General features: G+C 48.5%; 9 protein-coding genes across 28 annotated transcripts in view; 3 read left to right on the plus strand and 6 right to left on the minus strand.

Moving 5' to 3' along the window:
• Positions 1-4464: 4464 nt before the first annotated feature.
• On the minus strand, positions 4465-15379 carry Psmd2 (proteasome 26S subunit ubiquitin receptor, non-ATPase 2). Its single transcript, XM_057764420.1, has 21 exons — positions 15198-15379; positions 14745-14801; positions 14300-14464; positions 12610-12731; positions 12243-12467; positions 11817-11975; positions 11508-11652; positions 11302-11362; positions 10764-10910; positions 10536-10642; positions 9650-9777; positions 9231-9318; positions 8223-8385; positions 8003-8104; positions 7679-7824; positions 7344-7427; positions 5899-6067; positions 5725-5819; positions 5471-5597; positions 4960-5078; positions 4465-4796 (listed from the first exon to the last, which is right to left on the minus strand). Exons 1-21 carry the CDS (start codon positions 15330-15332, stop codon positions 4614-4616), a joined length of 2727 nt encoding a protein of 908 aa, XP_057620403.1. The 5' UTR covers positions 15333-15379; the 3' UTR covers positions 4465-4613.
• Positions 15380-16727: 1348 nt separating this feature from the next.
• LOC130871308 (40S ribosomal protein S13-like) lies at positions 16728-17219 on the plus strand. The gene has a single exon (XM_057764663.1). The coding sequence runs from the start codon at positions 16764-16766 to the stop codon at positions 17217-17219; it is 456 nt and encodes a 151-aa protein (XP_057620646.1). The 5' UTR covers positions 16728-16763.
• A 4507-nt stretch (positions 17220-21726) lies between these two features.
• Ece2 (endothelin converting enzyme 2) lies at positions 21727-59097 on the minus strand. 6 transcript variants are annotated; one of them, XM_057764427.1, is made up of 20 exons: positions 58248-59092; positions 51827-52110; positions 38022-38108; positions 37543-37678; positions 37146-37361; positions 36113-36237; positions 35856-36002; positions 35633-35698; positions 30197-30385; positions 29275-29417; positions 28799-28913; positions 27212-27322; positions 25260-25358; positions 25082-25159; positions 24252-24355; positions 23970-24080; positions 23778-23845; positions 23424-23614; positions 23241-23336; positions 21727-22587 (listed from the first exon to the last, which is right to left on the minus strand). In XM_057764427.1, the coding sequence occupies exons 1-20, from the start codon at positions 58570-58572 to the stop codon at positions 22411-22413; spliced, it is 2868 nt and encodes a 955-aa protein (XP_057620410.1). In that variant the 5' UTR covers positions 58573-59092; the 3' UTR covers positions 21727-22410. The 6 variants fall into 6 exon arrangements, with proteins under 6 accessions (XP_057620410.1, XP_057620404.1, XP_057620406.1 ...); XM_057764421.1 differs by lacking the exons at positions 51827-52110; positions 58248-59092 and adding an exon at positions 38413-38608 and having other exon boundaries at positions 21731-22587; XM_057764423.1 differs by lacking the exons at positions 51827-52110; positions 58248-59092 and adding an exon at positions 48508-48646 and having other exon boundaries at positions 21732-22587.
• On the plus strand, positions 48279-50456 carry Camk2n2 (calcium/calmodulin dependent protein kinase II inhibitor 2). Its single transcript, XM_057764428.1, has 2 exons — positions 48279-48660; positions 49434-50456. Exons 1-2 carry the CDS (start codon positions 48492-48494, stop codon positions 49502-49504), a joined length of 240 nt encoding a protein of 79 aa, XP_057620411.1. The 5' UTR covers positions 48279-48491; the 3' UTR covers positions 49505-50456.
• A 192-nt stretch (positions 59098-59289) lies between the features above and the next one.
• Alg3 (ALG3 alpha-1,3- mannosyltransferase) lies at positions 59290-64587 on the plus strand. Of its 2 annotated transcripts, none has more exons than XM_057765152.1 (9): positions 59290-59491; positions 61397-61496; positions 61592-61739; positions 61833-61993; positions 62413-62533; positions 63092-63297; positions 63456-63531; positions 64052-64197; positions 64352-64587. In XM_057765152.1, the coding sequence occupies exons 1-9, from the start codon at positions 59296-59298 to the stop codon at positions 64512-64514; spliced, it is 1317 nt and encodes a 438-aa protein (XP_057621135.1). In that variant the 5' UTR covers positions 59290-59295; the 3' UTR covers positions 64515-64587. The 2 variants fall into 2 exon arrangements, with proteins under 2 accessions (XP_057621135.1, XP_057621137.1); XM_057765154.1 differs by having other exon boundaries at positions 59290-59454.
• Positions 64588-64718: 131 nt separating this feature from the next.
• On the minus strand, positions 64719-80907 carry Vwa5b2 (von Willebrand factor A domain containing 5B2). 12 transcript variants are annotated; one of them, XM_057765575.1, is made up of 22 exons: positions 80798-80907; positions 80194-80282; positions 79589-79825; positions 79224-79372; positions 78971-79141; positions 76358-76589; positions 76046-76203; positions 74929-75060; positions 74577-74701; positions 74047-74202; positions 73145-73255; positions 72857-73065; positions 72662-72773; positions 71999-72184; positions 68788-68965; positions 68388-68704; positions 67938-68130; positions 67488-67841; positions 66088-66225; positions 65925-66005; positions 65620-65849; positions 64719-65535 (listed from the first exon to the last, which is right to left on the minus strand). In XM_057765575.1, exons 4-22 carry the CDS (start codon positions 79360-79362, stop codon positions 64987-64989), a joined length of 3771 nt encoding a protein of 1256 aa, XP_057621558.1. In that variant the 5' UTR covers positions 79363-79372; positions 79589-79825; positions 80194-80282; positions 80798-80907; the 3' UTR covers positions 64719-64986. The 12 variants fall into 12 exon arrangements, with proteins under 12 accessions (XP_057621558.1, XP_057621559.1, XP_057621566.1 ...); XM_057765576.1 differs by lacking the exon at positions 80798-80907 and adding an exon at positions 80457-80657; XM_057765583.1 differs by having other exon boundaries at positions 65620-65825; positions 68388-68701; positions 76370-76589; positions 79589-80282.
• Positions 80908-98272: 17365 nt separating this feature from the next.
• On the minus strand, positions 98273-112716 carry Abcf3 (ATP binding cassette subfamily F member 3). Of its 2 annotated transcripts, XM_057765187.1 has the most exons (21): positions 112587-112716; positions 112217-112364; positions 112014-112093; positions 111005-111051; positions 110682-110779; positions 110461-110583; positions 110072-110338; positions 109411-109491; positions 109268-109327; positions 109113-109169; positions 108997-109019; positions 108830-108885; positions 108525-108725; positions 108354-108430; positions 103287-103331; positions 103076-103208; positions 102126-102214; positions 101911-102002; positions 101599-101731; positions 101196-101283; positions 98283-101108 (listed from the first exon to the last, which is right to left on the minus strand). In XM_057765187.1, the coding sequence occupies exons 1-21, from the start codon at positions 112663-112665 to the stop codon at positions 100950-100952; spliced, it is 2136 nt and encodes a 711-aa protein (XP_057621170.1). In that variant the 5' UTR covers positions 112666-112716; the 3' UTR covers positions 98283-100949. The 2 variants fall into 2 exon arrangements, with proteins under 2 accessions (XP_057621171.1, XP_057621170.1); XM_057765188.1 differs by lacking the exons at positions 110461-110583; positions 110682-110779; positions 111005-111051; ... (1 more) ...; positions 112217-112364; positions 112587-112716 and having other exon boundaries at positions 98273-101108; positions 109411-109516; positions 110072-110171.
• A 3211-nt stretch (positions 112717-115927) lies between these two features.
• Ap2m1 (adaptor related protein complex 2 subunit mu 1) lies at positions 115928-124805 on the minus strand. The gene is made up of 12 exons (XM_057765848.1): positions 124668-124805; positions 122475-122591; positions 120670-120935; positions 119550-119632; positions 119168-119173; positions 118868-119003; positions 118624-118765; positions 118143-118262; positions 117907-118042; positions 117709-117806; positions 117111-117222; positions 115928-116513 (listed from the first exon to the last, which is right to left on the minus strand). The coding sequence occupies exons 2-12, from the start codon at positions 122546-122548 to the stop codon at positions 116379-116381; spliced, it is 1308 nt and encodes a 435-aa protein (XP_057621831.1). The 5' UTR covers positions 122549-122591; positions 124668-124805; the 3' UTR covers positions 115928-116378.
• A 1107-nt stretch (positions 124806-125912) lies between these two features.
• Dvl3 (dishevelled segment polarity protein 3) overlaps positions 125913-137518 on the minus strand; it is a 16612-nt gene continuing 5006 nt past the window's right edge. The window contains exons 2-16 of one of the 2 annotated variants that reach the window (XM_057764862.1): positions 136823-136892; positions 136265-136386; positions 136034-136143; positions 135730-135862; positions 135501-135594; positions 135248-135317; positions 134291-134430; positions 134107-134183; positions 133933-134000; positions 133675-133824; positions 133093-133224; positions 132749-132916; positions 128776-128991; positions 128279-128689; positions 125913-127507 (exon numbers count right to left, since the gene is read on the minus strand). In XM_057764862.1, the coding sequence (XP_057620845.1) occupies positions 127476-127507; positions 128279-128689; positions 128776-128991; positions 132749-132916; positions 133093-133224; positions 133675-133824; positions 133933-134000; positions 134107-134183; positions 134291-134430; positions 135248-135317; positions 135501-135594; positions 135730-135862; positions 136034-136143; positions 136265-136386; positions 136823-136892 (1993 nt within the window). In that variant the 3' untranslated portion in view covers positions 125913-127475. Of the gene's footprint in view, positions 127508-128278; positions 128690-128775; positions 128992-132748; positions 132917-133092; positions 133225-133674; positions 133825-133932; positions 134001-134106; positions 134184-134290; positions 134431-135247; positions 135318-135500; positions 135595-135729; positions 135866-136033; positions 136144-136264; positions 136387-136822; positions 136893-137518 lie in introns of both variants that reach the window. The other variant, XM_057764861.1, reaches the window with a different exon arrangement.

Below are 137518 nucleotides of genomic sequence, written 5' to 3' on the forward strand. Positions count from 1 at the left end.
CAGAATTCTCATGGCTAAGGCCGCGAGTGGCACAGTGGTTCACTGGTTAGAACACTGGCAGCTCTTCAAGAGGACCTGGGTTCAACTCTCATCACCCATATGGCAACTGTCTTTTGGCCTCTGGCACCAGGCATGCATGTAGTACAGAGACATACATGCAAGCAAAACACTCATACAAATAAAATAACTTTAAAAATAAATTTTTAAAAATAGGAAGATTTGCCGGTTGGTGGTGGTACACGCCTTTAATCTCAGCACTTGGGAGGCAGGGGCAGATGGATCTCTGAGGTCAAGACCGGCCTGATCTACAGAGCAAGTTCCAGGGCAGCCAGGGCTACACATAGAAACAGTCCCTGTTTTGAAACCCCCACCCAAAACAAAGAAATAAACAAACTGCGCCTGGCTAGGTGGTGGTAGCCCACATCTTTAATCCCAGTCTGCTCTCCAAAACCCACATTAAAAACTGGCCAGAGCCGGGCGATGGTGGCGCACGCCTTTAATCCCAGCACTTGGGAGGCAGAGGCAGGTGGATCTCTGTGAGTTCGAGACCAGCCTGGTCTACAGAGCTAGTTCCAGGACAGGCTCCAAAGCCACAGAGAAACACTGTCTCGAAAAACCAAAAAACAAACAAACAAACAGAAAAAACTGGCCAGATTTTGTAATCCCAGCACCAGGAAAGCAAAATTAGGACGAGCTCCTGAGGCTTGCCAACCAGCCCAACTATCTGAATCAATTGATCTCAATATTATGTGATTTTTGTCTCAAAAAAGGCTGACAGCTCCCCAGGAAAACACCACACACAAAAATAAAGTAAACCTTTAACAAAAATTAAGGCCTAGTGATCTTATCTAAAAACAAAAACCAGGGCTGGTGAGATGGCTCAGTGTATACTTACCCATGCAAACCTGGAGACCTGAGTTCAACCCCTGGAACTAACTTCGTAATAACTAAATTTTGCTTTGTTTTGGTTTTTCAAGACACATTTCTCAGTAACTATGGAGCCAATCCTGGAACTCACTCTGTAGACCAGGCTGGCCTCAAACTCAGAGATCTGCCTGCCTCTGCCTTCCAAGTGTTTGGTTTTTCGTTTTTCGAGACAGGGTTTCTCTGTAGCTTTGGAGCCTGTCCTGGAACTAGCTCTGTAGACCAGGCTGGTCTTGAACTCACAGAGATCCGCCTGCCTCTGCCTCCCGAGTGCTGGGATTAAAGGTGTGTGCCACCACCGCCCGGCAAGTGTTTGGATTAAAGGCGTGCGCCACCACCGCCCAGCATAACTAAAATATTTTAGAGCCCACCAAACTTCCTTCTCCCTTTCCCCTCCCACTGCTCCAGTTGACTCTATATCCTATTCCTTATCAAGTGGCTCTGACACCCTGAGCTTCATCCAGACACATCCTCTTACCCACTCTCATTCAAACAGTCCTCAGGAAGAGCTCTTAGCAAAACTCAGCTTTTAGACCTGGCCTGAACTTGACTTTCTTTGTTCTTTCTTTTTTTGTTACTGTTGTTTGTTTTGCTTTTTGAGACAGGGTTTCTCTGTGTAGCCCTGGACGTCCTGGAACTCATCCTGAAGACCAGGGTGGCCTTGAACTCAGAACTGCTTCCCAAGTGCTGAGACAAAAGGTGTGCACTGCCAACACCTGACCTCAGCCTGAATTTCTAGCTTAATTTCCTTCCCCACATTTCCCTGGACTCTATATACTTAGCCAAGCAAAATTAAATATGGTTTCTGGAAACAAGTAACTTTCCTCCTGCTTGCCTTTGCTTCTCCAAGCCACTTCTACCTTCTTTGCCGTCTTTCTCCTAGTCAGACTCCCCTGCCTGATCCAGGTACTTATGCACTTTCTTTTTTGGAAGGTGGGAAGACAGGCATTATTGGGCACTGGACCTAGTGCCTTGTGCATTCAAAGGCAAACATTCCGTGAAGTCTATATCCCTAGTCCTCTTTGGTTTTCTGAGACAGGGCCTCACTACACTGTCCATGGTAGTTTTCAACTCATCATTTCAACTAGCCCAGGCCAGCAGTGAACCTTCTATCAGACTCCTAAGTAGCTGAGGTTAGAGGCCTGTAGCACCTGGTTCTGGCCTTAGGCCATCTCAGTGGTACCAAGTACCTCTGTTCACATTCCTCTACAATACTGATCACAACATAAACATACCACAATTGCTTTCATGTGATTTTTTTCATTGCATACTTCAGGGAGGGTAGGGACACGATTTCACTCTGTAGACCAGACTCGCCTTGAAACCTTGGAAATCTGATGCCTCAGCTTTCTGAGTGCTGTGATTACAGGTGTGAGCCAGCACACCTGATTTACATTTGTTTTAAAATTTATTACATTTATTGTGCGTGTGTGCACATGTGCCAGTCAGCAAACAACTGCTAATAGCTGGTTCTCTTTCCACCACGTAGCTCCAGATATCATATCAAGATCAGGTCATCAGGTTTGATGCAAGTGCCTTTACCTACTGAACCACCTTGCTAGCCCTGGTTTTTGTTGAGACAGGATCTCATATAGCTCAGGCTGATCTCAAACTCAGTATGTAGCCAAGAATGACTGCTTCTATGTACCACCTCACCCAATTTATGCAATCCAGGGGATTAAACCCAGGGCTCTGGGCATGCAAGGCAAGCACTCTACCACCAACTAGACATATCACTAGCCCACTTGAACTTTTTTTGTTGAAGACAAGGTTTCAATATGCAAACCAAGCTGGTATCTGCCTCCAAGTGCTCTAACTTACCTTATTGTCACTACATCTAGAAACCAAGTAAGGCAATTAATTTTATCACTATTAGACAATAACAGGCTCTTTCAGTCAGCAGTCACATTGAAGAGGCAAAATAATAATAACAGGCTTGCTGACATCCAAGGTTAAACCTTTCACACAGCTGCCAAGTGAGAGGAAGATGATGACTATGGAGCCCTAAAGTCACTCTGCTTCTCCAGCTAAGTTACTGGAGTACTCCTGCACCCACAAAGCAGCTCATAACCATCTGTAACTCTAGTCTTGAGAGATCTGATGCCCTCTGTGGCCACTTTACACACACCTAAACACAACACCTCTACATACCTTCTCTGAAGAGTGGATGGGGTGGGGGAAAGGTAGAGGAGATGGGAGGAGGGGAGGGAGTGGCAACTGGGATTGGTATGTAAAATGAAAAATAACAGGTTTTTTTTGTTTTTTGTTTTTTTTTTAGGAAAAAAAAAGAAATAAAAAAGAAATCAAGCCAAGTATGGTGGTGCACACCTTTAATACCAGAACTTGAGAGACAAGCAGATGATCTCTGAAGAGTATAAGGCCAGCCTGGTCTATATTCCAGGACAGGGCTATTGCCCCAATAAACCATAAAAAAAGAAAATTAAAAATGGTGGGCTTTTTTTTTTGTTTGTTTTTAAAACCAAGGGGGGATTAAGCATCAAATCCCAGAGACATTATTACCATAGTGACTAAGGCAAATAGATATATTTCAGACCCCAATCCTGGTCTCTACCTCTCATGTGACCATGAGCAAGTTATCAACCTCTCAGGAAAATATAGGTCTATACTCACCTCTGAAATTACCACAGTCTCAGAGACATAAACAAGTTATTCTCCCAATATAGCACCTATTTAGTACCAGCTACTATTCAGACATTAATTCAAGGTAAGTGGTAGGTAAACATTACCTATGATTATTTGGTAGGACTATATGCTACTACCACTGCCAGGCCAGATACACACATCCACACGGGACCAGGTCTCAGAGTGGTGGATTATACTTGTACTAGCCACACCCAGAGTGAACGCTACCTATCAATAGTGACAACTTTCCCAGGAAGAGGCTACTTCTCTTTCCTATGGCTCCAACTGGCCAGTCAAAGTCAAGCTTTCAAATTTCTACAATAGCCCAGAGATCCTAGCATGACCAGATCACTCAAGCAGCAGCCTTCTAAGAGGAACACAGAACGGATAATAGGGGATAAAAACATCCCTCTTGGCACACACATCAAGAGAGAAAAGAGTGGGGCTTGTGTATTCTCAGGCACCTTTTGCCCAAAGACAGAAAAAGATGGGCTTGAAGGGAGGAGTGCACAAAATCCTAAGTCCTTTAAAGGCTGGCAGTGAGAGTATACACACAAAAACAAACAGATGAATCTTCTAGAAGATTCTTTAAAGTTGGATGGGGTAATGTACAGTCTGTAATCTTAGCATCCTCAGAGGTGAAGGCAGACCCAAACTAAAAGATATTAAAAGACGGTGCTTGGATGCAAAGGCGGGCAGTTCCCTTGAGTTTGAGGCAAGTGTTGTCTACATAGGAAACGAAATAAAAATACATCAAATCTATCAACTTCTTAGGGACTAATGACCTTAGTTTCTTTTAGGCTCAATATTACTGTGAACAATGCTTTCTCATATTCTCTCCACACTCTGGTCTAACTCCAGGCCATGACACCCAATAAATAGACAGTGACCTTGGGGATAAAGGTCTTTATTCAACAAAGTTATCTTACTTAGTAACAAAACAACAAGAGGTAACAATTCCCCCAAAGATCTGGAACAGTATCCACCCCTGGCAGGCAGCATGGCCTGCTAAAAATCAGTTGCAGCCCAGGGTCTCTAGTGGCCACTTAAAGGTCATAGTTGGGGTTCTTCCGGAGGATAACAAAACCTTCCAGAATGGGGGTAACGGGAAGAAACTCCTCAGTGGCCAATTCTGCCCGTTCCCCATGGGCCAACAACACCGGCGTTGTGTGTGTCTGGAACCCTGTGATCGTTTTAGGCTTTCCAGCCTGGCCCACCACATCCACTGCCTGTGGGATGAGAAAATTGGAGTAAAGGGTTTCCAGAAGGGAGAGAAACAATATCCCCCAACTCCCCTCATTGTCCACACCAGCGTGTCAAAAAGGATTGTACATACACTGTCCAACTTCTATGATATACACTGAGCCCTCCTTTCTCTACCCAGTTCCTCACCTGACCCACACGGACAGAAACTGGCAATGGTCGCAGCTCCTCATCAAATGTAACCAGCATTCGGGGCTGCATGGCAGCCACCAGCCCATACAATACATAGTGTGATTTGCCTAGAATGACTGAGGGAAGGAAGCACAAAGAACAATGACTTGTAGACACTGGGGCAAACCTGGCCTGAACTTTAGGAATTTATCCCAGCCCTGACCCACTCATCTACTAAGACAAAATTCTGTTCTTTGTATGCTAAGCCACATCCCTAGCCCAAGATGCTTCTACCCTTCCTTGCTCACATCCCTAAGCCTGAAAATCACTTTTCCTAGTCACTTAGGCACTGATTCCTCGTGAAATCTTTTGGGCCAGATCATTAAGTGTGAGAAGTTAAAGTCTCAGGAGGCCTCCCACAAGCTCAATGAACCTAGAAAAACAGAGCTAACTTGGCATCTTGATCCTGACTGACAAGGTGGCCCTGCTAAGGACACAAGGCACATGTGCAGCAGGAATAGGAACTCACTGTTTCGGACATCCAAGAAGGAAACAAGCACAGTGAGCAGACCGGCCACAGCTACTTGACTCATGAGCTGCCGATCACTGTGGTAGGGGCAGAGGGTCAGTGTGCCCTTCCCTAAATGTGTCAGACCCTGCAAAACAAACAGAAGTTGAGAAGTCAAAGCTTGGAAAAAAATATTCCCTTCCCTCTCAGGCCGTCCTACGTCCCAACAGGTACTGCTGCTGCCACACTAGAAAAAGGAGACTCCTATTCTTTACCTGTGCCAAGCGCACCATGAAGAGGTTATTGGGGTCCTTGGCGTGATACTGGGCTAACTGGCGCAACATTGCAGCCAGACGAGCATTATTGGTACCTAGAAAAAGGAAACATTACCAAAACTTACAAAAAGAACCTTCAATCTTTCAGTCTGTTCAAGATTTTCCTGTACTTACCACTGCCCACCATGCCCATGGCAAAAATGGAGTTATAGGAAACTTCTGGATCAGCATCATGAGAGAATTTGCTTAGAGTATCCAGGATGTTGAGTCGAGGATTTGAAACAGAGATTAGTGCCAGTGCTAAAGGTACAGCACGGCGGAGGGTGGGCTCCCCATACCTCAGCTGGTGAAAAAAAAAGAAACAAAACAATGGCATTAGAGAACAGGGTAAAACAAGCTCAGGGCTGAGGCAGCTACATGGGTAAGACTGTCTGCGTGAAGACCTCAGGTTGAATACCTAGGACCAATAGAAAAGGCAGACCAGCAGTGCAGACATCCACAGTTCCAATGCTATTAGAAAGAGGTGTGCAGACAGAGCAGCTCTGGAAGCTCTAGGACCAGCTAGCCTGGTGTACTCAGAGGAGAAATGTATGAGATTGTGATGGTTTGAATAGAAATGGTCCTTACAGGCTGATATATTTGAGCGGCTGGTCATTAGGAAGTGGCAATACTAACAGATTAGGAGGTGTGGCCTTGTTAGAGTAGGTGTGGCTTTGTTGGAAGAAATGTGTCACTGGGGGTGGGATTTGTAGTTTCAAAAGCCCAAGTCAGGTCCAGAGTCTCTCTGCCTGCTGCCTATGGATCCAGTTGTAGAACTCTCAGCTATTCTCTAAGTTCTCAACCTGTAGGCTGCAATCCCTATGAGGTTGAATGACCCTTTCACAGGGTCACCTAAGCCCACTGGAAAACAGATGTTCACATTACACTTCATAACAGTAGGCAAAATTAGTTATGAAGTAGCAACAAAAATCTTTTTTTTTTTTTTTTTTTGAGACAGGGTTTCTCTGTGGTTTTGGAGCCTGACCTGGAACTAGCTCTTGTAGACCAGGCTAGTTTCGAACTCACAGAGATCCGCCTGCCTCTGCCTCCCGAGTGCTGGGATTAAAGGCGTGTGCCACCATCGCCCGGCGAAAAATTATTTTTTATATCTGAGGCCACCATAACATGAGGACTGTAGCAATAGGAATGTTGAGAACCACTGTTTAACACCATGTCTGCCTGCGCTGCCATGCTTCCCATCATGCTAATAATGGACTACTAAACCTCGGAGCTGTAAGCAAGACCCACTTAAATGCTCTCCTTTCTAAGAGTTGCCATGGTCATGGTGTCTCTTCACAGGAATAGAACCCTGTCTTAGACAAGGTCTAGGCACCTCTTGGCATTTACATATGAGTATGTGTGGCAAACCAAGTTCAATTACAGAAACAGGCTAATGGATCAAAAGGGACTTACTTCTCCACCAATTTCTATCAAGGAACTCTAAATCACCAAAGCTAGAATTAGCCAGGGATAAAGTGTGCCATGGTGGTGACTCAGACATCATGCATGTTTAAGGCCTTGGGTTTAATCCCAAGTAATGCACACACGCACCATATTCTAGTGTACTCTGTGCTACTCACCAAGTGACCAAAGGTTCGTAACGCCATCTCTGCACCGATCTCTTCCCCCATAGCAATAAGTGCAATCCCCAGAACAGCTACTCCCTGCAATTCCAGAGGCACAAATACCCAGTAAGTTCCAGGAACAAAAACCAAGTCACTAAACTTGACCCATGGCTCATCTACAAAGAGCTATGCTGGAAGGAACACCTTGCCCTTCATGGACAAAACTCAGTCCTGCTAGTCTGTCATGTGGCAGTACCTAGGGAAGGAAGCAGAGGCCAAAACAAAGCTAACTCCGCTCCATCCCTCCTATGTACGCTTCTCTTTTCTCAGAGTGTCTGCTGGTCCCACACCTGATGTGCTCCCATGTCAGCAGGGGCTTCCTTCTTGTCCTTGTCCTTCTTCTCCTTCTTGTCCTTGTCCTCCTCCTTGTCCTTGGAGTCAAAGTGCTCACTACAGATGTGGAGGAGCTGCTGCACCTTCAGCACATTCCCAGAGCCTTCAATGGGGTAGCGAGTGAAGATATAAAAATGAAAAGACAGCAAGAAAAAGTATATTCTGTAAATACAAGAAGCCTTTAAAAAAATCTAAAGAGCAGAAAGAAAGACAAAGGAGAAACAACCTGAGAAGAAAAGGTCAAGAGAAAAGTGAAGATGCTGAGAAACTGAGGCACAAACCTGCATAGGCACATACATCCACCAGAGTGTTCGCAAAGCTGCGGAATGGCTCCGATACAACCTCCAGTGCAGCCAGGATTGCCTCAATAGCTTCACCCTTCCCTACAGGAGATTCAAAGAGTCCAAGGACACTGGTCTGTATCCCGCTTAGTCTGACGCATAAACCCTCCAACTGTGTCCAATTACTGTCAGGCCTTTGATAAAATAAACATTCCCTCACCCAGGTGATTAAGGCCCAGGCCAAGAGGAAGCCAACGAGCATAGGTATCCTTGAGCTCAGTCTCCGACTTCTCCATGATAGTCTGAAGGATGGTGGAAGTGACATCCCCATTGCAGGATCCCACAGCTATCATCCCACAAGCTAGAGCCGTCACACCTGCTACCTAGAAATAAGAAAATAAGCATCATACACAGTAAAATGTCCTTTTGTTTTCTTTGAGACAGGAACTCACTATGTAGACTAGAATGTGCTGGATTCAAGTGTATACCACCATTCCCAACCACAATAAGGTACTAAAATGCTTGCTTATGTATCTTTATTCAAAACCCAATTCTTCTGGTCCACTGTAAGCTATTCTTCCTAACCATACTGGGTAATTATTTCTATAAAATCAGTGAATACTTACTGACATGTCAGACACTGTGCCAAGCCATTTGCATACTATTTTATTACATTTACTTACTTAGTATTCACATACACAAAGTACATGTGTGAAGTCAGAGAACAATTTGCAAGTCAGTTCTCTCCTTCTACCATACAGTCATCAGGCTTGCCTGGAATCCCAACAGCCCTAGTTCGGCATACCTCTATACATTTAGTCCTTACAACTCCATAAGATAGGTGATAGGAAAAAAACCCTTAACTTCAGAGTTTCTCTTCCTTATAACTATGTGGTTTGACTGGGGTTTCAGAGGCTGAGGCTCAGTACAATATAACGTAACACCAAGTTTCATTGGGGTTCTAAATTCTAGTCTGTCCTTTTCCCCATTTTCGAGGGAGTGGGAGTGGGGTAGGATAAGAGTAACAGGGTACTTGATACACAATTTATTCTGTAGCCCAGGCTGGCCTGGAACTCACAGAAATTTTCCTGCCTCAATCTCCCAAGCTCTGAGATAAGAGACATGTGCCATCACACACAGCTTGAAATTGCAGTTCTAAGAGATTGTACTGAGGTGTTCCCCAACCCCAACACACCTCCCCTACCTTTTCCACTAGAAAATTACTCACCTCCATGCTGGACTTGGAATCTCCCATCACGGGCAGCAGCAGTGTTAGAACGTCTTCCCGATTGGAGCCAGCATAGGCCAAACCTAGTCTACAGAGTCAGGAGATAAAGTCCCCAACATATACCCAGGAACAAAGTAAAAAAGAACAAAAGTAGAACTGGTCACCAACACATTCACCAAGAGTCAGATATTCAATGGCACATGGAAGTCTTTAGCAATATTTTCTCTATAGAGTATGAAGCTGAGCACTCGCAGAAAGAGAAGGTGCCTAAGAAACAGAAGAATTTAAATGTAGACAGATATAGACGGATGGATGGATGGATGGATGGATAGATGATAGATAGATAGATAGATAGATAGATAGATAGATAGATAGATAGATAGATAGATAGATAAGGGAAGAGCAGCAAGAAACCTTACCCAAAGATGGAACCAAGTCTCATGGTATTGCTGCTATGGAGAACATAATCTGAAAGCAGTGCCAGAGCAGGGTCACACTCATTTCGGACCCCAGAGTTCACGATACCACAGGCAAGAAGGGCTCCCGACTGGAAAAAGCAAGCACATGCTTTATTAGGGTATCTTCCCTCTTAACTACGAAGTGTGCAGCATGGCCTCTCTGTGGCACCTGCCTTACCTGGAATAAAAAACGGGGCATGCCCCATGTGGTGGTTTGAATTGAGACTGGTCCCCATAGGCTCATATATTTGAATGTTTGGTCCCTAGTTGGTGAAATTGTTCTGGGTAGGATTAGGAGATGTGGCCTTATTGGAGGAAGTGTGTCACCACGGGTGGGCTTTGAAGTTTCAAAACCCCAGAAAATGCCCACTATCTCTCCTTGCCTCCAAGGATAAGATGTAAGCTTTCAGCTATTGCCCTAGCACCATTCCTGCCTGCCTGCTGTCATATTCCCACAATGACGGTAATAGACTGACCCTCTGAAGCTATAAGCAAGCCCCCAATTAAATACTTTCTTCTTCTTTGATTCTTTTGTTTGTTTGTTTGTTTTGTTTTGTTTTTAGAGACAGGGTTTCTCTGTGTAGCCTTGGCTGTCCTGAAATCTGTTCTGTAGAACAAACTGGTCTCGAACTCACAGAGATCTGCCTTGCCTGCTTCTGCCTTCTGAGTACTGGGATTAAAGGCATGTACCACTACCGCCCAGCTAAAATACATTCTTTGTAAGTAATCTTGGTCATGGTGTCTCTTCCCAGAGATAGAAAGTAACTAAGACACCTCATCAATAAAAAGGAGGCACTAGAACATGAGAAGAAAAAGTCCCCAATGAATAAATTTTGAACGGACTAACCTTGATATAGTCCTCAGAGGAGTACAGGTACTTGTCAATCTGGGTGAGGCCACCATCCACATCCCACAGCAGAATCATGCCAAGGGACGCAGCAGCACTTAACATCCCTATGACAAGGAAGAGCATCAGCTTTAGAAGAGTGTACCCAAAGAAACAGCTCCCCTCGGAAACTGATGTGGGTTCTTCTCAGTTAACACCTGACTGCATGACAAAAAGAGAAAATTATACCATGGTCCTTGTTCTTGTACAGCCATTTGTTGCCATCATCAGTCAGCAGTTTATCTTGACCAAAGGCTGCATTCACAAAACCATTCACAAAAGAGGAGGCCAGGTTCATCCGGGCGGAATCCACCTGAGAGCCACTGCCACCAAACCCTGTACAAGGGGAGAAAGGAGAGGCAGTTTAGCATAGGACCTGAAAGAAACACAGTTTGGTAGGCAGTCCTCAATTTTTTTGGTTGCTGTTATTGTTGTTTTGTCTTTTCGAGACAGGATTTCTCTGAGTAGCCTGGGCTGAACTGGAGTTTGCTCTGTACAGCAAGCTGGCCTTGAACTCTGAGATTTGCTTGCCTCTATCTCTCCCAAGTGCTGGGATCAAATGCATTCACTACCACCGCCCAGATTCAGTCCCTTAGTCTCCATCAGTAACCTAGACACAAAGTTCAAGGGAATTTGAAGTTCTTTATAAGTGGGTTAGCCAAGACGTTATTCCCAATATAACAGAAACAAGTAATAGTCCCTACAATCCCCACACAGAGCTACTCACTGTTATTCTCTAGGTGGGTTTTGTAGATGTCATCAGGCACCTTGGGCTCCATGATGTCCAGCTAAAGAGAAGCCAGAGGGTCACAACTGCCTTCCCAGTAATCCCCAATCTGTGCCTCCTGCCATCCAACTCAATAGCACTTTAACCAGGAGTCTAGTAAAAGGTATTTAAGAGGTATAATGACAGGTAAGAGCAGAGACTCTCACCTCCCGAGCTAAGGCCAAGAAGTTGCTGTTGAGCTGTACGTTGGACATGATCTCTGTGAGGTCTTCATACTCCTCCACGTCTTCACTCAGCTCCAGGAATACTCCATGCCGACCCAGCATGAATGCCATCTGCTTCTGTACCACCCTGTGGGGAGAGCCACCACACCTGCTCGTCCCACCTACTATGGGACAGAAAATCATCTCATGCTCTCCCCACAAACTGTCAAGTCTCTGATTTTCACACACACTCACGCACAAACTTATCTATTCCTTTACCAACTTCTCTACATACACATCTTCTCTACATACACATCCTTGCAGGAGGTGAAAATGTCTTCTACCAGTTCCATGTCATTGAGCATCAATGCCAATCTCAGAGCTTCAGGGAAACGGCTAAATTTTCGGAACACACCCAAGGCACAACGTAGTAGGGCAGAGTTCTCAGGTTCTGGTACGTAATTCACACAACTACAAAAGCAAACATAATAAAATTTGTCTTTCATTTAACTTATCTAATTCCTTTACCCAAATACATACTCAATGCCTACTATATACAAAGCAGTGTACTGTGTTCTAAGACACTAAGGAGACACACAAAGTTTCTGTCCTCAAGAAATTCATGGCATCACCAAGTAACTATAGCCTAAGGTGACCCTAAGATCACTCCGGGAGAACAGGAATGGACTAGTGCTGAAGAAGGCAGGCCTGATACCCTCCTCTGCCATGCTTGCTTACCTGGTGAGATACAGGCAGACCTTTGAGTATGCATTCTCGTCTATGTCCTTTTCCAGCATGTCTACCTGCTCAATTTCCATGAGCAGGTCACAAGCCTCATGCTCTGCATTATGAGCCATATTGTAGGGGACAATTTCCTTCACCAAGGTAAGCAATGGCTCCCGTTGTGCTTTCTCTGCATCATCCAGCTCTTGCCACTCCTTAGCCACTTCTCCTGCAAGATGTCTATGGATATACACAATTAGGGAAGCAGGTCCCTGAAGTCAAGGACCTCAGTATCTGGGGAATTCAATACATTGCTATTTCTCCAAACCAACAGAATTATGCCTCCAAGTCCCTTCACACTACCAAGAAGAAAATATCTTACCTGACATACTCGTGACCCCACGATGCCAATTCCTCCTGGGAGCCCACTAGCCGATACTTGAGGCATTCACGCTCACCACTCATGGTCATGGCCAAAACAGAGATGATGTCAGCAGCAAAACACTGCAAGGAAACCGATCTTTTAAGGTCAAAGCCAGCAGTCCAAGGAAAACAGTATGTGACATTACAGAATCAAGATCACTGTCCCCAAAATTCACCAATAAAATTCACTACATATTAGTGTCTATACTAAAAATTTCTATGTGATCTAAGCTAAGCCTCAGAGAAATCCTAAAGTGTTTTCTGTTGGTGTTGTTAGCTCCCTCTGAAGCCAACCTAACAAACAACAGGGAATTGGAGAAAGATAAAGGCTCCTAGACTTGAATTCATGGAGACAGTGGCTCTCATTACATTGCCCAGTTTGGTCTCACTCAAGAGATGCTAAATGCTAAATGGTGGGGATCAGAAGTACCCACCGTAACTAGCAGAAATTTTTATTTTAATAGTAAACTATTAAAAGGTTTTAATAAGCCAGGAGGTGGTAGTGAGTGCTTTTAATCCCAGCACTCTGGAGGCAGAAGCTGGCAGATTTCTGAGTTTGAGGGTTTATTAAAAAAAAAAAAAAAAAAAAAAAAAAAAGACCCATAATTTAGGGGTCTGAAGAACTGGCTCAACAGTCAAGAAAATACGCTGCTCTTGCAGAGGACCTGAGTTCAGTTCCCAGCACCCACACAAGGGTTCACAATAGTCTAACTCGAGTTCTAGGGGATCTGTTCCCTGCTTCTGGACTGCACAGACACTACATGCAGGTGGAGTACATACATCATACAGGCAGGCAGAACACTCATTCACATAGAGTAAAAATACATCTTTAATAAAATTTTCCATCTGGCAATGATGGTGCTTACCTTTAATCCCAGCACTCAGAAAAAGCAGAGGCAGACTGATCTCTGAGTTTGAGGTCATCCCGGTCTACAGAATGAGTTCCAGGTCAGCTATGGCTACACAGAAAAACCCTGTCTTGCGGGGGGCGGGGGGAAATCCATGATCTATTTCAATCAAGTAACTACTGCTTTATGATAGATGTAGGAGGTCAAGGACAAGAGCAAACTCATTAGGAGACTACTCAATAATCCACTCGAATTAAAAACTTCTGGGGCTGGAGAGAGGGCTCAGAAGTTAAGAGCACCAGTTGCTCTTCCATAGGACCCTAGTTCTATTCCCAGCACCCACATGGCAGCTCAACACTGCCTGTAACTCAGGGATCTGACATCCTCTTCTGGATTCTGCAGGCACCGAATGCACATACTGCACAGACACGCAGGCAAACCACCCACATGCATAAAATAAAATAAATAATAGCAAAAAGGAAAGAAAGAAAGAAAGAAAGAAAGAAAGAAAGAAAGAAAGAAAGAAAAAGGAAGGAAGGAAGGAAGTCAGTCAGGCATCATGCTGGTCTAGGCCTCTAATGCCAGCACTCCAGAGTCTAAAGCAAGAGGAGGAATGCCAGAGTCAAGCTCAGTCTAGGCACATGAGTCTGAGTTTGAGGTCAGCCTGGTTTATGGAGTGAGTTCCAGAGCCAGAGCTACACAGAAACTCTGTCTCCAAAAGAGAAAAGAAAAGAAAAGAAAAGAAAGAAAAGAGAAAAGGAATTCTTCAACTGGACAGACTCCCGCCATATTCTGAATTACCTTATTCTCCCCAGGGGCCATGTTCTCATAGATTTCCTTCAGTTTGCCATAGTGCGGACGCAGAAACTTGAGAGGCTTAGGTACTGAAGTCATGGAAGTTGTAGAAGAACGGATTTGTCTTCTCAGTTCCTCCAGAGCTGGTCGGTACAGGGATGTATCCTTTTCCTGATCAGGGGATGACAGGGTTCAGACCAAAAGGAGCCACATCCCTCCATATCATAACCCAGACATAATTAACCAATGCTTTGCTCAAAGACATAGCTGCTCTCTCAACTCCTGCAAACTGCCTGAGACGCCAGACCCCATTCAAACAACCTTTGTAACTGTGCCCGTGAATTAGCATGCTATCTTATATGCGATGTCTAGTTGTTGCCTCCAAATGAAATAGAGCAAACAAGTGGGAAACACCCGAATACACTCCCCCTCAAGTCCAATCTGGACTCACCCCGAGTCGCTCCACGAGCATCTCCAGTTCATCTTGAAGTTGTTTGTCCTCCTCAGACTGAACGGTTGGGGGAAGAAGCTCATTAAACCAAAGAACCCTAACCACATTCCCCTCCCATTCACCCCGGGACAGGTGGAGAGTGTGAATGTAGCCTCAGGAGGGGCCAGATGGACAAGAAACGGGAGTAGGGTGTCAAACAACCCCGCTGAAAAGGCAGTCTAGCCAGGCAGGCTCTCCTTGAAGGCCGTTCTAGAAAATTACGGCGAAGACCCACGAAGTGGTGGTGAGGGTCGCAGGGGCTGGCAGTCCGTAATGAGGGGGGCATCAGGGCAGGGTCTCCCCATTCTGTGTCTCCCGGGTGCGGTGGGTCGTAGGGAGTCGGGCCCGAGGCCTTCAAGGCAGCAGTGACTCAGCCCAAGGCCTCCTCCTCGGGCTCCCGAAGCTGAGGCTCACCAGCTCCTGCTCTTTGTCTTTGTCCCCGGTATCCCGTCTCTCCTTGCCGCTCGACTTCTCGTCCGCGCCAGCGGGAGCCGTTGCTGAGGGTTGTTGGGACTGCACCGGCGTCTTGTCTCGTCCACCCTCCTCCATCTCTACCACCACTGCCGGCCTGCTGCGCGCGCACCTGCTCGCACCGCCCCTTTTCCCAGACGGCCTCGCGCCTCGTCCTCTGGACCGGAAACGCTCAGTCGATTCCGGGCCCCGCCTCCTGAGGCAGGCCGGAAATTACAGATCCGGCCTCCAGCTCGGACCGCTAGTGTTGTGTTTCGGTGTCTCTGAACTCAGTCCTCGGTGGAACTGCCTAGCTCTCCTTTGCGGTAGCTTCACCTCAGCTGGATGCATGGTGCGACAAACGGACGAGACTCTTGAACTCTTGACTGAGATCTGTGCGACGGCCTCACACCGATCTGGAATAGTAACCAACATTCCCCTCTCAAGGATGAGTGGTGCTGCCTGAAGCTTACTTATTTATTAGCGCGGGGTAGCCTCAAGGTCGCTATATAGCAGAGAATGACTTTAAACCTCAGGTCCTGCCTCTGCCTCGGAAGTGCTGGCTTGCAGACATGAACCGCCACCCCGCTGCTGCTGATCTTTAAAAGCTATCACTTTTTCACTCAGTGCTGCATTCTAGGCATAACAATGTCCACTCCCAGCCTCTCGACAGAAAGTGGACACCCCGTAGTTGCGCTGCCTGTTCTGTCTTTAGGATGACCATACATTTTCATGCTTGCTTTAGTTCTCTATCAGGAATCTCTACCAGTTTCTGTTTCTATGACTTCTATCATAGACCTTGGAATACACACCCTCGTCTGTCTGTATAGATGTACACATAGATATCAGTACGTTGGAGATGCACTGGATTTTGTGCCATAAATCAGTTTATCAAACAGCGGATGAGTTCAGATGAAGATTATGTGAAAAGATGTTGGGATAAATTGCAACTTTTTTGTAGGTATAAATTGATTGTTTTTGAAAGAAAAACTTGGAAAGATGAGAGAAACTCGAGCTTTAGAAAATATTAAAATTGAGTTTTGGCCAGACGGTGGTGCCCACCATTAGTCCCAGCACTCAGGAAGCAGAGGCGAGCAGATCTCTGTGAGTTTGAGGCAAGCCTGGTCTAGAGTGATTCCAGGACACCCAAGGTTATACAGATAAACTCTGATGTGAAGAAACGAAAAACAAAGCAGAACAAATTCTGTCATGTACCAGCTGTGTTGTGTTGTTTGGTTAAGCTACCTAAACTCAGCCTGTATTCAACTATGTGAAGTATGAAACGTTTCCCTTGTAAGAACAAAAGGAGGGGCTGGAGAGATGACTCAGCAGTTAAGAGCATTGGCTGCTCTTCTGGAAGACCTGGGTTCAATTCCCAGCACCCACGTGGCAGTTCTCTGCTGCCTAGAACTCAAGGTCCAGGAAACTCAACACTCGCACATAGACATACATGCAGAAAAACACCAATGCACATAAAATAAAACTAATTTAAAAAAAAAAAAAAAAAGAGGCTGCCAGACCTCCGCCATCATGGGTCGCATGCACTCTCCCGGGAAGGGCCTGTCCCAGTCGGCGCTGCCCTACCGCCGCAGCGTCCCCACGTGGCTGAAGCTGACGTCTGACGATGTGAAGGAACAGATTTACAAATTGGCTAAGAAAGGCCTCCCTCCCTCCCAGACAGGTGTGATCCCGAGGGACTCGCACGGTGTGGCCCAGGTCCGTTTTGTGACTGGTAATAAAATCTTGAGAATCCTTAAATCCAAAGGCCTTGCCCCTGATCTCCCTGAGGATCTCTACCATTTGATTAAGAAGGCAGTCGCTGTACGAAAGCATGTTGAGAGGAACAGAAAGGATAAGGATGCTAAATTCCCCCTGATTCTGATAGAGAGCAGAATTCACCGGCTGGCTCGTTACTATAAGACCAAGCGGGTCCTCCCACCCAACTGGAAATATGAGTCATCCACAGCCTCTACTTTGGTGGTGTAAATTCCCTTGTATACACAAGCAATAAAATCACTTTGAATAAAAAAAAAAAAAGAACAAAATAAGTCATTAAATACGTTTAAGCCAGGCATGGTGACTCACTTTTTTTGTTTGTTTGTTACCCTGTTGAATTAAAAAAAAAAAAAGTCTAACATAATTCTCCCCACAAGTACCATAGACAATCTTATCAAAAACCCAATGCCAGGCATAGGAAACCTTTAGAGTCAGGGGAGTCCAAGAGACTTCTAAAACTATGAGCTTTTGCTGTCGTTCTTGGTTGCCTTCCAGAGCTTGAAGGTAAGGCTTTCTTTGTGAGGACACCACACGCTTCACAGGACTTGGAGGAACTGGGTGGACCTGACCTGGAAGCCTTCTCCCTGGGTACTAGCTCTCCTAGTGTCTGAAGGTCCTGTGCAAGCTGCCAAGGAGAAAAGCAATCAAGAGTCCTCCCCAACTGTAAAGGGTACGAACTGCAATGACCAGCTCAGTGTGATATTTCCCGGGGTACAATAGTGGCATTTATATTTGGGGGTAACCAACAACCGCCTAATTGGACTTGTGGACCACTCAATAGGAGGGAATTCATGCCAAGCACTGTAAACCTAGCCAACAAGGATTGCCATTTTCTGTATGTGATATTTTCCCAATAGCCAGATGTTTTGTGGAGATTTTTACTGCTAACTTTAAGAATGACAGCAGATGTTTCATTCACTCTTTATTACCGCCACCCAGGTGGAAATTGTATTATGTCCCTTCCACTTATATTCTGATCATCCTAACCATTTAATATTTCTGAATATTCTCCACCCCTCCAAGCTGTCTTTCCGAGTGGTTATTCCATCTGTAAGGAATGCCCTTCTGTTTTCAGTTGGGAAATTCTACCATCCTCTGAGCTCCAGCTCAATGTTCCCTTCCTTTTTCCTTCCTTGCTTCTCGGGTTATGCATTTCTCCCGAGATCCACCATACATTTGACACATCTCTCTCTCACACCTTGTACTCTGAGCTCCTGGAGGGCAAGGAACTATATCTGGCTAATCTTTGTATCCTTAGTACCCAGCTAATGCCTGGTTTGAAGCAGGTCTTTATTTTTTTTTATTTTATTTATTTATTTTTTTTTTGGTTTTTCGAGACAGGGTTTCTCTGTGGTTTTGGAGCCTGTCCTGGAACTAGCACTTGTAGACCAGGCTGGTCTCGAACTCACAGAGATCCACCTGCCTCTGCCTCCCAAGTGCTGGGATTAAAGGCGTGCGCCACCACCGCCCGGCTTGAAGCAGGTCTTAACAAACATTTAACAGATAGCTGGCTTTGCATTGGTCTTTAGGTCATTTTTTTTTTTTTTTTTTTTTTTTTTTTTTTTTTTTTTGGTTTTTTCGAGACAGGGTTTCTCTGTGGTTTTGGAGCCTGTCCTGGAACTAGCTCTTGTAGACCAGGCTGGTCTCGAACTCACAGAGATCCGCCTGCCTCTGCCTCCCGAGTGCTGGGATTAAAGGCGCGTGCCACCACCGCCCGGCGGTCATTTTTGTATATAGTAAGAATTTGGGGTTTCTCCCTGGAGCCCAGAGCAATGAATTAGAAAATTGTCAGGATTCTCCACTAGTAAACCATGGGAGTCCCTTTGAAATTGAGCTTATTTTTAAGAAGTACTCTCTTCTAGTAATATTTCTAGAGTTTTATCAAGGTGAAATCATGTTTATTGGCAGGCTTCCTTATTTTGGTTGGGATGAGTTACCCAATGGGATAACATAGATGGTCCAGTATTGTTCATTTTCTCTTCTGCCTCAACACAACAGACTATATAACAGAAGCCATCATTCATCAACTTGACAGGGCTCTTCAGGCGAAGATCACATCCACTACCTGATGTTCATTTTGTCATACCTCTGGAACCAGGTCCCTGCAGAGTGCCCCTGCTGTAACTTCGATTCACTGGGCATAACTTTCTTGTAGCTACCTGGTTGTGCAGGTGCCTGGCCCAGGAGACTTGTGTTGCATGGAAATGCACCTGCTGCTGGTGATGGTCCCTCTCAGCCTGAAGAATCTGGCTGGAAGACAGATGTCTGTATTTGACTTACAAGATTAACAGTGGTGCTGTAGGCACCCAAGAGTTTTTTTGTCAGACAGGGCTGGCCTCAAGTTCATATCTCTAGCCGACGATGATCTCGAAAGTCTGATCCTTCTTTGTCCACCTTATGACCTATGATTACGTGAACGCATGCATGTCAAAGTGCACATCTCTGTGGAGTAGGTTTTCTTCTTCCACCCAAATGTGGGTTCTGTGGCTCAAACTCACGTTAACCACTGGGTTATCTCGCTGGCCCCAATCAGGGTTTTTGTCTTGTTTTGTTTAAACAGGGTCTCATCATGTAGCTGGGCTGAAATCACAAAAATAAAACAAACAAAAAAACCCACCTACTTCTGCCCCTTCCCAAGTGCTGGCATTACAGGTGTGTGATACCACACTTGGCCTAATCCAGGTCTCAATGCAAGGCAAAGTTTTATCTTGCCAAGTATCAGTGTGCACTAACATTGTGAGTCTTACCCTATGCTCGACAGCCAAGTTCCAGACGTTATTTATTAGTATCTCTTCGGATTCTGGAATCTGCAGAGCCCATAAAGGCATTTCCCCCGGTATGCAGATGAACCTAGAACCTCATTCATGTTAGGCAAGCAGTCTACCACTGAGCTACAGTCTTAGGCCTTTGACATTATTTTGAGACAGTGTCTTACTAAGTTATTCAAACTGGCCTCTGACATCCCCCTGCCTCAGCCTTCCAAATAGATAGGATTAAAATCCTGTATCATTATGCCTGGGTTGAATTTCTCTTTCAAGGCATTGAAGCTGAATGGTCTCAGAAATAATCTTACCCAGTCCACTTATTTTACAGACTGCTGAGACACCAAGACCCAAAGAGGGAATGAGCCCTGCCTGGTGTCATACGCTAGTGGGTGACAGAAGCTGGCACCAGAGCCAGTTCTCCAGAAATGAAAGCTCTCCTCTTCCCAACACACTTTGCCATCTACCCTGTAGTTGAAGTAGAGGGTCAGACCTAGCAGTGTGGGTCAGTGGTTCAAAAGACATCTTGTTCCTTCTGCCCTCCTTCGGTAAGCAGCTAGCACATGCAGATAATATGACATGGCCCCAGATGGGAACAGCCTGGCCCACTGAAAAACTGGGGTAGGACACAGGTTGTGGGATACATATTAGTGACATATCTGAGAGACGAGAGACACCAGAAGCAATTACAATGAGCCCTCATTCTGTTCTTTGCAAGCCTGACAAACTCACCCCTGCTTGCACCTCCAGGAGCATTCGTGTGTGTGTGTGTGTGTGTGTGTGTGTGATTGGCGCTGGGAATTGAACTCACGACCTCAGGAAGAGCAGCTACTGCTCTTAACCTCTGAGCCATCTCTTCAGTCCCGACTCGTGTGTGTCGATTGGACTCTTTCCACTGTTTTGCTGTCATTCTCACTCTACAGATGAAGAAACTGAGGCTTACCAGGTTTGGGTCATAATTATCAGAGCCCCCGTTTCAATTCAGATTTCTTTGGCTGCAGTAATAGGGGCTGGGGCTAGGTCTGCATCATGGGAGCAGAGCACTGGCGGTGGCTGTGGGGGCATGAGTTTGTGAGCATGAAAGTGAAAGGACAGAGACCATTTTATCCCCAGTGCCTGAGACACAAATTACTGGTAGCCAATATATCATTCGAAAGCAAACCTAAAGAACAATAAAAGTTGGGTGGGATGGCAAACGCCTTTAATCCCAGCGGTTTGGAGACAGAAGCAGGGAGTTCAAAGCCAACCTGATCTACAGAGCGAGATCCAAGCCAGCCAGGGCTATATAGTGAGATCCTGTCTCAAAAACACAAAAACCAAGCTGACCTGACCATATACTCCCCAGATTCAGTGACAGGATGGCCACAGAGGCAGTGGGGAGCTGCAGACCCTTCTAGCTGTGGAGCACGTACTGTGAGGGAACAGACCCAACTGTGTTCCTCTCTCCACATTTGCCTCCCTTGGACTTCAAGTCTCAGTCCCCTATTTCTGCAAGTAAGCCAGTATCGGAAGAATTACTACTGTATTGTTGTGGTGGTTTGAAGGTAATTGCGCCCCCACCACAAGCGCATGGGGAGTAGCACTATGAGGAGGTGTGGCCTTGTTGGAGGAAGTGTGTCACTGTGGGGGTGGGCTTTGAAACTTTATATATCCTCAAGCCACTCCCAGTGACTCGGTTCATTTCCTGTTGCCTTCTGATCAAGATGTAGAACTCTCAGCTCCTTCTCTAGCACCATGTCCGCTGTGTGCCACCATGTCCTGCCATGATGATATGGACTAAACCTCTGAAACTGTAAGCCACCCCCATAAAATGTTTTCCTTTATAGGAGTTGCCGTGGTCACGGTGTCTCTTCACAGCAACAGAAATCCCTAATTAAGACTATTGTAGTTGCTCAAATGTTGACCGGATGAGAGGATGAATAAGGAAAGGGAGAACTGAAGGAAGAGACAGGCTGACTGATATGGTTCTATTTATTAGCAAAGGGTCCTATAAAGCCAAGACCACACCCTCCCCACCCTCTGCCCTGCAAAAATAAACACTTTCCTTTTTCTACTAGATCTGCTCTTCTGTCTGGCCCAGGGACGAGCGGCCAAGCCCAAGACTCGCGCCCTAAGACACCGGGAACCAGCACGAACTGTGCACACGCATTTCTCCCTCTCACCCGAGAGCCCTTGGCCTTCCATTTGAGTTCAGTTGCTCTGTCGTTGAGGGGAGCAGCAGTACTAGGAGGAGCACAAGGAACATGGGGGGGGGAGACTGAGGGTGGGGGTGAAGGGAGTTGAGCTCATTTCTATATAGTCTGAGTGTGCCTGGGAGAGATGGGCATGCCCCAGGCATAGCCTCTTGGTTCCCAAATTAAGTAAGCTTGGAGCCAAGGGATGGAACCCTCTTTGTAGGAACTGGCACTCTGCCTAGACGTCCTCCAGGGTGACGCATGAGAGAATGTCACAGTGAATGGGGGGATCTCTGCTAGAGGCACTGGCGCCCCCAAAGCAGAGGCACGATGTGGTGATGGTGGGGACTAGATTCATGTCCCTTGTGGTGTGGAGAGACAACCATACCAACTGATCTTTACTTTCTCCTAACTTGGAAGCCGCGGTCCCTGGCCACAGTTGCCCATTTCTCTCCCAACCCGGGTCTACCACACCTCACATAGCTGCCCTGGGTTCATAGGGGAGCCGACAGGGCAGCCGAAGTGCCGAAGGAAGTCACGGGAGTTGGAGAGAGTGCCCAGCACTCGGAAACGGGCAGGGCTATGGGGGTCGGTCACCAGCCCCTCGTGAGAGCTCTCTGGTGTGCGGACCGAGCACCACACCTGCGGGCCAGGACAGACATGGGGACATATGGTGTCTAGTGTGGAGCTGAATTAAGCCATAGCTGCAGCTACAGCAGAGCCATCTTGGTCCAGCTGGTGAGCTCAGGAATTGTCAGGGCCACTGCAGGAGGCTTGGCCAGCTCCAAGGGAGGGCAACATGGCTCCTCATTTCCTCGAAGCCCCTAAAGAGCACCTGGACACTGGGTAACCCAGCATGGGCATGGCTGTGGGGAAAGGCTGAGCCCTTTATAGATTACTCGCTGTGGTTCAAAGTATTTGAAACAGGTCCTGCCTGGACACTAACTCTGCTTCTTATTTTATTCCTGGGTGACCCTGAACAAGATATTTTGTATTCCCAAACTACAGTTTCTCCGCATTCCTCCACAGTAATAGGAGGGGACCAATGCTTGCTCCTATACATTCCACTAAAGTCAGCGGCCCTTCCCTTTCAAATACAATCCCGCAGAAGACCTAGCTCTGCAGGCTACTTTCATGGGCTCTGGACACCGGGCTTCCTCTCAATGCACTTCCCAGGCAGCAACTGTGGCCCCATTTCCCAGCGCCTTTCCTGCATAACCCCAGCTTCTGCTTCTAATGGCATTCTTTGGAGGGAACGAATAGGAGACATAACCAGTTCTCCCAAGGGGCCATACCTGGGCAAATCCCACAAAGAACAGCTGGTGATTGGTGAGCCCGACAGCCGGCAGCTGCTGCTCTTCCCCATGCGTCCGCAACCATGCTTCGTAAGCCTAGGGGAATAATAAGAAGCAAATCCACCAGCGCCCACCTGCTTTCCCAAGCGCCCTTCTACAGCCTGGGAGACCTTGGCCACTCACATTGTAAGCAGCCTTCAGGCCCCCGTTATCAGCGATGTTTTCCCCCAGTGTCTGGAGTCCGTTGAGTCTCTCTCCATTGACCTTGTACTGGCTGTACTGTTCTTCCATGCAGGCTGTATGATTCTGGAAAGCCGTCAGTGACTCATTCTGCCACCATGGACGCAGATTCCCTTCTTTGTCGTACTCACGGCCTGGGAAGAGTTCGTCTTTGCATTCCATCAATAGGACAACTCATCCGCAGGGGATCAAATGTCCCAACCAACCCTGACAAGACGACATCAGGACCCCTAAGGCTTGTCCCCAATATCCCAAATCCCTGCAGTAGTCACTGGAAATTCTAGACCAAGTCCCTACCTTGGTCATCAAAGGCATGTGTCAACTCATGGCCCATCACCACGCCGATGCCACCAAAGTTCAAGGCCCTAGTACATGAGGAATGTTGAATAAGGACATGGCAGGAGCATCTCCTGGTTCCCCGCCAGTTCTTCTCCCGGTTCGCCCACAGGGCCAGGTGCCAGCACCCAGACCCTCCTGCCCCAGACACACTTTGGGTGATTGTGAGCATAGAAGGGAGCCTGCAGGATGCCAGCGGGGAAGACGATTTCATTCTTGGTTGGAAGATAGTAAGCATTGACAGTCTGGGGCGTCATGCTCCACCTGGGGGAGGAAGATGGAGGCTAGCGTTCCTTCTCTCCTCATGCTGCCCAGCCCGACAGCCCAGGCCTGCCCTGCCTACCTCCTGCAAGGGCCTTGGGCCACTCCTCTTCCCACCCCCAGAAGCCCTGGTCTACCTCTCCAGCTGCCCCTTGTCTGCCCGCCCATTCTCACTGGTCTCGGCTGGGAGGTTTGCGGAGCTGGTCAGCCATCACCTTAGCAGAGAAGTTGTACAGATTCAACATGTTTTGGAAAAAAGAGTCTTCAGAGACTTCATACTGTGGGAACAGTGGAAGAAAGAAAGCCAGAGACAGCATGTTGGAGAAGGGGAGAGTCCCGGCAGGACCTCTCCAAGCAAATCCCAGTCTCCTCCGCTGTGAAATGGAAGGAAACAGCTAACTGACAGTGTGTTAAAGGTACTTAGGTTTCGAGTGCTGTTCTGGAGTCTCACTGTTAGAACTTGCTGTGAGGACCAGGCTGACTTCGAACTCACTGCTTCCTGAGTGCTGCTGGGATTAAAAACATGGGCCACCACCATGCCCAGCTTCCCCCTTCCCCAATACAGGGTTTCTCTGTGTAGTGCAGGCTGTCTGGAACCTGATGTGTGGACCAGGCTGGGCTTGAACTCAGAGATCTGCCTGCCTCTAGGACTAAAGGTGTGTTCCACCACTGCCTGACATTGTTTTTTAACATACATTCCTTTGCTCTTATCACCCTCTGAGATGAGCACTACTGAAGCCCCATTTTACAGACGAAACTGAGGCCCAAAGCCATCCTGTCCAAAGATTACACGGTAGAAACATGATCGCGTTCTCCAGATTGCCACACTCATTAACGCTATATTTTATTACCATCAGGCCCATGTCTGGCATAGAACCCATACTTAATCAATCTAATTACTTGTCTCTACTCTATTGAGGAGTGCTTAAACTTTGATTACTGAGGCCGGGAAATAATGGTCCATGACTCTGAGGAAGGTTAGTGCTGTGAACAAAGATACTCACCCCATCATAAACATCATCAAGCTCTTTGGGCTCCAAGATGAAGTCAGGGAAACCAATCATATCATAGATGGCATCTGCCTGAAGAGACCATGTTAAGGGTTTTCCCTCCCTGCGCCCAGCAAAACTGTATTGTCTATTACCACCTCAAGATGGCGCCCCAGACACAGCCATGGCTCACTTTCTCCTTGGCTGCCAGCCGGGTCTTCTCATCCATCCAAACCAGCTCTCCCAGGGTCTCCTCAAATGCTGACCGGATTTCGCTGATCATTCCCTCGGCCTGGGAGGGAGAGTCACAGGTCAACCTCCCCCAGCAGCACTTACTGCCTCCCTGCTTCCCATCCACCCTCAGGTGCCATCTGGGTCTATCTGGGAGGATTAGGAAGATTCCTGAAGAAAGGCTGCCCAGCAGGGAGGGTGAGATGTACTGTAGGTGACAATATTGTTATTGTGGGTGACTTTTTGCTAATTAATTCAATAAACATTTGAGTTGGCAGTTAGGTAAATTAATATCATAGCTTCATATACTACGCTGATTTTTATCTGGATATGAACAAAATGCATGAACAGAAGTTGTACAATTGAAAATTGAAGAAAACCAAACGTCTGTAATCTCATCACACAGCTGTCTTCTTTTAATAATCTGGCTATTCCTAGTGTTTTTTTTTTTTTTTTTTTTTTTTTGGTTTTTCGAGACAGGGTTTCTTTGTGGTTGTGGAGCCTGTCCTGGAACTAGCTCTTGTAGACCAGGCTGGTCTCAAACTCACAGAGATCCGCCTGCCTCTGCCTCCCGAGTGCTGGGATTAAAGGCGTGCGCCACCACCGCCCGGCCCTAGTGTTTTTTTTTTTTTTTTTTTTGGTTTTTCGAGACAGGGTTTCTCTGTGGCTTTGGAACCTGTCCTGGAACTAGCTCTGTAGACCAGGCTGGTCTCGAACTCACAGAGATCCGCCTGCCTCTGCCTCCCGAGTGCTGGGATTAAAGGCGTGCGCCACCACCGCCCGGCCCTAGTGTTTTTCCTAGCCCAGAAAGTCATACAAAATATGGAGCTGTGTTATGCAATGTGTATATATTTGTGCAATCTACTTTTTTCCTGCTTAAAAATGTACCACTATACCAGGTATAGGAGGTAGAAGCAGAAGGACCATCACAAGTCTGAGGCCAGCCTGGTCTACAATAGTGAATACCAGGCTAGCCTCAGCTCATGCTTGGGTTTCTCGCTTGGGGGTAACAAACTTAGCAAGCACATTAAGGGCTTCAGATGCAATACTGGCACCATCAGTCTAAACAGTAAAGCCAGGCATAGTTGTTTAATTTAAAAAATAAATTTTAGCTGGGCAGTGGTGGTGCATGCCTTTTAATCCCCAGCACTTGGGAGGCAGAGGCAGGTGAATCTCTGAGTTCAAGGCCAACCTGGTCTACAGAGTGAGTTTCAAGACAGCCAGAGCTACACAAAGACCTTGTTTTCAAAAAAAATTAAAAAATAAGTAATGTATCTTCAGTTTAAAAGTAGAATCATGGGACTGGGGAGATGACTCAGGGGTTGGGAGCACTGGCTACTCAACCAGAGGACACAGGTTCAATTCCCAGCACCCACATGGTAGTTAACAACTGTCTATAACTCCAAGATCTGACACCCTCGTCCAGACATACATTCAGGCAAAACACCATTCACAAAAAATAAAAGTAAATTAATTAAAAACTGAAAGTGGAATCCTATTCCATCCTATTGTCATTTATTTCTCTTTCACGCCATGGCTGGACATTTCAGCTTGTTTCATCTCTCCCTACAAACAGCTCCCCCACAAACGTCTACTATTTAAGCATGCCTATTATTATCTCTTAGCATTATTTTTGGTAATTATATAGGTAACATAAATCCAGTATAATAATTCACACAATTACAGAAAACTAAGGAATTCTCCACCCAATCTGCTGTTTAGTGAACCCCTTTCCTGGGTTTTCTATGTATGTATATATATGACCATCAGACTTTTTTTTTGGTTTTTCGAGACAGGGTTTCTCTGTGGTTTTGGAGCCTTTCCTGGAACTAGCTCTTGTAGACCAGGCTAGTCTTGAAGACCATCAGACTTTTAAACAAATCAAAGGGTAGTTTTAGAAGCCTGAAGACTCACGATTTCCTTGCTTTGTCGGTCAAATGTGGCCTTCACAAAGAGCGAGCCCAGAGCGAAGCCAAGGGCATCATCTGTATTGGAGATGCAGGTCTGCCACCTCGGTGTACAGGACTGTAAAGGGACAAACAGCAGGGTGCCCAGAGTGAGCACTGACCTCTGGTCTGAAGGCCTCTCTCCTTCTCTGGGGCGAAGCCTCTCAGCTGGGCAACAGACGCTTGGGGCGCCGTTTCTCCTCCAGACTCCAGAGACAAGTAAGGTAATATCTCAAACTACTACGAGCCCAGAAGCAAAGCTTCAGCAGAAAAGACATAGGCAAGGCTCCCACTCCACGCTCAGTTCTTACTCCATCTATGTTCCTAATAGTCGTCCGTGGATTTCAGATGTTTCTTTTTTATTATTTTTACTTATTTAGGGTGGGGGACACTCTGGCCTACCACGGTCCAAATGCGGAGGTCAGAAGTCAACCTAAAGGAGCCACCACGTGGGTCTTGGTGGCAAGTCTCTTCACCAGCTGTTCTGAGCTATCTTTTTTGTTTTGTTTTGTTTTTTTGAGACAGCATTTCTCTGGGTAGCTTGAACTATCCTGGAACTTGCTCTGTAGACTAGGCCGGTCTCAAACTCATAGAGATCCACCTGCCTCTGCCTCCCAAGTGCTGGGATTAAAGGTGTGCACCACCACTGCCCGGTTGTTCTGGAGCAAGCTTGCTGGATCTTTGCTCTCTGTTCTACAATCTGGGCTTCTATGCCATCAGTCCACCTGAAACCTGGACATCATCCTAGCTCCCTTGTTGCCTCCCTCCCAATTCAGTCCGCCACTAGTTACTACTGGCTCATCCTAGCCATTTCTTGTGTGGCCTCTCACCAGTTTCCTGTCCTGTAACAGTCATCACTTGTCACAGTCAGACTTCTTAACATAACTGCCATGGATGTCGCATGCCTACCTTACCAAACTCAGTCTGCAGCCCTGTTCTCAAGCTCCTACCAGAACCCCTGCAAACGCACCCAGCTCCTCCAGTCCTCTGTGAATTTGCGTATGTGTTTCTTATGCCAGGAATGCCTTCCTCCCCCACTTTCTCAGGAGTTTATTCCTCACAGAGCATCTGAGAAAGTGTTCCTCCTCCATGGTTCCCCACATAGAGTGTGCCTCTTCCAGCTTGGGCTTTATGAGACAGAGGAGGTTTTCACTCAATAAGCACAATTAATACTCTCAGAATATACACACTTGTTGGTACTTTTACTTCCCATACGTCATGGGGATTCTTAAAATGAAGACCAGTACATGATCATCTTCATCCTCCTCATCAAAGCCGGATGCCTATGCACACCACCTGCCAACATTCACTTAAGCAGCCTGGAAACTTATTCCTGTTACAGACGAGGAAACGGAGCACAGCAACTTGCTCACATCCCCAGGGTGCCATAGGCTTAAATATGAAAGAACTAAGACTGGAAACCACAACAGCTTGATTCCGAGCTCTGTATTCCGCACCGTGTGCTCATGTACCACGAAGAACTGTTCCTGACACCCTGTGAGCAGGTAGCACTAGCCAGGGCGGTTCAGAAAGGAAGCAGAGTCAGGTAGCCCACCTTCTTGGTGCCATAGAGGGTCTCCAGCAGCTTCTCCTGCGCAGACTCAAAGCGCTGGTCAAGGCTTGAGGTCGTCTTCTGCACCAGGTTCCAAATCAGATAATTGTTCAGGATGCTATTTCCATGCCAGAAGATAAGGAAAGACATGTGGGGAACCCTTTCCATTCCCAGCCAGTCCCCTGGACCATGCGGGCTATGGGACTCCTTGAGAGGAGCACCTGGGACACAGGCGCCTGCAGAAATCAGCTGGGAGCAAAGTGCTGGCCTAGAGGTCACAGACGGACACCCTGGAACTGCCTAGGGGAAGAGTCCACAGACATTCTGCTTGAAGTTTGGAAGGTTCGGGGCCTGATCACTCGGTCTGTGTGCCAATTCACTGTGGTTGGTCCTTCCAGAAAACCCCAGAGCCTTGAGTCCCCTCCAATACCAGTCCCGCCCCGCCACCCCCGCCTGTCCCTCCCACTCCCCAGTCCCACCTTGGTTCTGTGCGGTTGATGAGTTCCGACACCTGCTGTAAATACCCGGTCCCGTACACCACCACAGGCTCAGAATCCCCCAGCTCGAGTGGAGACAACAAGAAAGACAGGAACTCCAGCCAGTCCATGGAGGGTGCTAGAGCCTGAAAGCAGAAACTCTTCAGGCTTCCCTGCTTTCCCACTGGGCTCCCAACAGACTCTCCCCCACTGATTTACTATAGCCTGGGCAGCCTTCCCATCGCCATAGTAACAGTTACTGGCTGTTTGGGGACCCCTTCCTGCAATAAGTGCTTTTCCAGGCCTGAATGCCCTGCAGTCTGGGAGCCTAACCACTTATTATACGAGGAAAGCCACTATGTGTGATACTCAGCTTGGGCACAGAAATTCAAATATTTTCATGCTGGTTGATAAAACACCACTTCCCCAACACGTCCCACATACCTGGCCTCTCTCTAGCATCTCCTTTCCCAGTCTTTCCGTAATTCATTACCAAAAGGGTTGGTACAGGAGGGGGATTAGGAGATACTTCCATACACATTCTGATTATTTTGTAGATATCTCATCAATTTGTTTTTCCCTTTGCTTCCTTGTTCACTTGGTTTGGAACTCACAGAAATCCTTCTGCCTCAGTCTCCCAAATGTTGGGGTTATAGGTGTGAAGTACTATGCCTGTCTGGCTAAACATTTTAAATACAAGCTCTGTAGTCCTGGACAACAGGAAAGAGACTAAAGGATGGCCTTGAGAGAGGTGGCTTAAAATGTTGACCATCTTTCTTTCCAGGGTAGCCATACACATCTGGAAACCTCACAACATCAGGAAACGGGAAGGACTGGCTGCCTCGGGAGGATAAGGAAACGGGCGGGGTGGTCTCTGTCAAGGGCTGCCCTCTCCCTAACATCTCTAGCACCCTGCCTAGCCCACCTGCAGCTCCGAGATGCTCATCTTGTGATAGATCTTCTCTTCATCGCGTCGCTGGTCCTGGGGCACAGTGATGTTAGCCAGTTGTATCTCCAGCTCCAGAACTTGCTGCATCTGCTCCCGGGTAGAGGCTGGCTGTCCACCCAGCAGCACTCCCAGCTCCTCCATGTAGTCCAGGTAGGCTGTGAGCACCTGCGAAAGCCCCAGTCATCCCAAAGTCAGCCGCAAGCCCTGCTCAAGCCTAAGGTCTGCTCTGGCCCTCACCACTTGCCATCATTTCTTTGGCTTATGCACTTTCCGGAAGTCTTGGTAGCTCTGTTTAATTTCTGATCTGCTGCTGACCACTGTCTGCTTTGACTTAATTACCTGTGTGTTTATCATCTGTTCCCCTCAGTGGGCACTGTTCAAATTTTGTCAGCTGTTCTCCGCTGCATCCCAAGAGCTTGGATCAGGGCCAAGCACAGAACGGGTCCCCTGTAAATATTTACCCAATGGATGGACTCCCATAGTCCTTTGCCTTCTCATTCCCTAATGCCCTTCTAATTGCCCCAGTCCATCAGGGCCATGTGCTTTTACTTGAACAGTTGGATGCATCCTGCAAGGCGTCTGCCCCTTTGACTCCCCTCTATCTCTTGCCCTAACAGGTCTCCAATGCGCTTTTCTCATCCTCCCTGTATCCAAGGGAGAGAAAAAGCACAGAAACAGAATATTTATCCTGAACATTATATATTCACAGACCAGATAGCTAAGGGGATTGCATATAATGTATCTTGTCCAACACCCTCATAGCAATTCCATAAATCAATACAAGTTCCAGTTTCCATAGGGGGAACAAACTTGAGGCAATGAGGTAAGGACTCCGTTCACAAAGGACCCCTGACAGGGTCAGAGGGTGTGGAAACCTGAGCACTACCTGGGCCCAACATGAACTCAGGTTGCCTCAGGCCAGGCTGGCGCCATCAGGACAAGGCCTGTGGGGTTTGCTCGCCACTGGAATCTTGGGTTCAAGAACAATGTCTTCCTATGACAGTTGTTCACCCAGTATTTATTGAGGAAAGGGGAAAAACATACAGATAGATCATCAGCTCTGGCCAGCAGCCACCTCTATGGCTCCCCTCCTTCCTATCTATCTATCTATCTATCTATCTATCTATCTATCTATTTATTTATTTATTTATTTTGGTTTTTCGAGACAGGGTTTCTCTGTGGCTTTGGAGCCTGTCCTGGAACTAGCTTTTGTAGACCAGGCTGGTCTCGAACTCACAGAGATCCGCCTGCCTCTGCCTCCCGAGTGCTGGGATTAAAGGCGTGCGCCACCACCGCCTGGCTCCTTCCTTCCTTTTTAAGACAGGATCTCACTGTATAGCCCAGAGTGGTTTTGAACTCACAATTCTCCTACCTCAGCTTTCAAGTGCTAGAATTACCGGTATCCACCACCATGCTGGGCTTTCTTCCTACTCCTGAGGTGAAGTCCCACCCTGGGCTCACTCAAGGCTAAAGGCCTCTGCTTTTCTTCACTGAAAAGTTTCTGATCTCTTGCTATTCACTCTTTTGTTGTTATTGTTCTTTTGACTTTTCGAGACAAGGTTTCTTGTGTAGTTTTGGCTGTCCTGTAACTTACTCTGTAGACCAGTCTGGCCTCGAACTCACAGAGATCCGCCTGCCTCTTGCCTCCCAAGTGTTGGGATTAAAGGTGCACACCCCCCCCCCCCAGAAATAGTCATTCTTTATCCTACAAAACCTCTCCTTTCCCCCACTCTCTTTATTGTTGCTGGTGACAGAAGGGTATCAATCTATCTAGCCTAGCTTCTAAGGGGGCTATAGTTAACCCAGTCAAGGATCTGGTGTGAGGACCTTTCTCTTCCTACAGTTTAAGGCTTACTTCTTTTTTTTTTTTTTAATATTTATTTATTATGTATACAATATTCTGTCTGTGTGTATGCCTGAAGGCCAGAAGAGGGCACCAGACCTCATTACAGATGGCTGTGAGCCGCCGGGCGGTGGTGGCGCACGCCTTTAATCCCAGCACTTGGGAGGCAGAGGCAGGTGGATCTCTGTGAGTTCGAGACCAGTCTGGTCTACAAGAGCTAGTTCCAGAACAGGCTCCAAAACCACAGAGAAACCCTGTCTCGAAAAAAGAAAAAAAAAGAAAAAAAAAAAAAAACCAGATGGCTGTGAGCCACCATGTGGTTGCTGGGAATTGAACTCAGGACCTTTGGCAGAGCAGACAATGCTCTTAACCGCTGAGCCATCTCTCCAGCCCTAAGGCTTACTTCTGAGACCTTCTTGAATCCTCCACACTCCTAGCTTTGATCCTATCTCAGCCATTGCACAACAGCTTCCCCTGTTATGGCAACAGGCTTCCTGCCTAAGGAAACCCAAGATGCAATGAAAATTAAACACAACAGCCGGGCGGTGGTGGCGCACACCTTTAATCCCAGCACTTGGGAGGCAGAGGCAGGCGGATCTCTGTGAGTTCGAGACCAGCCTGGTCTACAAGAGCTAGTTCCAGGACAGGCTCCAAAACCACAGAGAAACCCTGTCTCGAAAAAATCAAAAAAAAAAAAAAAAAAAAAAAGAAAAGAAAAGAAAAGAAAATCAAACACAAGGCCTGTTCTACAGCAATGGGCAACATGGTTCTTCCCTGCATTCTCCTGCACACACACGCATAAACATACAAGCATGTATGCAGGCATGGCCTCCTACTCATATCAGGGAGGAGACAGCTCTTGAGAGTAGGTCCTCTCATGTCACCTTGTGGGAGCTGGGAGTCGAAACCTGCACCTGCTGGGCCATCGCTCCAGGGGCCCATTTCCCTTCTTTTGGAGTAAAGCCAAAACTTGTCAGCTATGGTAATGCAATGTGTGTGTGTGTGTGTAGTCCTAGCGCTCTGGAGGCTGAGGCAATAAAATCACTAAAGTCCAAGAGTAAAGACCAGTCTGGGATACACTATAAGATCCTGTCTCATTAAAAAAATGAAAGAAAAAATTAAATTCCTAAATTCTGTCCAGAAAGGTCACCTTCACCTATGTCATTTCCTCTCTCCTTCAGTCTGACAACAGGCTGTCCACCTTCCTTCCTCAGAGCCTGTCAGATCTGCTTCCTCTGTGGGCCCCTCTTCCTCTGTGTCAGCCTACCCTCCCCCTCAGTCAGGGCTAGTTCCCGGTTGGAATCAAACTGGGAGCCTCAGGTGTCTCCTCTGTAGTTGTCCCAATGACTGTAACCAAAATATTGTCTCAAGCTGTTTCACACTCCCTCCCCCATGGAGGGAGCAGCAGCGGTCTCATTCACACGTATCTAGAGGAGGCTCTGGCTGAGAAGTGGGGTAATGTTAATGAAGGCCTGGCAGAAGGACACAGGACTCTCCAGCTGGTCTACTCAGCAGGACACTGTTTCTTCCACTGCTCCCACCTGTCCCACACCTTTGTCTACATGTGTTAAAGGAGAAGCCCTGAGCTTCTGGTTCCCTTCACAGTCCTCGCCAGCACTCCACCAACTTCCGTGGCTGCCTACTGACCTCTCACACGGAAGGTGGCCGCCTTCCTCAAACTCACACGTCTAAAGTGAGAGACTCCCCCACACTATCTGTTCTACACAGGAGCAGCGGCTGCTACCCTACACCTCAAACCTATGCTTCCAGCCGGGTAGTAGTGGCGCACGCCTTTAATCCCAGCACTCAGGAGGCAGAGGCAGGCGGATCTCTGTGAGTTTGAGGCCAGCCTGGTCTACAAAGGGAGTTCCAGGACAGGTTCCAAAGCTACAGAGAAACCCTGTCTCGAAAAACAAAACAAAACAAAACAAAAAAACCTATGCTTCCCTTTTTACAGAGAAGGAACGAGCCTCAGAGACACCAAACAGTTACAACAAGCAGGAGAGCTGAACTTAAAATCCAGGTCTAGTTTCAAAGTCGCTCCTTGTCTTGTGATATCACACTGTCTCCAGGTCCCCAAGTTCTCCAGGCTGAGTCTTCTACAGATACCACGGATGTCCTAAGGCCCAGTCCATTCCACCATCACTCAGCCTTCTAGCTGTGATCATCCTTAGTGCCTTCATCTTCTAACATCTAGTAACCAGCAAGCCATGATACTAACTCCCTGCCACTCCCTCACCTGGGCCCTTACTGACTGAGCCCAGGCGCTGCAAAGACTTTTGGCTCCAGGCTCCTCTCTCCCCTGCTTCTTCTTACTCCACACACACTGGCTTCCCAAGGCACTGCTAACCACATCCCTCCATCCCTCCTCTGGAGCCTGGAGGCGACTCTTTGGGGCTGCAGAATGAATCTTTGAAGCCCTCGAAATCTTCTCCATAACCAGTCACTGGCCACCTTCTAGTCTCCCATGTGCTCAGGAGCACGTCCTGACAAAACATGCTTCTTGTTTACATACATTTCAAACACATCCAGCTGCTCTGGCTTCGGCATTTTGCCCAACACATCCTCTCTACACAGAATGCCCTCTGTTGCTCCCTGCACCTTTCCCCATGGTCCAAACACACTAAGCCTTCTTCCTTTGAATACTTGTTCAACCTATCTCTAAGTAGGATGACCTCTGCTGATTCTTTATAGTCTTTTTTTTTTCAAAATTACATCTATTTATTTATCTATTTATTGGTTTTTCGAGACAGGGTTTCTCTGTAGCTTTGGGGCCTGTCCTGGAACTAGCTCTGTAGACCAGGCTGGCCTTGAACTCACAGAGATCTGCCTGCCTCTGTCTCCAGAGTGCTGGGATTAAAGTGTGCGCCACCACCACCCGACCATCTATTTATTTATAGTTGTATGTGTGTGTGTGTGTGTGTGTTTGCCTGAGTGTTGAGGACAAAGGAAATCTTGGAGAAGATAGTTCTCTCTTTCCATCATGTGTCCTAGGGATTGAATTCAGGTCACCAGTTTTGACTGCAGTACCTTTACCTGCTGAGCCATGGTGCTGGCCCACTTCTTTGTTTTTATAGGGCCCAACTCAAATGTGATCTCATAACGGAACTTCTCGATGCCTGCATCTCACCTAAGTCCTAGAGACCTAATGAACCGTGTTCTCAGGTACTTAGGTCCATGTATCTATTGATATCAAAAACTTTCTGTGACAGTGACTTTGAAACCGACATCTCAGAATTGCTCCCGAGCATCTGGCATACAGTAGGTGCCCAAAACACGTCTTCCCAGGGCTGGGGATGTCTAGCATGGGGGAGGCCCTGGGTTTGATTCCCAGCACCACAAATGCAAAGAAAATAATTTTTTTCTGGAAGAAAGAATAGGAAGAAAAGAAGAGAAGGAAGAAGAGAAGCAAGGCGAGGAGAGAAGAAAGAGTAAAGGACAGTCGGCTTGCTAGCCAGGCAGCACAGTAGCCTCCCGTTCCTTACTCTGGCCCTAGGCAAAGAGAAAAGTACATAGAGATTAGCTAGCTCAGCAAGGGACGGGGATAGGAGTTCTAGGATGTGCCTTACTTTCTCATTGGCAGTTCTATTTAGGTAGTAATCTCGAGAGGGCAGGAAAAGCCCAGACTGGTCCACCTGCAACAGCAAGGGGTAAAGGTTAGTCTCCCCCACTTTAAACCCAAGACTCCTGCATATGGGGAGGGAGGTATCTGCCTTTCTGTCACAGTAGAGGGGAATCTTGGCTCTCTTGGCAGAGGGTCCACGAGTCCCTACCCTTCTCCCAGCCAGGCACCTGGATGACATTGCTGTTGGAACTCTTAGAATCAGCACTGACGTAGACGGTGAAGAAGGGGGTGGCTCTATAGGTCCCCGCTACTGCCTTTAGCACTTCCATGAAGTTGTCCTCATCCCAAGGCCCTGTGATGTTCCAGCCACCGATCTGAGTAGAGATCACAAGTGAAATCTCTGGTCCAGGGATTACCAAAGCTTCCTTGGACCGCATCCTGTCCCTCCTGCTCCTCTTGCCCGAAGCCCACCCAGGGCCCCTGCCTTGTCAATGAGGTCTCGAAGTGGCTGGGCTCCTAGCTTCTCAATACGCTCCAGCTGTAGGCAGGACAGGTAGAAGCGCCGTGTCTTTCGTTCAGCTTCACTGCTGGAATTGAAAGTGGTATTCTCTGCAATGGGTAGAACACAGGAGAGGATCCAGGGAGCAGTTAGATTAACTGCTGTGAGGGAGCTGCTGGCCTTCATTCCTCTCTGGCTCACATAGATGTGTTTGCATATATGTATGTATACATGTATATGCATGTTTGTATGTATGTATGTATGTATGTATGTATTTTATGGCACTGGGGATTGAATGTAGGGCCTTTCACATGCTAGACAAGTACTGTCTCACTGAGCTAAAATTCCAGTCCTCTTTTTACTTTTGATAAAATCAAAAATAGGGTCTTAATAATTTTCTCAGGCTGGCCTTAACCTTCTAATCCTCCTGCCTCAGTCTCCTGAATAACTGGAATTATTGGTGTACAGTAGCAAGCCAGGTTCTCTCTCCCCCATCCCTGTCTCTTTTGAAAATAGTCTCATTATATAGCTCTGATTGGCCTGGAACTTACTACATAGACCAGGCTAGCCTCAGACTCACTGGGATTCACCTGCTTCTGCTCCCCAAGGGCAGGGATTTTGAAACAGGGTCTCACTATGTAGTAGCCCTGGCTGCCCTGGAACTCACTCTGTAGACCAGGCTGGCCTAGAATTCACAGAGATCTGCCTACCTCTGTTTCCATGGCTGGGATTAAAGGTGTGCACCACCCATTAAGACTGAAAGAGCAAAGTGGGGTGTTCTTCCTCTGTTTGTGGAGACCCTCACAGAGGTCTCCGTTCTTCTCAGAGGGCCACCCCGTCTAGCCAGCTCCAGTTATCGAGAGCTCCTGCTCTCTGCATACCCTCCCTCAGAGAGTGTCACGGAACAATCCATCTAGTTCTTCACTCGTGGGTATTTGTTGAGGACCCACTCAGTGCTAGACCATGAATTAGACATGAAGCCCAAGATGGGCACAGCACTCCTGAAGTCAGCTCTCACCAAGCAGGTGCTTCAGTATGGCCTGGTTCTGGTCCCAGAGGCTGTTGAAGGTGTTCCAGCGGGAACGCCCGTTGGGCAGAGGGTTTCTTCTAATCCAGCCTCCACAGGAGAACTGATAAAAGTCCTGACAGGGGCTCACCCCACGGTCCAGGGATTCCAGGATTTTCCCAGCCACTCGAATGCAGGCTTCTGTGAGGCAGGTGTTATGGGTTGGGTCTGTGGCAGGAGACAGGTAGGAAGGAGACTGTCAGTCAGGAAGGGAGAAGAAAGCCTTTTGGGGAAGGAAATGAGATCAGGAAGTTGGCAAAGTTAGCCCCAACAAGAAAAATATTTAGAGGTCCTTCGATTTCTGGACCCCACAGCTATGAGGTGTCCTGACAGGTGTGGGCCCACCTACCTCTGTGGTACTGGACCCCCAGAGCCACGAGGCAGCCCAAAAGAAGGGCAGCCAGGACTAGAGAGAGGCCTGCCAAGCCCAGCTCCAGCTGTGTGTGTGAACCCAAGAGTCGTCGTGTCCTCTTCTGGAACCCCACCTGGGGAGGACAGGACAGGGAGCAATTGAGCCGCATTGCAAGGACCCGAGATCACAGAAGTCCTCCTAGCAAATAAATATGAAGATACAGCCTGTTTCTAGAAGCAGGGAACATTTAAATAGCTAGTGGGGTTAACTTCAGGGCTCAAGAGCAAAGAGCCAGGGGAGCCTGTTTTGTGCAACGTCATGGCTTTGAATGGCCTCACCCTAGTCCTGGAGCAGAGGCCAGAGATGGAGTGGAAACCTGGGGAGATGACCCACCAGAAGAGCCCAGAGCACATAGTTATGGCAGGCATCAGGCCAAGGGTGAAGCCTGAGGAGAAAGGGGGAATCCCCTTGCCCACCTCCAGTGAGTCCTGGGTGGCCCTGCCTTCTACTGGAGTCTCCGGTGTTTCTTCATCCCGAAGCTTGGCTCGTTTGTACTCCACCATCTGCAAACAGTTGAGGAGCGCCAACTGAGGTCAAGCAGCTAGGCCTTTTGCCAAAGGCCCTGCCCGGGGGACTGTCCCTCGCTGCTCCGGCTCCATCCTACCTACAGAGAGGGCCCTTCCCAGGTGCCGGGCTCTCAGGCTGGGTTCCCCTCTGATAGCATCTTCTCTAACCCGCATCAGAAGCCCCCATTTTCGCAAGCCGGAGTCCCTGCCAGATGCCGCCAGCTCACTCACACCCGCCCCTCCACACTTCATGCCCTTTCCACCCGGGTCCTCTCCCTTGGATCCCAGTGCCACCACTCACACTGCCTCCGCCACCCAGTTCATGCAGCGCGACATTCATGGTGTTGTGGAGCAGGGCCTGGCCGCGCCTTAGGGCTGGGGGAGGTTGACCCGCCCAGGAACTATGGTCCCAGCCACCCGTTGAGCCCCGGCACGGCCCTCCATCACAGTCACTGCTGCAGCCCCTGGCTTGGCCGCCGCGGCCCCGGCTTTTTCAAGTCTCCCCCACCCAGCGGCGCGCCCGGGGGTGGGAGCGAGGGGGAGGGGCGGAGCGCGCGCGGCTCCCAGCCAGCATCGGCGCCCAGACCGATACTGTGGATATTATGTTCCCTGCAACCGCTGCTCTCCATCAAGTCTGAGAGCCCCTCAGGCAAGCCACCCATAATTTGCTTTCCTTTGGTTGATGCCTAATCCCTGCTAATATTCTTTACCCGAACTCCCAAACTGCAGGCCTTCTCCGACACTTTTTAAACGCCATAGAGGAACCATGCCCCTGCGAGAAGCCTCTACCTACTAGCCTCTCTGCAGGGTTATTTTACAGCCAGCACATAGAGACAGACGCCACAGGCAGTTCACGCCTATACAGGTATCCACAGGATGTCTACAAAAGCACACAGACTCCAACCACAAGTGCACACAGAGAGACACAGAAACGACTACACTGAAGATTCACAACGTATATATACAAAAGGCCACTGTCCCTGGGGGCACACACAAGCACATATCAAGGGTTAGGGCAGCATGCACTCTGCACATAGCCCCCACTAATGCCACTCTTACACATTGCTTCAAGATGGCACTTTTACTCTCCAAGATAATTGCTGTCATCAGATCATCTCATAAAGGGAGGGTTACAGATGGTGACAAATTGGCAGGGAAAAAAACAGCCATGCACAGATATTTAAAGAAAAGACATGCTAACACTTCTAACTCGGCAAGCAGTTTTATTTGGGAGGTTTACAAGAAAAAAAAAATAACACCCAGCAATATTTAACTGAAACGCAACAGTGTGGCATCCATGCATCTGCCATCTGCCTTCCATATTGTCATCCCTTAAACAGGCAGGGGAGTGTGACAGTCTGTTGCACCAAGGAGTGCCTCATGTTTTTTACAGTGCTGGGGAGGGAACTGGGGCACTGAGTCACCGCCTCATCTTCCTCTCCCTAACCCCACTAAGGGAGTACAAGAATTTGATCGAAGGAAGCTTTAGGTAGAGGCAGTGAGTGATCATTTATTGATTCTTCACCTCGGTTCTCAGACATCGGACTGCAAGTGGTTCCAGCATGGAATATTCCTGTGGCTGAGAAAGATGCATGATGAATGGACTTGGCTGAGAATGGCTGGGCTACTTTCTGAGGCACTTTCTCATCCCCAAATTGCACAGTTTCAAGCAAGACAAAACCACAGTTCTGGAGTCAGACCCAGCTTCCCCATCTGTAAAATGGAAGAGCAGTACCTACCTCAATGTGTGTTTCTAGAATGAAATGAAACCGTGCCTGGAAAGCGATTGGCATGTAAGGAGTGTATTATGGTTCAATCTGGCTTTTCAGGTACTGGGTCTTGAACCAAGAGCCCAGCATCTGCTGAAAGGTAATCTACCTCCTGATTATTGGAGGGCTTTAAAGGACTGTTCTTGAGGGCGGATTGATGGCTCAGTGGTTAAGAGCACAGGCCACTCTTCTAGAGGGCCGGAGTTCAATTCCCAGCAGCCACGTAAAGGCTCACCACACCCTTCAGTAACTCAAGTTCCAGGGGATCCAACACCCTCTTCTGGCCTCCGCAGGCATTGCATGCACATGTCGCACAAACATACATGTAGGCAAAACACCCATACACACAAATAAATAAATAAATAAATAAATAAATAAATAAATAAATAAATAAGCAAATAAAATTTTAAAAATGAAATTAAAGTTTAAATACTGTTTTGGGGGATAACTTGTTTAAAATAAAGACGATTTTGGCTGAGTATGGAGGTGCACACTTTTAGTGCCCGCACTCCCAAGGCAGAGGCAGGCGAATCGATGCTAACTCAAGCCAGTCTAAGTCTACACACTGAATGCCTGGCCAGCAAGGGCTACAGAGTGACGGGGTCTGCCTAAAAAATTATTACTAGCATTACCTCAAGGAAAAATATTACTAAATTGTCCAAGGTGACCCTAAAGTTTCAATTCCTCTGCCTCAGTCTCCCCAGTAGCTGAAATTAACAGGCCTGCCTGATTTTACTGTATTTATTTTTTGTTTGAGACAAGGTCTCACTACATAGCCAGGGCTGGTCTCCAGCTTGCAGTGATCTCCCCGCCTCTGCCTCCCGAGTATTGGCTATAACTACATACTACCATGCCCTGGAATTTTAATTATTGTTATCATTTAAGCTCCATAACTAGACTAAGACCAATTATCCTGAAGAAAGCATGTTCTAGTTCTCTGATGGTGGAGTAGGCTAGATTAGTTAGGGGTTCCCTACCCAACAAGTTCTCACATCCTGCCATACTGCAGTCCGAAGCAGCAATCTACTTGGGACAAGTCTTTGGCATGTTCATGCTCACCCTAACAGTGCTGTGATATCACAGTGTTCACCTCTGCTTGAGAGAAAACCCAGCACTTAAGAGTCAGGTGAGGGGGCCAGTGCCTAGGCTTGGAAGATGGAAGCAGGAAGACCATTTGTTCAAGGTCATCCTCAGCTCCACAATTAGTTTGAGAACAGCTGAGGATATATGAGACCCTGTCTAGGAAAGAAAAGGAAAGGGGGATGGAAAAAAGAAGAAAGGAAGGAAGGAAAAAATAGAACGAGTCAGATCTGACGGTATAGGAAGGTCTACAATCCCAGTTACTCAGAACCAGAAGGATAATAAATCTATTATGTCTTGCCTGGCCACCCTGAGCAACTTGGTAAGACCCTTGTCACAAAATCAAAAGGAGAAAGATGATTGAGGATATAGTTCAGGAGTAGAGCCCTCGCTAGCATGCTTAAGGCCCTAGGTTCAATCCCCAGTAACTGAAGGACAAGGGAAGTGAAATCAAAACCATCAGATACATACAGCACATACTTCAGTTTGTGGTGATTTGAATGAGAATGATCTCGAAGGTTCATATATTTGAATGCTTGGTCCATTCCAATTGGTAGAATTGAAGGGGAAGGAGTAGGAGGTGCGGCCTTGTCTGTCACTGTGGGTGGGCTTTGAGATGTAAAAATCCCAGCCAGGCGCTGGAGAGATAGCACTGCCATTAAAGGCTAGGCTCTTCTCTAGATGAACATAAAAAAAAAAAAAAAAAAAAAAGGCTAGACTCACAGGCTCACAACCAAAAATCCCAGCCGGGCGGTGGTGGCACAAGCCTTTAATCCTAGCACTCAGGAGGCAGAGGTAGGCAGATCTCTGTGAGTTCGAGGCCAGCCTAGTCTACAGGAGCTGGTTCCAGGACAGGTTCCAAAGCTACAGAGAAACTCAGTCTTGGAAAACAAACAAAACTCCCACACCATTCCCAGTTAGCGCTCTCTCTGTGTCTCCTGCTTCTGGACTGTAACCTCACATCACTGCTCCAGCACCTGCTGCCTGTTGCTGTGCTCCCCACCAGGATGGCCCTGGAGTCACCCTCTGACTTAAACACTTTCTTCTGTAAGTGTCTCCTTAAACACTTTCTTCTGACTTTCTTCTGTAAGGTGTGTTGGTCATAGTCACAGCAATAGAAAAGTAACTAAGACAGCTGTTCTAGGTCTGTTACATATTCAGGCTCATTCATCCTTGTGGTACAGCTACTAATTGGCTGAGGGAGGATCCAAATTCAGGGCTTCTGACTCTTTCAATATGGAAGGCAGATTGGAAATATGAACCAAAAGGAAGTCACTCCCCAACACTACTGCTACTAGTTTACCCTATCCCCTCAAAACCAGGCTACGGTGGGATCAAATCTAGGCTCCGTTTCTTATTAGCTGACATCTTTATCAAATTACTGGACAACACTAAATTTTCCTTGCCTGTAAAGCAAAAACAACCATTCCTATCTCAGAGAACTAAACGCCACTACCTGCACACAAGAATCTAGTTTTTTTTTTTGTTTGTTTGTTTTTTTTTTTGGTTTTTCAAGACAGGGTTTCTCTGTAGCTACGGAGCCTGTCCTGAAACTAGCTCTGTAGACCAGGCTGGCCTCAAACTCACAAAGATCCGCCTATCTCTGCCTCCCGAGTGCTGGGATTAAAGGCGTGCGCCACCACCGCCCGGCAAGAATCTAGTATTTTTATAGTGTTCTCGGATTCACTAATACTGAGCTTAAATTTTTTTCATGTCTCCTTCACGTACAAAATCAGTTTTTAGGTCCATAACTGCTCCTATCTACATTTTAAAGTGCCATGCATTAGAAACTTGGAGATACTTCTGTTGTAGAATATTATTTTAAGATGTGTTACATTTGTTTATGCTGTGGAACATTTGTTTGATGATGCAAAGATGTGTTGCGTCCTTTTATATTTCGTTTGTCTAACTCTGTGAAGCTGTGTTACTTTGCCTGTCTAAAACACCTGAATGGTCTAATAAAGAGCTGAACAACCAATAGCAAGGCAGGAGAAAGGATAGGCGGGACTGGCAGGCAGAGAGAATAAATAGGAGAAAAAATCTGGGAAGAGATGATCAAGGAACAGAATAAGGAGGAGGACCCAAGGGGCCAGCGACTCAGCTATACAACAAGCCAGAAAGTAAGAAGCCGGCTGGGTAGTGATAGTGCTTCAATCCCAGCACTCAGGAGGCAGAGGCTAGAGGATCTCTGTGAGTTCGAGGCCAGCCTGGTCTACAGAGCAAGTTCCAGGACAGGCTCCAAAGCTACACAGAGAAACCCTGTCTCGAAGAAAGTAAAAAGAAGAAGTAAAGAAAGGAATATAGCATATCGAAGCTAAAATCCCAGAGACAAAAGATAGACAGGATAATTTGAGTTAAGAAATGCTGGCAAGAAACAAGCCAAGCTAAGGCCTTTATAAGAGTCAAAGAAAAAAAAAAGCACTTCTATTATCTAATTCTTCCCTTTATGTTTATCATCCATTTTTCTCTACTCTATTTTTTCCTCCTTTCTCTGTTCTCCCTTTTCTATGCATCATTCATTTATTTGTTTGTAACAGGGTCGGAGGATGTAATCTAGGCTGTCCTCAAACTTTGTATTCTCCTGCCTCAGTGCCCAGGGTATTTGGTTTATTAGATATATAGCATCAAGCCTGGCTTTCCTTCTACCACCCTCCAGTTTTCCTTTCTTTTAATTGATCTGAATGAAGGGAGAATGGGCAGACCCTTCACTCCTAAATTTCCAACGACAGTGTGGTCATGATGGAAAGAACGCTAATGGTCAGTACTGACAAAGATGGGGAGTGTGGTTACCTCTGTACACTCTGCATATTGTTAGCTTATAAATTCAGATATTCTTTGTGCTATGAAAGGTGCAAAGGAGTGCTCATTCTGATCCAGAAGACCTGCTTCTAGAAAATTATGTCAGAAAATGTTATCCAAAAGATGTCAATCAAATAGCTTTTGTTCCAGAACAAATCACACCAAATTTAATGGGTTAAAGTAAGAACTAAACATGAAAACTAAACTAAATAAGATCCCAGCACTTGGGAGGCAAAGGCAGGCTTGTTCTATAGGGCGAGCTCCAGGACAGGCAGGGCTGCACAGAGAAACTCTGTCTTGAAAACCCAAAATAAATAAAGTAAGGACTATTATTTTTCATGTTCAGTGGTTTAACTGGATGGCTCTTCGGGGGCTGGATAGTCTAGAATACTTAGATGGCCTTATTTGTTTTGTGGACGTTGATTGGGACGACCAAATCCTATGTAGTTACTCTTCTTCTATACCATACTATATCAAAATAACAAAAGAAGAGAAAAGTTGAGCTAAGATTATTCATCATTAGAGCTCTCACCAACAGCAGCAACAACAACAGACCCCAAAAGCTGGGATCACGCTCCAGTGCCCAGCCATTTTTTACACCTTGGCTCCCTTCCCATTTGCTAGTGTTCCCACAGGGCAAGCCAGTCCTGTGGTCAGAGTCGGGCTCAGGGATGGAGAACTAGGCTCTGCTCTGTACTGGGAGAGCTTCAAAATATTGGTTTTTTCCCCACATTTGTTCATCACAGCGTTATTTATAATACCTCCAAAGTAGGGAGGAAATAATGCATAAGTATAGAAGGCTTGTTGAATAACTCCAACATCCATACAATGGGACACTGAGCAGCACGTGCAAATGATAGAAGAGGAATAATCGATAGGAGAAATTGCTATAAAAATTAAGAGAGAAAGGGATTTTTAAATTTTCATTTTTATAAAGCAAAATAAACAAATACATGCAGCACAGGTTGAAAAAATGTCAGAAGGATGTAAAAAAAGTTTGGTATGAGCCGGGCGGTGGTGGCGCACGCCTTTAATCCCAGCACTCAGGAGGCAGAGGCAGGCGGATCTCTGTGAGTTCGAGACCAGCCTGGTCTACAGAGCTAGTTCCAGGACAGGCTCCAAAGCCACAGAGAAACCCTGTCTTGAAAAAAACCAAAAAAAAAAAAAAAAAAAAAAGTTTGGTATGAATGTGCCCAATGATGATATTAATTTCTTTTTATTTATTTATTATATGCATGCTTGCACATGCCACAGCACACATGTAGAGGTCAGAGGGACACCTTGTGGGTGTCTCTCCTTCCATCACGGGGATTGAAATCAGATCCTGATAGCACGTGCCTTTACTTACTGAGTCCTTAAACAAGCCTGATCCTACTTCCAAGCTCTTTGGGTCTATATGATAACAGCTACCATTTCTTTATGTTTTCCTTGTTAATTTAATCTTTACAATCTAATAAAAATATATCCCACTAATATAATTGTCCTGTAGTACAGGCGAGAAACATAAGATACTGGGAAGCTTTACAATTTGACCCAAATCAAATAGTAAATATAAGGCAGGATTCTGGTTTGAATCTAGACTCCAGACTCATTAATCACTACATGAATCTATCAAAGTCAACTGAGGTGTCTGGGGCTCCAGTTCTATCCATGGTAAATGGGCTCTATCAGCAGTGGGGTTTTGTTGTTTATTTTCTCTGCTGGGGAACCAACCCAGAGCCCTATGCAAGCCTTTTGTGCAAGATGCTCTATCGCTGAACTTCATCCCCAGTCCTGGGCTTTTTTGAGACAGGTTCTCAATGTAGTCCAGGCTGGACCTGAACTCTCTATGTAGGACAGGCAGCGTGAGATCTTCCTTCTTTAGCCTTCTGAGTGCTGGGAACAGACGTGTGCTACTATGCCCCAGGTGAGGGATTTTCAATTTTAAAATATTCAAAATGCTATTAACACTTCAAATTTTATCAAAGCAGGGATGAAACACATCAAACTTCTGAGTAGAGGATCAGCATATAAGGACCTTTCCTCACACTTGGATGACAGAAGTGGAACTTACATACGAAGTCTTTACAGTTCTGCCCTTGGGTCTTTTGCTTAACTACAATCCAGCACGCACAGGGAGACAAGAATAGATTAGTTAAGACAGTTATTTAAGGTTTGGGAGGTTCAAGGCTAGCCTGGTCTACACAAATTTCAGGTCTATATAGTGAGACCCTGTCTCAAAGAAAACAGAAGAATCTAACCAACTGAGTGTTGCAGCACACCCCTGTACTCCCAGAAATATTGGAGGAAGGCTGGGGAGGGGCTTATCTAAGCTATATAACAAGTTTCAGGCTAGCTCGGGCTACACAGTAAGACCCTGTCTTTAAAAAAATATGAATGAATGAATTTAGGTTAAATTATTATCCTTATCTCTCTCATTCTAGAGAAGAATTTTGTTTCACTTCCCATACAGTATCCACCCTTGGCAAGAACCCCCAGGGCTCCTTCTTCCACAATTTAGGTGAGGGGCTGCTCAGTTCCTGAAACAATGCAGTTTAGCTCAGGACCAACGCATAGGCTCTGTGTTTTCTCTGTGTTTTTCTGTGTTTTAGATTAGAGTACCAGCTCAGAGAGGTGCGTAGGACACATTCTCACTGGGTAAGATGAAGGCTATACAGCCAAGGTTTGGTGTGGTTTTCTTTGTTTTTCTAAAGTTATACAAGTAGAAATGCTTTTTTTTTCCTTTTTCGGTTTTTGTTTCAGGTGAGAGTTTCACTATGTAGCCCTGGCTAGCTCAGAACCCACTATGCAGACTCAGCTGGCTCAGACTCACGGAAATCAGCCTCGTTGAATGCTGGGATGAAAGGCCAAGGCTACCAGGACCAGCACAAAAACCGTGAGCATTGGGTACTAGATTCAAGGTCGTTCCGGTAATGGCAGATGATGGATTAAAAGTCATTGCTGTGCATTTTCCAAGGGGAGGGAGGCGTTCTGGGTTCTCTAGCCACCCAGAGTTACTCCTTTCTTCCTTCCTTCCAGATGCCAGGGACCTTCTCATCACAGGGCCTAGCTAGCGCCCCCCCCTCCCAGCTACGAGGACGGAGGGCAGGAGTGCTCGAAGAAACCTCTGATCAGGCTGAGTCCCGACACGGGAGCAGTCCCTCGCACCTTCTCCCTACCTCTCAGGCTCCATTCTCACAGCAGATGTCTTTGCAATTAACACCTGAATAAGTGGTGCTGAAGGGAGAAAAGCCAGCACCCAGCAATCTCACTAGCTGCACGATTTGGCCGGACTAAAGGGAAGGTGTTGTCTTGCTTGGGACGTGGACAGAACCAACGGCGTCATCAGAATCTTTACCAGCTCTTCGCTGTGAATGAGACACACCCTCTCTCCTAAGGCCAGTGATTGCGCCAGAGCCCTCTCGCGCCAGAGAGCCGGTGACGCGGCGGCTGACTGCTAGCCGGGCGGGGGCGGGGTTTGGGGGGCGGAAAGAGGTAAAGGGAAGAGTACACGTTCTGATCTGTGGAAGGGGGGGGGGGTGAGAACTCTACCCTGGGCCTCAGCAACAAGGGCGGGGGACACCCTGTCCCTCCCGACGCTTACTAGCGCGCGCCTCGTACTCAGGCACTCCGGGCTTCCCTGCGTCATCCGCATCCAGGGCGCCCGCCGCGATGCTGCCATTCATTTCTCCCACACTGCCAGCTAGAGCGAGCCTCCAGGGCTGAGGGAACCGCGTGGAGCGACTGGCGCTTTGAGTATAGATTTTGGCGCCAAGAGCGGGCCTAGGGTTTGTGGGGAGTCTACTCTGTTGCGCGCTGCGGTTGCGGTGTTAAGATCCTACTTAAAGGCCGCAACGTAGTCTAGTGGGGACAGATCCGATGGTATTCATACAGGGGCCAAGTGTGGGGGCAGATATAGAAAGTCCAAACCCTACACAGAGACCAGATCAGATGCACAGACGTAGACTGACAGATGCCGACAGCTGAATACAAATTGACCAGTTGCTGCTGGAGACCTGCGAGCATCTAGGATACAAGGACGCGCCAACCACGGTGGCACCACCCCCAGGCCCGAGTTCTTCCCGCGCTCCGGTCGGCTGGTACCTTCCCCTGTCTTCACGCGTATTCCGCCCTCTCCAGGCGCCCTTCAGGGTCCGGGCCGTGTCCACTGCCAGTCTGGCCACCGCCTTCCGAGGCCCCGCCGCGCCCCCAGCTTTTGGCGCTCGGCTCCTAGGCGCGCTTCCCTAGCCGCGGAGTCCGACCCTCCCCTTCTCCCCTAAGCACTAGGCTACCCACTCTCGGCTAGCTCTCGCCTGCACCGGCCGCTGCGGTCCTCCCGGGCCCACGTGGCGGCCATTCCGGGCCACATCGCGGGAACCTCCCACGGCTGCTCCAGGGATCACCGGGCTCGCTCGGACCGCTGGGCCCCGCCTCTTTCCGCTGGCCGGTGCCCGCCCCGCCTCCACCGCGCCCCGCCTGGCGTTCTCTGCCGCAGTCGGGCGCTCATCGTCATTCCGCTCTCGCCGCCGCCGCCGCCCCCGCCCCGCCCCCGCCCGGTCCCCGCCGCTGCCGCCGCCGCCTGCCCAGCGGCCCGGGAGGCGGAGGCGCGGGGGAGGAGGCCCCGCTCGGCTCCGCAGTCCCGGATGCTGTATGACTTCATCCTTCCGCCGGCTCCCCTGCTGAGCTAGGGCCGGTCCGGCAGCTAGCCTCTGCCCGTGCCCCGCCGCAGTCCCTAGCCCGCCCGGTGCCCGCCATGTCCGAGATCCTACCCTACGGTGAGGACAAGATGGGCCGCTTTGGCGCAGACCCCGAGGGCTCCGACCTCTCTTTCAGCTGCCGCCTGCAGGACACCAACTCCTTCTTCGCCGGCAACCAGGCCAAGCGGCCCCCCAAGCTGGGCCAGATCGGCCGAGCTAAGAGAGGTACGCGGCCCGGGCCCGGAGTCGCCGCCTGACCCAGAAACCCTTCGCCCGGCGTCCTCAGGCTGCCGTTCCCGTCAAGTGGCAGCCGCTCTTGCCGCAGACCAGCGCAGCCAGCTGCGCACCCGCCCGGGGTGGGGAGGGTCCCTGCTGTGGAGTTGTCCCATTCTTTTCCTCTCCCGGGAATACAGTGTCCCGGATTCGAAGCTCGCCACTTCTGGAAAAAGAGCCCTGGCTCCTGGTCGAGGGGGAGGGGCCGCTTAGGGTATTTGGGGCTGCTTGGCACTGGGAACGCAGGATGGTGGGCCGATTCCTTGGGCTAAGATGAGTAGGTGGATGCTACTGGAGGGCAGGGAGGCCAAGGGTTCGGTTGTCTTGTTTGTTTGCACGGGCAGGGGACTCCGGGTGCCAGCATCAGGACGGGGATTCAGGTGGAGGAGAGGGTTACACACCAGGTGGCAGTTTCATCTGAGCCCAGTTTGAGGAGGGGGGTCTCTGTCGAAAGGAGAGATTTCCAATCAGTTTAGATGGAGGAAGGCTCAGGTGACGGGAAGGTTCGCACTGGGAATCTTTGGAAGAGGATTGTTCCCACACAGGGAGGAGGTTTGGGTCCCAGGTCTGGTAGCAGGTAGGGTCCGCAGAAGAGTTCGGGTGGGGAGGGCATAGGTTTTCGAGTGGTGTCGCGGGAACATAGCCAGCAGAGTAGATCTGCGCGGGCCCCACTCTCGCCGCCGCCCCCCGAGACCACACGGCTGATGCGCTTTCTCCCTGCGCAGTGGTGATCGAGGATGACCGGATAGACGACGTGCTGAAGGGGATGGGGGAGAAGCCTCCGTCCGGAGTGTAGACGCGCCGGCTCTGGCGGCGGGCTCCGGGCCCAGCCCCGCAGCGGCCAGGAGCACGGGCCGGCGATGCGGCTGCCGGCGCACCCCCTCCCGGGCCGAGGTGCCTGCGGGCGGGGGCTGCAGGGCCACGCCGCCGCGGGGTCGGTGTTGCTACCGCCGCTGCCAGGCGCTCTGGAGCTGTCCGCTTCAGCACCACGGCGGCGGCGGTAGTGGTGGTGCGGACCAGCCCGGAGCCCGCCGACGCACTCATGCACTTTAGAACCTCGGGCCGCAGCTCCACCCCGCACACCGGAACCGACACAGAGACCCCCGGCCCCCAGCCCGCCCCCTCCCGCACGGCTCCCCTGCCCCGCCCCTCCTCCGATCAATCTGGTCTGCAGCCCGGGCAGCTGCGGCGGCGTCGGACTGCGCGGCCAGGGAGGTTTGGCTGCATATTTGCATGAGCTTCCTACCCACCTCAGCCTAGCCCTCCGGGTCTTTCCTCGACTGTACCCCTGTCTGGCGTGACCCCAGCCTCTTTCTAAGGGACTTCCTCAGCACATTTGTATTTTTATATCCAATTCTTTGTTTACTGGCTCCTCTCATGGTTTGTGCCCTTCCCCCACAGCCTCCGCCATGCTCTTCTGCGCCTGGCAGATAGGACAGGTGTTGAGACTGGGATGGGACAAGCCCCCAACATGGTAACTAACCATATGGCCAGTCTGCCCAAACCTGACCCCAGGAGGCTCACTGGGAGACTCCTCCCTCCCAAGGTATCACCTTTTAAGGGCCCAGATCTGATTTTACCTTGGACCCCTTCATGCTATCCCTGGGAACCCAAATGGGGACTGCTCAGTACCTTTGGATGACACCTGTGGACCTGAAGATGTTTTCAACCCAGGGTTGTCCTTTGTAAAAATGTTTCTCCATCATCAATGTAACAGGAGTGTGTGAATAAACACAGACCTCCGTGTGTGTGAGTGTGTGTGCATGTGTGTGTGCTACTTCAGTCTGCTGGGAGACAGGTGTGGACAATCTTGGGTGCAAGTTCCCAGTGGGGAAGTGCTAGCAAGTGAGCATTAGGAGGGCACCCTTGTATGGAAAGATCGTAACTACACGGCCTCCTTAAGTACACTTATAGCCTAAGCAGGACAGGTCGCCAGTGTTGGGGCTGAAATGGGATCAGAAATATAAGCAATCTAAATTCAAGATCTTTAGCCTCTTAAGGAATTCAGATTGGATAGGAATATCCAAGGCCAGTTGATTTGCAGAGGAACTGTGTTGAACTTTACCCCAAAGTTCAACAAAATCACAGGACACTGTACGTTGGAGGCGATGCAGGAACCCTGTAGGAAAAAAACAAAACAACCTAGAAGCTAGAGACCTGGGATTTGGGACTTAGTTGGACTCATACTGTATTGGTTGATATGGGCTCGATCCCACCAGCACTGTTTTATGCATGAGACCTCTGGAATTTGAGTGCCCAGTAACCAATTCTGCAGCCCCAAGTTGGGAATTCCAGCTCCCTAGGAGTTTAATGTACAAAGGCAGGGAGGGCTTGGAGACCATGCTTCCAGTCTCACAGATGAATGGCACTGAGAAAGTCTTCATTATCTGAGTCTTGGAGGAAGCAAGGTGAGGCAGGAGGACTGGGGGGCGACAGGAGCTGGGCCCCCAGGGCCAACTGGGTCACACTGAGCTCTCTGCCCTTATGCATGACGTAAAAGTGGAAATGAAAACCACTGCCATAGGTTGTATGCCTCAGTGACCAGCCATAATGGGACTGGGCATAGTGTCTGCTCCGGAAGTGGGGACCCGCAGAAGTCATTGAGATGAACCGGCCTCCAGGAACCAGCACCCGGCTCACCTGCAAGGCAGACAGAGAAGCCATCAGTGCGGAATCATCTCCAGGTTCTCAAAGGTCAGTACCACCCACAGTGACCTCCTAATCAAACCTTAGCTACTACTCCATATCCAGTCGTTCAGGCTTTCTGTGAGAATAAGCCACCTTCTGCCTTTGGCTGTTCTATAAGGGCTCAGTTCTGAACAGGGAGGGGGCATGGTCATGCAGGAGGTACAGCTTTCCTCTCAGCTCCTCACTCCCCAGGCCTGCGTCACCCGTCTGGAGCCTGGCTACCACCTCCCCCTATGTCCAGCCAGCATCCAACCACTGGCCTGTGAGCCTGGTCGCTCCAGTCTCATCTGTTCTTCAGAAGACCTTACTTTTGAAGGTGACATGCTTCGAGTCTTACTTTCTGGTCTCTGAGATCTTCCAGGCTCTAGAAAGTCCAGCCCCTCTCCCCAGCATCTCGGTCTCTGTCTTTGCTGTCCTGTTGCTCCCTCACCTCACTCAGCACCTGGTCCACAGTGTGGACACCTTCAGAAGAAACATTCCAGGGGTCCCGCTCCCCAGCCAGCAGGGCGTCCAGTGTACCCTTCTCGAGTACAACATCAAAGGAGCCACCAGGGAAGTCCAGCGCACGCACATCCATGGTCTCCCAGCGTAGACTGGGCACGTGGGCGTAGCGAGCTTGCATAGCTGCCACCACGACTGGAGAGTAGTCCACACTGGTCACATTAGCGAAGCCGCCAAGGAATAGCTCGTAGCTCAGAGCACTGTTCCCGCAGCCTGCCATGGGGTGGAGTGGGCAGCAGAAGGGCTGGGTTAGCTTTGGTTCTCGCGCTCTATGGTGATTTATCCACTATTGGCTCCGTTTTCTCTCCGTTCATCCTCTGACCCAGCACCAAGTACTTAAAGCAACAGGGTAGAGAAGACTGTTGAGCTTTGGAATCACACAGACTTGGGTACCAATCATCTCTCATTCTCAGCTATGTGGACTAGGGTAAGTTGCTTCAGTACCAAGAACTTGGAATTTCCATTTGAGAGAATGACAAGAACAGTCAGTAGCTAGCCTACCGACAGATGCAATGCACTAAACTGAGAGCTAAAATCATCTGTGGAGTTGCTGGGGGAGCTAGGAACTCAAGATTTGGATTCTACTTTCCTAGTTACAAAGTCACAGAAAATCATTTGAATCTTGGGGCTCCAATTCCTCAAATTCAGAATGTGTAAAATATTGGCATCATAAGAACCATATTATTATTACACTAATGATATCTCTAACCTTTCAGAGGATCATGGAATATAACAACCCCTGGAAGATGTCACATTAGGGGTTATATAATCTTTTTCTGATGTCCAAGGCAGAATTAATGAACTAAGGGAAAACTAGGTAGAGACATGCAGAGAAGCTGATCCACTGTACTAAACATTAAGTATGGGACACTTTTGGTCTCTGCTGATAGAGTACCTGCTCTGGAGAGGGAGCTAAATGAAGAGGGTTCTTTCCCGGCACGCACAAAGCCCTGAGTTGGATCCTCAATGTCACATAAACAGAGTGTGGTAGTGGATGCCTGTAAGCCCAGCAAGAGGATCACGAGACATCCTTGGCTACACAGCAAACTCAAAGCTAGCCTAGGCTACATGAGACCCGGGGTGTTTGTTTGTTTTGGTTAGTTTTAGGTGTGTGCTGTCCAGCAGCTTGTACCCTGACAGGAAGACCAAATGCAGTATCACAGCTACCATATAACGCAATGAAGGACAGACTAGCATCACACAGGTGGGCAACTGACCCTACTTCAGGTGAACTGCCAAGAACTTCTGAGATACTGACCACAGCCTCTCTTCAGAAGAGTTGAGAAACAAGTAGTGTCCTGGGGGGTAAGGTATGGAGCAGGAGAGTCTGGGGTAAATTTCTACAATGCAGTCTCTAAGATAGGTATATGGTGGTTCACACCTTTAATCCCAGCACTTGGGAGGTAGAGGCAGGTGGACTCTGTGAGTTGGAGGCCAGCCTGGGCTACATGGTGAGACAAAACCACCACCACTAACAAAAGAAAGCAGGCTCTAAGAAGGCAGGGTCAAGGAGAGGGAGGTGGAGATTATGAAAGCAGATGCACAGCCCAGTCGGCAACCTGCTTTGAAAGAGGCGTTGGTCTCTTATAGGTCTTCCTGTGGCCAGTGTTGGGCTGAGGATGGGGCTGGCTACATAGCAGCTCTCGGCAGGTTCCATACAAGGATCTTTCCTACATAGGATCCAGATTGTTTTGACTCCTTATCTATCTGTGTCTTAGAATCCCAAGATTAGGAATTCAAGGCCAGCTTCATCTACATATGAGTTCCAGGCCAGCCTCTGTTATATAATGCCATGCCTCAAAAAAACAAAAACAAGCTTGGCAGCACACATCTTCAATCCCAGCACTGAGGACGCACAGGCAGGCAGATCTCTGAGTTCCAGACCGGCCTGGGCTACATAGTAAATTTTGTCTTTAAAAACAACAACAAACTCATATTTTAAAAAGTTCTTTCTTTACCGGGCGGTTGGTGGCGCACGCCTTTAATCCCAGCACTCGGGAGGCAGAGGCAGGCAGATCTCTGTGAGTTCGAGACCAGCCTGGTCTACAAGAGCTAGTTCCAGGACAGGCTCCAAAACCACAGAGAAACCCTGTCTTGAAAAACCAAAAAGAAAAAAATTCTTTCTTTTTGGATAGGCTGGCTAGAACTCTGGTCTCCTTACTTCTACCTCTGGAGCCCAGGGACTTCATTCAGGTGTGAACCACCATTCCCAATTCATGTGATGCTAGGAACTGAACCAGAATGCTAGGCAAGCACTCACCCAGCTAGCCTTCCCCTGGAGCTAATTACAGCTAATAGCCACTGAACGCTCAGGATGATGCTAAGTAATGTGTAAGAGTTCTCGGTTTATTTTCAATACAGATTCATGCAGAAATAGTATTTTGTCATCCCCAGTTTTGAGATGGAGAAGTCAAGGAAACGTAGATAAGGGACTTTCCAAGTCCTCGTCAGAAGTGGAGCCAGAATTTGGGCCCACACCTGTCTCACTCGAAGTCAGAGATTTTATTTTATGTATTTATTTATTTAGGTCTTTCGAGACAGGGTTTCTCTGTGTAGCTTTGGAATCTGTCCTGGAATTCACTCTGTAGACTGGGCTGGCCTCAAACTCACAGAGATCTGCCTGCCTCTGCCTCCCGAGTGCTGGGATTAAAGGCGTGCGCCACCATCTCCTGGCTCGAGTCAGAGTTTTTAAACACCATACTCAACTGCCTTCCAGTTTTCAAGAGGCCGGCTCAAGTCCAGTGGTGCTCAAGTCCAGTGGTGACCCTCCAGCGGGGGCTACATTAGCACGACCTGTAATTCATTATGTAGTCATTCCATAGTTCCAATTGTCTCTCCCTGCCTGCTGCATAGCAAGACAACAGAACTCTAAGTCAGAGAGCATCCTTAGTTCATCGCATGGTGTATGACGGCAGCAGATGCTGTCAACTTTCTCCTCAGACCCCTGTAGCCCTTTTGTAAGTTTTGGTAGCTCCCCAGGTTTTGGTATGTATTTGCTTCTAGCGGTTTTCATCTGTGACGCTTCAGGCTGAAATCACTCTTGGGGAAATTTTGCCTGAGATCACAATTTTGTTTATCTTCTCGCCTTTCCCCATTCCTACCAGTTTCTCCGGGAAGCTACTACTGGATGAATGACTTCTCAGGATTTTTTCTGGGGAACTCAACCCAAGACTATGACTCACAGTAGAATCAGTATCTTTTTTTATATAAGTTTTGGGCAGTTGTAGTGACTCACACTCATAATCTCAGCACCCAGGAGTTAAACACAGATAGTTCTCTGTGAGTTTGAAGCCAGACTAGTCTACTGGTGAGTTTCATGCCAGCCAGGACTACACGAGACCCTGTCTCAAACAAAGTTTTATTAGACAGCATCAATTTTTTAATGTACTGTCTATCACCTGTATCTATTACTATAGCAGAAAAATATTTACTACCTGGCAATGTTCACAACTGGTTTATAGACTCCCTAGCCTACAGTAACTCTTAATAGTTGTTACTAGCTTTAGAAGTTCATTAAATTGCCGGGCGGTGGTGGCACACGCCTTTAATCCCAGCACTCAGGAGGCAGAGGCAGGCGGATCTCTATGAGTCTGAGGACAGTCTGGTCTACAAGAGCTAGTTCCAGGGCAGGCTCCAAAGCTACAGAGAAACCCTGTTTCAAAAAACAAACAAACAAACAAAGTTGATTAAGTCAGAAGGGCCCAGCATTTTGTCTGTCACATGCCAGGTGTTCTCCTCCTATTTCTTGAGAAGAAATGTAATATAGGTGACTCCCCAAATTCTGAGTCCTGTTATTAGATCTTGAATATCTAAGCTTTCTGAAAACCTTAACTTCTTCTTTTTTTTTTTTTTTTTTTTGGTTTTTCGAGACAGGGTTTCTCTGTGGTTTTGGAGCCTGTCCTGGAACTAGCTCTGTAGACCAGGCTGGTCTCGAACTCACAGAGATCCACCTGCCTCTGCCTCCCGAGTGCTGGGATTAAAGGCGTGCGCCACCATCGCCCCGCTTGAAAACCTTAACTTCTACATTTAGACTTTTCATCCCTCCTATCCAGAAAACTAAAACCTCCCAGTCAAGAAAAGTTTAATGCGCAGGGTGGTGGCACACACCTTTAATCAGACCCTTGAGGAGGCAGAGACAGGCAGATCTGGTCTACAGAGCAAGTTCCAGGACAGGCTCCAAAGCTATAGAGAAGCCCCATCTCAAAACAAAAACAAAACAAAACAAAAAATCAGGGGCAGGGGGCCTTTAATGCAGTGTCCTGCCCACCAGCAGCATGGCAATCAGTTGTGGAGATTGCTGGAATCTCCCGAAGCCGCGCTGGCTGTGGCCATCTGAAGTCCCAACACTTGGAGGGTAGAGGTAGAGGATGGTTGCAAGTTCAGGGCTAGTCTGTCCTAACCTCAGGCCTGTTAGTGCACAGAGCAAGACCTTATTACAACAGAAGACAAAAGATGCCCCAAATCCATCTTAGACTTCCCTGGAACTGGAATCTCAGGGTGGTGCCTAGCTTGCCAGTTAATTTTGAAAGGCACTAAAGTTTGATAAACATAGTTCTACGGTAAATCTGCAAATAAACACAAAAGTATATAACCACAGAATTCAGGAAACTGTTTGCTTCTGGTAGGAAGAAGTTATGGGAAAGCTACAAGGAAACTCTGAAAATACATGAAGCTTTGTGACAGGTATTGTTCTCGATAGTTCACATGCTCATCTAGTCACTAAGAAAAATCTTGTATGTAAGCCTGGCAGTGGTGACACACCTTTAATCCAATCCCAGCACTCAAAAGGCAGAGAGGCAGGTAGATGTCTGTGAACTGGAGGCCAGCCTGGTCTATAAAGCAATGTCCAGGACAGTCAGAGCTGTTACACAGAGAAACCCTGTCATGAAAAACATCCCCTCCAAAAAAATCTGATATGTTGATATGTTAAGTTCTCATTTCCTTATTTATGTTTTGTTTTGTTAAAATCAGGTCTCTCTATGTAGCTGTACTGGAACTTGTTGCATAGACCAGGCTGGCCTTGAATTCACAGAGATTTGCCTGCCTCCCACCTCCCAGTGGTGTAAATCACCACACCCAGTTAATCTTTCTTTCTTTCTTTCTTTCTTTCTTTCTTTCTTTCTTTCTTTCTTTCTTTCTTTCTTTCTTTCTTTCTTTCTTTCTTTCTTTTTGATTTTCCGAAACAGGACAGGGTTTCTCTGTGTAACAGACCTGGCTGTCCTGGAACTCACTCTGTAGATCAGGCTGGCCCCGAACTGAGATCCACCTGCCTCTGTCTCCCAAGTGCTAGGATTAAAGGCGTGCGCCACCACTGTCCAGCTCATTTTCTTCTTAAGGCATGGAAATGGGGACACAGAAACTTAAAGATTTTGTGTAAGATTACAATACCAGCTAAGCCAAGTTTCTTACATTAACTCCCTGCTCCCAGAGTGCAAATTCTTAGTCACTATGTTATGCTTTCTGGTCCTGATCATGTTCTACTCCCAGATTGAGTTATGTTTATACTTTACATATATATGTATAAGAGATATCCTTTATCTTTATCAAATATTTCACTTAAATGTATACAGGACTTAGAGGCAGAGGCAGGTGGATTTCTGAGTTCCAGGCCAGCCCGTACCACACAGTGAGACCTGTCTCAAACAAACAAAACAAAACAAAATGTATACTGACTTCTACTGAATAAAAATTTAAAAAACTATATTTGGAAGGCATCTCTACTCATCCAGACTCATTCTAAGGGTTTCCAGCGGCTGACAGTGGGAGAGCTGGACCTCACAGAGATCTGCTTTACATTCTAGCTTCTCTCTTGGAGAAACACACCTACCTCAGCCGCAATTCCCCAGGAGACTCAAGGGGCGTTATCCTACCCTACTAGTGTTTAGGACCAAGTGTCAGCTGGAGCTCAGAGAAGTAACTCCCTTTACCTGACAATAGTTCCGGGTACCCACTGGTGCGAAAAGAAAACTCCGTGTTATGCTCGAGGTGCCTGCACATGACTTGCTCCAGAAAAAATGGCAATCCCATTTCTAGAAATGGAAACTGAAGCATACAATGGATTCACGGCTTGTTCTATGTTACACAGGCAATTATGTTGGGACTTGAAGTAGGTCCACAGTCCAGTGTCTGGGGCAGGGTCATGCCCCTCGCTGGGACACTGAAGAAGTCTTTTATCCAGAGTACTAACGATCTCTTATGTCTGTTTGCCCTGGCTAAATACAGACGGATTCTGAAGGTACTGAGTCTTGGCTCCGAACCGGGGTGTCCTCGTACAGGAGAAAGGAGAAGGAAGAAAGCGGATAAGGTCTGGCCAGCGACCCCCTGGCTGGGACAGCACCGGGACTACCCACCTAGCACGAGGATACGGTCCTCAGGACACAGCTCCGGCTCTAAGAGGGCACGGAAGGAAGCGAAGTCCCCGAACCATTCGTAGGGTCCAGAATCGGTTGCATCTTTGTAGCGCTGGTCCCAGTATTGGACTTCGCGGTACTGGAAGTTCTGCTCGGGTAACTCCGGAGAGGACACAGAAGTCCGGGAAGAGGCCATGCTCTGGGCTGCGCCGCAGCCAGGGCGGAGCTTAGGAGCCCAATCGCCGAGGTAAGAGCTGGGAGGAGGAGCCTGTGGCTCCGCCCTCTCCTGCAGATGCTCGCTACGAACACGTGGAACTTCCGTCATCTTCTAAGCTCTGTTTTGAAAATCTTCCGGCTGGGAAGCTGAATTGTTTGGTGTCTTCACGCACTGCCTTGCCTCTCGCAACTCGACCACATTTCCTCGTGTCAGACTCACCCGGGCTCATCGCTGCGTCCTCTCGTGTTCGGTTTCAACAACCCTTTCCATTAAGAAGCCTGATTAATTAGAGATTTCTTTCCCAAGACATTTGGATCACCCGAAGGAAGGCGGGAGGAACACAGAAAGCTTTGCCCGCTACGGTGAACACAATGACGCTCGGCACAGGCCAAGTGGAAAATTGGGCTTGGAGAACAGAAGCCAGAACTGTTATTTGCTGGGCAAACATTCTGATATACTAGCGTTTGTGTGCTGTGTACAGTACATCCACCGAGTAGACTGTGTGTATTCTTATTACAACAGAGTGTAGTTCTCCAAAGGAGATGCGTCCTAAGCGCCAGTTATCTCATTCAGGTTCATATACCCCCATTAGAAATATCTCCCACCACTGTATATAATAAGCAGTAGATGTGTATCCAATGGATCATTTTTAGCTAGAAAGCCTGGCGCGCTAAACCTAATTAAAAGAAATAAACTGCAGTGGACTAAATATGGATTCTTGTGACTTGGAACAGCGTTTGGTCTGAGAGGACGCGCAGGGCGGAGAGCGGAACCTAGTGTCTTAGGCTTGGTTTCCCCGGGGTGGGACCACAAGAGTGGCGCACCGTCAAGATGGCTGCTGGGGTACGGAAACGCGGCCCGCCGGGTTCTGTCGCCCAGCCGGCAGGACTCTGGAAACAGTGGCTGCAGCGGGCTTGGCAAGAATGCTGCCGTCTGCTGCGGGAGCCACGCTACACACTGCTGGTGGCCTCCTGCCTTTGCCTAGCAGAGGTGGGCATCACCTTCTGGGTCATTCACAGGGTGGCATGTGAGTTCACTAAAGGGGAGAGACCTGGAGGGAGGGAGGGAGACTCGGACCTTTGACGCAAACTAGATTACAGAGCATTCATTTATCATTCAAACCCATATCCTTTACCCGATCCTCAAGCCCGCTTTCCAGAAAAGGGATCATAATCTCTCTCATGAAGAAGGGCGGTACCCTGGAGATTGCCCTCTGCGTTTAAAATCCAGCCTGATAAGAAAGCCTAAACTAAGTCAGCTCTGGCTAGAGTTAGTGTGCTGTGGGTGCTGCTTGTCTCGATCCTTAGACAGTCACTTCCCTTCCCAGGTCTGTTTTATTCATGCATTTAATTCTTACGTCTTGAAAGTCCTTTTGAAGAATGAAGACTTGTCACCTCTTGAGACCGTTAACTATTACCAGTGTCTTTTTTTCTAGGATCAGTTTACTTTTTTTTAAGTCTCACTGTATAACCTCACTGGTCTGGAACTTACTTTGTAGGTGGCTTCAAACTCAGCGAGATCTGCCTGCTTCTGGCTCCTAAATGTTGAGATTAAAGGCAGGCACCATAACTGGCTTCATAAAGACCCTGTTTTCTAAAAACGAGAGTAAGGAACATTCAAGAAAGATACTCACCATTAACTTCTAGCCTCCACACTCATATACACACATGTACACACCCACCCATATGTGTGCACACACATGTGCACATGAACACACAAAAAAAGAGAAAGAGAGCAAGCCTGTTTCCTTTTAAGAACTGAAAAGGAAGGCTGGAAAGATGGCTCAGTGCTTAAGAGCACTGACTGCTGATCTTCCAGAGAAACCGGGTTCAAGTCCCAACACCAATATGGTAGCTCACAACTGTCTGAAACTCCAGCTCCAGGGAATCCAATACCCTTACACAGAAATACATGCAGGCAAAACACCAGTGCACATAAAATAAAAATAAGTAAATCATTTTTTAAAAAACTGAACTGGGTGATGGTGGTCACGCCTTTAATCCCAGGACTTGGGAGGCCGAGACAGGCAGATCTCTAAGTTTGAGGCCAGCCTGGTCTACAAAGCGAGTTCTAGGATAGCCAGGACTATAACACAAAGAAACCTTGTCTTGAAAAACCAACCAACCAACAACAACAAAAAACCTGAAAAGAATGCTAGGCAGTGGTGACACACTCTTAATCCCAGCACCCTGGAGGCAGAGGCAGGAGTATCTCTAAGCCTGTGGCTAGCTTGCTCTCCAGAGAGAGTTCCAAGTCAACCAGGGCTACACAGAGAAACCCTATCTCGAAAAGCCAAAACTACCCCCCCCCAAACAAAAGAACTGAAAAAGAGAGAAGTGTATGATAAACATGGTACTATTCCAGGAACCCAGGAAGGAGAGTAAATTTGGAATAGGAAGAAAGATCATAAATTCAGTTCTAGATACTGAGTTTGAGATACCTAGATTCATGGGACTAAGAGAATGGCTTAGCAGATAGTGTTTGCCATGAAGGTGTGAAAAAGAGTTCAGATCCCCAGTATTCTACATAAATACCAGGCGGGCATGGTTGTCTACCTGTAATCCCAGCACTTCAGTGGCAGGACAAGGGGATCCTTGGAGCAAATTGACTAACTAGATTCTGATATACCATATATCTATATGATCTATATGTGTGTATGCATATATGTGTGTGTACATATATATACACATATGGTAGAAAGTGACGGAGGAAGATACCAAATGCCAAGCCTTCACACACACACACACACACACACACACACAAAGTATCTGGGATCACACAAAATGCACTACGTGTGTTAGATAAGGGATAGTAATGGAAGAGAGGAGCCCTGGGAATGAGAACTCTGTGCTTTGGTGGTCTGAAAGCATGGGGGTTAGAGGCAGGCAAGTTCTGTACTCACAGGTAACTAGACCATATTATCTCCTTCCAGACACAGAGATTGACTGGAAAGCCTACATGGCCCAGGTGGAGGGTGTCCTCAATGGCACATATGACTACACACAGCTGCAGGGTGACACCGGACCTCTTGTGTGAGTGAGGTTAGGGGTTTGAGGAGATTGTGACGGGCTGGGAGGGTTCCAGGATGATTGCCCTGGCCTGGCCTCATGTTCTGTTTCATCTCCAGCTACCCCGCTGGTTTTGTGTACATCTTTATGGTGCTATACTACGCAACTGGCCAGGGCACTGACATCCCGATGGCCCAAAACATCTTTGCTGTGCTCTACCTTGTCACCTTGCTGCTTGTTTTTTTGATATACCACCAGACCTCCAAGGTGAGTCTATGCTACAGGACCAGCTGGTTCTGCCCTCAAGTGGGTGATGGGGTGACTCAGGTTTGGGGAGCTGACCTTGGTGCCCATCTTTAGGTACCTCCCTTCGTCTTTTTCTTCATGTGTTGTGCCTCTTACCGTGTCCACTCCATCTTTGTACTGCGGCTCTTCAATGACCCAGTGGCTATGGCATTGCTCTTCCTAAGCGTCAACCTCTTCCTGGCACACCACTGGGGTTGGGGCTGCTGCTGTTTCAGGTCAGTGCCCCTCACTTCTGGCCCCCTCTGTCACCATGGACATTCCCAAATCTCTCCAGTGTTACATAGCAGAGGGCATAAAGAGTGGTTAGATAATGTAGGTCACTCTGGGCCTCCCTGAACAAGTTCAAGATCTGTAGAAAGTCCCTATGTCCCCAGATGGCACCCGTTGTTGGAATTGACCCTTGAATCTTGTAAATATGTTACTCAGTATGTGATCAGTTAGGCTGGACATAGGGACTAGATGTTAATTCCTTATTCCCAGGTCATCTTATACCCCTCTAGCAGTTCTGAATGGAGACCACATCCTGGTGCTTGCTGGCCTGGAGAGAGGAATCTGGGGAGGTGGCTGTGTCTTTGCATGGGGCACACAGTCCTGGAGCTGATCTTCCTCCTTCCCCCTCCTTTGTCCATCACAGCCTGGCCGTCTCTGTGAAGATGAATGTTCTACTCTTCGCCCCTGGGTTGCTTTTTCTTCTCCTTACTCAGTTTGGCTTCCGTGGTGCCCTCCCCAAGCTGGCCATCTGTGCTGCTATTCAGGTGCCTCTTCAACCTCCCCTGACCCACTTTCAGGTCTCCTTAAATCTCTTAAGTCTTCCTCAAAAGCCAGCAGGCAAGAGTTTGGAGTTGATTCTGACCTGGGCAGCCACTGCCTTTGTCCTTTAGGTTGCATGGCTATTGGATTTGGCAGGCCTCTGAGAGGCCTCCTAAAGCTGCCTGCTTAAGACCTGGTGAATCAGCTGGACATGGTGGCATACACCTTTAACCCTAGCACTTGGGAGGCAGAGGCAGGTAGATTTGAGTTCAAGGCCAGCCCGGCTCTCTCTAAATACTTCCCTCTCCTAACACACACACACACACACACACACACACACACACACACACACGGTGAATTCTTGAGGAGGGCAGTGTGATCTCCTCCTTCCTATGCTGCTGTAGTGTCTGGCTCTGGCAGGGAGTGGAAGTGGGAGGCTTCCTGCTACTCCTGTTGGAAATACAGGAGCTTCTGGGTCTCCCATCCCACTGTGCTGTCCTAAGTCCTACCCTGAAGGCTGGGGTGAGTCTTAGCAGCTCTGCTGGCATCACACCCATCCTCAGGTGGTGCTGGGACTGCCCTTCCTGCTGGAGAACCCCATTGGCTACCTATCCCGCTCCTTTGACCTTGGCCGTCAGTTTCTCTTCCAATGGACAGTGAACTGGCGCTTCCTTCCTGAGGCCATCTTCCTGCACCGTGCCTTCCATCTGGCCCTGTTGGCTGCCCATCTTACCCTCCTCTTGCTCTTTGCCCTCTGTAGGTGGCACAGGTGAGAAACAGGGGTTACTATAATGGGAAGATTCGGGGGATGGAGTGAAGAGCTTAGGCCTCAGGAGCTGCTTGGGGGTGATGTTAAGCTCATGGTGGTTGATCTAGAATTTGGCACACAATCGAAGCTTGCTAAATGTCTGAATGACTTCTCTTCAGAACAGGGGAAAGTATTCTGTCGCTGCTGAAGGATCCTTCCAAAAGGAAAGTTCCCCCCAAACCCCTCACACCTAACCATATCCTTTAAATCATGAAAAGGTAAGTTGTGATCTGTCCAAGTGCAGATGGAGGCTTAGCTGTTGGCCTCAGGTCAGTGTTAGGGTTGGAGAAGAGGCAAGAGCCCATTCATGGAGCCTGTCCTCTGCAGCAAACACTACACTGAGCACCTTACATGTCTCAGCACAGTTTAGTCTTAACTCTGCCTCTGGGGCCAGCACCGAGGGTGCCTGCACTCTTCTCAGTATCGTCCTAAGAGTCCATCCACACTAACGGGTAATCCACCGGAGTTGGGGAGGTACTTGGATTACTTTTACAGGGGGAAGAATTAGGGCTAGGAAGTGAGGGACTAAAACTCCTTAGGCTTTGCAGTCCCAAACATTCCTGTCACCCTCCTAAACTGAGGAACAGATCCAGAGAGGCTTAGAAGCTGGTCTGGGGCAGGCTGCTTTCTGACCCCAGAACTTTTGCCCTTCTTTTTGAACCCTCATCCTCCACCACGCTCTCTAGTCCTGTGCACGGCCTTAACTCCCCTATTACAGATCGTCTCCACCCTCTTCACCTCCAATTTCATTGGCATCTGCTTTAGCCGCTCCCTCCACTACCAGTTTTATGTCTGGTATTTCCACACACTGCCCTACCTCCTGTGGGCTATGCCTGTGCGCTGGCTCACACACCTGCTCAGGTACTGGCTGGGACAGCCTGGGAGAGTGGGAATGGGCTAGGGAACTTCTCCTCCCAAAGCTATGACCCTAGAAGGGGATGGGGGGTGGGTCTAAGCATGAGAAGCCCAGGAGCTACCGGCCTAGAAATGGATAAAATCCGTTTCTCATTTCCAGGTTGCTGGTGCTGGGACTCATTGAGCTTTCCTGGAACACATACCCATCCACATCCTTCAGCTCTGCCTCCCTGCACATATGCCATGCTGTCATCCTGCTGCAGCTGTGGCTGTCCCCCCAATCTTCCCCCAAGAACGTCCAGCCTAGCCGGAAAACTCACTGAAATCCACCTCCTCCTAGGACTCGCCCAGGGTCATGGGTGGAATAGACTCTGTGTTCTTAGAATAAACCTTGCCAAGTCCACCTTTTGTGCAGTCTACGTAAAGGTGATGGTTGTTCATGCCTAGACCGTATGTGCCTAGATGCTGTGAGGTGCATCTTCCTAACATAAAACTGCGCCACCACGGCCCTGCTTATCATCAGGCAGTCTTAAGAGGCACTTTATTGCATAGGACTTGGGGCTGTAGCTCTCTTCTCTTCCATTGTCCTACAGAGAGCTCAGAGCACATGGGAGGGGTGTGTGGGGAGAGAAGAGAGCACAGGCAGGCACTTTCTGTGATGGCAGGGGTATTCTGGGGGAGGGGATGAAGCGCTAGAGGACAGCAGACACCAACTCGTTCTTTCCCAGCACCAGGAGACTGGCCCTGGGTGGCAGTGACTGTGTTGGGGGTCGCTGTCCAGAGCTACAGGCAGCCTTACACATTCGCAGGGCTGTAACACAGCAAGTGCAGCTGCAGATTCTGGTCCCAGTGTCGCAGTAACAGGAAGAGCCCCCGGGCAGCAGCTTTGAGGGCTGTCAGGTCAAGGCCATCAGGCAGGTGTTGGGCCCTCAGCCAGCAGTCGGCTTTGGACGCTGTCAGTTCCCACTCGCCGAAGGCAGCTGCGCAGCGGTGCTCCAGCCATGCTAGGGCCACTGCTGTGGCCCAGGTGCGCCCCCGCAGATCAGAGCTGCCCTGCCTTTCCATTCCTTCTGAGACCTCAGTATCTGAGCCCCGTCCACTGTCTACTTGGCCTGGACCCTCAGAGCCTGAGCTGGGGGACTGGCTGCAGGAGGCTGTGGCGCTGTCACCCTGGCCAATACCAGGGCCCAGAAGTGCCCAAGGAGATGAGGCTGAGGTGGGGCTGAGACTGGCACGGTGTGCAGCAAAGGGTGAGGCCCGGCACAGGCGCTCCTGAGGAATGCAGACGGCGGCACAGAAGGGTTCATCCAGGCGGAAGGAGCCTGGGGCCTCTTGCAGTCTCACCTGAGGAGAGAAGAGGTGGGGGGAGGGGAGCTGAGACAGAGCTCTGACTCCAGTGGTGCCACCCTCCACCTCCCCAGTCCTCACCAAAGGCAGGTAGTCATGGTTGCTGCCATCGCTGTTGCTCTCACTAGTCTGACCCTTACTGGAGCTGCAGAGTCTGCGATGACGACCTAGGCTGAGCCTGGAAGCAGCTGAAGGCTGGCGGGGCAAGCCATGATGACCTCCAGTGGGGGATATGGGCTCCCTCAATGCTGATTTGGAGTTGTCATTTAAGTCCAGGTCCCAGGCACCTGCAGAAGAGCCTCCCTGATGTCCTACAGAAGGGTCACCCAATGCCAGCAAGAGGCCTAAAGGCCACTTGCGCCCAACCCACTGTCCTTGAGCCATACCTTTAGAGTGGACTGCTGTAGGCAGAGGAGCTGCAGCCAGATGGTCTTGAGAGGCAGACGGGCCTGAGAGCTCAGTTGGATCTGCAGGAGTACAGAAGTAAGTTCCGCTGGGTAGCCAGCGAGGTGAGGTCACACCCTTGAGGTCACCAGGGAAGGACCATACCTGAACTCCACACCTGCAGGGCTCCAGGCAAGACCTCCCTAGTGGAAGCATCTACAGCAACAGGGCAGGTAAAGTGGGATGGGGCAGAGCTGGCCTTGCTTGTCTGAACGGCTCGGAGCCAGGACCTTCTGACTCGGCCTGTGAATCAAAGCAGTGGCATGCTCAACTCCCACCATCTGTAGAAAGCTGCATAAAAAGCACTGGAAAGCAGAGCTGGAGAGATGGCTCAGGGGTTAAGAACACTGGCTGTTCTTCTAGAGGTCCTGAGTTCAATTCCCAGCACCCACATGATGGCTTATGACCATCTATAATAGGATCTGATGCCCTCTTCTGGCCTGCAGGTGTATATGCAGAGCACTCGGATATAAAATTAAAACAAACATAGAAAGCCAAGGGTGGATTTAATCCCAACACTCAGGAGGCCAAAGCATTCTGATACATGAATTCCAGTCCAGGCCAGTCAGGGCTACAGGGCAAGACCCATCTCAAAAACAACTAGACTATGAACATAGAGGATGGCCAAGATGGTCCAGAATCTTTGACAAGAAATAGGCTGTATCCCAAGCTTTAGAGCAAGGGTATTGGATGGCCCATCGCAGGACTTCAGGTCTTGTGTTATCCTAGGTTGACCCAGAACTCTGGATCTTCTTGTCTTAGCCTACCGACTGCTAGGACTTTGGACATGTGCCCAGACACCCAGCACCATGTGCACTGCCCACCACTCATTTGAGTGCTGTTCAGAACTTTCTGCAAGTGTGAAGTTCTGGCTGCGTAATCCAAGGTGGTAGTCATTAGCTTCATGTGACTGTTGGATGCTTACAGTGTGGTCAGGGACAGTGAAGAATAGATTTTAATAGTCTCATTGAATGGAAGATTTATTTTCATGTGACAGTCACTATTACAAGATCATGCTGCCTTCCATTTTGGCTGCTGCCTTCCATTTTGGCTGCTAAGAAGTTTCCCAATTTGCAAGAGTATATAACTTAATGTTGTGTATCTTGTAATATACCTTAATATTTTTTATTTTTTTATTTACGTATGTGGGTGTTTTGCTTGCCTGTGTGTCTTTGCCCTACATACATGCTAGTGCACATAAAGAAGAGGGTGTTGTGTCCCCTGGAATTGGAGTTACAGATGGTTATGAGCCACCATGTGGGTGCTGGGAATTGAACCCGGGTCCTCTGGAAGAGCAGCCAGCGCTCTTAACCCCTGAGCCACCTCTCAGCCCTAGTTCCCGTTATTTTCACTTTTTCTCATTACTCCACAAAATTTCTTACCTTGTCGGTGTGGTGAGTCGCCTCACATCCTTTGTGACACAGTAAGGAAGAGAGTGTCTTAACACACAGAACCATGCTTTCGCTATTTTCTGTCCCAAGCCTCTGTGCCTAGTAGCAACTTACCTTGCTCAGCTGTGGTTTCAGCTCTTCCACGGAGAGCCAGCTGTTCGTTGTCGCGGACCACAGAGGCTGCAGTCAGCCTATGGAGTGCCTGATCCCACGCAGCTTCTCTTCCGGGGAGTGATGTAGGCTGTGAGCCATCCCCAGGACCCCAGAGCTCCTCCAGCCCTGCACCCACCTCCCAGCACATTGGCTGTTCCCCACACAAGGCCCGGATCACCACATGACAACGTGGAGCCTGGGGGGGCAGAGGCTCTGCTGGAGGGGTTGGTTCCCCATTGGGTGGCACAGCCTTGAATAAGAAAGGTGGTTCCATCAACATATCCCAGTCCAAGGGGGCTGGGGAGAGCAGGTTTCCTGGAGAGAGATGTCGGGTGTAGGCAACATGGTACACTGTGCTCCACGTCCCCAGGGCTTTGGTATCAGAAACCCAGCTTCCCATCCAACCCTTACCTGAATCATCTAGGCCCTGACCCAGCTGTTGTCCCGGCTCAGGGCCTGATCCATCTGGTATTGCATCTAGAGAGGGGTGCCGGGGTCTACCAGGGACTGCTGGGTTTGCCCGGCTGGAGGGAGATGAGAGACTTCGCCCAGCCAGAGCTGCTCTGTGCCGACGGCCCAGCACCTCAGCGCTCAAGGCTCCCACCTGTGTGAGATGTGGAAGGTCAAGGAAGTCAGTTTCTGGCCATCGCAAAGTTGGCAGTTGCCCATAATTCTGTCCTCCAACTGTATTTCCCCACTTTGGATAATACCATGCCCCTGTGTTCATCACTGGTTGTGATAATCATAGATGTAGATTTACCCATCTATCTCTTTAGCTAGACAATAATGAACATTGCACACAGCATGTGGTAAATAAATGTTTGCTGGATACATGATGGATGAATGTGTGCTAGATCTCACCTTGAATGGAGATGGCGGGGGTACAGGCAGCGGGCAAGAACGGGAGCCTGCAGGTTCTACCCAGGTCAGGCTTCGGCAGCCCTGCTGAGAAGGGGGATCCAGAGGAAGGCTACCATTGGGAGAGCCAGGCCCCTGGGAGCCTGGGGACTCGCTGCTGCAGGTGGAGTCCAGGCCTGGCTCAGGGCTGGCAGAGCAGTGGGTAAGCACATACTGCTCCCGGATGTATGAGGACTGGAAGATGCGACGCCATATAGCTGTGTCAGATGAGGGGTTGGGTCCAGGGTCCGTGACCGGGTCTGTCAGAGCTTCCACGCCTGCTGGAGAGCAGGAGAATGGGCCCAGCCCTCATCCTTCCCCCTGCCCTGTCCAGCACAGCCACAAACACATGCAGGGTACTCACTGTGCTCCGAGTCTCCTGCAGCCCATGGGCTCGACAGCGACAGCTCTGCTGACACCGTGCCTGTTCCCGGTGGCTCTGCGGTGTGTGTAAGCTCAGTGCCAGGGCTGGTGACAGAGAATGCCTCCTCTGGAGATGGGAACACTGAACCGCCCAAGCTCTGCCAACCAGGCTCTTGGCCCTGGGGAAAATGGTATTGAGGAAAAAATGAAACTAATCAATACTTTTTCCAAGTGTGTGTGTGTGCGTGCATGTATAGCTTTTTGGGTTTTTTTTTTTTTTTTTTGGTTTGTTTTCCAAGACAGAGTCTCACTATGTAGCTCTGGATATCCTAGAACTCTCTATGTAGACCAGGCTGGTCTCGAACTCACAGAGATCCGCCTGCCTCTGCCTCCTGAGTGCTGGGATTAAAGGCAGGCACCAGTACATTCAGCTCCAAGCATAATTTTAAATCATAGGAAGTAAAAGCTAACAAGTAAGAAACAAGGGCCAGCAAAATAGCTCAGTGGGTAAAGGCACTTGCTGTACAAACCTGACCACTTATGTTTGAGCCCTGGAACCAAGGTAAAGGTAGAAAGAGAACTGAGAGTACAGTTGTCCTCTGACCTCCACACGAATGTTACAGCATGCATACATCCACATACACTCACGTAAAGGAAAGTGGAATAGGATTTAAAGAGCCTTTTATTATTATGATGATGATGATGGATGTGTTTGTATGTGTGCACAAGCCACAGCTCACTTTTGGAGGTCAGAGGACAGCTCAACTCACAGGAGTTGCTTCTCTCCTACCATGGGGATTGAACTCAAGTCATCAGGCTTGGCAGCAAGTGCCTTAAGACACAGACCTGAACAACGACAACACTAATTGCCAGTTCTGCTAACGTAGAAGGAAGAAATCATACCAGTTCCCACTCCTAGACAAAGAACTATAGGCAACTAATGATTGCTGAGAGAGGGAAAATCAGTCTCACCCAGGGACGAGTCCCCTAATTGGTTATCCGATTCAAAGTCAGCCTTGAACTCATAAGCACACAAACAACTTTAAACAAATCGAGCAGGTTGTATTTATATAGTTATGTATTTATAAGCATATAACAATAATAAAAGGCCTTCAATTGGGGAGAAAGTAAGTGGGGAATTGGAGGGTTTGGAGAGAGGAAATAGAGGGGGAGAAGCAATGTAATTATATTTCAATTAAAAATAGAGCCGGCGGTGGTGGCGCATGCCTTTAATCCCAGCACTCGGGAGGCAGAGGCAGGAGGATCTCTGTGAGTTCGAGACCAAAAAAAAAAAGCCAAACATTTTAAAAATTAAATATGAAAAATTTACAGAGATCCGGGCAGTGGTGGCACACATCTTTTAATCCCAGCACTCGTGAGGCAGAGGCAGGTAGATCTCTGTGAGTTCAAGGCCAGCCTGGTCTACAGAGCAAGTTCCAGAACAGCAGAACAGGCTCCAAAGCTACACAGAGAAACCCTGTCTCAAAAAAAAAAAAAAAAAAAAAAAATTAAATTAAATTAAAGAAAAAACAGGAGGCTGGAGAGTTGTGTCTGTGGTTAAGAGCAGTACCCAAGTCTGATTCCCACCACCCACATGGTGACTCACAGCCATGTGTAACCCCAGTCCCAGGGGAACTGACACCCTCCACAGGCTCCAGGCCCACACTTGGTGCACGTTCATAGGTGCAGGCAAAACACTCATACACATAAAAAATGTAAAAAGTAAAAAGGAGCTGGAGAGATGGCTCAGCAGTTAAGAGCACAGGCTGCCCTTCCAGAGGACCGGGGTTCAATTCCCAGCACCCACATAGCAGCTCACAACTGTCTATAACTCCAGATCCAGAGGCTCCAACACCCTCATACAGACATGCAGGCAAAACCCCAATGCACATCAAACAAAAATAATTGTTTTTTAATTTAAAAAAAAAAAAACAAGCAAAATGGGGCTGGGTGGTGGTGGTACACTCTTTTAATCCCAGTACTTGGGAGGCAGAGACAGGTGGGTCTGAATTCAAGGCCACCCTGGGCTACAGAGTGAGTTCCAGTACAGGCTCCAAAGCTACAGAGAAATCCTGTCTTGAAAAACAAAACAACAACAAAAATAAAATAAATTGAAGCCAACATGTTAACCTTGGTGGTAATAAAGCTGCTGCAAACCTGAGCTGCGGATTTGACCCTGAGCTTCCTGGCCACCTAGCAAAGGGCAGCCAGGAAGCACGCATAGTTCCTCTAGAGAGAGATTTTCATAAAAATAACAGCCGCATCTCAAAGCTCTGTGTGCCAAATGTCTGCCAAGAGTGCTCAAAGAGTTCAAAGCCAGACTGGTCTACAATAGTTATTCCAGAGCATTGCCTGCTCTTCCAAAGGTCCTGAGTTCAATTCCCAGCAACCACATGGTGGCTCACAACCATCTGTTGTGAGGTCTGGTGCCCTCTTCTGGCCTTCATGCATACACACAGACAGAATATTGTATAATAATAAATAAATAAATAAATAAATAAATATTTAAAAAAAAAAAAAAAGAGTTATTCCAGGACAGGCTCCAAAACTACAGAGAAATCTTGTCTTGAAAAACCAAACAAAATATAATAATTTTAAAAAAATCTAAAAAGAATGAGCCAGGCAGTGGTGGTACCTGGTGTTTTTAATCCCAGACCTCTGGAGGCAGAGGCAGAAAGATCGCTGTGAGTTTAAGGGCAGCCTGGTCTACAGAGCTAGTTCCAGGACAGGCAGGGCTATACAGAGAAACCCTGTCTCAAGGCTGAAGAGATGGCTCAGTGGCTAAGAGCACCAACTGTTCTACCAGAGGACCTGGGTTCATTTCTCAGCAGCCACATAGCAGTTCATGGCTGTAATTCCAGTTCAGGGTACCCAACACCCTCATACAGATATACATGCAGGCAAACCACCAATGCACATGAATTTAAAAAGACAGAAGGAAGAGAGAGAGAGAGAGAGAGAGAGAGAGAGAGAGAGAGAGAGAGGAAAGAAACCCTGTCTCAAAAAAGGAAGGAAGGAAGAGAGAGAGAGAGAGAGAGAGAGAGAGAGAGAGAGAGAGAGAAGAAACCCTGTCTCAAAAACCCAAAAAGAAAGAATGACAAGGAAGGAGATACAGGGACTTCAGTTCCCGCAGGCCCACCTAGCATACCCCGGCCCAGTCCTACCCCTAGAGCTCCCGCAGGCCCACCTAGCACACTCCAGCCCGGTCCTACCCCTGGAGCGCAGGACCGGAAGCCATCCACCCTGAAAAGTGAGCAGTAGCCGAGCAGCTGGTCTCCAGGGTAGAGTGTTGGGATCTCCCGGGGTGTCAGCAGTGCCTCCACAGCATCAGGCACAAACCAGTCCACCGAGATGTCACTCAAAGCAGGTTCCAGTGCCTTCCGCAGAGCCTGCACGAGCTGCAAGGAGTAATGAAGGACATGGCGGAAAGGGATGTCACAAAAAGACTGAGCGTGCAGGATGCCCTTCCCCAATGTCTTTTGCCCTGAGCTGGGGGGGGGGGGGCATAATCAGGTTGGGGTCAGGAGGAGTTGGGGTGTACCCAAGCAAAAGAACTGAGTAGTTGGTTTGTGTCCTGGCCTGAGCTTTGTCACACAGTGGCACAGACTTGAAGATGAGGCTCTCTTCAGGTCATAACAGTAAGACTCAGGCTGGCCAGAGGCTGAGTCCCTATTCCTCTAGCCTTCCACAGCCTCCCTCCCTCCCACTAGTACCAATAGTTCCCCTAGCTGGTTTCTTGGGGAGAGAGACTGACGAGAAAGAAGTCCAGTGAGAGTGCCAAGCTCACACACAGGGCCTGGCCAAGCTCTGTTTCTGAGTATAGTTCTGGAGAAAGACCTCCAGCAGCAGGAAAGCGAGCATAGGCTCCCACTTACCTTAGGCTGCAGTCTCTCCCCAGGCCTCAGGAAGTAGGCCTGCCCCCTGCTGAGGACAGACAAGTCATGGAGCATCTGGTGGCAAGCAGGTGCCAAGGCAAAGGAGAAGCACCTGGCAGGGAGGGGAGCAGCTGTGACACTCACGAGTACCTTAGGGGTGTCACTCCTAGCCACTTAGAGCTGCCCTCTCTATACCTGGCTGCACCTCTGTGCCACCTCATCAACTCCAGGGCTTGGTGTGTCGTGGCAGCCATTGGTGAGGCGGCAGTGATCAGGAACAGCTGTCGAGGATGGGCCCTGTGCTGGGGTTGCCCTAAGGCCCAATCCAACACAGCCAGCACATCAGGGGGACCGCTGACAGCCTGAAGAGTCTCGATGCTCTCACAGATGAGCTGGACGGTGTCCTGCAGAGAAAAGGCTTAGGCTGGGCTGGGGTGAGCTGAAACATCTCCACAAAGCCCCCAAAGCCTGTCACATACTCACATCACTGCAAGGCCGACTCTCTGAGAAGAGGGGCTGTACCGATTTCCCAAATGTGGCTAGGTTGACAAGTGTCTGAGCTGGGAGGGATTTTACAGCCAAAACGATGGCATCCTGGGGAAAGCCAGGATGTAAAGCATGAGCCGCCCCACCGGCAGGTAGAGAACAAGGAACCCCAGACTGCTTCTCTTCTCCAAGCTATAATTAACTGGGGCTGCCTGAGGTCATGAGAGATGCCCTGAGCGTGTGAGAAAGTGGTCCCTAGAAACATGAGGGAGCCTTGAAGAATACGAGAGACATTTGGGTGTGGGGTGCTTTGGTGGATCTGTGCCTGTCAAGTTTTCGTCTCTGTGCCTGGCTTGCAGAGTGTGACCTTTAGAAGAGACTCTTGAAGCCGGGCAGTAGTGGCACGGGCCTTTAATCCCAGTACTTGGGAGGTAGAGGCAGGTGGATCTCTGTGAGTTCAAGGCCAGCCTGGTCTACAAGAGCGAGTTCCAGGATAGGCTCCAAAGCTACAGAGAAACCCTGCCTCGAAAAACCAAAGAAGAGACTCTTGAGCACCAGGGATGGTGGCGCACACCTTTAATCCCAGCACTCGGGAGGCAGAGGCAGGAGGATCTCTGTGAGTTCAAGACCAGCCTGGTCTATGTAATGAGCTCCAAAACAGCCAAGGTTATAAATATGGAGATCCTGTCTCAAACAACAAAACGAAACAAAAGGTGTGGCTCCTGGATTCTGGGAGAGAGACCCAGGTGCAGGGATGAGGAGGAGGTAGAATCTGGCCCCTCTCTTGTAGACAGTAATGCTAAGCAACAAGGGAACCCCTGACCTCGAGAGGCTGCCACAGTCAACCCCAGCCTGCTGCCAACCCCCAGCCCCGTGCCCACACATTGAACCCCACAGGCCTTGTGTACTGCGCTGCTGCCGTCTAACAGGAAGAGGAGCTCCCGCGTAGCTGCACTCAAGTGTCCAGGCTTGGAGCTCAGGTCTGGGCAGAAGCGCAGCACCAGCACCGGGTTCAGCAAGATGTCCTTGTGGAATCGGCGCTGCAGGAACCACACCTGAACACAAGAGCCGGAGTTAGCAAAGCCGGGTGCTGTGTAGCTACGACTGAGCTGAGCGCAGCAGGGAAACCCAGCCTTGGGGCAGTTTTTCTATCCTATTCACCTAGAGGGGCCTCTTTTTTGTAGCAATTTAATGACATCATGGCTGTTGTTTGCCTATGTTAGACCCGCCCCCACCCTTGGAGACCTATCGCGGAGGGATCCACACAGGGCTTCCCGGGACTATTGGTTACCCTCTCTGTGATCGTGGGGTACTACAGCGAGAGTGTACTAAGAATAGAGGTCCCACTATTCCTGGCATAGGTTCATCTGCCTGCTTCTCACGTGCAGTTTTAGCTAGCTCCCAAGCGTGATCTCATAGCCAGCCATACCTGCCGTTCCCCATCACTGTCTCTTCGCTGCAGCCGCTGGAAGTCATGGCGGGCCCTCACTCGGGCCTCGTATTCTGCTGAGCTCAAGCTACCAGCCTCCAGCATCAAGTGTGGCTGATGGGGCTCTGAGAAGAGACACACCTCTGTCAGGTGGCCCCTGCCTCTGAACCCCAACTGCCCAGCCCTCTGTCTTCGGAGCACCCCTGTGAGTCCTCCCTCTTTGCTTCACAGGACCCATCCTCCGAGATGACTTGGTCCATCTTGCCTGGAGTTCTAAACTATAACTGAAAACTGCTTCCCACGCCTTTCGTTAGCATAGCAGAGCTGGTCCACTGTGTGCCCCCTCTCTCACCACTGGGGTGCAAGAGGATCTCCAAGGCCCGATCACATGGATGGCCCTCTGCCAGTGTGACACAGATAGTGGCTGCAGAGCTGGCATGAGGGAAGGCATCTGCACGCAGGGCGTGAGAGGGACTCTCTAGTCCTGAGGAACAGAGAGGTAAAGATGAGTCAGAGCCCGTTCGCTCGGGGTCCCAAGAGCACAGGTACTGGCTTTCCAGGTAATGGTGACTCTGGGCAGGGATTGTGGCTGGATTAGCTATGTTTATATGGACAAGGAAGGCTACAACTGCTTACAAGGGCTGGAATGCAGGTTCCCAGTTCTGTGCTCGAACTGGTCAGAGGGTTACATATTCAATTAGCATCCTCCCCCTACCTCTTGCACAAAGAAAATCTGTTACTTGGACCACAGCCACTGTTAAGTATTGCCTTTTTGTTTTGGTTTGGTTTTGGTTTTTGATTTTTGGTTTTTCGAGACAGGGTTTCTCTGTAGCTTTGGAGCCTGTCCTGGAACTAGCTCTTGTAGACCAGGCTGGTCTCGAACTCACAGAGATCCGCCTGCCTTTGCCTACCGAGTGCTGGGATTAAAGGTGTGCGCCACCACCGCCCGGCCTAAGTATTGCTATTGACATGGGTGAATGGAGTAGTATATAAATGGATTACTTTGATAAAAATAGGCTGGGAAGCCGGGCGGTGGTGGCGCACGCCTTTAATCCCAGCACTCGGGAGGCAGAGGCAGGCGGATCTCTGTGAGTTCGAGACCAGCCTGGTCTACAAGAGCTAGTTTCAGGACAGGCTCCAAAACCACAGAGAAACCCTGTCTCGAAAAACCAAAAAAAAAAAAAAAAAAAAAAAAAATAGGCTGGGAGCCAGTCTGGCACAGGGAGTAGAGGCAGGAGGATCAGGAATGCAAAGTCATCCTCAGCTACGTAACAAGTTCGAGGCCAACCTGAATCATATGAAACCCTGTCTCAAACAAACAAACAAGCAAAACCAAAAATACTATTTAGAGGTTCCTAAGACAGGTCTCTGTCTTCTTTTCAACCCCTCTTCTCTCACCTATGAGCTGTGAATTATTTCCCAGTCTGCCACGCTGAGTAGGGTGGCTAGGTTAGGCCAGATACACCTACCTGCCAACAGACACGGCCCAGTCACCAGCATCTCGAAGGAGAAGGTGTATGGAGCAGGACAGTGGGCAGGGCCTGAGAACACGTCCGGAGGGGCAGTTGGTTGCTCCCAGGCCTGCCCTTCCTCCTCAGGGCTGCTTACCCCAAAGCAGCTAGTGGGGCTAGAAGGGAGCATAAGGAGGGTTGTTGGGCTACTGTGAAGGTCACAAGCCCTTCTGGCTGACTGATCCCCCCCCACCCTTCTTCACTCTGCCCATCCCTGGGGCCCCCTCACCCTCACTAGACCCAGAGAAGTTGAGGGAGGAAGGAAATCACCATAGGCCCAACCTGTCGTCACAGAGCCCCGGAGACCTGGGGGACCCCGGCAGGCCTGGCTGGGCCAGTGGGGTGAACACAGTGGGCAGGGCCACATGCATCACCCCATCAGGCCTGGAGGGCAACTCCCGGCTGCTGCACAGGGTCACTGTCATGGTACCAGCCGCAGCAACGAGGCCAGTGGGCAGCACCAGCGTGGACCGGGCTTGGGCCAGATCCAAGACAAGATGACCTATGATAAGTAAGGAAAGGGGTCAGAGAATGCTGGAAGCAGGGAGGATGGGGAAAGACAGTGGGAGGGGTGGAAACGGAGTCACCACAAAGTCTGGCAAAGCAGGATTTTGTGTAGTTGGCGAGCACATGAGACAGGGTGGCGCGTGAAGTGAATGGTGGCGAGAGCGTCCAGGTGATAGAGGGATCCTGGGGTCAGCAGACAAGAGCACAACGACATCACAGTCAATGGAGGACTCAAGAGGGCCGCATCTTCATTCCTAAGGTCCTGGAGGACCCTTTCCCCCTGTCTGCCCTTCCTGTTCAATCTTAGTTTGCAATCACCCCTAAGACCCTACCTTGCGGACAGACACCTCCCTCTAGATTGGAACCCGATGTGTCCCAAACCCTCTGTTCACGACCAGTCCAGGGTCCCCCCCAGGTCCCGCTAGAGTGGCTCCTGAAGTTTCTACTCTCAGAGAGGTTAGGGGCAGCAACAGCTTAGAAGCAGTTTGGAGAACACAGAGCAGTGTTCCCATACAGAGCAAGGCTCTCTTTAGAATGGAGGCTTCTCTGAGGACTGGTGGGGTTGAAGCGTCACCACTGCTGGCTGTACCATCTACAGTCTATCCTGTTTACCTTTACAGCCCCACTTTGCCTTAGCTCACAACAATCATTTGTTCATCCTTGCCAGAAATACTTGCTGAATAAGTTAAAGGAAGAAAAAGATAAAAAGAAGGAAGATAAGTAAAAAAAAGTAGGCATGAGAGAAGAGACAGAAAGTGAGAGAGAGCAAGCCCAGCATGGTGGCGCACGCCTTCAATCCCAGCACTCAGGAGGCAGAGGCAGGTGGATCTCTGAGAGTTTGAGGCTAGCCTGGTCTACATGGTGAGTTCCAGGCCAGCCTGGTCTACATGGTGAGTTCCAGGCCAGCCTGGTCTACATGGTGAGTTCCAGGCCAGCCAGAGCTACTTGGTAAGACCTTGTCTCAAAAATAAATAAATAAAAACAGCCAAACAAACAAGAACAGAGTGACTTCCCCTCTACGCAGCTGAGGGCGATGCAGTGAGAAGAACACAGGCTTTGAGCCTGAGCTCCGTGACTTCTAACTGTGTCGTTTGACAATCCTCTTGGGAGCCCTTCACTTCTTCATACATAAAATGGAGAACAAAATTATATCTCGAAGATTACGGTGAGGAATGAATGAACTAATGAATGCAAAGTACCCAAACTTCAAGCGCCACGACCATCACTTTCATTACCTATAGGGAAGCAATGCACATTCCATACTCTTTGTAGAGAGTACGGAACTTACAGGCTTCATAAGCTGAAAATCACTTGGGGTCTTGTATTGGTATCATCTTTGTTTATGCCTTCATCCCTAACCTCCACTTCAGCAATTCCTGCTCTTCCAGTTAAATGCTGGCTGGCTCCTCTTTCTGGAACATTCCTGGGGTCAGAACCAAGACCTTATTGTTGCTTCTACCTGTCTGTGAGGCTTAATCCAACTCTCAACACCACTGGATTCTGTCCCTTTTCTTACCCGGTAGTCGTATGGGCAAGACACGGAAGAGCATATAAATGAATAAACAAAAGGACAGGATGCAAACCACAGAACATAGCACAGGGCAGAACTTTCATCCCCTTCGGCCCGCACTGGGTCCCTTTGTCCCAAGTTCTGTGTTAGGTAATGGGGCCTAGAAATGACCAAAGCACACAGCCCTGAGCACAGGCGCTAATGCTGCAGGAGAGAGAGACAAGCAGATGCCGTGACAGTTACTCTCCCTCTATAGCGCTTCTGGCTGAGGAACAAGAGGGAGAGGGCAATCAATAATTTGTGGAGGACAAGGGAGAACTTCGTAAGAAGCATTTGAGTAACTCTCGGCGAATGAGCACAAATGGGCTAGTTCGATCTGGAGATGATTAGAGCAGGAAGGTCTGACAGCCGTTGCAGAAGTACTGTGGTACCTGGTACCCGAGCAAGGCTAGCAAGACAGAGTGAGAACCTGGTCTCTTAGGCAGGGCTTTGCATTTGATTCAGGAGCTAGTCAGTTCACACTGGGGACTTGGGTCATGTGTATAGCCAAAGAGATAAGGGACTGGGGAGCGCTCCCTTGGGAAAGAGAATTCTCTGCCACATCCTAAAGAAATTATGGCCACCTGGACAGTAGGGGTAGTGTTTGGCTGCCTGGCTGCAAGCCTCTGACTTGGCCTGGGTCACATTCTTCCAGCACCAGGTCCAGGTCAGGTGTCCAGTCCATGATTATTGGATAAAGGGATGAATCAATGGATGAAAAATAAAATCGGTGTCTGGAAAAAGAAAGAAGATGGGCGGGAGGCACGAGGGTGCAGGAGCAGTGGCTGGCATTCGAGCGTGCAGGTTCGGGCTCAGAGCTTACTCACCCTGTGAGCAGCGGCGGGGCAGAGAGGTCCCCAGTCCGGGTCCCAGAGCACGGCAGCAGGGGGCCTGCAAGCGGCGCCGGCTCTGCAGCTGGAAGGAGACGCGCCGTCCGGCTGCCTCTGCCTCGAAGCCAGATACCACCTCCGCCTCGGCCAGCGGGTACACGAACACGCCTGCAAGCCGGATGGGGCAGATGCGCTGTCAACCCCCCCACCCCGACCCTTGCTACCTCCCCTCGCCCGCAGCAGTCCTCACCATCCACCGGTTGGGGCTGCGGGTTGTGGTAGGTGAGCCGAGCCCGCAGGCTGAGACAGGGTCCCTTGGCGTAGGCCCGGACACACGAGTCAGTGAGCGGCAGCGGCGTCCAGCTGGAGGGGCAGTACAGGCCGGGCATGGTGCCCACCCTGCGTGAACAGGGGCTGGATGAGGGGCGCCCCTCCTTGCGTCCTGAAGGCTAGCTATATTCTAACTCTGGTTGGGGACTCAGGAGAGCAGAGGGCGCAGGGCTGAGCCGGGAGGAAACCCCCTTCTCGCCCCCTCCCGCCTCCAGGTAGACAGGTGGCGGAGCAGATAAGAAAGGGGGGTGCGGGGATGGCAAGATGGGCATCCTCGCCTGTTACCTGGGTAGCCGAGCGTAGGTCAGCTCTCGGCAGCGGGGGAGTGGAGGGTTAATGGTTAACCCTCCCGTCCAGGCGCCAGTCAGTCCCCCTGCGGGGATGTGTGTCGGAGGGGGGGTCCACAGCTGTTCCTGCACCTTCTCGGGGCCTCGCCACCGCCCCCGTACCTGCCCCCTTCCTCCGGGCTCCCCACGGCTGCCAGCTGTCGGAAGTGGCGCGTGTGGAGAGATGGAAGATACCCTGGAGAGCAAAGGTTTAAAGGGCCAGCATCGTTCCAGGCCGCCCCTAGCTCACAAGGGTCCCCAGGGCCCGGGTGAGACAAGGGCTGCAGTCTTTGTCGCTCCTCGCCTTGAGACTGGAGTACTGAGAGAGGCTGCAGACTGGCTTGGAAGGTTGCAGTAGGAAGAACAAGAAAGGGAGGTGAAAACGCGTCTGGGGAGGTCAGAAGTGCAGAGGTGTAGCGGGCAGCGGGAGTCCATGTGATCTGTCTAGAGCGCCTCTCCCTGCCCAGGCTAGCCTAAGACTAGATGGCTGCTAAGGTAGCAACCAGGGATACTGCAGGGTGGGTCTCGGGATCACCCCCTCCCTTTGGGCAGTCCAAGCCTCACCGTCACTTCTTGGCGGAGTTGTGGGCGTCGCGACCAGACTAGAGTGGGTGATGCCTCCTCTGGGCTCCAGGCTGCCCTTGTCCCTGCACCTGCAGGGTCCGATTAGGAACTACAGCTGAGATCCGGTGAGCCGGGACACAGACGCCAGTCCGGCTGCTGGTCGTCCCACCCGGGTTCCCAGGGGCCGCCTGTCCAGCCCGCCTCTGCCCCGCCCGCCACTGTGGTGGGGGCTGCGGCTCCGCTCCTTTGGGCGGGCACCGTACCCTCTCCGCGTCAGCCCAGGCCGGCGGAGCCCGGCGAGACTCCGCAGTGCAGAGACAGCATCCCAGCCGCTGCACGACCCCCACCAATGCCAGAATGAGGCCTCCGAGGCCCCACCTCTCTCCATCCTTCTGGAGGAGGTAGGGAGTTTCGTGAGCAAACCAGGGCGGCCGAGTCTGCAAACACACACCCCCTTCCCAGCACTGCAGTGGTCCACCCACCAGCACCCCGCCCTTGGTGAACTGCCATTCACTGCAGTGACCCTCCCTCGTAATTGCAGCGGAAACCAGCGTCCCACCATCTAAGCTTGGTTCCCGCAAGAAATAAAATTCTTCTTAGTTACCTAGAAACCTCCCCTTTCGCGGCATGTGCCTTCGTTTAACTGAACTCCGCTCAGTCGAGGCTCCCCATTACTGCCGCAACGGCCCCACCCGGAAGCAGCCTGCTCTGCCGTCACTGCGTTTTTTCCCTTTCTCTGCTGGGAGTGGGGAAGATGAGCAGGATGGCTTGCTTACTCAAGGGCCTTGAGAATGAAGCCTTCCTGCTTTCCCAGGGGGCGCGGACTGCTCCTGTCACAGCAGTGACCCCCGCCCCCACCATCAGCGGAACACCTGAGGAAAAAAACATTGTTGCATGAAAAACAGGTCCCTTGTTATTGGCAGGATTTTCGCGTGTTTGAAAGTATTCCACTGCGAAACGTTAGGAAATTCTGTAAGATTTTCCCCAGGACCTTGAGAGAAGAGTCCAAGAATCCTGGGAAGTGAGAGGATGCTGTGTTTGGGTTCACCCATGCAAGCACTCCGAAAGATGCCCTACTCCAGTTCCGCAAAGAGAAGTTAAGGAGAGTTGTGGGTGGGAGCAGCCGGAGGGGAATGGCTTTTTCCAGTCAGATCCGGGCGTTTCCACTCCCCGCTTATTTTTTTTTTTTTTTTTTTTTTTTGGTTTTTCGAGACAGGGTTTCTCTGTGGTTTTGGAGCCTGTCCTGGAACTAGCTCTTGTAGACCAGGCTGGTCTCGAACTCACAGAGATTCGCCTGCCTCTGCCTCCCGAGTGCTGGGATTAAAGGCGTGCGCCACCACCGCCCGGCCTCCCCGCTTATTAACTCTATTCAGCTAAGTCCAGTTTCCATCACCATGGGTAACCCTTGCCTCTTTGAGCACTTGAGCCCTCAATGCCAACCTTCTCTGTTGTTAGTAGGACAGAAACAGCTTGGCCTTCGCCTGTTGAGCCATTTTCCTGTCCCATCCCCCTTTAGGTGTTTTTGTCTTTTCTTTGTGTAACAGCTCTGGCTGTCCTGAAACTCATTCTGTAGAGTTGCATGTAGCATGCTGGCTTTCAACTCACAGAGACCTGGCTGCCTCTGCCTCCTGAGTGCTGGGATTAAAGGGATGTGCCACCAGTGGCCCTCAAAAAAAAAAAAAAAAAAAAAAAAAAAAAAAAAAGGCTCACACTGTAAAAACAGGCTGACCTAAAATTTGAGGCAATTCTCTAACCTTAGCCTCTCTAGTGCTGGGATTACAGGCATGGATGGGCCAGTGTAATTTTTGTTGGCTGTGAGACTGAGGTAAAGGGGTTTTTTGTTTGTTTGTTTCTTTCTTTGTTTTACATATGGAGTCCAATAGCTTACACTCTTTGTTAAAAATACTATTTGGAGCCGAGTGATGGCTACTCTCAGCACTTAGGAGGCAGAGGCCGGTAGATCTCAGAGTTTGGGATCAGCCTGGTCTACACAGTGAATTCCAGGACAAGATAGCCAGGGCTGCATGCAGAAACCCTTATCGAAAAACAAAACTAAACTAAACTAAAACAAAACTATTTGGGGATGGCTCAGTGGGTAAACCTGACAACGTTGAGTTTGACTTCTGGGACCCCACATAGTGGAAAGAAAGCATTTACTCCTACAGGATATATGAATGCTTCTGTATGCACGTGAAACGCAGGGCGTGCATGTATGCACGTGGTGCCTAAAGGAGCCAGAAGAGGGCATCAAACTGGAATTTTGCATGGCTGTAAGCCATCATGTAAGTGCTGGGAACCCAACCCTGGTTCTCTGCAAGAACAAGTGCTTTTAACCCCTTAGCCATCTCTCCAGCCCCAAGTATATGCAATTTAAAGAAAGTTTAATATTATTTTTGGAAGGCAAAGACAGGAGGATCTTGACTTTGAAACCAACCTGGACTATATGAGACCTTATCTTAACCAAATAAAATACACAAAAATAAAATGCTATCTTTTCCTCTATTGAACTGCCCCTGCGTCTGTCAAAAATAAGTTTGTGAGCCGGGCGATGGTGGCGCACGCCTTTAATCCCAGCACTCGGGAGGCAGAGGCAGGCGGATCTCTGTGAGTTCGAGACCAGCCTGGTCTACAGAGCTAGTTCCAGGACAGGCTCCAAAGCCACAGAGAAACCCTGCCTCGAAAAACCAAAAAAAAAAAAAAAAAAAAAAAAGTTTGTGAGCCTATGAGATAGTGGCTTAGTGGGCAAAGGCACTTGTTGCCACGCCTGACAACCTATATGTCCCCAGAACCTATATGCAGAAGGACGCATACTGTGACATCATGTGCCCCTCCTCCACAAATATGCTCGTAAAATAAGTAAAATGCAATTTTCAAACTTCTTAATTAAAAGTCTTCTGGTTATGCTTGTCTAAAGGGAGCTTTTGGTTTTCTTTTAAAAAATTTTTAATGATTATTTTTGTTTTATGTCTATTGGGTGTTTCGCTTGCATATACATCTGTATGAGTTACAGACAGTTGTGAGCTGCCATGTGGGTGCTGGGAGTTGAACCCAGGTCCTCTGCAAGAGCAGCCTCTAACCAGTGAGCCATCTCTTCAGCCTTAGCTTTTTGTCTTCTATGATGCTTAGATATTTGTTATTTTGCCCAGATAACAGTTTGGGTTACTGAAGATAGATAAGACAAGAAATTGTGTAAAATGATTCCTCTATTCTTGCTTTTCAAAATAATTTGAATTATTTAGTTCATTTGCTTTTTCATATAAATTTTAGAATAATCTTGATGTACTTTTTAAAAGTTTAATTTATTATTATTATTTTATGTTCATTGGTGTGAGAGTCAAATGCCCTGGAACTGGAGTTACAGACAGTTGTGAGCTGTCATGTGAGTGCTGGGAACTGAACTCAGGATCTCTGGAAGAGCAGCCAGTACTCTTAACCACTGAGCCATCTCTCCAACCCCTTGATGTACTTTTTAAGAGTGGCTTATATATACATTTTGGCTTTTTTTTTTTTCCTCATACAGGTTATCTTTAAAGTCTTAGCTGGCCTGGAACTCTTGATGAACACCAGGCTGGCCTTGAACTCACAGACACACACACACTCACGCACACATGCACATACGCATACACACAGGGCTGGAGAGGTGGCTCAGTGGCTAAGAGTGTTTGCTGTGTTTTCAGAGGGTCAGAGTGTGATTCCCAGAACCCACAAGAAGCAGCTCACAACCACCTGTCTGCCAGTTCCAGGAAGTCAGATGCCCTCTTCTGGCCTCCGCTGGCACAGGTGCACAGATAAATACACAGAAATAAAAGTACATAAATTTATAAAATTAAATTTAGAAGCATTTTAATTTTTTACTACTTGTAAAATTGTGTGTGTGTACAGGTGGATGCTGAGGCCAGAGGCACGGTTCTTCTGCAGCTGGAGGCAGATGTGGTTGTGAGTCGCCTGGAGGGGGTGCTGCGAATCAAACTCAGATCATTTGGAAGAGCGATATGAGCTCTAAACCACTGAGCCACCTCCCCAGACCTAATTTTTTGTTTGTTTTTATGTATATGAATGTTATGTCTGAATATATGTCTGTGCCCCACTTGTGTGCCTTGTGCCTGAGGAGGCCAAAGAGGGGATCAGATCCTCCAGAACTGGGGGATCAGATGGATGTGAGCTCCTGTTTGGATGCTGGTACTTGAAACTCCGTCTTCTGGAAGAGTAGCCAGTTCTCTTAACTGATGATCTAATTCCAGTCCCAAAATAAAGTCAAAAAAAAGAAAGAAAGAAACAAAGAAAGAAAGAAAGAAAAGAAAAGAAAGAAAAGAAAATAAAAAGGAAAAAGTCCCAGCCCAGTGTTGAGGCAAGTGCCTTGAACCCTGGCCTAGCATTCAGGAAGATTTTTGTGAGTTCAAGGACAGCCTGGTCTACAGAATGAGTTCCAGAACAGACAGGGATACACAGAGAAACCCTGAATGGCCAGACTACTTGGAAAAACAGAAAAAGAAAAGAAAAGGAAAAAAATAATTGAGTCCCTGTGGTGAGGAGATGGCTCAGCAGGTGAAGGCATTGCTGCCAAGCCTGAGTCCAATCTCCTAGATTCTGACCTCTACACACACGCCACGGTGTGTGCACACCCACATCCACAAGATAAATCGTAAATGTGGAGGGGGGGGGGTGGAATGAGGCAGGAGGAACTCTGTGATTTCAAGGCCAGCGTGGTCTACAAGTTTCCAGGACAGCCAGATTACACAGAGAAACCCTGTGTTGAAAAAGCAAAACAAAACAAAGCAAAACAAAATCAATCAAACAAAAAGTACGCGTCTCTGTGCAATTATCCGAAGGGAATTTGACCGAGAGGGACCACACAATATGTTTGTGTTGGTTTGAATGAGACTGTCTCCCATAGGCTCAGACATTTAAACACCTGGTCTGAAGTTGGTGGCACTGTTTGGGGAGGCGCAACCTGACCTAAGGAAGTAGAATAGTGCGGAAGGCTTTGAGAGTACGTCACCCCACCCTACTTTTGGTTCCTTCTTCCTGCTTCGTCCTTGCAGCTGAAGAGGTGACCCCTCGACTTCCTGCTCTTGTGGCCATGCTTGCAGCCTGCTGCCGTGCTTTCCCCCCACGGTGGACTCAGCCCTCGAGAACCATAGCCCCAATAAACTCTATCGCAACAACGAAAACGAAGCCAATTTAATTTTGCTAGAGATTTGAGACTTCTCAGAGTGGATAAGCATCGCCAAGGCTGAGGAGAAGGGAGAAGAGGGAGAGGTTTCCAGGCAGATAGAGAAAGCCCGGCGCCTCCTAGAGGATGAAAACTCCAGTCCTTAAAGCTTTAGTGTGGCGCAGAGGCGGCAGATCTTTGTGAATCGAAGGCCAGGTTGGTCTACATAACAAGCTCCAGGAGGGCCAGAGGTTCACAGTGACATCCTGTCTCAACAGCAATAACAAAGCAAACATACATCTTCCCCCCACCCCGCCTCCCGCCAATAAGTTGTTTGGTTGGAAGTGTCACCCCAGCCCCTGCCATCCCTATATCCAAAGAGTCTGGAATGTTTGGGTGGAAAGTTCCATCCCAGGCCCCCTCCCCTGGGAGTTGCCTCAGTCCAAACTTCACCTCTGAGAAAGCCTGCCATTCGCCAAATGGTGATCCTTCACCAGAAATGCTCAAGACCACTCCCACGGGGTATTTAAAATGTCCCCCAGAGAAAAAACAGCTTTGGTCTTCTTCCCAGTCTCCTCTCTGGGGACTGGAAGGCCACTCAGAAGCGCTGGCATCCATTAAACTTGGGCTTTTTCTAATTTGGCTTGATACGGTCTAATTTGGACTATTGCATTGGCAGAGAGGTTTATTGAGATGCAAAACCTTTTCATAACTAATGGAAGATCATGAGAGAGATGTTAAGAATAGGGAACAAAGTGACCAATATATAGCCAAGGATAACGTTGGACCTCCTACCTCCACCTGCACTGTTGGGATTACAGGTGTATGTTACAGAATTAAAGTTTAAAGATGATGGTGGGGAGAGCAGAGAATACTAAAAAGTAGTAAAGAATTTATCAACTAGGGAAATCTAAGAAATTAAAGCCAGGCTGGGCATGGTAGCTTATACCTATAAGCCTAGCATTTAGGATGTAGAGGCAGCAGGATCACTGCAAGTTTGAAGCTAGCCTTGTCTACTAGCAAGTTATAGTCTACCCAGGGCAACACAGTGAGACCATAGCTCAGAAACCAGCAAACTACAAAAGGGAATCTGCGCTGAGCCTGGAGGTATAGGCCTCTGTACAACCCCAGATGTAAAGGGCTTAGATTAAGAGGACCACGAGCTCAAAGCCTACGTGGGCTAGAGAGTGGGCTCAAAGCGTGTATGTGCCCCTGTACATATATATCCTCCAGTCAGTGCACACGTGCACACATATGCAATTATAGATCATTAGAGAATTTATTTAACTAAGAATTTATAAAATCTCTGAAACATTAAAACCCAAATTCAAAAACACACACACACAGAGAAATGATCCGAATAAAGCAGAAAGATGGCATGGCTTAATAATGAACATTATTAGCTTCCTAATATATATATCCATATCTATATCTATATCTTTACATTCAATGAAATACCAAATCAAATCAGAGAGGATTTTCTTTTATGGTAGGGGGTTTCGAGACAGGGTCTCTCTGTATAGCCCTTGCTGCCCTGAAACTTGCTTCACAGGCCAGACTGGCCTTGAACTCACAGAGATCCACCTGCCTCTGCCTCCCAAGTACTGGTATTAAAGGTGTGTGCCACCACCGCCTGGCTCCAAGAAGATTTTCTGCAAGAGATTTAAAAAATGTACTTCAATATTTACATGAAGAAATACATTGCGAAAATCAGTAAACACTTAAAAAGAAAAAGACAAACTATAACTTACCTTGCCAGATATCAAAATACCTGTCTACAAAAAAAAAATGAGTCTACAGTAATTAAATTAGAATGGTATCCACACAGATTCAATGCAATGCCCATCAAAATCCTAGCAAAATTCTTTAAAGACCTCGAAAGAACGGTACTCAACTTCATATGGAAAAGCAAAAACCCAGGATACCCAAAACAATCCTGTACAACAAAAGAACTTCTGGAGGCATCACAGTCCCTGACTTCAAACTCTACTACAGAGCTACAGTACTGAAAACAGCCTGGTATTAGCATAAGAACAGACAGGAGGATCAATGGAACTGAATAGAAGACCCGGATATCAGTCCACACATCTTTGAACACCTGATCTTTGATAAAGAAGCAAAAAATATCAAATGGAAAAAAGAAAGCATATCTAACAAGTGGTGCTGGCATAACTGGATATCAATATGTAGAAGAATGAAAATAGACCCATATCTATCACCATGCACAAAACTTAAGTCCAAATGGATCAAAGACCTCAACATAAAGCCAACCACACTGAACCTTATAGAAGAGAAAGTGGGAAGTACACTTGAATGCATTGGAACAGGAGACCACTTTCTAAATATAACCCCAGCAGCACAGACACTGAGAGAAACAATTAATAAATGGGACCTCCTGAAACTGAAAAGCTTCTGTAAAGCAAAGGACATGGTCAACAAGACAAAACGACAACCTACAGAATGGGAAAAGATCTTCACTAATCCCACATCAGACAGAGGTCTGATCTCCAAAATATACAAAGAACTCAAGAAATTGGACACCAAAAGATCACCTAATCCAATAAAAAAATGGAGTACAGACCTAAACAGAGAACTCTCAACAGAGGAATCTAAAATGGCTGAAAGACACTTAAGGAAATGTTCAACATCCTTAGTCATCAGAGAAATGCAAATCAAATCAACTCTGAGATTCTATCTTATACCTGTAAGAATGGCCAAGATCAAAAACACTGATGACAACTTATGCTGGAGAGGTTGTGGGGAAAGGGGAACACTTCTGCATTGCTGATGGGAATGCAAGCTGGTACAATCCTTTTGGATGTCAGTGTGGCGATTTCTCAGAAAATTAGGAAACAACCTTCCTCAAGACCCAGGAATACCACTTTTGGGTATATATCCAAAGGATGCTCAATAGTGCCACAAGGACATGTGCTCAACTATGTTCATAGCAGCATTGTTTGTCATAGCCAGAACCTGGAAACAACCTAAATGCCCCTCAACCAAAGAATAGATAAGGAAAATGTGGTACATTTACACAATGGAGTACTACACAGCAGAAAAAAATAAAGACAGCTTGAATTTTTCAGGCAAGTGGATGGAGCTAGAAAACATTATTTTGAGTGAAGTAACCCAGACACAGAAAGACAATTATCACATATACTCACTCATAGGCGGTTTTTAAACATAAAGCAAAGAAAGCCAGCCCACAAATCACAATCCCAGAGAATTTAGACAACAATGCGGACACTAAGAGAGACTTACATAGATCTAATCTACATGGGAAGTAGAAAATATAAAAAGAAAAGATCTCCTGAGTAAATTGGAAACATGGGGACCTTGGGGGAGGGTTGAAGGGGGGAGGGAGAGGCAGGGAGGGGAGCAGAGAAAAATGTAGAGCTCAATAAATACCAATAAAAAAAAGAAAAAAAAGAATGGTATCCACATGTGCTGGCACACACCTCTAAGCCCAGCATTGGGGAGGCAGAGGCAGGAGGATGGCTATAAGTTAAGGGTCCAGCCAGGGCTACACAACAAGACCCGGTCAAATGCAGCAAAACAAACAAACGATAAAAACATAAGAGCAGGTTTGGAGAGAAAGTTACTCTTCTAAAGGTCCTGAGTTCAATTCCCAGCAACCACATGATGGCTTACAGCCATCTGGAATGAGATCTGGTGCCCTCTTCTGGTCTGCAGGTATACAGACAGTTAGACCACTGTATACATAATAAATAAATCTGGAGAGATGGCTCAGAGGTTAAGAGGCTATTCTTCTAGAGGTCCTGAGTTCAATTCCCAGAAACCACATGGTGGCTCACAACCATCTGTAATGAGATCTGGTGCCCTCTTATGACATGCAGGTAGAATACTGTATACATAATAAATAAATAAGTCTTTAAAAAAAAGCATAAGCGCAAAGAGAGCCATATACATAATAAAATAAGAACATGGAGCTGGAGAGATGGTTCAGTGGTTGAGAATACTGGTTGCTCCTCCAGAGGACCAGGGTTCAATTCCCAGTACACACATGGCAGCTCACAACTGTTCCAGGGAATCCGACAACTTTGCAAAGATACATATGCAAGCAAAACACCAATGTACAAGGCAGGCAGATCTCTGTGAGTTCGAGGCCAGCCTGGTCTACAAGAGCTAGTTCCAGTACAGGCTCCAAAGCTACAGAGAAACCCTGTCTCAAAAAAAAATAAAATAAAATAAAAAAAAATAAAAAAAAGTACAAATAAGTAAATCATTTAAAAAATAAAAATAAGAACATAATATGCAAGAAATCAAATACCACCACCACCGAGAACATGAAGGACACTGTTGTTGCTTAGTGATAATGAAGTACTCCAAAGTTCAAATGCAAACTATTGTTACAAAATGTTGACCAGAACAACTCCCCAGCTTTCTCTCTAGACTTTGTCTTGCAGGTTGATGACTTCTAAAGTCTGTGGGGCTTTTCAGTGTATGTTGGTTCTGCACCTGATTTTTTTTTTTTAAGGGCAGGTTCAAGACAGGGTTTTTCTATGTAACAGCTCTGGCTGTCCTGGAACTCATTCTGTAGACCAGCCTGGCCTCAAACTCACAGAGATCCGCCTGCCTCTGCCTCCCAAGAGCTGGGATTAAAGGTGTGCGCCACCACCGCCCGGCTTAGCCTTTGTTTTTTGAGACAGGGTTTTATGTGATCCAGGCTATTCCTCTTGTCTACCTTCTGAGTGCTAGGATGATAGAAGTGGACTGTTATTCTTGGTGTGGTTTGTTTAAGTTAAGGTCTCAATGGACAGAGAAAACACTAGGGGAAGATGGTAACATTGGAGAAACTAGGGAAGATGGTAACATTGGAGAAGTCTGGCTGAAGGAAGCGTCACAATTCTTTATTTCTTGAAATATTTCCAATAAAATGTTATTTAAAAAAAAAACAAGAGTTGAAGTTAAGAGCACTGGCTACTCTTCCTCAGGACCAAGGTTTAATTCTCAGCATCCATGTGGTAACTTACAACCATTTGTAACTCCAGTTTCAGAGAACCGGACTCCCTCTTCTGGCTTATACTGGTACCAAGCACACATGTGGCTCATAGACATACAAGCAGGCAAAATACCCATACATATATATGTTTTTTTTAAGATTTATTTATTTATTATATATACAACATTCTGCCTCGATGTATGCCCGCATGCCAGAGGAGGGCACCAGATGTCAGTACAGATGGTTGTGAGCCACCATGTGGTTGCTGGGAATTGAACTCAGGACCTCTGGAAGAGCATCCAGTACTCTTAACCTCTGAGCCATCTCTCCAGCCCCATATATATGTTTTAAAAATGAGACTAGGGCCAGGCAGTGGCGGCACATGCCTTTAATCCCAGCACTCAAGAGGCAGAGGCAGGTGGATCTCTGTGAGTTCGAGGCCAGCCTGGTCTATAAGAGCTAGTTCCAGGACAGGCACCAAAGCAACAGAGAAACCTGTCTTGAAAAAACAAACAAACAAACAAACAACAACAACAACAAATGAGACTAGGGTCTTATAAGGCCCATAATGGCTACTCACAATGTACCCAAAAATGGCCTTGAATTTATCACCCTCTGCTCTGTTCCCAAGTGCTGTGTTCCCATATGCAGTTTATGGGTGCTGGGAATCCAACACAGGATTTCTGTGTGTTAGGTAAGCACTCTACCAATTGAGCTATTATTATATAGCAAGCCAGGAGAAGATATTTTCATGTATAGTTGTTTGAATGAAAATGGGCCCTGTGATAGTTTGAATGTAATTGGCCCCCATAATTTCATAGGGAGCAGAACTATTAGGAGGTGTAGCCTTGTTGGAAGAGGTGTAGCCTTGTTGGAGGAGGTGTAGCCTTGTTGGAGAAGCTGTGGCCTTGTTGGAGGAAGTGTGTCACTGAGGGGTGGGCTTTGAGGTCTCGTATGCTCAAGATACTGCCCAGTGAGACAGTTCACTTCCTGTTGCTTTCTGATCAAGATGTAGCCAGCACCACGTTTGCCTGTATGCCACCATGCTCCCCAACATATGATAATGGACTAAACCTCTGAAACTGTATGTGAGTCACCCAATTAAATGTTTTTCTTAATAAGAATTGCCAGTGTCATTTCACAGCAACAGAAACCTAGCTAAGACAGAGCTGGTACTAGGGACAGGGGCAGCAACTGTTGTGATAGGCCTGACTATATTTTTGTTCAGAGGAATTTGGACTTTGGTACTTTGAGTTAGGAAAGCAGTGGGCTGCTTTTAGCTTAATGGGCCATCCTAGTAGGAGCATGGAAGACAGAAGTGCTAAGAGTTATTTGAACTGTTGGGGGCTTGCTCAAGAGGTTCCAGAGAGTTTTAATACGTTGCCTAGAGATAGTTCTTATGATTTTTTTTGTGTTTTTTTTTTTTTTTTTTTTTTTTGAGGGAGGATTTCTCTATGTAGTTGGAGTCTATCCTGGAACTCACTCTGTAGACCAGCTGGCCTCAAACTTACAGAGATATGCCTGCCTCCTGAGTGCGGGGATTAAAGATGTGTGCCACCACTGCCCAGCTAGTTCTTATGATATTGCAGTAAAGAATGTGGCTGCTTATGGCCCTTGTCTGAAGAGTCTGCCTGAGCCAAAATGAGGAAGTTTGGATTAATTCTGTTGACAGAGAAAATCTCAACAGCCTAGTATAGACTCTGTTGTGTGGTTATTACTGGTAACTCTAATGAAAAGTTAATAAAAAGGAGCAAGCTGAGCAAATAAAAATATAAAATGTACAGATTGAGAAAAAGAGTACCAGGAAGTGGAACTGCATTAAATCCTATGTTCCAGGAGATAAACAGACTATAAAATAGAATAAAGGGAGTGGTGGCCTTAGAGGAAGATCCCACCCAACTAAATTTCCAATCTGTGAAAAAGGAACTAAAGAAAAGCTAAGAGCCAGGTGTGATGTGGTGCCCATCTTTAATCCCAGTGCTCGGAAGGCAGAGGCTGGAGGATCTCTTGAGTTTGAGGCCAGCCTGGTCTAGAGATCCAGTTTCAGGACAGCCAAGTTTAGGCAGTGAAGGAAAACAGAAAGCTAATGAAGATGTAATTGAACAAGGGGGCCATGTTCTAGCCCTGTAAGCAGAAGAACTTGGCAGCTTTGGTCACATGGTTCTGGAGTTAAGGATTGAAGATACAGCTATGAAATTTGCCTCTGAGACCAAGAAAAGCCACTGAGGTCAGGCATGTGTCAGGGATCTCCCTGAATGGAGGCCTAGAGTGGCCATTGTGTGAAGCCATGAAGTTGAAGCCTGCATTGCCTTGAAGACCCCAAAATGTTGGAGAGCCAGAGCCATGGGATACCTGCCTAGGAAAGCTGCTAACAGGGAGTGAAACCAGACCAAGAGAGAGAAGTGTGTTGCAGTCAACAAAGCTGAAAGGAGTTGGAGATCTGAAGAGTGTTTTAATATCAGACATGGAGATGTAGAGCTTGGAGTTGCCCACCTGGTTTTCAGTCTTTAGTATTTTATTGCTGTGCTCCCTTCCCTACATTTTAGAATATATATATATCCTGTAATATTATATATTGGAAGTGATATGTTTTTTATTTTGATTTTATAGGGGATTACAGTTGAGATTGCATGAATCTCAGAAGAGACTTTGGACTTTTAAACACTGTTGATACTGTGATAGATTATGAGGACTTTTGAAGTTGGACTGAATGCATTTTTGCATTATGATATGACTACAAACCTTTGGGGGCCAGGAAGTGGAATGTTGCGGTTTGAAATAAAATGAACCCCCAAAGGGAGTGGCACTAATGGGAAGTCTGGCCTTGTTGGAAGAAGTGTGTCACTGTGGAGAAGGGCTTTGATGTCTCCTATGCTCAAGATACCGCCCAGTGAGACAGTCCACTTCCTGTTGCCTTCTGATTAAGATGTAGCCAGCACCATGTCTGCCTGCATGCTATCATGCTCCCCCACCATGATGATAATGGACTAAAGCTCTGAAACTGTAAGTCACTATTTTAATTAAATATTTTTCTTATAAGAATTGTCATGGTCATAGTGTCTCTTTACAACAATAGAAACCTTAAGACAGCCCCCATAGGATTGTATGTTTGAATATTTGGTCCCCAGCTATCAGATTGTTTGGGAAGGATCAGGAGGTATGGTCTTGCTGGAAGAGGTGTGCTACTAGGGGTGGGCGCTGAGATTTAAAAAGACTCCTGTGACTCCCAGTTCTTTCTCTGCCTTGTGTTTGTGGATCAAGATGTAAAGCTCCTTTATTCCTCCGTTATGGAATCTAACCCTCTGGAACTGTAATACAAATTAAATGCTTTATTTTATAAGTTGCCTTGGGATTTTTGGCTCCTAAAAAAGCAAGAGCAAATCAAAGCTGGTATGAATGTGATTCAAGGGTGCCAGGGTTCACCCCAAATCGATGGTAAATGCTGGCAGTATCATTCACGTGGTTGTGACTTTAGAACCGTAAAGAATATACAAGTAAAGGGGTTGCAGAATCTTCCTCTGTGGCTAAGGAAAACCTCTGAGCCCAGGCATGTGGCAGGGGAGTTCCTGTGTGGAGGCACTGAGAAGCTGTTGTGTGAGGCTCTGAAAGTGAAGCTTGGATTTCATTGGACCTCCCAAGATGGTAGAGGTACCAGAGCTGTGGGACGTCTACAAGGGAGAGCTGGATACAGGGAGTAGAATCAGCCCAAGAGGGAACACATGTGCAGTCAGCAAAGCTGGAAGAGCAGAGTCATTTAAGTCCTTTGGCAGCACATGACTACAGGGAGGCATGGAGCTACAGGCCTTGGAGTTTGCGCTGAGGGATTTCAGTGCCCCTCCCCTCTAGCAAGGTGTGATTATTTACCTATCACTTTTTCCCATTTCTCCCTTTTCCTTCCTTCCTTCCTTCCTTCCTTCCTTCCTTCCTTCCTTCCTTCCTTCCTTCCTTCCTTCCTTTCTTCCTTCCTTCCTTCTTTCCTTTTTTATGGTTTTTTAAGACATGGTTTCTCTGTAGCTTTGGAGCCTGTCTTGGACTCACTTTGTAGACCAGGCTGGCCTTGAACTTACAGAGATCCACCGGTTTCTGCTTCCCAAGTGCTGGGATTAAAAGCTTGCGCCACCACCACCTGGTTAAATAAAGGGTCTTACTATATATCTCTGGCTGTACTGGAACTCACAATGTAGACCAGCCTGGCCTAGGCCAGATTGGCTTCAAACCTGAAAAGATCTAACCACACTCTATCTACCTCTGCCTTCTGGGTGCTGGGATTAAAGGGGTGAGCCACTATGCTCAGTTTATTTGTTCCTTGTAAAGACTTACCTTTTTTAGTTTGTTTTTGTTTTGTTTTTCGAGACAGGGTTTCTCTATGGCTTTGGAGCCTGTCCTGGAACTAGCTCTTGTAGACCAGGCTGGCCTCGAACTCACGGAGATCTGCCTGCCTCTGCCTCCCAACTGCTGGGATTAAAGGCACCACCACCGCCCGGCTATAAAGACTTATCTTTGACTGGACTCAGAAGCAGAAATTCTCAACAAGGGCAAACTACACCTCTTGTCAATCCGTTCCTGGTGTTTTTCTTTAGCTCCATCCTCTAAGCCAAAAGTCTAGACTACTCTGCAGCCTCCTTATTTTTCTTAGTGCATTGTTTCTTCTGAGAAATACATCTAAATTTGTGTTGCAGGACATTAGAATAACAAGACACTGAATATTAGGTGCTTTGGTCCTGGGCTTTTTCTTAAAGGAGTTTCTGACAGCATATTGGTAGATACATTTTCTTCTTTAGAGATATTTAAAAGTTCAGAAATTCTGCTAGCTCTTTTGGGCCCCAGCAAAAAAGGGACAGTAGCATGACTGCCCGGGAATATCCTCTCTCTCTCTCTTACAATAACCAAGTTGAGAACACTTAAAATGACATCCACAATTCAACCTGAATGTTACAGGTAGCCCACCAGAAATGGTCGCTAAGGCATAGTTTATAGCCAATTGAAAGTCTGTATGTCAGCTAATGTTAATCCAAAGATGGGAGGAGAAGATCACCAACCCAAATCATTATGGCCAAATTAACCAAAGCAAACAATTATTAAAGCAAGCTCTTGTTTTGTTTTGTTAAGACAGGGTTTCTCTGTGTAGCCCTAGCTATCCTGTAACTAGTTTGTAGACCAGGCTGGCCTCAAACTCAGACAGATTTGCCTTTCTCTGCCTCCTGACTGCTGGGATTAAAGGCATATGCTACCACCACCAAGCTTAAAGCAAGCTTTTTAAATTGTGTACACAGAAAAAAAAGATTGTGTACACAGGCTGCCTCTCCCTTAAGTGGAGTTCTAGAGGTCAGCATTGGATGTGAGGAAGACAAACTTTATAGCTCAGGAGTTTCCATATGGGAAAGCTGACAGTCAAAATAGACGTGGTTACAGGAGCAGAACCTAAGCATGGCCAGTTACTCATAACGTCCCCCTGAAACAAAGACATGGTTGCAAGGTGGGCATAGCAATAATCATAACAATCTTCTGAAACAAAGGTAGGGTTGTAAGAGGATTAGAAACAAAGACCATTTCCCGGAACAGGCAGTAGAGAATCATTTGTAGGTGGGGCATAGCACAATCCTTGAGAAAGAGGTGTAATCAAATGAACCTAGCTTGCCTTTACTATAAGATGGCTTTTAAGCCAAAAATGGAAACAGGCTGGTTCATCACAGGCTGGTCTACACTCCGATACTTGGGACTCAAGTGTAGCCCCAAGTGTTTTAGGGTAAGGGGTTTTTAAAGGCAAAAAACTATATCCAGTTGCAGGGAGAGATTTTGAGCAAGCAAGACGTTTAACAGAAATTAAGTTAGCTGGAGGATCTTGACCTAAAATAGAGTTGGGTAATTTTCCCCAGAATTCTCCATTAAGGAGACCAGATTCTAGTTAAACCTGAAATGGCCTCAGCAAGAATATAAGATGGAGGGTTCTCTGCAGTGTCTTTTTCTGTCATGTGAACAGACTTCCTCTCTCCAGTTCTTCTTGATCTAGAACAATTCCGCCCCTATTCAACAGCAGACACCTTGCTTTGTGGGAAAACCTTGTTCTTCCCACCACTGATTGGGACCACGTGACCCTTCCACTCTTCACCCAGAGCATCAGTAGCTACATCTATGGCTGTGAGCATCTCACAGAAGAGTGCAAAGTTTGCAAGCATGCACAGAAGAGTGCAAAGTTTGCAAGCATGTATTCATTGCGGCCTTCAGGGAGTTTCTGACAGCAGGCGCCTGGGAAGGATATATTCAGCTTCATCTTGACTCAGTCCCCTGCCTAGGAAGTGCCATGGAGCTGGGGAATGGGACACATATCTGAACTTGGACTTTTTTAACAGTGTAAAACCATAGGGGGCTTTTGAACTCGGGTTAAATGCATTTTGCACTGTGATATGACCACCAGTCTGTGGGAGGCAGGGAGAGGAATGCTGTTGAGTGACAGTGCCCCGTGAACTGACACACTTGAATACTTGGTCCCCAGTTGGTGGAATTGGGACGGATTAGGAGATGTGGCCTTGCTGGAGGCAGTGTGTCACCGGGGGTGGGCTTCAAGATTCAAAACACTCAGTGCCATCTGCAGCTCTGCCACCTACGTTTGGGTGAGGATGTAGATCTCAGCTACCACTCCATGCCACGATGGTCATGGATTCCAACCTTCTGCAATCATGAGCTCCAAACCAAATGTTTTCTAAGTTGCCTTGGTCATGGTGTTTTTTTTTTTTTTTATGGCAGTAGAAAAGTAACTAAGACAGACACATGGAGAGCTGGGGGAAGGAATGTAACTTTGAAGCATTCAATTTGTTGTGATACTTTGTATTTAGATACCTTTAGGACTGATAAAGGCTGGTTCAGCTGTTGAGAGCACTTGCTATACAGGCATGGGGACCTGAGTTCGAATATCAAAACTACGTAAGTACGTAGAAAGCCAGGCATGGTTGTTGTATATGTCTGTAACTAAAACTTTGGGGGTAGAGACAGGAGGGGCTCAAGAGCTCGATGGCCACCCAGCCTAGAGCAAATAGAGAGCATCTGCCTCAATGAGAGACTCTGCTCAAGGTATAAAGTGGAGAGAGAGACAAGGACATCTAATGTCCTGTGTTGTAGATCATGTGGTGCCCAAGGACTAGGTACAAAGCAAAATGGTCTTGGTGACAGCCTGGCCCACGGCCATTCTAGAGCATGCTTGACACCTGACCAAGAGCACTGATGCAAAGCCCGCAGCAAACCTGATCAGATAACCAGAATTCTGGTGGCTGCCTCTCCCGAGAGTATATATAGGAGGCCCTGTGCATGCACTTGGACAAGGTGAAGCCAAAGCTTTAAACCAAATCAAAACCTACCGATAACCAATAAAGCAGTGAGGCTCACAAGTAGTCATGGTCATCATATTGGCTAAGCCTTGAGCTACTAGAAACCGAGGAAGTCAAGCATGGGGCGCATCTTAGCAACCTATCCCTCTCTGAACAGCACACCTAGCAACCTGTTAGCAACCTAGGACTCCCACTAGCACCAAGCTGCATATACATCCGCTCCAGACAATGGAGTAGCCTTTGTTATTCATAGCTATCAAACGTGGGCATTTTGTTTGTTTTTTTGTTTTTCAAGACAGGATTTCTTTGTCCTGGAACTAGCTCTTGTAGGCCACACTGGCCTTGAACTCACAGAGATCTGCCTGTCTCTACCTCCCAAGTGCTGGAATTAAAGGTGTGTGCCACCACTGCCCAGCATCTAGCTTTTTAAAAGCATGGTCTGTGTGCCCAGGCATCACAATACACCCGTGCAGGTCAGAGGACAACTCAAGTCTTTATATTTCGAGACAGGGTTTCTCTGTGTAACATTTCTGGCTGTCCTGGAACTTGCTTTGTAGACCAGACTGGCCTTGAACGCATTGAGATCCACCTGCCTCTGCCTCCCGAGCACTGGGATTAAAGGTGAGTGCCACCAGCCTCCCGCGGGAGGTCAGATTCTTTCCCAGCCTTGGTCCACTCTGCCAGCATCTCCTACAGGCTTTGGCACCCACTCTGCATGCTCAAGCCCAATGGAGAGATAGGCTCAGGCAGAACTCAACAAAATGTCTACTAGACCTCAAGATTGTAACAGCATATGGGAGTGAGCAGCTTGTGGACTGGCCGAAGTGCCTTGCCTTGTGAGAACTGTGCTGGGAACCAGCCAAGTTACCCAAGTGATGCTGGTGAGGATGGCCAGGCCAAGAGAGGCAAGCAGTCCATGATTTCAGTGAGTTTAAGATCCTTCACTGACCAGCTCCTGGTCAGCACAAAGGCCAGATGTAGGCAGAACAGCTCCAGGTTAAGCAGTTACAGGACTGCCCCGCCCCTAGCTGGTATCAGTCAGTGAGTGCAGCGGGTGGTTGCTGCACAGAATGCCTTCCAGTGCAGGGCTGCTTTCCACCGCGTTTTCTAAAATAGGGCTGGCTGCCACCAATCTTTCCATGCCTCTGGATCACTAACTTTCAGTCACTGGCATTTCATCTCCAGAATTCCTGCAGCATGGGTGGGCTCTTCACAGTTCATGGAATTCTAGTCACCACCTAGTGCCGCCTCCTTCCCATAGGCTCCAGCACACTGAAGACAGCCTGGGTGCCTGTACTCTTTTTAAGGTCCATGATTAGCTAAAGAAAGTCTTCTTTTTGCAATCCTTCTAGTCATTGTGGGCACCCAGCAAACCAAACCCATCCTGCATGCTTTTATACTGTGTGGTGGCTAGTCCCTTAACAGTGCCACAAAGAACCCGGGCTCAGGTGGTCTGCTTTACTCTTCTGTGAGCCCTTCCACTGACAGCAGAAGTGCTGGGTCTGTCCTCACACCACCCTGAATTCCGATGTTCTCGGTGCTCCAAGCTCTTCCAGGGACCATAAGCATCTGCATGACTCCTAAGGGGCTTACAAAGTCAGAGGGACTCAGGGGCTGAGCATGGAAGACTGACAAGACATAGGGCCTATGGTTCTTCAATACACTTCTCTGTGGGTTTCGAGATGGAAAAGCCTCCATCACTGCCGAGGTACATGCAGCCGTACACAGGGATGTCTGAGGGGTGGACAGGTCTTACTAGCCCACCAGCACCAGCTCTGCGGTCACTAGAGTCTTCTGGATCTGGGAATCATGCAAAGGCTTGTGTGTTGAAGCTTGTGTCTGCCCCAGTGTGTAACATCCAGAGCTGTGGCTTCCAGGATCATGCGCACTTGTAGCAGGGAGGATCTAGCTGAAGGGACTGAGTCCTTGGGAACCCACTCCAGGAAGTGCGAGAGTGACACTCTGAGCTACTGCCTCGGCACACACCCCACACTGTGTTCTGTCCCACGCCATGCAGGCACATGAGTAACACAGTCAAGCACCCTTGGGCCAAAGCCTCTAAAATCACGAGGCAAAATAAATCTTTCCTTGCTTTAGCGTTTCTTGTGAGGAACTTTCTCACAATCCAAGGCTACCTCACATTCTCCCTTGCCCCACAGGTTCTCTTCCCAAATTACCTAGACCACAACATTCAACACAACTTGAAGACTCTTGGGTTGAAAACTCATGACTACTATTTCCAGTAGGCTAAGGAAGTCCCTCTGTTGACTCCATTTTAACGTCTTCTACATACTGATTAACTGCAGCAGCTAAGTCCTTGAGAACTTAACAAGCCAGACTCTTGTTAACACCTCTCCTCCCTCTTTCATAAAGGGATGGGTCTCCCGGGTCAGGCTGGTCTCTTAAATGGACCCAAATGAGCCTTTGGCTTCAGCCTTTGGGGTGCCTGGGACTATAAGCCCATGCGACAGCATGTCTTCCCCTCTTAGAAGTCTGCTTTATTTGAAAAGAATAAAGTGTTGAAGTGTCCTATTTCTTTCAGTTAGATAATTCCCTACTTCCCAGGCTGCTTCTGCATGATTAGAGAAAAAAAACCAGAATGTCAGATTGCTAATGTAAACTGGGAACAACAATAGTTTCTCTTGAGCCTGAAGGTTCAGATTAGAGAAACTGGAGGCTCGGTCAGAGTCCCTGGAGAAAGCAGATGGTGAGCCAGGTATGAGGCCAGATACCAGAATCAGTTCAAATCCCAAGCAGCAGGGGTTGAGACAGCTGAGCCCAAGATGCTTTCAGCTGAGGCCACATCTAGGCTAGGGTGTAAGTACCAGTAACCCCAGAACCCTGCTTTCCATTCCTCCAGCCCGAGCCCACCCACAGGCCAGACAGATGCCATCTCCCAACAAGAGGAAGGCCGGCACTGCCGTTGCTGTGTGCATGACATTCATATCCTAGGAAAACACCAGTCAGAGAGCCCAGAACCTACAGCAGAAAACCATGGCAAGTTCTGCCCATGAAGGAGCAGAGAGATACAGGAGGATATTTAATTTACATAGCAGCCACGTGGGGCCCTGTCAAGCTGGGCATTCGGGTACTTATAACCCCAGATGGCACCCCTACCCTTTTCCATCAGAGCTGTCTCCACCAGCCCTTCGATAGGCCTCCCCACATTGTGCAGAGGATGCTCCAGTTGAAAGGAAAAGAAATCTGGGAAATAAGGCTGTCCCCAAATAGGAAAAGTCCCAACTCTGGAGTTGGTTGCCTATACGGTAGCTCAGGGGTCTCATGAGACCAGTCCATGTCCTAGGCACAGTCGGGGGCTCTAGAGGAAGCCCTCCCGGCGGAACTGTTCTTGGAGGAGGGCACGGTACTGGTCAAATCCTCCCTCAACCCGGGTCACACTGCCTTTCTCACACACCCACAGCTCCTGGCACACCAGCCGGATGAAGCGCTCATCATGGGATACCAGAATCACGCCACCCTGAAAGACAGAACAGGAGACTCAGGGGAATGGCTATCAAGTGGTGCTGAGGCCTAGGGAAGAACAGTCAGGCTACAGCAGGCTCACCCTGAAGTTGTTGAGAGCATGGCCCAAAGCCTCAATTGTCTCCATGTCCAGGTGGTTTGTGGGCTCATCCAGAATGTAGAAGTTGGGGCTGGAAGGGAGAACACAGAAGTTACAAGATGGGAGACAAGCTGGGTGGTGGTGGCGCACGCCTTTAATCCCAGCACTCGGGAGGCAGAGGCAGGCGGATCTCTGTGAGTTCGAGACCAGCCTGGTCTACAAGAGCTAGTTCCAGGACAGGCTCCAAAACCACAGAGAAACACTGTCTCGGAAAACCAAAAAAAAAAAAAAAAAAAAAAAAAAACAAAAAAACACAAGATGGGAGACAACGAATTCCTATGGCACAAATATCAAAGAATTGTTTTGTAATGGGCAAGAAGCAAGAACCCAAGAAAATAAATCTCACCAAGGCATGGTCATCTGAGCAAAGGCTACCCGGCTCTTCTGGCCCCCAGATAAACTTGCAACAGGGCGCATGGCCAGATCCCCAGAGATGCCATACCGGCCCAACTGGTGTCGATATTCCTCTTCGGGTCGCCCTGGAAAAGGCCCCCACATCAGACGGGCTCTTGGCCCAAAGCCTTTGCTACTCCCTATGCTCTTCTCAATGTCCATGCTCTCATACCCAGACTTAGGCAAGCTGCTTAGACTGACCGAAGATGGGCCTACATACGAGGACAGCTAAAACGCTGTTGCTGCAAACCCTACCCTAGCGTACCAGGGAACTTTCGAGCTAGGAGTTCCACAGCGCTGACGTTCAGGTCTAGCTGTTCCACGTGGTGCTGGCTGAAATAGCCTATCTTCAGATTCCTGGAGGCAAAAAGAAAACAGAAGGCACCGCTGTGGAGTAGCACAGGTAGCTGAATGTGTAGAGAATGCATACAGTTCACAGCAGGGCGGGGTGGGGAGTGTGTGTGTGTGGGGTGTCCTTACCTGTGGGCATGCCTGATACCTCGAACAGGAGTCAGGTCCCCCATGAGCAGCTTCAGCATAGTAGACTTCCCAGCCCCATTCTCTCCAACCTGAAAGAAGCATGAGCATGTTTAATGAGTGTACATGTGTGGGGTACAGAAGGAAGGAAGGAAGGAAGGAAGGAAGGAAGGAAGGAAGGAAGGAAGGAAGGAAGGAAGGAAGGAAGGAAGGAAGGAAGAGGGGCTCTGGGTAGCCCCAGCCTTGCAACCAAAACCTCCGAGGAACTACCACCACATGCAAAGCCGCAAAGGGAACCGATACTTGAGTACTTGCAAGGGGCAAGAGTTACTTCTTCCGGTAACCAGAAGTGGCGTGTCCCCATGCATGGGTACATCTGGGTACAAATATGTGCATGTGGAGGCCCAAGGCAACGCAGGATATCTTCCTCAAATTTTTCTGCAGCTCACAGTTGCACTAGCTGGCTAGCCACCCTGCTCTGGTGACTCCCAGTCTCTGACCCTTGCACACAGGGATTGAGCGCTGTGATGAGCACTCAACTGTAACATGAGTTCTGGGGACTTAATCCTGGCCCTCACCTTTGGCAGAAAGCACTTTCTACTTGCTGAGCTATTTCCCCAGCCTTTCTCTCCCTTCTGAGGAAAGATTTCCTAAACCAAGCTATAGAACAGCATACTCTACTCTAAATCCTGACTTACGACCTACGGTCTTGCTTTAATGCCTCATGGCTGACATAACCAGACCAAGAGCAGTAAACTATTGTTCTATAATTGATAGAGTGCTGCGAGCCAGATTTCTCATCTCTGAGGTGGCCTGTGTGACTACAGAGGACAGCAGCAGTCTAAGTATAATTTTCAGGCCCTGTACTCTTCCTTCTAACGTCTCAGGATTGTCCAACCCACGCTTGCTAAGACAAACAACTCCCGGGACACAGAACAGAGGAGCAACCATACCACGCAGATGCGAGACTCAAGGTCAGCAGAGACAGACAGGCGACTGAAGATGACGTGTTTAGGGTCATAGTAGAAATCCACCTCATCTAGCTGCAGAATTGGTGGTGAGAACTTCTCGAAGCCATCAGGGAACCTGCAGGAGGTGCAAGTGTGAAGTGTGGAGACAGCCAGGAGGAGAGACTCCCCATCAGCTTCCCGGCTTAGAACTCACTTCATCACCACCTCTGACTCCTTGTCCACCGGCTTTAGCTCAGGTCTGAGGAGAGATGGAAAAATGATTATTTAACAAGATGTGAAAGTGGAAAAGAGAACACTGGGGGTGGGATTAATGGAAAAACCACAAGGAAACCTGACACACACACACTCACTCAGATGTGCAGTCATCCTAACACACACACACAGACATGCACGCACGCAATCATCCTAACACACACACACTTATTCTAACTGTAGGCATCGGTATAAAGGTCATGATGACTCAGGAGTAAAGAACTCCACTATGCAGAAACACACGACAAAACTTAGGCTGGTTACAGCACCCAGAAAGCAAGACAACTGAGACGAAGCTTCTGCCCTGCTGGCTGGTCCTCGGCGCTGGGAGGTGGTAAGCAGGCTGCTGAGGGAGGACTGCCATCAACAGTCCTTAGTCATGGAACTACGCGCTACACTACTGGCTGGCCAAGTAAGGTGTGCCCACTGGCAAGACTACTACGGGCTAACCAACTGCTTTTCAGTAGGAATTGAGGCCTGCTTCATACGAGCACCTCACATCTGTGCTGTAAACCAGATCAAAACCGGTGGCCAGGCAGGTCACAGCTCTAGTGTGGCAGCTCCAGCTATTTGTCACATCACGATGCCCATCAGATTGCCTTCTAAACGATGCCTATCCCATAGGTTAGTCAGCTTTGGTCTGTAGCTGCAGAGACTCCCATCTGGTCAAGTGCCGAGGACAAGCAACTGGTGAGTGCTGAGCCATCCACGGGACATAACATTCTCTCAAGGGCCCAGGGAACATGTCGGCTAGCAAAACCCATTCTCTATCATTAACACACACTAATAAAAGCAGTAAAATTCAAAATACCCACAATATTACCATTTAGGAGCCTAGAGCCAACTTACATAAACATTCTGTGCCATGTAGAGAGACCTGACTCAACTAAATGACAAGAATTAACTAAACTTAAAAACAGAACTCAGTTCCTCTTACACAAGGAAATGCTTGGAGAAAATAGACATGTGAGTCCTTCAATTAGCTAATGCTACAATGTATTCTTCTAGCTCACAATCTCTAAGAAAGAGAATCATCTTTTTTTTTTTTTTTTTTTTTTTTTTGGTTTTTCGAGACAGGGTTTCTCTGTGGTTTTGGAGCCTGTCCTGGAACTAGCTCTTGTAGACCAGGCTGGTCTCGAACTCACAGAGATCCGCCTGCCTCTGCCTCCCGAGTGCTGGGATTAAAGGCGTGCGCCACCACCGCCCGGCGAGAATCATCTTTTTTTGTATCTTAAAAAAATAAACAAACTTGGGGCTGGAGAGATGGCTCAGTGGCTAAGCGCACTGGCTGTTCTTTCAGAGGACCTGGGTTCAGTTCCCAGGACCCAGCTTACAACTGTCTGTAACTTCAGTTCCATGGGTCTGACACCCTCACACAGACATCCATGCAGGCAAAATACATGCAGGCACATTAAAAAAAATTAAAATACATATATAAGCTAGGTGCTTTTGATCTTAGTACTTGGAAGGCAGAAGCAGGCAGACCTCTCTGAGTTCAAGTCCCACATGTTCTACATTGCAAGTTCCAGGCTAGCTAAGACTACATAAAGAGTGTATGCAGCTTCAAACAAAAAGTAAAATAAAAATTAAAAAATATATACATATAAAAATTTGAAAATATTTATTTTCTTATATGTATGGGTATTTTACATGCATGTAAGTCTGTATGCCAAATGTATGCAGTGCCCATGAGGTCAGAAGGTGTCAATTCTTTTGGAACTGGAATTACACACAGTTGTGAGCTGTCATGTGGGTGCTGAGAACCAAACCCAAGTCCTCTGCAAGAGCAACATGCATGTCTTTTACTGCTGAGACATCTCTCCTGCTCTAAAAAAATATTAATGACATTTATTTGCCCATGGTGACACACACTTTTAATTGTAGCACTTGGGAGAAAGAGCAGATGGACCTCTGTGAGTTTGAGGCCAGCCAGGGCTCTATGGTGAGACCTTGCCTCAAAACAAAAAACAAACCCCAGAAAAAGTCTGGAGCCTATTCCCTCTTCTACTATGAGTACTGGGGATAAAACTCGAACCATCATGTTTGCCACGGGTACCTTCTCCTGGCTGAATGGTTCCCCAATAAAAAAACAAAAAAACAAAAACACCCCAAACCCCATCTTTCAACAGCTTTTAAAACACTTAAATCTGTGTTCTTCCTTTACGTTGTACATGTGAGGAAAGGTCTCACCGGCCTGCCTGAGCTGGCTTTGAATTTAGAAGTCCTTGGCTTTGGCCTTCTGCGGTTCTGAGATTACAGCTCTATGCCTCCAGCCCCCAGTCTGTCTTGGTAGCTTTTCCCTTTAAGATATAATAATAAATGTTTCCATGTCAGAGTTGTAAGCCTTATGAATTTACTCTCCCAGAATTTCTAGAACGACTCCTTCAAGATTAAACCCTCAATGACTAATGTTATTAGTCATGGAACTGCTTATCAAAACCACAGTGAGATGTTGCTTCCAAACTATTGGGGCGGCCAAGACTGCAAGAGTTAAAAACAAGTGCTGGCAAAGATATAGGACAATGACAGCTCCCATACTGGAGGAGGCATATAAACTAATACCTCTGTTTTAGTACATAATCTGACGAGCCAAAAGTGGAAGTGATTCCAGCTTGTGGGAAGCAGATGTACCTGAAGTTTGAGGCTAGCCTGGGCTACAAAGTGAGAGACTGTCTTAAACCAAAAACAAAAAGAGTGGTCTGGACCTGCAACCACCCACAGATCCTTTCTGCATTGCACCCAACTATTCTACCCAACCAGACTTTCTAAGTACTTTTCCACAGTCTAGCCTCACCTCCTCACCAGGAAAACTTCTCTTTGCAACGGAGAGAAACCATTATAGAAAACTACAACCAATCAAAACCTAGTGTTGTAGAACCCAGTCCCAATACATCCACAAAACACGCAAGAGAACCTTTTGGAAGAAGGGAAAGACTAAGAGCCAGAGGAGCAGGGAGTTTGCTCTGAGACTGTTTCCTAGCAATGTCAGAAGCACACCCATAAAGTCTCAACAATATGACTCCCCGAACATGAGTTGAACAAGAATGACGTCAACAGACATGCCAAAGTGTGTGTGGGGTACAAGCCTAAACCCTACACAAAGAACTATAGGCAACCAAGGACCACTGACAGTAGGGGAACAATCTTCCTCAGGGAAGAGCACACCAACTGGTATCCAGTACCAAATGGTCAGCCCTGAAAACACAAGTAACATACAGATTGAACAAGTTATACTTAGGAATATATTCATGTACATATGCACATGTAACAGCAATTCATGAAAAAAAAGAGGCTATGAACTGGAAAAAGAGCAAGGAGGCATATAAGGGAGGATTTGGAGGGAGGAATGGGAAGGGAGAAATGATTTGATTATAATCTCCACAAAAGAAAAAAATTCATTAAAAAGATGCAAAAAAAAAAAAAGAAGTCTGATATGACTTGTAGTCGTTTTTTAGTGAGGCTTGTAGTGTGCCCCATGTAAAATAAATGTATACAATTACTGAATTTAAAAAATTGGTCTGGAAGGGCTCTAGGGATATAAAACAGTTGCTAAAATGCTTGCCTATTGTGCACAGGTCTTAGTTCCAATTTCCAGCATGTACAAACTGTGTGTGGTGACATATGTCCATAATCTCAGCACTTGGGAGATGGAGGTAGGAGGATAAGGAATTCAAGGTCATCACTGGCTACAGAAGACTTTAAGGCCACTTGGCAGGCAGATTTTTGTGAGTTCCAGGACAGTCAGAGCTACAGAGAAACCCTGCCTCAAAAACAAACAAGTAAGAGTTTAAGACCAGTTTGAGCTACAAAACTGTCTCAAAACAAATAAACAAACCTAGTTTGGCAGATCCTTTAAAAGTTAACCAGTAGAGGTAAAATCTTGTGGCAAATGCGTTAATTCTAGCACTTGGGAGGTAAAGACAGAAGGGATCCCTGTGAATTTGGGGCCAGCTTGGTCTACAAAGCAGGTTCTAGGCCAGCCAGGGCTACACAGTGAAACCGTTTTAACAACAGCAGCAGCAACAAAACCCCCTCAAAAGTTAAATTACCATGTAAAACAGCAAATCTCCTCTTAGACATGTACCTAAGCAAAAACAAATGTTTGCTTAGCAACTTGAATATAGGGGGTTGGAGGGATGGCTCAGTGGTTAAGGGCACCTACTGCTCTTGCAGAAGATCCAGGTTTGGTTTCTATACCCACATAGTTGATTAAAGTCATCTGTTAATTCCAATTCCAGGAGAATTCCAATTCCTGGAGAATTCTGGCGCTTGACCAGGCATACACACATACACACACATACATACATACACACACACACACACACACACACTGGCGCTTGACCAGGCATACACACACACACACACACACACACACACACACACACACACACAGAGACTTTACATACATGTAGACAAAACACACACATAAAATCTTTAAAAGAAAAAAATAAAAAAACTCGAATATAATCATGTTCACAGCAGGCCAGCTGTGGTGGCTTGCATCTGTAATCTCAGCACCTAGAAGACTGAGGCAGGAGAACTTTTGTAAACTGGCAGTCAGTCTTACAGACTCCCACACCCCCTAGAAAGTTTATAGTTGCACTTATTGTTCCTAAAAACAAAATAGGAATAACCTAATGTCCATCACCTGACGCAATGTATTTGAGTCATGAAATGGAGCATCATGCCACCACGAAAGGCGGTGAACTGTTAACATTATGACATGGATGACCCTAGAAAACATGGCTCTTATAGAGAAATTAGACACAGGTGAGGCTTAGTCTGCACTAGTCTTAAACTTCAGTACGGGAAGAAAGAAAGGCTAGACAAAGCAGATAGACAGAGGCAGACAATACGTCTGAATTTGTGGCTGCCTAGCTGAGATTAGTGGTTGGAGTAGAGGCTGGCTGCTGGCTGGGGGGAGGCCTGGAACGGAAGGCAAGGTCAGCTTACAAACTGAGGGGAGGAAATGAAGGAGCTGGTGTCTGGAAGAGGACTCTGTACTCACAGCTTCTCCAGCATCTTGAGTTTACTCTGCACTTGAGACGCTCTGTTGGCATTGTACCGAAAACGGTCTATGAAGACCTACAAGAAATGGGCACTCATCAGGCTCCCTCACTGCCATCGACTGATGCCGATGGGATGGGACTCAGTCCTGCCTCCCCCTGCCCCTGCACACCTGGATGTGTTGGCGGTACTGCTGCTGGGCCTCATACTCGCGCTGCTGATTGAGTAGCCGCTCCTGCTTGCTCTTGATAAAGGTTTCAAAGTCCCCCCGGTAACCGTCTAGTCGTTGGCTGTGCAGGTGGATGATGTCTGTGGCAATGGCATTCAGGAAGTTGCGGTCATGAGAGACGACTAGGATTGTGGAGGGCCACGTCTGAGGAATAACAGGACGGGAGGCTGTTTGGAAGGGCAGCCGGCCCCCAGTGTCTTGAAGGCAAACTTTATCCAAACCTACCGTAAAGCCGTAGTTAGACTCACCTGCAGGTAATTCTCCAACCACAGGATGGCCCTTACATCCAGCATGTTTGTGGGTTCTGAAGAGAAATTAGAAACACATACTTGGGAATGAAGGGCTGGAGAACTAGAAAAAAGAACGTTATCATCCTTGTCTAGTTCCAAAGTCAGAGCAGCTCATTCAGACTCACCGTCTAACAGCAGGAGATCTGGCCTAGGAAAAAGAATACAAGGCATGAGGTTTTATGGCAGGAGATTGACCAGCTCGTCGTGTTCAATCTCACATTCTCAGGCTCAGGAGACTCACCTGGCAAACAGAGCCCGGGCTAAGGCCAATCTCATCCTCCAGCCACCTGAGAACTCCCTAATGACAACAGACTCACATTAGGGGTGGGTGCTCATCAGGACAAGCAGGGCCAGAGCCAGCGGCATTCAAAGCCAAGAATGGCCAAATTTACTCACCTGGTAGGCTGTTGTTGCATTTTAGGGGTGAAACCAAGTCCTGCGAGAATGACCGATGCTCTGGGAATGAAATGAGAAGACTCCAATTGAAACAGTTCAAATCTCATTTGAGCAACAGGAAAGCAAGTGGGAATTTTAAATACCTGGCAGGTGCCTTATCGGCCTCAATCTCCTCCAGTTTGGAATAGATTTCTGCCAACTGTGCAGCTTCTGAGCCCTCTGCCCTGGGAAGGAAAAAGATCCAAACAGCTTGTATAAAGACAGTCTAAGACATAGTCTTGCATCCTCTAAGTTGGAAGGCAGGCCACTGGGAGAGAGGGCTTTACAGTTCCATAAGCCAAACTCCAAGCTCTGCTGCTCACTTGGGAGGCCCCATGAATTATGGAGACACTCTGTAAAAGATAGTGTCTTAGCGTCCAGGTTTCTATTGCTGTGCTAAAAGCAATTTGGAGGGGCAATTTTATAACTCTCAGGGAAAGTCAGGGAAGGAACTCAAGGTAGGAGGTGGAGCAGAGCCATGGTGGAACACAGCTTTACGGGCTTGTTTCTCCTGGCTTGCTCAGTCTGCTTTCTTATTCAACCCAGGACCACCAGCCTCAGGGGTGGCACCACCCACAACTGAGCTGGGTCCTCCCACAATCATTAGTTAAGAAAATGCACCACAGGCTTCACCACAGGCCAATCTGATGAGGGCATTTTCCACCGGAAGTGCCTATTCCGTAGTAACTCTAGCTTGGGTCAAGTTAACACCAATCAACCAGGACAGACAGCTATTGCTTGTACCCTCTAGCCTGAAGCCTTCACCTGCCAGCAGCAATCTTGACACTGAGCTCCCGTTCCTGCCGTAGCAGGTCTTCCCGTACGGTGTCACTTTCCAGAACACTCTGCAGGGCAGGGGTGTCATCTCCAGCAACTTCCTGTTCCACATGCAGGAGGGAAATATGGGCTGGAACCCTCAGGCTCCGAGTGGCCAGCATCTTTAGCAATGTCGTCTTCCCCAGACCATTGCGTCCCACCAGCCCATAGCGTCGGCCCCATGCCAAGTTCACATCTGCTCCAGTCAGCAGTACCCTGGAGGGGTGGCAGAAAAGAGGTGAAGAGTGATTCAGAAGCAGGTGCAAAGGAAAGTTAACACTCCATAGTTCCAAATACTCCTCTAATGATAAAGATCATGCCCCTGGTCATTCCCTCACCTATCCCCAAAGGACACATCGAAGTTCTCAATTCGCACATCATAGGACTTGTTCTTGCCAGATGATTCCATCCGACTCTCTTTTCTGCTGCCTGCCTGGCTAGCGGATGCCTCCTCCAAGACACTTACAAAAGGAGAGATGGACAGGCTTTAGGGCTCCTGACAGTCCTTGAATACCAGAACCCGTCCTGCTCCCTTCTGAGTACTTCTTCCTAAACTCACAGAGGGCTGCTGGTCTTCAGAGTTTCCTTCTCTGAACGCTTTTCCTGCTTTGCCTTCAGTCGAGCTTCAGCCTTCTCGAGTTTCTTCGCATTCACTGTCTGAGTGAATTCCAAACACAGCCAGCTCATACTAGGGTACAGGTTTGAAAGGGAACTCCAGGGACCACTTCAAACAAACCCTTACAGCTTACCCATGATGATATAGAACCAAAGACTCGCAGGAAGACACATCAGAAATCCCCCCCCCCCAAATAAATCCACTATTTAGACAGTCAACTCTCACGCCCACCATAGACACAGCCCCTTCCCCTTTCTGCTCCTCACCGAGGACTGTTCCCTCTTTAGCAGTCCTGGAAGTTTGGTGTCACAGTCTGTAAGTGATAAGAAAGGCAGTCACCTTCTTCAGGGAAGGGAAATGAAGACTTTGAGTAACAAGAACCAAGAACAGTTTTTAAGAAAGATTATGCCAGGCAGTAGTGGCGCACATCTTTAATCCAGCACCCGGGTGGCAGACAGACAGATCTCTGTGAGTTTGAGACCAGCCTGGTATACAAAGCGAGTACCAGGACAGGCTCCAAAGTTACAGTGAAATCTTGTCTCAAAAAATACAAAAACAAAAACAAAGCTGCCCTTTCCTGTTTCTAGTTGGGCGATGGTAGTGCATGCCTTTAATCCCAGCACTGGGGAGATAGGAGGCGGATCTCTGTAAATTCAAGGCCAGCCTGGTCTACAAGAGCTAGTTCCAGGACAGGCTCCAAAGCTACAGAGAAACCCTGTAATCAAAACCAAAAACCACAACAAAACAAACAAACAAACAAGACAGTATTATGACACTGGAATAGATGATTATTCACCTTGAAATAAAGAAGAAAAAGATCTCATATTTAAAGACAGAGGCTGATGTACTCTTACAAGACCATGCTGTTGGTTAAAGTACAAAATTGGCAAAACGAAGTATGTTTAGCTCAAGGCTCTATGCCTCCTACTATAGGCAATAGCTTGGAGAACCTTCCAACCCTTCATCACAAGTTTCTTTTTTTTTTTTCTTGTATGTTTGTTTTTGTTTTTATTTTTCAAGGCAGGGTTTCTGTGTTGCCCTGGCTGTCTAGGAACTTGCTCTGTATACCAGGTTGGTCTCGAACTCATGCCTGCCTCTGCCTCTGTAATGCTCGGAGCACCACTGCCCGGCTCATCACATGCTCTTAGGTTCACAAAATACCACAAGCTCCTTCAAGCTGTGTAGTAGAAGAGATGGAGGGAGTCCCGAGATGCAAGGAGCAGGTGGATGGGGTGGAGGCACAAGGCAGCTAGTTCAATCTCCCCTCCATCTCACCGTAGTTTTCCATTATCTTTGACAACTGGATGGGGGCGTCCAGTAGCACCTGGCTGTTTCCCTGGTTCTGTGGCTCAGCCCTGCGTGGGTAGGAATAAAAAGCAGTCAGTTCGGAGAAAAGATTTACAGCCTTCAGACCTTCCCCCACGTTTGTACTCCATTCGCCTCCCTCTGCCCATCAACTCCTTTCCCTTGGCACCTACAGGCGTAGAGTGTTGTACATGCGCTGACAGACAGCCCTGATGCCCGCGTCATCCTTGCTGTCCCCGGACACTTCTTGCAATAGTTCGCCGACAGCTTCCACCAGGTCGTCCACAGACTCAAAGTCCGCGCTGCCGCTGTGCAAGACGCCTGGGCCGGGTACCGCATAACAAGAAAGACATCGGGTGTCTTTATATACGAGCAGTCTCAGTGTTTGATCAGCCAACTCGGGGCTCCAGACCCCACCGGCCCTCAAGATAAGAGGTCACGCAGAGGAGAGACTAGACAGCAGTGTGCTGCACTGTCCACCCTCAGTCTTCCCTCACGACCTCCACTTCAGCCTCCCCCGGCAGTTAATTCCGTTTCGCTCACCGGTCACGTAGTCGAAGACCTGCCCGTCAATTTCTGGGAACTCGCTCCGCAGGATGTCGGCACAAGTCGCCATATTCATTCGGGATCCCGTCTGCGCAGTCGTGATGAGACCTAGGCCTAGGACCGCCTCCTTGCCCTCCCCCCTCCCCGAAATCGCACCCCCACTTCCTTCCTAGGCGCAAGCGCAGTAATGACGTAAGAAAGCAGAAGCCTGCGTGGAGCCCAGGGGGCGTGGCTAGCAGGACTGCACGCAAGCGCCGAAATGTCCCCAGGCATAGCGGCCTCTGCGCCTGCGCAATTCCTGCTTCACGAATATATTCGTCACCTGTGCGGTTTTCGCTGCCTTCTGGAAAGCAGAGACGGAGTCGAGGGGTGTGGCGGAGTCGCCTGACGTTTATCAGCGCGAGCACAGAGGGTGCTGGGAGGGGAGCCTCGCCTAGGGACAGGCAGCCGTAGAAGTGAACTGCTTTGCTAGCTTGGAGCCTTCCCTGCAGGCGCGTGCCGCTCCACGCCCACCCAGGCCTTTAGGCCTCGGCGTTCTGCTGACTCACGGCAGCTCAGTGCAGAGTCTGTCGGTTTCGTTTCGTCCAGTTAGTTGGCCAGCTTGGTGATGCCCAGCCTTCCACCCTCCCCTGCCTGCTCTGTGCTCAGTTCCTTCACACTCCATAGGTGTTCAGCCAGGTCATTGAGAATTGGGCTATTCTGTTCTTCCACCACTCCAAGGTACCATCACCCACCGCCAGAAAACCCGATCAACAAGAAGCTCTTTATTCATTGTTTATTCTGAGTCTACAGACAAAGCAGATTTTCTTACACCCTGGATCTGGGGATGTGTAAAAGTACCACCCATCGATTTGCTCGGGTAGATTGTTTCTAAATAACACTATGAAAATTCTTCCTAAAACGCTCAAATTACACCCGTATTCTTTTTCTGAGACAGTCTTTCCAGATAATCCAAGCTAACCTTGTCTGTCACTCAAGTACTGGAATTAAAAGCATATGCACCACACTGGACTGCCCACTCATCCATCTTAAACATTACTGCAATGGGGGGCCAGTCTTGGTGTTTAAAGTTTAAAAAGCCTATATCAGCATGCCTGAGGATATAGCTTAGTTGGTAGAGTGCTTGTTTAGCACGCCTGAAGCTCTGTGTTTGGTCCCCAGTACCTCATAAAACTGGACACGGTGGCCTACGTTTGTGACCCTAACACTCAGGAGGCAGTGACAGTATCAAGAATTCAAGGTTGCTGGGCAGTGGCGGTGCACACCTTTAATCCCCACATTTAGGAGGCAGCAACTCAGATCTCTATGAGTTCAAGACCAGCCTAATCTACAGAGGGAGTTCCAACACAGCCAGGACTAACTACACAGAGAAACATTGTCACAGAAGGAAAAGAAAGAAAAAAGGTCACCCATAACCACAAAACCAGCATTGAGCCTCTAAATCTAATCTAACAACCATTTTAGCGTAAATACAGATTAGGGGTTGGAGAAATGATTCAGTAAAGTGCTATCTATGCAAGCATTAAGGACCTGAATTTGATCCAAGTAAAAAGTCATCTGTAAGGAATAAGTGATTGTGGTCTATTTCCAGTATAAGGTATACTTAGTGCTCATCAATGAGTCACATGTAAGCACGAGGCACGATGTCCCTGCTTTCCCTGGAGGCTATTACCTGCTACCTGGCAGATTTACCCTAGGACCGAGAATGAGAAGTCGGTGAGCTACATAACTGAGCCCATGTATCAGGGAAGTGGGGAGGGATCTTCAGCACAAGTTGGGGGGCTTGCGGTGGGGGCAATGCTAGAAAGATAATGGGAAGGACTGTAACTCTGGGATATCAGCCTACGGCAGGAAAAAAAGAGGGCAGGATTTCTGTTTGATGCCAAATCAGAGGGTCAGCCAGCCATGTTTGCCTCTTCTCTAGGCTGATGACAGATTCTGCAAGGTCAAAAAATAAAGTGCTTTGCTTTAAGTATCTAGTACCCTTATTATGAAGTGAGGGCCACTGTTTTTCACACAAAGTAATCACCCTGGGCAGGCAAAGACAAGACAGTCGCTGGAGCTTACTAGCTTATCAGCTGAGCCAAATCAAGAGTTCCAGGGTTAGTGAGCTATTGTCTGACAATTAAGGTGGAAGCAACTGAGCACACTCAACCCTGACCTCTGGCCTCCACATGTGCGCACACCACACCAAAACCCAGAGGCTGGGAGAGATGGCTCAGAAGTGAAGAGCACTTGCTTTTTCAAAGGATTGGGGCTTGTTTCCTAGAACCCACACAACTGCTCACAACTCTCTGTAACCAATCTCAGAGGATCCAATGCCCTCTTCTGGTATTGGAGAGTACTGCATGCATGTGGTGCAGGCAAAATACTCATTAACATGAATAAGCAAACATAATTAGGGGCTAGAGAAATGGCTCAGGAGTTAAGAGCACATACTGCTCTTATAGAGGACCTAAGTTTAGTTCTTAGCTTCCACATCCGGAAACTTATAAACTGCCTACAACTCCAGCTGCAGGGGATCTGATACCAGAACTGGATCCCGATGCAACTGTAGAAAATTTTATAGGATACCTCAGTTAAGTTACACACTGGAGTTGGCCAAGAGTTGATTACTGTTGAAGCTGGGTGACAAGTTGTGGTTTGTTATTATTATATTATTTTCTGCTTATGCTTGAAACTTAGTGTGTGTGTGTATAAATATTTATATTAAAAAAGCTGAAATCTGGCAAACCTACTCTTTCTCGGTCCTAACACAGGACAGTCCCCTTGGGAACTCTGGAGGGATGAAGATTTTCACCAGAGAAGTTTGACAAAATGCATAGGGAAAATAAATCTTTCCTCTGGTGGTTCATACAGCAAGACTGGAACCTAGCTTAAAAGAGAAATGGATGAAGTTCAGACATCAGCTTCTTAGGATAGTTGCAAGAACAAACACAAATCTTCCTTGATATGTGCTACTTAGAAAAACTGCACATCTACAGCACTGCACTTGGGAGGTGGAGGCAGAGGCTCTGAATTTAGTCAGCTGGGCTTGCACAATGAAATCCACCTCAAAGAAAGTCTGGAGTGGAGGCACGTGTCTGTAATACCGGCACTTGGATGGCAGAGGCAAGGGCTCAACAAAACTTCTAGGTCAGCCAGGGCTACACGTGGCAAGACCCAAACAAAGCCTGGCATGGCAGTACACACTTTAATCCCAGAACGCAGGAGGCAGAGGCAGGCAGATCTCTGTGAGTTTGAGGTCAGCCTGGTCTACACACAGAGTTCTAGGACAGTCAGGGCTTCATAGAGTTACAGTCCCACCCCAACAGCCCCATTAACACTTAGCCAACAACTCCACTCTACAGTTTATTGGGTTTAGAACTGGACCAAGTCACACGTATACAAAACAAAGCATACTATCCCAAAGCAGAAGGGACTAAGGGCTGGGGATCTGTTACTGGCCTTTGGGGGAGTTCTGAGCGGAAGGGTAGTCAACCTTCCCACTGAAGAGGTGTGGCCACAGGGTAGAAAGGAGAGGGAGCCACTTGGCTTTGGTCACAAAACTCAGGGCCTGGCACTAAGCCAGGACAGACAGATGGAAGAGAAGCCTCAGAAACCACCCTGCCCAGAAAGCCAGGGACTGTCAGCAGTCCCACTGTGGCGGGTTCAGACCTATACTCAGGGGCTGCTGTAAAGGAAAGGCAGCAAAGCAAGAGGGAGGAAAGACACTGACGAGTGGTCACTGGGGATACTTGGACCTGTGGAAAGGGTGGGTGGGGAGGTGGGCCACCTGCCACTAGGCAGCTAGCAGCGGGTTTCATAAATGCCACTTCGGCCAATGTATCGCACCCATTTGATGACATCATGGTCACTGTAGTTCAGCTTCGGTTCGAATACCTTCAGGTAGCGCACCTTGAGGCCAGAAGGCGCGAATGGCACCTAGGCAGAGGACAGCTCCAGTTAGGAACATGGCCTTCCTATCACATCGGCTCTACTCTGGCAAGTTCCATGGTTCACCCCCCTCATCTACCACAGGGTTTTGTGAATGGCTGGGGTCCAGAAGTAACAGAAGAATGTTGGGGTGGGGAGCCCACTGGTGGTTACCAAGTAGAGTTATTAGGGATCATCTCATGTCTGAAGAAGGCCCAGCTGTGATGATAACCATTCCTTTAAATGTCAGGAGGTAACCAGAGAACTACCTTTGAACATACTTATTCTTGTCAACACTATGGACTGCATAAATTAAGTGGAGAAAATGCTATGTCTGATTCACACAAAGTCAGCTTGTTGTCTTAACTGTCTTTCAAATAGTCTGTTTCTCAACAACTGTTCTGACACAAGTCAAGAGACGTCAAAGCCTTCTGTCGGATTAAATTTCAACTTCTACTAAGAGGCTCAAAGAGAATGGGTATATCAACTCAAGACAATTCCCAGCCAAGACCCAGTTCCCTCATCCCTAAGGAGCAGAGACTGATCTCAACCATCACTGGCTTTCCCAGCACACGGCCATGGCACTAGGCCTCCCCTCTGCTATACCTCAAAGTTCATGGAGATGGGGGGTCGAGCCCATTTCTTCTTATCATTGGTGGGCAGAAGCTCAATCTCCGCGCTGATCTGTGATTCCTTCATGCCTGCCATGCGCTTGATCCTAGGAACACAGGGATAATGGGCAGGAGGAGCCTGTGGTAATTTGGAGACTTTTCAAAGCAGGGATTGCTTGTTTTAAGCATGGAGAGGGAGAGGGAATAAGGGCACACGAGATTATGGGAGGTTCCAGGACAAGGATGGGATCGGGACCCTGAGAACTGTTACATCTTAAGCACTTGGGGCTTCAATTTCTTCTTGGATGGGTAAACTCTCCCTTACCCAGACTGTATGCTTCAGACACAAGACAAGGGCCAGTGGGAAACACTTTTGAAAAAGAGACATATATACAAGCTCAAGAGCAGGCGCGCACATACATGCGCACACATGCACACACACTTTCTCTCGGCTAACAATATAAGCACAGGTTCCCAGAAAGCAGGCACACTTCTCTCACCCCATAACCCACATAGGAAGACAGAAGGTTTAGACTTAATGAGAAGGTACACTATGGCATCTTGAGCCTGGCTGTGGCTTCCTCAAGACTCACTTCCATACAATGGCGTTCTCGCTGGCCTTGTACTTGGCCTTCCCCTTCATGCAGATCACCTGCACCCCGCTTGTGTTCAGTGGGGTTGGGATCCTCACCTAGGAGTGACACACTTGTCAGTGAGCTCTGTGAAGGACTAATATCATCTATCTTTACTCCCCGAGTCAAGTTTTCCTTCTCCAAGTCCCCCGCCCTCACCTCAATCTTCTGGGCCAGAAGTGAGGGCTTGAAGTTGGACTTGATGACCACCTTGACCTCCAGTTTGGTGCGTCCCACTTCCCGCACCAATGGGATCACCCGGAAAGGAAGGATGATGTCCTTGGTAGTACGGTATCTTTGGAGGGGAGAAGAGATTCAATAGGGCAAGGCTGGTCCCACTCTCTTCCTTCCACCCCTCCCAGGTGCACCCCTGCCTCCTCACTCCCCAGTGGTACCTCATGAGTTCAAACTCTCCATCAGGCGGGATGAAGCTGATGCTTCGTTCAGAGTCAAACTTGCTGAGTCGCACACACTGGTGGAAGGTGCAGTCATCAATGGCAATTGATTGTTTACCACTGCAAACAGAAGCAGAACTCTCACAGATACAGTACGTGCCAGACTAAGAGACCACAGCAGGCTAGCCACTCTGGTTATGGGACGCTATCATCAGCTTTCTCACTTGGAAATCTGGGCCCTGCATTTCGAGGTGAGGGAGAGCCTTCAGGTTCCTTATCACCCGAGAACCCTGCTGCTGGGGACCAAATAAAGGAGCTGGCTCTTTGAGGACAATGACAGTACCATCATTGAATGCTCTTGGAAAGAGATTTAGCAATTCCAGAAGAAATGCAGTTCAAAAGGAAATCTGAGTCACTAGGCCTCACTGAATTCTCAAAGGCCCACCATCTTTGTTTCCCTTGAGCCCCCAGAGTCCGGTACCTCTTGCCTGTTTCATCAGCTGTGCCTTTGCCCTGCTTTTCAATGACAATTTTGTCATTCATTCCAAACTTGCATTCAGGCATGCCACTCAGATAACTCTTCATCACCACCCGGCCTGACACATGGGCACTTAGCACCTGCCCTGAGGACAGACAGAGAAACAGGGCAGCAGCTGAGCCAAGCAGCAAGGCCAGGCTCTGCCCTGCCCTGCCCCCATTAGCTTTTTTCATGAGATGGCACTTACCTTGTGGGGACATAAGCAGGTTTACGCTCTCCAGAACATCTAGGAAGAGTTCATTTCGGCGATACTTGATGCCTTCCCGTCGCCAGCCGATCTGCCCAGTCACCTGGCTGGTGATCTGGGATTGCTCTTCTTTTGTCTATATGACGGAAAGGTGGCAGATGACCTCACTCCTCTCCCCACTCCAACCTCACCACTCTCCTTTCTGTTCACTACTCTGTAACCCACCTCCCTCACAACCTTTACAATGCAGGGCTGGAGAACAGAGCCAAGTTAGGATGGTAGACATGAAGAACAGCTTACCTGATGCTAGAGGCCGCAGGTCCAGCAAAGTCACAACAGGGAGCAGCACAGGAAGCAAAAAAAAAAAAGGAGTAAGCTATAAGGCTTGAGTCCCAGAGGAGAGCCCCGTGCTCTTCTGAGGAACACAAGGCCTCCACGAGGCCACAGCCCTTGCCCTTGGTGTACAAGAAACCAACTGAGCTGTATTCCTGGTAATGGAGAGACTGAGTTGGCAGTTTCTGGAATAGGAGAGCTACCCAGGACAAAGCAGGCCTGCAGGAGGCTGAGGCCAGAACTTCCTGTTTAGGACAGACTCATGAGTCAGCTAGGATAAAGCTGGGGACCAGTGGGAAGGAATGGAGTTTGGGGTGCACCCTCCTTGTGTTTTGTACAATTCAAGTACCTGACTCTTGATGCCCTGCTGAGTGATGAAGGTTTTCAGTGCACCTGTCTCTGAGTTCTGTGGGTAACCAAAGTCCAGAATCTCTGCAAAAAGAAGGAAATTGTAGCTGGGCAGTGGTGGTACACTCTGGAAGCACAGACAGGTGGATCTCAGAGTTCAAGCTAGCCTGGTCTACAGAACCAGTTCCAGGACAGCCAGGACTAAATAAAGAAAACAAAACAAAAAACAAAACAAGGCAGGGAGGTGGTACTTCATGTCTTTAATCCTAGCACTTGGGAAGCAGAGGTAGACTGATCTCTGTGAATTCGAGGCCAGTTTGGGCTACAAGAGCTAGTTGCAGGACAGGCTCCAAAGCTACAGAGAAACCCTGTCTCGAAAAAACAAAAACACAAACAAACAAATAAAAAAAACCCCAAAACAAACAAAAACAAAAATAAGGGAATTACTAGCCTCTAGAGAAAAACAAAGGCTCCTTCCTTTATTCCAGTCCTTCCTCTGGCCTGGGTAGACCTGGCTAGCCCAGGTCTTGATGCCTCTGTGTAACAATCTGCAGTAAGGTCTTTTGGCTTAGAGCACTCAGCTTATGATTTGCTGTTCATAATAAAACTTTTTTTTAATGTAAAAAAAAAAAACACAGAAGAGTCACATGGTCAGTGGGTAAGAGGCTAAAAAAATCATGAGTCCTCATTTTCTCCAGAAAACAGATGTTGTTAAAAGGGAAGCAGTGACACACGCTAAGAGAGGAAAGCGGACAGCCAAAGGGACCTCTAGGACTTCCTCTTCTCCAGGCTCTGCAGCAGTGTGAGATGAGAGCTGGGAAGACGGGCTGTGAACTAGCCTCAAACTGCAAAGGTGAGGCTAATACAGGCTCAGCCGCCGAACTCATCATGTTCCCAGCCCCAACGAAGACCAAAGCTTCCATAGTACACCTGCTGGCCTATTTCTGTATTCTACTTCAAAGCAGCCTTCAGGCCTGGATGTGGACTGGCTGTGTCAAAGCCAGAGCTCATCATCCAAGAAACCAGAGACTCAGAAACAAAGTTCAGAGCATGTGGGAGTTCCAGATCCCTCCCCAATTAGGTTAATCCCCACCAAGGCCATCAGTCCCCAGATGCCTCACCATCCAACAGCTCGTATATGAGCACAAAATTGTTCTTGATGTTTTCCTCACTGATCTTGCCAAAGTAAGCAGCCATTACATCGCACATCTTATAGAGGAATTCGAAGACCATGGCAGCATTGACATTCTGCTTGGTGACCGCTGCCAGCCAGATGTTGGACCGCTTAACATGGAAGAAGCTGGTGCGAGCGATGTTTGTGACAGGGCTGCGCACCTGCTGCCGTGCATGGATCACGTTGACCCGAAAGGCATCCACTGCATTCCTCCTGAGGGGAAAGGAAGCAAAGAGTCTGCTCAGCATCTAGGCAGACCTCATGAGAGTCACCTACAGACGCTGCAGCTCCACCCTCCATACCACTGAAATGACATATATCCCCAAGTCAAGGCTTAAATTACTAGGGCTCCCTTCTTATAGGCTCATGGAAAGAAGGCTATGAGAAGTAGGGAAGTCAAATGATAATAACGGAAGGGTAGGTGGAGCTTTAATAACGTGACTCCCAGGCCTGACTTCGACTTCCCGGATATACCTCAGCTGCCACCTCTCTAGCTTTCCAGGAAGTTCCAGGTCCTGAAGAGAAAGAAATCTCTATGGGGCCCACCAGTGGGGAAGACCAATTCCTCTGGAAGTTGGAGAAAGTTAGTATGACCTCAGGGAGGACTAAGTTAAGGGAATGAAAAAAAGATGAAGGAAAACAATCATGTGGAGCAGGACCCCCTACCCGCCTGTACCTGAGCGGCAGCATGACTGGCTGCTTACCTATTGCTACATCAGCCAATGAGATGGGATGAGAGAAATGACGCCAGCAAGAGGAGGAGAGTGACAGCAAGGAGAGAGAGGGTTAGACGACACACAACACACCAAGAGCGCGAGGAGGGGGGCGCACATACCATGAGGGAGAAGCAGACAAACAGCCAACAGGTAGAGAGCACACCAAGGCATGCAGGGAGTCATGTGGCCTAGCTGTAGAATCAACCAGGACCATCAGAGGTGGGAGGAACAAGAAGCGGTGGGACCAGCCAGGCTCACTCAGGCTAGGCATTGCCACAAAGTCTAGCTCAGCTTCACCACCAAACAATGGATACAGCCACAGAGGCCACACCAAGCTAGCCCATCAGCCAGGGAGACAAGAAGATAGGAGAACTACGACAGATCTATTCCGTGACTATTTAGCTCAAGCTGTCTGGGAAAGAAAATCAAGGTAGGAAGTAGGAGAGTAGCCTAGGTTCAGGTTAGAGCAGTGGAGGATCTCTTAGTCAGCAAAGAGCCATAGTGTGAGATAGAGCGAGAAGCAAGGCTATAGTGAGCTCTTTGTAAGGTCTGAGGGACTTAGGACATGGAGCTATTCAGGTCCACCCAGGTGAACTACAAAGGCAGCATGACCCCTAGAGCGCTTCAAGCCTGTTCACATCCAGGAAGGGCCCAGAAGAAAAGAAAACAGCTGAGTCAACAGACCAGAGAGGATTTTACGGGGGTCTAGGGAAGGCTCTCAATATGAGGAGCATTTTGAAAGCAAGCGTTAGATGGATTAGTACCCATCCTGCTGCTAACTACACCCACTGGAGATAGCACTCCCTCCTGAAAGGAAGACAACCTGACTGGGAAAAAGCACTCATCTTTAGCAACCAGACCTCAGAGATACAGGAAAAGGAAGGACAGGAATTCCTAAGCCTGGGAGCTGGGGGTGTCATTCCGAGGGCCTGAGCCTAGCTGCTAGGCCAGTGCCTAATGGGAACCAGGCTATATTGCATGCTCAGGCTGAGGCCACAGGGAGGTGCGGGCACAGCATGCTTAGCCAAGAACTTACCCGATGTCATCTCTGTAGACCCGGGAGATGAGCACCTCCCCCTTGTGATTATAGATGAATAACCCTCCAATCATGGTGGCAGCTCAGTCTCTGGGACCCATTGCTCTGAGAACAGACCTAGGAAGGAACAGTGGGGGTAGGATAAAGGAAATCTTCAGAACCCTTGCCCAAGTCCCCAGTGGGACTGTGTAGCGTGGCTTTTTTTCCTGACTCAGTCCTCCAGCAAGTGACTCTGCAGCTCTCCCAGGGAAGCCCCTCCCCCTCAGCTAGGCGCCAGTTCCTGTTTATTCCACACTGGATAGGAGAAAGAAATTTCAGAGTGTGGGGCCCAGGATTGAGGCCGTTTTCATCCAGCCTCTTCTGAGAGACCAAGCCAGAGAATAACCCCCACTCCTTCTCCAGTGCTGAGCTCAGCAAGGATTCTTCTCAACCTCCCACTGTGCAGACTCTCATTCAGGCTCCAGTGAGTCACTGGCCTGCCTGAGGATGCAGGAATGGCGGTAGGAATTACTCTAGTTGGCTTGAGCCTGGGACCGCCACCAGGCACAACCTTTAGAGCAAGCACTACCCCTTCCAAGAAGGCAGCAGAGCGTGAACCTCTAGAAGTCTACACATTCCAGGAAAGGGTGTGCAGGATGAGGATGGGAGGGGAGAGAAAGCAGGCCCTCGGGCTCTAACACTGACACAGGAATGTGGCTGAAGCAAGGCTTCTCTTTCCCAGGCAGTGAGATAAGCAGGCAAGGGGGCAGAGGTCCCAGTGCCGGCAAACCACACTCAATGATCCAAGTTGATTACAGTCCTTTTAAAAAAAGACTTAATTTTTACCTTCATGTGTGTACATGCCAGTGTGGATGTTGTGTGTGGAAGCAGTGGTGAGCCACCTCACCTGGGTGCTTGGATCTGAATCAGGTCTTCTAGAAGAGCAGTAAATACTCTTAAACGCTGAGCCCCTGTGACACTTATTTCTGGTCACCGTCTTTCAAAATTTCAAAGTGCAATAAAAATGAGGTCTGTGTGTAGCATTAATTTTGCCACCTACACTGTGACTCCGGATCTGCCGGTACCTCACTTCAAGCCTGATATGTATAAGCGATGGGCAAGGGTAATAGAATGCCTCAATTGTTTAAATTATTTGGGTTAAAACTAGTTTAGACTGTTTGCGAAAAGGGGTTAATCTGGTTCTAGATTTTCTGGATTAGCCCAGGTATTAATTTCACAGGGGTTAGTTTAACAGACTTCCTTAAACTAGAAAATAAGCCCAAGACCAATGACAAGTCTTTTAAGGCAGTGGACTCATTCGCATCTCACAGTTCCAGAGAAGCTGAGAGGAAAAAAAAATGCAAAATGGAGCCTGAGCAAAGGACCAAGTCCACAGGTATCAAGCAGTAGGTAGTTCAGGGCACTTGAACCGCGGGTGGGGGTGGGGGTTGGTGTGTGTGTGTCCTGGACAGAAATGGAATATTTAGTTAAGGGAACAGTTAGCTGTAGTTGCTAGCAATATACTAGGGTGACCCCACAGCAGCAAATACGGCTGTGGGGGGTCCCTGGAGAAGTTCTTCTATGGCAAAGGTCATAGGAGCTTTTGAGGAGCAAAAATCGGCGGAGAAAGAATGACAGTAGAAAAAAGGAAAGCCGAGAGACAGGGCCTACTCTGCGGCTCGTGAGGCATGAGAAGGTGGTGGGGTTTTCTCAGCCTAGGGAGGAGATATCCAGGCCGGGAAGACAGCACACCGGCATGCGGGGGCTGTCACAAGTCTGAGGGGAAGGAGCCATGGGGATAAATAGGAGGAAGGACTATGGCAAGGTTCGAGACCTGTCACTGTCCAAGGGAGTGGCACAAGGAGATGTCACTGTTCTGGGGGGGGGGGGGGGGAGAGATGGGAAGCCTCCGGGTTGAGCGGTTGTCAGGATTCTAGGGATGAGGGCGCCGCGCGGCGTCCCGGCTCTAGGATTCGGGCCCCTGTCTCTCCTCAGAGACGCCCGGCGGGTCACTGGAGGGCGTCGCTCCCCGCCCTTGCTGCAATCGCGCCCGAGGCACCCCCGCCCGGGCATCCGCTCCCTCCCGGGTCTGAAGGCTGAGGCCACTCCCGGGTGCGGGCAGTTTTCCACCCAACGCGGTGCAGGGCACGGCGGGCGGCCATGGTGCCCTCACCGGCCCGCTAAGGAACCCATAAGCCCAGCTTCCCAGCTCACCTGGAGTCAGCAGCCCCCACAAGGCCGGCCTGGCCACTCTCGGATCCCAAGATGTCCGACCGCCCCCTGTTCGCCTGTCCGCTGCCTTGGCTTTCACTGCAGTGCTCCCGCCCCGCCCCGATCTCAGCTGCGCCTGCGCGCTTGCATCCAGGGCGACTACAAGTCCCATCAGCCCCCGCAGCTTTCAAGCAGCTAAATCAGAGCGCCCTAGGTTTAGCAAAACTACAACTACCGACTGCCTTCGAGAAGGAGCCGTCGCGGGCCTTATGCGTCTTGCTTGCGACATTCGTCGTTGTACACTCCACCCATTCATTTGTTTCACCGAGTATCACGGGAAGTGTAGTCTCTTCCATCTTTCCTGTTCCTAGTTAGATTGTTTCGGTAGGCTTCGAAAGATCAAAGGCTGTCGAAACCAGCTGTAAATTTTGAATTACTGAAGTCTTTTATTGTCTCCAGATTCCGAAGACTGGCTGTCCTCACCTTACAAACACAGCTTGGCATAGGCCTGTTACAGTGCTGAATTTACTGCTCTTTAACACCATGATTGATTTTTCCCAAGGTGTATGTATCTATTGCAGTCACGACTGAGCCCTTTCCCGGGGATAATTATCCAAAGACAAAGGGTGGGGAGGGAGACTAATTCTCGGCAAAACTAGTTAACGTTTTTCTCTGAAACCAGTGACTGTGATGCACTCCTTTAATTGCAGCACTCGGGAGGCAGAGGCAGGGAGTTTTAGGCCAGTCTGGTCTACATAGGGAGTTTCAGGACAGCCAGGGCTATATAAGATCATATCCACCCCAATTTAGTTGTGCATGGAACTAAGAAATTCCATCTCCCATGACATCCAAACTGAGAGAATGAGGTGGAGCCAACCCTGGACACAAACAGCCTACCCAGTTCTTGCCAAATCAAGAAAATTTGGTTCTTCTCTTAGTAGGCAGAGATGTCTTATTGCCCGAGCAGGCCCATGACTGCTAAGGCGGAAGGAAGGAGGGTGGAGGGCCGGGCAAATCTGGTTGCTAACCTTACTATTGCTAGAAACCTCCTTCCAGAGGCCAGGACAGAGCAGGACGAAGACCTGACATTTCTCAAAAGATTGGCACTTTAGAACATTATTCAGTGATCAAAACTGATACTTCTAATCCTTGATGCACCACTGATGGTTTCATGTATCTCTGCAAAAGCTTTGTCTTCCCCATCTTACCCTAAATGTTTGCCACTTTAGAATAAATTTGTAATGATAATAATAATAATAGCTACCATTTATTGAGCACCTACTCTATTGTGTGCCAGGCACTGTGCTAGGCACGTTTCGTACAATATCTAATTTAAATCCTCACAACAACCCTGTGAGGTAGGTATTATTATCGTCATTTTACATACAGGAGGACTGAGGCTCCAGAGAGGTTAAATAACTATTACACAACTGAAAATGGTAGAGCTGGAATTCAAGCCCAAACCAACCTGACTCCAAATCCCATGCTCTGTAAATTAAAAGGAAGGAAAGGAACTTGAGAAAGAGTGTCAGAGTGGAAGGGTGTGATATGCTGACTAATGCCATGTAGGAAGAAGGAATGAAGCCCATAAATGTCTCTGGCTGGTGGGCCTCAGTAGACTGTGATGAAGATCACCAGGACAGGAATTCAAGAGGAATAATACTTGGCTAGGGACACATGGACATGCCTATGGAGATGCCCAGTGAGTAATAAAGAGATCTGAAGAGTGGGGAAAGCTGGGCCTGGGAATACATATTTAGAAATGGCCAGCATATCAACAGCAATTGGAAAGAGAAAAAATGAGACAGTTTTGGAAAGAAAGAGAAGTGAGCCAAAGATGGGATCATGGAAACACTGGCACCCAATGCAGGAGCACCGTGGAGGGGTTCTCAAGAGAATAGGACGTAGCAGTCAGAGGGGACTGAAGACAGGTGAGACCGAGTTACGCTTCTAACATAGCCCTTTGTTCATTAAAATCCTCGGAAATATTTGTTAAATGAATGTCAAAATATCCCTACCTCAGTTTTCCCCCAAACATAGGCTAAGGACATCCTGATGGAGGGAGGCATTTTTTGGGGACTGAACCCCAGGGCATGCTAGGCAAGTACTCTACTACAGAGCTACATCCCCAGCTCTGACAACTTTGCCCTGAAAATACAAGTCTGGGTAAGTCAACAGAGTTTTAAAGAGAAAATTGTGACAAGGTGGAAAACAATTTTAAAAATAACTGGAACTGTCTGGAGGTCCCAGTAGTCCTCTTGTATAACTTCAACTGGCCTGTGTTTCCTGGCTCTGCTTTCAGATACCATGGTGAAGATGAGACAGGGCAGGCTGTAAGGGATTCAGGGGCAGGAGGGAAGTAGAGACGACCTGTTTGTTACCTGTTGAGCCCTAGCTTTTGGGCTTTATCCAAGTACCAAGTTCTCAGGAATATGTGCGGGAGGCTTGAGGGCAAGCAGAAAGGGGAGAGGGCAGTTAGGGACCAGCCCCACTATCTAGGAGATGACTTGGAGAAAGGGTCCAGCCCTCTGGGCAGGGACCAGCCCTGAGGCTTATGTAAACTTGCATAGGCACACCTCTGTGTGTCTATGTGTGTGTGTGTGTCTGTCTGTGTGTGTCTGTGAGAGGGGGTGGGGAGAAAATTTCTCTACTTCCCTCTGGAAAGAACAGAGGTGTTATGCTGGGTGAAGCTGAGGTCCTTCCCAGAAGCCTAGTGACCTTGCAGTGTGGGTGTGAGGGATGGACATCTTTGGGGATGCTGAAGCAGAGTTCCTGGTCTCCTTGGAGGCTGGGCCTCCCTTTCCTGGGGGCTCACAGAAAGTCAAACAGCCCGGAATTCTTAGCTGCTCCAGGCCCAGGGAAATTTGAAGGAAGAAAAAGAAGAAAAAAAATGTTTCAGGCCCAGAAATTTGATGAGCCTGTTGGTTAGTAGGGTTAGATCCGAGGGAACTAGCACACAGGAAGGCATGGATGGGGGTCCAGGCCCAGCAGAGATAGTCCCTGGAAGCCACCAATGGCCCTGGCACCTGAGGGGGCTCTCAGGGCTTCTGATTGGGGCTGGGTTCAAGCAGGGGCAGCTGGCACGGAGGCCTCCTAGAGGGTGAAGGACTGAAGCAGTGGGCGGGCAGGAAGGGAAAGACCATTTTCTTTCGGTGTCAGTATGGTGGGGTAAAATCAAGATCTCTGAACACATGCTTGAGGAGATGGGGAAAGGGTTCTGGGGAGGGGGCAGGGAGCAAAGGTGGCCATAAGGGTGTGACACCACTGGGCTCAGCTCCTATGTGAGAGGAGCATCGGGAAGAAAGACCAGCAGTGCAGAGCCAGGGACATGAAAAGTCCTGGGAAGCCCGAACTGGGTGGAATGGGTGCTGGTTAGTGGGCAGAGGCACCAGCTGGGCCAGAGGCAGGTTAGGGGCTGTAGCATGGATGAGTAGAGACCCCTCATCCTTGCTGCTACCAGCAAGCAGTAGCAGTTAGTTCCATTTATTTCCCTTTTAGGTACCAAAGTAAAAAAAGACCGACTGATGGAGAAAGGGATGCAGCCGGCTGGGGGGGGGGGAGAGGTATAGGAGAGGAGAGGGGCCCTGATCACATCACATCCACAAAGAACTCACTGGGGTTTCCCATTGCCATGCGGAAGGACTGTCTGCTGGCTGTCAGTTCCGGGGGCACCGAGGCCAGGTCACGGCCTGGAGGCGCTCCTGGGGGCCCCATGGCTGCAGGCTGCGGGGTCATCATAAGCATCGGGGGACCGTAAAGAGGAGGCACTCCGGGCGGGCCATAGCTGGGGTGCGTGTGGTGGCTGCGCAGGCTGCTGGTCAGCGAGTGGTGGCTGCGGTGGCTGTGCTCACTGGCCGCTGGGCCTGAGCGCTCGCTTGGTGCCCGCTCCCGCGGCCCTCGCAGACTGCTGCGTGTAGTGTGGTCTGATTCACTGCCACTACCACCTGATTTGGAGTCCCCAGCTTTTGGGTCCTTCTCCTTGCGCCGGTCGCTGCCACTTCGGTTGGAGCCACTGCTTCGACTGCCTGTAGGGATCAAATAGGGCCAGGATGGAGGCACAGAGGTGGCCAGGGTTCCCTGCAGCTTCCTTCTGGCTGGTTCTCTGACTTACCTTCACTGTGCTGACTGCTGGCACTGCCCCCGCCGTAGCTGTAGCCTAGTTCTGGGAAGCCTGGGTGTGGATTGTAGGGATGCGGAGGTGGTGGGTACTGGTAAGGGAAAGCCATAGGCCAAGGAGCAGCCCCTGGGTGTGGCAAAGGAGCTAGTGTGTCCTGGTCAGAGGCGCCGCTGGAGCCATCATGGTCGTGAAGTGACAGGTTGGCCATATCTGTGGGGAGAGGACTCGGTAAACTGGTCTGTTTTGTGTCCCACGCCCACAATCAGGAGGTCTCCAACCAAAGATGGACTGCAAGCAACAGTGTTAAATTTATGGACAGACTGAGAGGCCTGCAGATCTCCTTGGCCACTCCCAATAGTTCTACAGCCAAACCCCACATCTAATACACAATGCCGTTAAGTTCCAGAAAGGCTGAGGCAAGAAACTCGATATGAATTCAAGCCCAACCTGGGTTACATGGTAAGTTTGAAGCCAGCCTAGGCTCCATTATCAGACCATCTCAAACAACTGAAAAATAAGAACTCCAAAATGAAACAAAAACAAAGCAGAAATAAAACAAACAAAAACGACCCCATCCACCCATACACTCTCATCTCTTTTGCTGTTTTCTCTTGGGTTGAGAGGGAAGTAGAGTCAGGGAATGTGGAAGACTGAAGTACTAGAAGCCCCCAGGTATGGTAGCACTGTGATTCATGAAGCACACTACACATGGGGCTGGAGCGATGGCTCAGCGGTTAAGAGCACTGGCTGCTTTTCCAGAGGACCCAGGTTCAGTTCCCAGCACCCACATGTCAGCTCACAACTGTCTGTAACTTGCGCTCTGGGGTACCCAGCAGCATCCTCTTGCAGGCAAAACACCAATGCACATAAAACAAAAACAAAACACAAAATAACACTACCCAGAAACTCACAAAGGGGTAATAGTCACTTCTCTAGGCGCAGAAACAAAAGTCCAGAGAGGTTAAATGAGCAGCCTGAGTTAACCTAAATTTCAGACAGAAAGGAAGCAGAGAGATGCTCATACACTCGCCTTCTCGGATTAATTAGGAGAGGAGTCTGAGTAAACTGGAAAACTAAGGTGAATGTTTTCCCCCAAGACAAATAATAACTTATTATTATTAAAAGTCCAGGACGAGGCTGGAAAGAAGGCTCAGCAGTGAAGAGCACTGGCTGCTCCAGCAGATCTGGGCTCAGATGGCGGTCACAATCATCAGTAACTACAGTTCCAGGGATCCAGCGCCTTCTGGCCTTCTTGGACATTGCATGCATATGGTGCACAGACACACACGCAGGCCAAGGATTCACACACAAAAAATAAACATAATTCTTAAAAATAAAAGTTCAGAATGAAGTGGGTATGGTAGCCCACTCCTTTAATCCCAACACTCAGGAGGCAGAGGGGGCAGATCTATGAGACTTCAAGACTAGCTTGGTCTACACAGTAAGTTCCAGGATGGCCAGAGAACTATGTAGTAAGGTCCTGTCTCAAAAGCAGAGGAGGGTCCAGAATGGGCTGGGTGGGATGTGTGTACCTGTGTCATTCCAGCAGGATTGGGAGGTCAAGCAACAATATACAATAGGTGGAGGGGTAAATTAAAAGAGAAAGGAGTTGGCAGAATCCTAAATAAACACATTGTCTTTTAAGTGCCTCCTTTGTAGAAGCTCTTGCCTTGATCACATTTTCCTGGTACTGTTGTGGAGAGTGGGGATGGCATAGGAGGGGCCAGAAAGAATTCCCATCCTGCTTACAGCCGGAGCCGGCACCGGTGCACTAGCACCACTATTTCCTAACTTTCTTCCATCCTTGAACTTGTGCACTTCCTAAAGGTAAGCGTCCTCACAAGAGCTAGAACTTCCCTGAAGGGAGTTTATAAAGGGCTACTAGGACTGATTACCCTGCTAGGTCATACTCTGCTCACGGCACATCAATTCTAAGAAAGCTATAATTGCCCCATAGAGGCCATCTATACCATTAGATCTTCTTCCAAGGCCCAAGGTGATCCAGCCAGCTTTGCAGGAAGAAGGCAGGGTATGGGGCTCTGGAACTGTTTATGGAGCCTGCCAGCCAAGCCACTAACTTGTGCTGAGGCCAGAGGCAGCATGCAGGCAAAGAAGGAAAGCAGTGGCCTGTGCTGGCTCAAATACAAACAGGTGCTGATGTCTGCAGCCTGTAGGCTGCTATCCTGGGGACCAAGAGTATACTTCAGGGTGAGCACAAAGTTCCTCTTTGAGCCTACAACATTACCAGCTCAGCAGACTGTGACCCCTCTGCGAAGCAAAAGCCTTTTCTGCTACGCGCATCCTGGGCTGAACCCTGGGTGGCCTAGGTGAAGGACCCAGTTGGGTCCAGCAAGAAAATATCTTTTGCGCAAAACTGCCTTAGCTGTCTTGGAAGCTTTGTATGTTCCCAGAAGTCTGGGGCCCTGGACTGATGTCTGCTAATAATATCAATAATAAGCAGTGTCTATGAATTTCAGATAATGGAATATGAAAATCAAAAGTGCACTTTATAATCAATTAAATATATGAACAGTAGGCAGCTTTCCAGAGTACCTCTTGTGGGCCACACACTGTTCCTGTTCTAGGCAGTTTACATACTTTATGCTGTGTTCGAGACCGCCCTATGGCCTAGGTTCTACTTCCTCCATCTCTGACTTTAGGAGTTGGAGCACCAACTGATGTTGACATTTGATCCAGAACTGCCACAGTCCAAAGTCCACCATGACTCTGTAAGAGCTGCTGAGGGCCAGGAACCCAACCCTCTATGAAGGGACGGTGTTTTGTAATATCGGCCACTCTAGTCCCAGAAGCAGTCTGAGTTAGCTGTTGGGTGCCAGCCAGCACCACAGGTATGAAGGAAAGCTCTTTTGGGCAGAGGTGTCTGCTGGTGCTGAGGCTGTGGCTTAGCTGCTGGCGCAAACAAAGGTGTCTGTCTGAGGTCATCTAGAGGCTACTGAAAAGGAAGGGTCTCCACAGGCTACTTGGCTTAACTATTCTCAAAGGCCCTCTCAGGATCAAATTTAAATGCCTTAGTGCAGCTTGCAAAGTCATCTGAAACCTGATTGACAATTTCTCCAGCTTCATTCCATGGTATGGCTCACCCCTGGGTTCTTAGAAAGACAGTGCTCCCTGGCCAATCCATATCCTGACCCGGTAGTATCTGTTGGTGCATGGTCAAGGGCAGGCTGAACAATGGTTTTGGAGCATCACATACCTTGAGCATGTGTTATGTACCCAGAGCAGTGGGAACTACAGCTGCAAGACCTGGATCCAAAGCCTAGCTACTTCATTTCTAATTCTGTGCCCTAGGGTAGACTATTTACACCAGTAAATCAATCTCCTCACTTGATAACATGGACAGTACCCGTGCCCCTCCCCCACCGGGAGGTGAAGACTATGGGATGGAAAGACTACACTTCTGAAACTACTGGTTCCATGTCAAGACAGAACAGCACTTAGAGAATATGAGGTTCAACAGAGAGATGGAAGACCAATGAAGGGCTAAGCTGGGCTGCTGATATCACAGACCCCAGCTCTGTTAAGTCTACCTAGATTTCCTGGAGTCAGCTACTATATCATACCCTTTACTGCTATCACACCACACCCTCACTCCATCACACCACACCCTCACTCCATCACACCACACCCTCACTCCATCACACCACACCCTCACTCCATCACACCCTCACTCCATCATATCACACCTTCACTCCATCACACCACACCCTAACTCGCATGATATCACACCCTATCACACCCTTACTCCTATCCAGGAGACAAGAAGGTGGGGAATTCTGGGTATGGTGGTGGCATGCACTTATAATCCAACACTCAGGAGGCTGAGGCAGGATTTCTGCAAGTTAGAAGTCAGGCTGGCTACACAGCAGGTATCAGGTCAGTATAATCTACAGAGCAAGGCCCTGTCTCTAAAAAAGGCAAGAAGCAAAGGTGGTGGGGAGAAACGTACTGCCACAGAGGTCACCAAAGATGTAGTAGCACTGCTCGGAGAACGTGATTTTGTTGACGGTATGGCGGATGAAACCGGCTTTCAGCAGGTTGCTGGCGTACTTGCGGGCCTCCCGCCGGTCTGTGAATCCTTCCACGTTGTGGTACAGCCAGTCCACCACATCTGAGCCTGGGGATAAGGGAGTCAGTTGATTTGGGTTCCTCTGGCTTCACAGAAGCTGTGAGGCTGGGGCAATTAATAGCTCAAAGGAGTAGCCCAAGGGTAGTTCCCTCCCTCCCCCCCTACCCCTGCCCTGCTCCACGACTCCCTACCCTTCCCTTCATCTCGCTATAAGGTTCTCTCACCAATAAAAGCATTGGGAATGGTAATCTTGAGCCACATGCGGTCTCGAACCTCCAACCCTGATTCAGGGGAGGCCATGGCTTTTACGATGGCTGCCATGTCACTGTGGATTGAGAGGTGGAAGTCATCTAGGCCTAGGGGGAGAGGTGGAGTAGTGAGGCAGAGAGTCACCGTGGAGTTAGGAAGACAAGAGCGGCATTCCCGCTCTCCCACTCAGAACAATTCAACGACTTCATGAAGGCACTTAGCGAGTGCAGATGTACATTTATGACAATAAAAATAAGTGCTTGCTTCATGCCACACAGTAATGACGTTCTACTGGGACCCTCTTGTTAAACACCACAGGAACCTGGTGAAGTATATACTGGTAGTCCCACTGTACGAGAGTAAACTGAGGCTCTGTGGGCGCTCACCGTGCGTGAGGAAGTGCACAGTGTCCAGTGCAGTTCTAAGTGCCCCCTGGGGAGGGCTGCGGTCTGAGGTGTCTGGACTGAGGAGACTCTCACAGGCCCTGTAGTGCATAAGCGGCTCACCAGTCCTCACACCTTGTCTGCAGGGCCGTAAGGACAGGCTTGAGTACTCACGTTCTGTGTCGGGGATGGAGCTGGTGATAGAGGAGCTGGTGGAGGTGATGGTGCTCAGGGAGGGGCTCATGCCATAGGCAGGGAAGGTGCCTGTCATGGCTGCAGTGTGAGAGACCCAGGCTGCAGGGTCAATGGGCCGGATGGGCTCACCTGCAAGGAGGAGAAGGAGTCGCAGGCTGCCCATCTCCCCTCAAGAGAGGAGGAACAGAGTTGACGTATGCCAGCACCAACTTTGGGCTGAATCCCTGGTCTACTTACTCCGGGGTAATGTGAAGCAGCCACGTGGACTTGGGTCCCAGCACTTGGCTACAGTCAGAGTGATGGGCCTGAAAACAAGGTTGTCCTAGTAAAGGCAGGAGGTATGAAGGCCAGACCAAGCCTCCTTCCTGAAACGCCTTCCCCATCTTCCCCAGAATCCCATCCCGTTCATACCCTGGTTTGTGTACGATCTCCCGAAGTACTCGGACTGCATCGTCATTGCTCATGTTCTCAAAGTTGATCTCATTTACCTGAGAAAGAGGGCAGGGAGTGAGATAACAGGGGAGCTGGGCTGAGGGTCTCCCTCCAGACAGCGGGGACTTCTCACTATCCTACCAACCAGGGTGGACACTGATACCTGTAACAGCATGTCTCCTGGCTCAATGCGTCCATCGGCCGCCACAGCCCCACCTTTCATGATGGAGCCAATGTAGATGCCTCCGTCACCTCGCTCGTTGCTTTGGCCCACAATGGAGATGCCCAAGAAGTTATACTTTTCTGCAGGGAATAATTTAACACCTTGAGCCAGGCAGGGCCCCTACCCATTAGTACAGGGCAGAGAGAGGTCCTGACTGACATACTAACCATGTAAATATTACTGTACAGTGTGCACTTAAACATGCTTTCAATTTTCCTACTGGTTACAAGGCAGGGACTCCGGACTTACTTTTATAGATCAGCAAAACCCATGTGTCCTTCCTAAGCCAGTAGGTGGCAGGAGTTAAACTCAGACTCAAGCTCTTTCTGTCATATTTAACCACCTTTAAACTTTTTTTTATTACATTTTTATCTATTTATTTTGCACTCATTTGTATTTGTGTGTGTGTGTGTGTGTGCGTAGGTCAGAGGACAACTTGTGGGAGTCAGTTTTCCCCTTCTACCATGTTGGTTCTGGGGACTGGACTCTGGCTCGGCAGCAGGCCCACCTGCTGAGCCACCAGGCACCAGCTGTTGTCTAAAGAGTCAGAAGCCAGGGAGCAAGGAAGGATGCAATGACAAGATGAGCAGGGACAGGGCTGGCTCTCAGAAATCCCCTCCCTCAGGAAACGTCTCATGGTACCACAGTTCTCTGGTTATCTGCTGAAGCCCTGACAATGAAATACTAAAATGATTACATTACATGCCAGTATTTATAAAAAACGACAACACGAGAACAGGGAACATATATAGTCCTTCCTGTTTTGGATGTGGAACCCAGGACCTTGTACTCTGCCACTGAGATCCCACCCCAAGTCCCAGAAAATGTGTGCTGTATTTCCCAAAAACCCCTTACGCCGTCCCAGCAGAGGCACTGGACTGTGTTCAGCAGACTCACCCATGTTGAGAGTGACCGTGATGATATTGAGGGACATGGTGGAGTCTGTGATACTGCTGAAGGATGAGGACTGAAAGAGACAGTGGCTGTGAGCAGCAGGCAGGGCGGGCGTTCCTCCTCAGCCCACCACCCTTACCCTAAGATTCCAGTCACCGAACCAAACAGAAGGGCTTCGAGGAAGAAAGAGCTGTGGTCCTGCCTGGGAAGGACTCATAATCTGCCCTGCTCATCCTGAACACGGAAGAGGCCATACCCGCTCAATCCGGGAGACCTTCTGCTTCCGCCGCCGCCGCTTGTGTCTCCTCATCAGGCGCGAGGCACTGCTCTGTTCTGTGGAGCTGCTGAACCTGTGGGGCCCAAAGTCGTTCCCCACCAGGCTGGCCCATCCTGGCCCCAACACAACGCCCACATCCCTCCGGCCTCTTCATGGGTCACTTGCCCTCCTCACTCCCATCCCAGTACCTATGAAAGGCAAGCCCCACCTGCTGGTGGAGTCATCCTCATCAGAGTCAAAGAAGCTGGTAGTCTCCAGCTCACTGCTCATAAGGGTGGATGAACTGTCATAGCCGCCTGGCTCCCGCCGCCGCTCCCCCTTCGCAGTTCCATTGAGCCGGGCTGCTGCAAGGGAGGTAGGCAGCTGAGTCCATGCAAGGCCCAATGGAGAGAAGAAGGAATACGTGGCAGGCAGGACAGGGGCCAGGCATATCCAAAGCTCAGGAAACAGGATAAAGGGGTAGGGAGCTAGCTGAAATCTGCGGGGAAGGGCTGGAAGTGAGGGATACAAACCGTGTTCTGGGCCATCCCTCCGTCGGGGCCGCTCCCGTTGGGCAGACACCAAGGAGTCGGTCTCCGTGTCATTGTCCAGGTTCTCCTGGCTGCCTCCACTGGCATGAGGGCTAAAGGGGAGGGAGGACTTTGTTGGAGAAGAGAAGAGGCTGGGAGCTCCCTTACCCAGCCCTGGGTTGAGCTGAGGTGCCCCTTCCCCATGGGTCATTCCCTCCTTAAAGTCACACTTACTGAAAAGATGGGGGTCGAGAGTCCCCAATGCCTCCTGTGCGCTCCATTGAAGGTGGCAGCTCTGCCGGGTTGTCAGCACAGAAGGGGGCTGGCTCTGGGTGAGAGCCCTCAGCGGATACCAGCTGCCAAGAAGGAAATGAGTGGTCACAAGGGTGCCAAACAAGGCAAGATGCTGCTGCTAGCACGACCTCAAAGGCTCAAGAGAGTGAGACCGAGAAGACAGGCCCATGCAAGGGCCACGTGCACGAGGGGGAAGGGCTGGCAGGCATGGGTGACTGCAGCAGAGTCGGGGCACAGCACAAACGACAGAGGATGCCAGCTGGTAGCGGGTGTCTGGATGGACACAGTAGACCTCTGAGTCTCCACCATGTGTTCCTGTTCCTCCCTCCACTATTCTCACAATTTTATTAAAGGCTGAAGACTCTAGATTAAGAAATTATTAGAAAACTAAAGGTAGATTCAGATACAAAGGCATAAAATCCCTAAATGCAATCTTAGCTAAGCCTTTCCTCCCTCCGGCCAGCACAGGGACACAGCTAGAGGCCGACGGCTCCTTACCCAGGACACCACGCGGCCATTGAAGCAGGGTAGCTTGGCATTGTCATCCGAGATCTCCTCCTTCACCACTCTGCAGGGAAAGGGGGATGTCAGAGAGACTTTCTGATGTGGGAATGGAGGGTGCCCATAATCTGAGCTGTCCTTTACCCCAAGTGAGCGATCAAGCCATCAATACAAGGCTGTTCAGCTGTGAGGAGGGACTAGGGACATATCCTTAGCACCTCCAGGAAGTAGAACAGAGAAGCTGTGGGGAGGATCAGAAGTCAGGAACACACACTATGCTCTGGGCCATCTGTATTGCTTGAGCATCAACCCAGCCCTCAGGTGACTGGCAATTCTAATGGCCCCTCACCACACCTCAGCACCTCCAGAGCGCTTGTCCTAGTCCCAGCGTGACCTTCAGCTGGGAAAAGGCACACTTCTTACTGTTCTCTTCTCAGCTAGGAATCCTGACTTAGTTCTGAGAGCTGTGGGCAAGAAGCTTAGGGAGTGGAAAGAGGAGAGAAGGCATTCATAAACATCCATGTGGCACATGTCTGGGAGGCTGAGGCAGGATTATGAGGTGAGCCTCGGCAACAGAATGGGATTCTGTCACAGGAAAACAATGAATAAGGACGTAAGGAGGCTGAAGATGGAGCTCGTCCATCTCGCATGGCTGTGCACGCCTGTAATCCAGAACTAGAGAGGTGGAAGCAA

The sequence above is a fragment of the Chionomys nivalis genome, chromosome 3 (genome assembly GCF_950005125.1).
Source record: "Chionomys nivalis chromosome 3, mChiNiv1.1, whole genome shotgun sequence".
In the NCBI taxonomy this organism is placed as follows: Eukaryota; Metazoa; Chordata; class Mammalia; order Rodentia; family Cricetidae; genus Chionomys; species Chionomys nivalis.

Bases quoted from the DNA above. Each gene is read 5' to 3' on its own strand.
- Vwa5b2 (XM_057765575.1), bottom strand. From the start codon at position 79,362: ATGCCCGGCCTGTACTGCCCCTCCAGCTGGACGCCGCTGCCGCTCACT. The intron at 74,203-74,576 runs GTATGGCTGGCT...TCTTGTGTTCAG, and splicing joins ACAGTGATGGGGAACGGCAG to GTGTGGTTCCTGCAGCGCCG. The intron at 66,006-66,087 runs GTATGGTCCTTC...GTACTCCTGCAG, and splicing joins CCTGCAGGTGTGGAGTTCAG to ATCCAACTGAGCTCTCAGGC.
- Camk2n2 (XM_057764428.1), top strand. From the start codon at position 48,492: ATGTCCGAGATCCTACCCTACGGTGAGGACAAGATGGGCCGCTTTGGC. The intron at 48,661-49,433 runs GTACGCGGCCCG...CTCCCTGCGCAG, and splicing joins GATCGGCCGAGCTAAGAGAG to TGGTGATCGAGGATGACCGG.
- Ece2 (XM_057764427.1), bottom strand. From the start codon at position 58,572: ATGACGGAAGTTCCACGTGTTCGTAGCGAGCATCTGCAGGAGAGGGCG. The intron at 28,914-29,274 runs GTGGGACTGGGG...GCATGGAAATAG, and splicing joins ATCAACCGCACAGAACCAAG to CATCCTGAACAATTATCTGA. The intron at 25,160-25,259 runs GTGAGCCATGGC...TGGTCTCTTCAG, and splicing joins GGCTGGCAGCCAAGGAGAAA to GCAGATGCCATCTATGATAT.
- Psmd2 (XM_057764420.1), bottom strand. From the start codon at position 15,332: ATGGAGGAGGGTGGACGAGACAAGACGCCGGTGCAGTCCCAACAACCC. The intron at 7,825-8,002 runs GTTTGTGCCTCA...ACCCCATTGAAG, and splicing joins GGATGTATGTGCCTATGCAG to GCTCTGGGAATGTGCTGAAG. The intron at 5,079-5,470 runs GTGAGTTCCTAT...TCCTTCCCTCAG, and splicing joins CTTCTTGGATGTCCGAAACA to TCATTCTAGGCAAATCACAC.
- Ap2m1 (XM_057765848.1), bottom strand. From the start codon at position 122,548: ATGATTGGAGGGTTATTCATCTATAATCACAAGGGGGAGGTGCTCATC. The intron at 119,633-120,669 runs GTGAGGCATCTG...TTCTTTTTGCAG, and splicing joins CATATACGAGCTGTTGGATG to AGATTCTGGACTTTGGTTAC. The intron at 118,766-118,867 runs GTAAGTGCCATC...GTCTGTCCTCAG, and splicing joins CCTGCTTATGTCCCCACAAG to GGCAGGTGCTAAGTGCCCAT.
- Abcf3 (XM_057765187.1), bottom strand. From the start codon at position 112,665: ATGAATATGGCGACTTGTGCCGACATCCTGCGGAGCGAGTTCCCAGAA. The intron at 110,584-110,681 runs GTGAGTTTAGGA...TCCTTTTGTAAG, and splicing joins CTGAAGACCAGCAGCCCTCT to TGTCTTGGAGGAGGCATCCG. The intron at 102,215-103,075 runs GTATGGTTGCTC...TGCTTCTTTCAG, and splicing joins TTGAGTCTCGCATCTGCGTG to GTTGGAGAGAATGGGGCTGG.
- Alg3 (XM_057765152.1), top strand. From the start codon at position 59,296: ATGGCTGCTGGGGTACGGAAACGCGGCCCGCCGGGTTCTGTCGCCCAG. The intron at 59,492-61,396 runs GTGAGTTCACTA...ATCTCCTTCCAG, and splicing joins GGTCATTCACAGGGTGGCAT to ACACAGAGATTGACTGGAAA. The intron at 61,740-61,832 runs GTGAGTCTATGC...GCCCATCTTTAG, and splicing joins TATACCACCAGACCTCCAAG to GTACCTCCCTTCGTCTTTTT.
- LOC130871308 (XM_057764663.1), top strand. From the start codon at position 16,764: ATGGGTCGCATGCACTCTCCCGGGAAGGGCCTGTCCCAGTCGGCGCTG.